Here is a 121,896-nt window from a genome sequence, read left to right as displayed (position 1 = left end):
ACTGTACCTGATAATACAGTGCTTTTCTCAGGCTGTGAGGAAACCTGAGGTAAAATATTTTCATCCCAGCTGTTGCTGTGGATACGAGGTCCCAGAGACCATCCCCAACCAATTCCTCAGCCTTATAAGGCTCTATGTGCCGTTTAAAGTCAGCATCACCTGTCCAGTGTCGGGTCTCCAATACCCTCCTGACAGAATGGACATTGCAATAATTCAGGATGCCAGCCGGCAAAATATTCCTCTGTGCATCCCTCATATATAAGACGACGTCTTACGTTCGCAAAATAGTATCCCTGTTTAAAAGGGGTACAGACCACGCTGCAGCAGACTGCAGGTCTCAGTCTAGTACCTGAGTGTGTAAATACAGACTTCAGGATAGCCTCCTGCTATTTATCAGCAGGTACCTTCAAAGTGGCCGTATCCTAAGACGGCAGTGCCACCTTGACAAACGTGTGAACGCCTTATCCACCCTAGGGGATATCTCCCAGCGTAACTTATCCTCTGGCGGGAAAGGGTACGCCATCAGTAACTTGTTAGAAATTACCAGTTTCTTATCGGGGAAACCCACGCTTTTTCACACTTCATTCACTCATTTGATGGGGGAACAAAACACTGCCTGCTTTTTCTCCCCACACATAAAACCCCTTGTTTTTAGTGGTACTTGGGTTAATGTCAGAAATGTGTAACACATTTTATATTGCCGGGATCATGTAACGGATGTTCCTAGTGGATTGTGTATATGTCTCAACCTCGTCGACACTGGAGTCAGACTCCGTGTCGACATCTGTGTCTGCCATCTGAGGGAGCGTTGATGGCCTTTGAGACGTCTGGGCAGGCGCAGGCTGAGAAGCCGGCTGTCCCATAACTGTTACGTCATCCAGCCTTTTATGTAAGGAGTTGACACTGTCGGTTAATACCTTCCACCTATCCATCCACTCCGGTGTCGGCCCACAGGGGCGACATCTCATTTATCGGCATCTGCTCCACCTCCACATAAGTCTCCTCATCAAATATGTCGACACAGCCGTACCGACACACCGCACCACACAAGGAATGCTCCAATGAGGACAGGACCCACAAAAGCCCTTTGGGGGGACAGAGTGAGAGTATGCCAGCACACACCAGAGCGCTATATAATGCAGGGACTAACTGAGTTATGTCCCCTATAGCTGCTTTTATATAATTTATACTGCGCCTAAATTTAGTGCCCCCCCTCTCTGTTTTAACCCTGTTCTGTAGTGTAGACTGCAGGGGAGAGCCAGAGAGCTTCCTTCCAGCGGATCTGTGAAGGAGAAATGGCGCCAGTGTGCTGTGGGAGATAGCTCCGCCCCTTTTCCGCGGACTATTCTCCCGCTTTTTTCTGGATTCTGGCAGGGGTATTTTCCACATATATAGCCTCTGGGGCTATATATTGTGGTATTTTTGCCAGCCAAGGTGTTATTATTGCTTCTCAGGGCGCCCCCCCCAGCGCCCTGCACCCTCAGTGACCGGAGTGTGAAGTGTGTATGAGGAGCAATGGCGCACAGCTGCAGTGCTGTGCGCTACCTTGGTAAAGACTGATGTCTTCTGCCGCCGATTTTCCGGACCTCTTCTTGCTTCTGGCTCTGTAAGGGGGACGGCGGCGCGGCTCCGGGACCGAACACCAAGGACTGGGCCTGCGGTCGATCCCTCTGGAGCTAATGGTGTCCAGTAGCCTAAGAAGCCCAATCCGGCTGCAAGCAGGCGAGTTCGCTTCTTCTCCCCTTAGTCCCTCGCTGCAGTGAGCCTGTTGCCAGCAGGTCTCACTGAAAATAAAAAACCTAAATCTATACTTTCTTTCTAAGGGCTCAGGAGAGCCCCTAGTGTGCATCCAACCTCGGCCGGGCACAAGATCTAACTGAGGCTTGGAGGAGGGTCATAGTGGGAGGAGCCAGTGCACACCAGGTAGTCATAAATCTTTCTAGAGTGCCCAGCCTCCTTCGGAGCCCGCTATTCCCCATGGTCCTTACGGAGTTCCCAGCATCCACTAGGACGTCAGAGAAATTAAAAGTAGGACCCCAAACCTATCATAGCATGCGTCTGCCTCAGTGTTACGAAACTCAAATTCTTCTGGGTGACTCTGCCATTAGGTTGCCCGATGGGTGAGTGCCAGACACCCTTTTCATTTATCTTTGTTTTTAGTTGTGTTTCACATACATAGTTGTGACTCATTTACATATACTGCATTATGTACGTGTTTGCATTTTACATAAATCTTGAGCTATAGGAACACCCATATATTGTTAATGTATGTCCCTGGTAGTGTACTAGGAGATGCTTTGCTGCATGTTGGTTTTCAGCATACAGAGCTGGATTAAGCCTTTGGGAGGCCAAGGGCACTTTAGACAGGGGGACCCTCAGGAAGGTGGGCGGGGAGGGTATATTATATTGTGCATACCTCCAATATGATCCATCCAGGAGGGACACAATGCTCTCTACCTGGTCCTACCCCTTAATATATAGTTGGCATCACCTGTGTTTAACTATTTCATTGATAAGAATGGTATTTCAGCACAGGTGATGGCAATTATAAATTAAGAGGGAAGTCCAGCTAGATAGCATTTTGATCCTCCTGGAATGGCTTATGTTGGGAGGTATATTCAATTTAAATCAGTCGTGTATTAGATTTAAACTAATAGTTTACTAATGCCTGGGTTCTGTTTAGCTCCACCTAATTGAGAGACAACTATTTTATAAAGTTTTCTTGTAGTGGTACAAAGACAACTTAAACAACCTTATAATACACATAGAAAAATAAAATCTATAATTTATCTTGTCACATGCAAGAATAGCAGCAGCCTCTGTACTACTTACACACTGGGACAGGACTCAGGAGGACTCTCCGAGTGTCACTCTCTGTGTGTATCTCTCTAGACCCAAATGCTCTGATTAAATAAAACGTTACACAGGACCCAGATACCCAGACGGGGAGTCTGAGAAGCTGGGATCCCTGGGTCACTTGCAGTTCTCTCCACCCTGCTATCTCTCCTCTGGTCCGGAAGCTCCGTAGGTCGCTCATGAAACCTGATACTCCTGTTTCTTTGCCTGCACTGCATACTGTGCTGCTTACATAATGGTTGCCTGGTTCTGCTGCTGCACAAGTGGGAAAGCTAGTGATGTCAGTGTGCTACAGCTGGGTGTCCCTCTGACAGAGGGGGGCCTGGGGTACAGTATGCCTTGCGCCCACCTCCTTAATCTGGCTGTGACTATGTTTAATGTTTCTTATGCTTAAATCATATGCCTATATGTCTTGCTAAATTGTGCACAGTGTTTTTGCTCCAATAAAAATAAATAAATACAAATCAAGTAGGACTTTAGTATTATCCTTTATTTTACATTACTTTAAGATTCCTAGAACTTGTCTAGGGAGCAGTTTTTCTTCACTCAAGACTGCCACCTGCTGACAAAAAAAAATAATTATATATATTTAGCATTTAACTTCCCAAAACACACAGTTTTCCCCTACATTTGTGCTTATATGTAAACATCAAACACTGGCAGCTGTAATTTGTACAAATAATATATCTATCAAAGCAGCTGCATATCAGGCATGGCACGGCTTTCCGTAAATTCAGCTAATTTGTACAAACAGCCCTTTTGTGGGGCTGACCATTAGTATATTCACAGTGGATCTAGTTATAGATCTTTGTTAACCTCTGACATCATGTGATTAAAGATAATGGGGCCATTCAGAGTTGCACATAAACTCTCTCCGTAATTAGGTTTGGATTGCAGGTAAGTAAGTAAATGCTGGTATGCGCCCATCAGAAAAGAGGTGTATGCATCACTGTGATAGTACAGCAGCTATCCATATACTTGTCTCATAGCCATATTCATATAGGTGTATCTATAATGGGTGCTGGGTGTATAGTGCACAAGGGTCCCTGGGTCATTGGGGCCTACATTGCACACCCTGCGCCCACGTTCTACAATACTTACGTCCAGGGCTTAAAGTGGTCCTGGAGAGGTGGGGGAACTCGCCTCGCCCGCAACCCCTTCTGCTTAGTGCGCGCCGAAGGGGTGTGGCCTCACAAGGAAGGGGCATGGCCACACAAAAGTACCACCAATTCAAAATAATGCTTCACAGTAGCACAATCTTATTCACAATGCCCGCCCCACATACTAGTGCCCTTTACACACACAATGCCCACAACAGCAGAGCCACTTACACACACAATGCCCACAGCAGTGTCCTCCCCCTCCTAATTTTAGATTTGGTTCACAATATAGCAGTCAGTATATGTTGAACAACCTTTGCTCACCTCTCTTATGTCTTCTATGTGTCCCTTCTGCTTTCTTGTTTCCTTTGTCTGTCACTCTTCTCATGAGTCCATACATTTTAGAGCTGTGTGCAAGAAACAGCATCGGCGTGTGTCGTGTGTCCCCCCCTCCCCCATATTTAAAATAGGACCAGTGACAAACATTTAGGGGGAAGGGGCGTGGTCACAAAATAATACCAATTCATATTACGCTGCACAGTAATCTCCATTACTCAAATTACGCCGCACAGTAGCACCCTTTTACACAGTACGGCAGGCAGAGCCCCCATTTACACAGTGCGGCAGGCAGAGCCCCGTTTTACACAGTAAGAGAGACAGAGCCCCCTTTTACACAGTACGGCAGGCAGAGTCCCCCTTATACACAGTAAGAGAGACAGAGCCCCCTTTTACACAGTATGGCATGCAGAGACCCATTTTACACAGTACGGCAGGTAGAGCCCCATTTTACACAGCACGGCAGGCAGAGCCCCATTTTACACAGTACGGCAGGCAGAGCCCCATTTTACACAGTATGGCAGGCAGAGCCCCCATTTTACACAGTACGGCTGACAGAGCCCCCTCCTGGGTCAAACGCAGGATTTTATGAGGGGTTTTTATATATATATATATATATATATATATATATATATATTGTGATTATGTCAGCTCCATTCTAAACAGTGACTATCACCACACTGTCTAACAGCACATTTTTCAGCATCTAGCACCCCCTCTCTGTCCACAGCACTGTACCACCTCTGTGTTACACAGCATCCAGCACCCACTCTGTCACACAGCAGCCAGCACCCCCTTGTGTTCCCCAGCACTACACCCCCTCCGCGTCACACAGCATCCAGCAATCCCTCTGGGTCCCCCATCACTACACCCCCTCTGTTACACAGCATACAGCATACCCTCAGTGTCACTAAGCATTCAGCACCTCCCTCTGTGTCCCCCAGAACTGCTCCACCTCTGTGTCACACAGCACAGTCTCTGTCACCACCATTACAGTACCGTCCGTCTGTCCTTGGTGCCTCCCCTCTCCTCCCTCCACAGTGAACCGTGAGTCTCCTGCAGGATGCCCGCCGCTCAGCCTCACAGTAAACTCCTGCGGCTGCGGGGGGGATCGGGCATTATAGCCCGCGGGCTCACACTCCGGCAGCTGCCCCCGGGGGGCACGCGCCACAAAAAATGGGTGTGGTCTCAAAAAGAAAGGGGCGTTGTCACAGAATAGTAATAATGCCCACAGTAGTTTAGCCCCAGTAGTTTGCCTGCTTGTAGTTTAGCCGCCAGCAGTAATGCCCCCCTGTAGTTTGCCCCCTTGTAGTTTAGCCCCTGTAGTTATGCCTCCAGTAGTTTAGTCCCTGTAGTTATGCCCGCTTGTAGTTTAGCCCCCAGTAGTTTAGCTACTGTAGTTATGCCCCCAGTAGTTTGCCCCAAGTAGTAATGCCCCTGTAGTTACGCCCCTAATAGTAATGCCCCTGTACTAGTTATGCCCCCAGTAGTAATGCCCTCCTGTAGTTTGCCCCAGTAGTAATGCCCTCCTGTAGTTTGCCCCCAGTAGTTAGCCCCTTTGTAGCTTGCCCCCAGAAGCTTGCCCCCTTATAGCTTGCCCCCTTATAGCTTGCCCCCAGTAGCTTGCCCCCTTGTAGTTGTCCCCCAGTAATAATGTCCCCCAGTAGATGCCCCCCCAGTAGTAATGCCCTCCTGTAGTTTACCCCAGTAGTAATGCCCTCCTGTAGTTTGCCCCCAGTAGTTAGCAGTAGCACCTTTGTAGTTTGCCCCCAGAAGCATGCCCTCTTGTAGATTGCCCCCAGTAGCTTGTCCCCTTGTACCACTTGCCCCCACTAGTTTGCACCCCTAGTAGCTTGCCCCCAGTAGTTTGCCCCCTTGTAGTTGGCCCCCAGTAGATGCCCCCAGTAGATCCCCCCCAGTAGTTTGCCCTCTGTAGATGCCCCCCCAAGTAGTTTGCCCCCAGTAGATGCCCCCAGTAGTAATGCGCCGCTACACTAAGGAAGAAAACCGTCACAATACTCACCGAGCCCCGCTCCCGCTTCCAGACCGAAGCAGTCCTCTCTCGCCGCCCGCTCCTCGGCACTATGGGAGAGACGTCATGACGTCTCTCCCATATCTCACAGTGACAGCGCCGGAAGCCGGAGCTCAGTACTGAGCTCCTGCCTCCGGCTGCTGCCCAGCATATCCCTACAGCGCTGCACACAGCGTGTTAGGTGTGCTGGAGGAGGCGGAACTGCGTTCCGTCTCCAAGTGGAACTGATGAAATGTAGTTCCGCCCCGTTCCGGCTCACTTTAACCCCTGGCTGTAACATCGGATGCGCAGAAGGAGGAGTGTGCGGAGGTGCCGGAGAGGGGGGACTGGATTGGGTCAATCAGGTACTGGGTACCGGAGGGGGGTAGAGGGTGCGCCGGTGAGGGGACCAGAGTGGAGCGCGCAGCAAGAGTAACAGCTTCCTGCTCTCTGTGGAAGTTGAGTGGGGCTGCATTTTTGCGCGAGGGGCTGTAAATTGCGTGACTGTGGGGCTGAGACTTTGTGTGTGTGTTAGGGGCTGAGACTTTGTGTGTGTGTGTGTGTGTGTGTGTGTGTGCGTGTGTGTGTGTGTGAGGGGCTGAGACTTTGTGTGTCTGTGAGGGGCTGAGACGTGTGTGTGTGTGAGGGGCTGAGACGTGTGTGTGTGTGTGTGTGTGAGGGGCTGAGACTTTGTGTGTCTGTGAGGGGCTGAGACGTGTGTGTGTGTGTGAGGGGCTGAGACGTGTGTGTGTGTGTGTGTGTGTGTGTGTGTGTGTGTGTGTGTGTGTGTGTGTGTGAGGGGCTGAGACTTTGTGTGTGTGTGAGGTGCTGAGGCTTTGTGTGTGTGTGTGAGGGGCTAAGATCTTGTGTGTGTGAGGGGCTGAGTTTTTGGGTGCGTGGGGCTTCCTGTTTTGTTTTTGTTTTGTTTTTGTGTGTGTGTGTACTAGGTACTGCCCGGTGAAGCTGCTGCAAATTGCTGCCGACACAGCCGGCCTGTGGGGTCAGAACCTACTGCTGAGATGCACAAGGGGACGGAGTTTGCTGCTGCAGCCATCAAAGGAGAGGACAGAGTCAGCTGCCGTTACTGCTGCTGCCACTGGGGGTGCCGGGGACTACTGCTGCATAAAAGAGGAGGATCAAGGGGCGCACAAGGATAGATAGGTATAAGCCTGACTTAGGTATTGTATAAGGGAGTGTCTTTATTTTTATTTATTTTTTTATTCAATTACTGTCCTACTGTTGAATATTGTTCTAGTCACAGCTAGGCTATAGTACTGTATTGCATTGCATGGATTGTTTTGCTTCTTCACTTTCTTCTGAAGGTAGCAGGGAGTTAGACCTTACAAGCAATATAGGTGGGGCTGAGATTGGGGATCTCACTCGGTGCATGTCATGCATGATGTACGCACCTGGAGCAACCGTCCCAGTGTGATTACATCTGCACGAGGTGTGTGCGAACGGTTGCCCTAGAAGCCCAGGTAACTGATCTAGAGCAAACCGTTAAGCGGCTGAGGGAGATTCACATTCTCGAGCAAGGCTTAGATAGAACGGTGGAGGAGTTGCGGGAGGGGTCACCGGTAGATGAGGATGACCAGGCAGCAAGCTGGGTTACAGTTAGAAGGAAGAAAAAGAGGGGGAGGCTTGACATCTCTGAACTACCAAACCCAAATAAATTCGCCCGATTGGACGAGGATTCGGTGGATGGTAGTGAGGAAATGACGGTGCCAGAGGAGATTGTTCCCTCTAGCAACCAGAGGAGCGGTCCTTCTGGCGCAGTTGGGAACAAAGATAGTGAGGTACCTAGTCAGATTGTGGCGGTAGGGGATTCCATTATCAGGAAGACAGATAGGGAAATCTGCTACTGGGACCGTGATTACCGTACAGTCTGTTGTCTCCCGGGTGCTCGGGTGCGGCACATCACAGACCGGGTAGATAGATTGTTGGGAGGGGCTGGGAATGACCCGGCAGTCTTGGTGCACGTTGGCACCAACGACAAAGTTAGTGGAAGGTGGGATGTCCTTAAGAAAGATTACAGGGACTTAGGCAAGAAACTTAAGGCAAGGACATCTAAGGTAATATTCTCCGAAATATTACCCGTGCCACGCGCTAGCCCAGGGAGGCAGAGGGAGATTAGGGAGGTAAATGTGTGGCTTAGGGATTGGTGCAGGAAAGAGGGGTTTGTGTTCCTGGAACACTGGGCGGACTTCTCAGTCAGGCGCCATCTTTTTTGTCGTGACGGATTGCACCTGAATGAGGAGGGGACAGCGGTGCTGGGGGGAAGGATGGTTAGAGGGTTGGAGGAGATTTTAAACTAGGTGCCTGGGGGGAGGGTTTAGCAAGAAATTACGGGTCATCCAGTGAGAATAGCAGGGATGGCGTTAGTGAACGAAATGGAGGTGGAGTAGGGGGGAAGGAAAGAGCAGCCCAGTGGCGCACGCAGGGGGGGTTTCTGAGTACCTGGAAACCCCCCTGATGAGCCAGACTTTATTTTTGAGACGGAGACAGCAGTGTCTCCGTCTCAGTAAAAGACGCGACCGCAATCGCGACCGCGGAACTGCTCCTACAGCAGAGAGCTACGGACAGTAGCTCTCTGCATAGAGAATGTCGGGGCGGACGTGGGGGTGTGTGGGGGGGAAAGGTGCTGGCTGTGCATGATCAGTGACAGCCACAGCAGCGCCCTCCTCACACTGACTGCAGCCAGTCTGCTCCTGCCTCCCAGACCCTGGTGCCTGGTATGTATAACATATACAGTATGTATGTATACTGTATATGAAGTTTGCGTGTTTGTATGTATTTGTAGGCATGTTTTTATGTAAGTATGTGTGTGTGTTTGTTTGTGTGCTTCTGTATGTATGTACTATATGTATGTTTCTGTATGTATGTATGTATGAATTTGTGTGCTATATATACATATCTTTCTTTTTTATATCAGTTAACTTGCCTCTTAAATTGCCTCTATGTTTAAGCCATTTGTGATGAAGGCCATATACAGTACCTTATTTTTCATAAGTCACGACTGCTTAGCCATTAAGGTAATAAAACTAGTGTTTTTGTTCGCTTCTAGTTAGCCTTGTATTATGGTATGCTGATTGGTTTATGATCAAATTTATGTTGCCATTGTCCGAATAGCTCTATATTGGTCTCTACTTAGTCACCATCCCGCGATAGATAGGGTTGTGTGACTATTTATTTAGGTATCTGATACAGCTTCCTATGTATATTTGTATGTATTTATGTCCACTTTATTCCATATTTGTATATGCACTGGTTTTGTTTTGTATAACGTGTATACTTCCTCTTTAGAGCGGTTGCTGGGCGACCCTGTACGGGGACGAGCCAGCCACGCGTTGACCTATAAAGCTGCGCTCACGTGTCCAGTGACTCATGCATGATGTCAGCGGCTTGGGGCTGCAATGATTGGTTAGAGGCTCCTGTGGTGGATGTCGCTTGGCAACCACGGCTCAGGGTGACGGAGCCATGCCCCCTACCCGCCTGACGCTGATTCCATGCGCAAGCATCGCACATGTGACATCACGGACCGGCGGCCGGGATGAGCGGGCTCTTCCCCTTGATTGGTGTTTGGTGAGTTCTATTTGTATATTTATATTGGTGACTTGTGATGTAGCTGGATGTGTCTTGATAAAAGGGAGAGGTCCCTGAAACGTTGACCAGACCAGCGGTGTTGTCGACTGTATTCTTTCCAAGTGCCTCCATTACTTTTGGATCTATATATATATATATATATATATATATATATATATACATACATATATACACACACGGAAACCCCCCTGACTAAATCCTGCGTTTGCCCCTGCAGCCGGCAAAGGTACTAACATGGGTATTAAAACAGGTTTTAGTATAACACTAACTAACGCCGATTATGAGTCATCGTTGCTGCGTGAAGAGAATGATGTCCCTAGCACAAGGGGAAATACTTAAAGTCGTTTTTAAAACCTGATATACGGGAAGATATTCAAGAGGGGACTGTAAATTCTGTTGAGACGTTATGGGCAGAAATAGCATGCGGGGGTAAAGGAATAAAAAAGTTATTATTGGGGTTATGCTACAGGCTGCCTGGTATTAATGTGTCTGATGAGGAATTATTACTGAAACAAATTAAAAGAGCAGCAGGATTAGGAGACATAGTAGTGATGGGAGATTTTAACTATCCAGAGATAAACTGGAAAAATGATTTATGAGATACTGCTAGGGCTAATATATTTTTAAACACACTAAATGATAACTACTTAGTTCAATTAATCGAGGAACCAAGTAGGTACAATGCAATCCTAGACCTGGTATTAACAAACAATGGGGAATTGATATCAAATATTATAGTAGGGGAGCCCATAGGAAACAGCGACCACAATATGGTCACATTCAATATCAGTTTTCATAAGCAGTCCTATAATGGCTCAACTAGGGGGGTAATTCTGAGTTGATCGCAGCAGGAACTTTGTTAGCAGTTGGGCAAAACCATGTGCACTGCAGGGGGGGGGCAGATATAACATGTGCAGAGAGAGTTAGATTTGGGTGTGGTGAGTTCAATCTGCAATCTAAATTGCAGTGTACAAATAAAGCAGCCAGTATTTACCCTGCACAGAAACAAAATAACCCACCCAAATCTAACTCTCTCTGCACATGTTATATCTGCCTCCTCTGCAGTGCACATAGTTTTGCCCACCTGCTACAAAAGTTCCTGCTGCGATCACCTCAGAATTACCCCCTAGGACTCTAAACTTTAGCAAAACCAACTTTGCCATGATGAGGGAAGCTGTAAGAGACAATGGGGGTCATTCCGAGTTGTTCGCTCGCAAGCTGCTTTTAGCAGCTTTGCACACGCTAAGCCGCCGCCTACTGGGAGTGAATCTTAGCATATTAAAATTGCGAACGAAAGATTAGCAGAATTGCGAATAGACACTTCTTAGCAGTTTCTGAGTAGCTCCAGACTTACTCGGCATCTGCGATCAGTTCAGTGCTTGTCGTTCCTGGTTTGACGTCACAAACACACCCAGCGTTCGCCCAGACACTCCTCCGTTTCTCCAGCCACTCCCACGTTTTACCCAGAAACGGTAGCGTTTTTTCGCACACACCCATAAAACGGCCAGTTTCCGCCCAGAAACACCCACTTCCTGTCAATCACATTACGATCACCAGAACGAAGAAAAAACCTCGTAATGCCGTGAGTAAAAATCCTAACTGCATAGCACATTTACTTGGCGCAGTCGCACTGCGGACATTGCGCATGCGCATCAGCGACTAATCGCTCCGTTGCGGAAAAAAATAACGAGCGAACAACTCGGAATGACCCCCATTGAATGGGAGATTCTGTTTCAAGAAAAAAATACTAGGATGAAATGAGATGTATTAAAATCACTGCTAGTTAAAAATACTCGCAAATTTATTCTCACAAGCAGCAAAAAAAGGAATAAAAATCCCAAACCAATGTGGCTTAACAAAAAGATAAAGGAATTAATGGGCAAAAAAAAGTCGATTAAAAAAATACAAATCTGAAGGGAATGCGGAGTCATTTCAGCATTATAAGGATTGTAACAAAATATGCAAAAAAGAAATTAGAGCGGCTAAAGTAGAAACTGAAAAACTAGTAACAAAGGAAAGCAAAGCAAATCCCAAATATTTTTTTTAATACATCAACAGCAAGAGATTAAGAAGGAGAGTATAGGCCCTTTAAAAGACAAGTTGTGAGTATTAATCAAAAATGATAATGACATAGCGAACAAGCTAAATTAGTTTTTTTCAACGGTATTTACCAGAGAAGACCAAATGCAGGGTCTAACACACAATCTTAACAAAAATAATGTCCCACTGCTAAATGCTTATTTAAGTGAGGAGGTAGTCTGTGACCGATTAAAAAATGTAAAGATTAATAAGTCACCTGGTCCCGATGGAATTCACCCAAGGGTTCTAATGGAGCTTCATTCTGAACTAGCAAGACCACTATTTTTGATTTTCAAAGATTCAGTTATATCAGGTAGGGTTCCCAAGTACTGGCGTATAGCAGAGGTGGTGCCAGTATACAAAAAGGGAAGTAAAGCCGAACCGGGTAATTATAGACCAGTTAGTCTTACATCTATAGTGGGTAAAGTATTGGAAGGTATTCTAAGGGATAGTATTCAGAATGTCAGGAATCTGCATTCTCCATCGCATCACTTCCAGTGAACAGGCATCTCCTGGCTTCAGTCCTCTGTCTTCAGAGTATCCCCTGTGAATTGGACCTGTGGAACTACAGGTCCCAGCAGTTCCAGTCTTCAGTCTCCTGCAGCCTACAGCTCACTGTGCTCCACCCAACCAGTACTATCATTTGGTAAACTACTGGTTTCAGCCATCAGTCTGGAGTACACAAGTGCTTCTAGTTACCAGCATTAACCCCCGGTGCACTACTTATCCCAGCGAGCAACCAGCAGTGCATTGCATTAGCTGTCTACAGAATCATTCTCCTGGTTAATCATCGGCTCCAGTTAACTCTCAGCTGATCTGGGCACCCAATTCAGCAGGGTGTGTTCTCACAGGGATTCAACATCCAATCATCACAGAGCAAGGGGTATAAACTCCAGTTCCTGGCTCATTCTCATTGCCTTGGACAACGAGTCACATTTGGTGTGTCAAGTTCTCCAGTGGTTCCCCGTGTGCCTGTCTCCAGTGGTTCCCCGTGTGCCTGTCTCCAGTGGTTCCCCGTGTTCCTGTCTCCAGTGGTTCCCCGTGTTCCTGTCTCCAGTGGTTCCCCGTGTTCCTGTCTCCAGTAGTTACCCGTGGTTCCTCTCATCATTTCATTCCATTCATCATTCTGCATTTCTCCTGTTCGCTTCAGACTCCAGCCACAGCCTGCCACAGCTCATCAGCAGTAAGAGACTTTCCTCAGGTATTTGTTTCATTGCCTAAACCTGTGCACCTCGTTAATACATACCATCTTGTGCAAGCTTGCCGCATTGCGATGGTCTCCTGCCTGGGTCTTGTGTAGTTATAAGAACTTGAGTTATATACAGAGACTGTTTTCTTTCCAAGTAATACCGGAGTTCTGTTTACAAAACCATTTGCAACCAGTTACCAAATTATTCTACGTTTATGTTACCAGAGACTTTGTTTTACTTTAAACCATTTGCATTCAGTCATCAAGTTATCTTCGATATATATTTGTGTTGCCAGAGACTTTTGATTATTACCTTGGATTCAGTTACTGCTTATTATTTCATCTCTGTTACTGCCGGTTCTAAGTTATCATCCATTGCTATATCATTACTCTGTGACCTTTGTGTTTAATAAACATCAGTGCATATGCGCTGGACTTTATGCAGCCTCCACGTTTCTTACGTCATTCCAACACTGACCCACTAGTGCCCCCTCCGGGAACAGACAAAATCAGAATCCTGACACAGAAGTTCCTTGATGCCAATAAGGTCATTAAAAGGAACCAACATGGATTTGTTAAGGATAGATCATGTCAAACCAACTTACTTGGCTTTTATGAAACAGTAAGTGCGAACCTTGATCAGGGTAAGGAGATGGATATAATCTTTTTAGACTTTGCCAAAGCTTTCAACACAGTACCGCTCATGCGACTTATCTATAAGCTACAAGAAATAGGGCTAGGGAGCACAATATGCACTTGGGTCAGAAATTGGTTAGATAATAGGGAGCAGCGTGTTGTGGTTAATGGATCATTTTCAAATTGGACTTAAGTGCGAAGTGGTGTGCCACAAGGGTCTGTACTTGGACCACTATTGTTTAACATTTTCATTAACGACCTAACAGTACGTCTGGAGAGCATGGTGTCAATCTTTGCAGACGATAAAAAAATTGTGTAAGGTTATAAATACGGAGGGGGATGCCGAATCTCTTCAGAATGACTTAGTGAAACTAGACACATGGGCAGCTAAATGGAGAATGAGATTCAATACCGACAAGTGTAAGGTAATGCATTGTGGTAGCAAGAACAAAAACAACACCTACATACTAAATGGTGTAATATTAGGGGGTTCTGTACTGGAAATAGACTTGGGTGTTCACATAGAAGGCAAACTAAGTAGCAGTATCCAAAGTAGGATTGCAGCAAAGAAGGCTAATAAGATATTAGCATGTATAAAACGGGAAATTGATGCAAGGGACGAGAGTGTTATACTACCATTATATAAATCACTGAGGCCACATCTAGAATACTGTGTACAATTTTGGGCACCATAGTATAAAAAGGATATCCTGGAGCTTGAAGGGGTTCTGAGGCGGGCGGCCAAATTAATTAAGGGAATGGAGACGCTGGAATACGAAGAAAGGCTTGCAAGGCTAGGCATGTTTACACTGAAAAAGAGGAGACTAAGAGGGGACATGATCAACATCTACAAATATATAAGAGGATAATACACAGAGCTTGCGTGGGACCTGTTTTTTTGTTTTTTTTTGTTGAACATCATAGTAGCTCGTTCAGTGTATAGAGTATCATAAAGTTGCTTTGCGTCAATGTAAGATCGTCTATTGTCTGGAGAATCACATAACACCATGGCGTCATAAGCTATCGTCAGAGCTTTACTCCGATCATGTAACTGGGCGTTCAACAGTTTGCGTTTTCTGGAAACATATTCTAGAATTTGTCTGCGGACAACTGGTTTAGAAGCCGACCAAAACAAATTGATGTCATTGACATGAATTTCATTATCATTTACATAGTTAAGGAAGGCCTGGGTAAGAAATTGACTGAAATCTGAGGAATGTTCCAAATAAGCAGGGAAACGCCAATTATAAGATCTAGGCAAAGGTGAATCTAAGGTAACCGAGATCCATATTGGGGCATGGTCCGAAAGTGATATGGGTTCTATTTTAGTATCCACAATATGGTGCAAAAGAGAATCAGAAATTAACCAAAAATCTAATCTAGAGGAGGAGTGATGGGGGTGGGAGTAGAAGGTGTATTCACGAGTGTCCGTGTTACGAAGCCTCCAAGGGTCAGATAGTCATAAAGAAGAGATGAGTAGTGCGAGTGAGGTTGGGGTGAGAACAGTGGATGTACCAGGTGTGGATGATCTGTCTAGACCAGTCGACTGAACACAATTAAAATCTCCTCCCAGAATAATTTCTTCCTCCGCCCAACCCTGTAATTTCGAATATATTTCAGAAAAAAATGATGCATTAGGGCCGTTAGGGGCATAAATATTGGCCATCGTATAAACCGTATTGAGTATCTGTATTTTCAAGAACAGGAACCTCCCCTCTTGATCAACCAAGCTATCTAAAATAGTGGCAGGAAGGGATTTATTGAGGATGTGTCACAACTGAGGGCCTGAGCTGACGGGAGGCAGCCTCAGTTGTAGGGGCTGAGATGTACCGGAACCTGGGAGGTTGTATCAGACCCCTGGACATGTAAGTAACATGAATAATAACTGCCCGAGGGCGTGACCACGACAACTTGGATAAAAGTCAATGATGTTTATTATGACAACTCCGCAACACAGCAGCAGTAAAAGAAAACGTAAAAGTCAGCAAAGAATAAATACAGTTCCTGGGTACTACAGGATGGCAGGAGCCACAGGGCACTGGTAGTGTGAGATAGTTCTTATGATCTTCTAGATGGAAAGTCCTTACCAGGCCCGACTGTAGCAATGGAGATAACCCAGGATTGTGCCAGCTGGTGTTCCAGGAAAAGCTGGGTTGCTGAAGATAAAACAGCTGCTGTGGATACTGGCTGGAACCAGACTGTTGTTAGCACGGAGTGGATACTGGCTGGAACCAGTTAAATAATAAATGAACTTGGGAGCGATGAAATATGAACTGAAATGTAGAACTTGAGAGCGGAGAAATAATAATACCGGTGGAGAGTGGTAAAGTGTAGAAAGGACACCGGCCCTTTAAGGGAAGCTGTACTCTGCTGGAAGCTGAGCTGGAAGCAGGTAATGTTGTAGCTGGAAACAGATGAATCCACAATGGATTGGAGAGCCAGGCTACACCGCAGGTGGAATGCTGGTGCGGGTCTCTATGGTGGAAGTCTTGAGACAGGAGCTGGAACCTGGAAGACAATCACAGGAGAGAGACAAACAGGAACTAGGTTTGACAACCAAAGCACTGACGCCTTCCTTGCTCAGGCACAGTGTATTTATACCTGCAGCAAGGAAGGGATTGGCTAGGCAATTATGCAGATTATCAATACTGAGAACAGATTGGTGGAAATGATCAGCTGACAGAATCCAAGATGGCTGCGCCCATGCAGACACTTGGAGGGAAGTTTGGTTTGTAATCCATGTGGTAATGAAAACAGTAATGGCGGCGCCGGCCACCGGAGACAGGAGGCGCCAGGCTGACAGATGCACATCCAACCACGCGGACACAGCGGAGGCCGCGGCTGACGTAATCGCCACTCAGACACTCTGCATGCAGAAGTTCAGGGACGGCGGCAGAGGCCGCGGGAGACGCCATGCCAGGTGTAATATGGCGTTTACTGTGACAGCGTCCCAGAGTGACAGGAGAGGATACAGGAATGTACACATCAGGATAACAGATGGAATCCGGTCCTGGAGCGCTGAGCCAGCCTTAGGAGGCATCTGATGGGTAAGAAATGGCGTCCAGATACCCGGATCGTGACAGCACCCCCCCCTTTAGGAGTGGCCCCAGGACACTTCTTTGGCTTTTGAGGAAACTTGGAATGGAATCTCCGGACCAAGGCAGGAGCATGGACATCAGAAGCATTGGTCCATGAACGTTCCTCAGGACCATAACCTTTCCAGTCAATAAGATATTGTAGTTGACCATAACGGTGACGTGAGTCCAGGATCTTGGCCACTTCATACTCAACGCCTCGTTGAGTTTGGACTTTCGGAGTTGGAGGAAGTGAGGAATGAAACCGATTCAAGATCAGCGGTTTCAACAGGGAAACATGGAATGTCCTGGGTATTTTTAAGAAGGGAGGCAACTGGAGTCTGTAAGCAACAGGATTGATGACTTGTTCAATCTTGAAAGGACCGATATAGCGAGGTGCAAACTTCATACTGGGAACTCTTAACCTCAAATTCTTCGTGGATAACCATACCCGATCACCCACCTTGAGAGCAGGAACTGCTCGACGCTTCTTATCCGCAAACTTCTTGTACCTGAACGATGCCTTGAGCAGAGCTGATCGTACGCTCTTCCAGATATTGGCAAACTGATGCAAGGTGATATCCACTGCGGGAACAGAAGTTGCTGGAAGCGGTTGGAACTCAGGGACTTTAGGGTGGAATCCAAAGTTAGTGAAGAATGGTGTTGAAGCAGATGAAGAATGATACTGGTTGTTATGACAGAACTCGGCCCAGGGAAGTAATTGAACCCAGTCATCTTGAGAGGAGGACACATAGATGCGGAGGAAGGCCTCCAAGTCCTGATTCACCCTCTCGGTTTGACCATTGGTCTGAGGATGGTAAGCCGTGGAAAACTTTAGCTTGACTTGGAGGACTTGACATAAACTTCGCCAGAATTTGGCTGTGAATTGAACTCCTCGATCTGAGATAATTTCTTCAGGAAGACCGTGGAGTCGGAAGATCTCTTGTATGAATACTTGAGCCAACTTGGAAGCTGACGGAAGACCGGTGAGAGGAATGAAGTGTGCCATCTTGGTGAACCGGTCAACTACCACCCAGATGGTATTGAACTTGTTGCACATGGGTAAGTCTGTAATGAAATCCATCGACAAGTGGGTCCATGGTCGACGGGGAACGGATAGTGGAACCAGTTGCCCCGCAGGCGACTGGCGGGATACTTTATGTTGGGCACACTTTGGGCAAGATGCAATAAACTCCAAGACGTCCTTTTTCAGAGTTGGCCACCAATAGGACCTAGAGATAAACTCCAGGGTTTTTTGGATACCTGTATGTCCGGCAAAACGGGAAGCATGGGCCCAATGCATGAGCTTCTTCCTTAGCATCGGCTTCACAAAACTTTTCCCTGATGGGGGCGTAGAGTCCATCCCTACCGTGGAGAATGCCAACGGATTTATAATAGGATGCTTGTCTGAAGACTCTGACTCATTTTCTTGCTCCCATGAGCGGGAAAGGGCATCGGCCTTGCGATTCTGAGAGCCCGGACAGAACTGGAGTTTAAAGTCGAACCTGGAAAAGAAAAGTGCCCATCTGGCCTGACGAGGGTTGAGACATTGTGCGCCCTTCAGGTATAAAAGGTTCTTGTGGTCTGTAAGTATGGTGATTGAATGAGAAGCTCCCTCCAACAGATACCTCCACTCTTCTAGAGCGAGCTTGATGGCTAGCAACTCCTGGTCGCCAATGGCATAGTTGCGCTCAGCTGGGGAGAACTTCCGGGAGAAGAAACTGCAAGGGTGTAAATGGCCATCTTTAGCCCTCTGAGATAACACCGCTCCTACTCCAACGGAGGAGGCATCCACCTCTAAGATGAAAGGAGAGTCGATGTCAGGCTGTTTCAGAACAGGCGCAGAGATGAACCTTTGTTTTAAAAGATGAAATGCTTGCATGGCTTCTTCAGACCACTTGGACGGGTTAGCACCCTTCTTAGTGAAAGCAGTAATAGGCGCCACAATGGTGGAAAAGTCTCGTATAAACTTTCGGTAATAGTTGGCGAACCCTAAGAACCTCTGGACCCCTTTGAGGGTTAAGGGTACCGGCCAATTTTGGATTGCTTGTAGTTTCTCAGGATCCATCTCTAGTCCGGAACCGGACACAATGTACCCTAGAAACGGAATGGACTTGACTTCAAAGACGCATTTTTCTAATTTGCAATAGAGATGATTGACACGGAGACGGGACAGAACCTCTTTAACCCAAAAACGATGTTCCTCTAAATCGTTGGCAAAAATGAGGATATCGTCTAGATAGACCACGACATGACGGTATAGAATGTCTCTGAAGATCTCATTGACAAAATGCTGGAAGACAGCTGGAGCATTGCTCAATCCGAAGGGCATGACGAGGTACTCATAATGTCCGTCACGGGTGTTAAAGGCGGTCTTCCACTCGTCACCCTCACGGATCCGGATGAGATTGTATGCACCTCGCAAGTCCAGCTTTGTAAAGATGGTAGCTCCGCTAACTCTGTCAAAGAGCTCAGTAATCAGGGGTAAAGGATAACGGTTCTTGATGGTAATGTCGTTCAAACCTCTGTAGTCGATGCACGGCCGCAGACCACCATCTTTCTTTTTTACAAAAAAGAAGCCTGCGCCGGCTGGAGAAGAAGAAGGTCGAATGAACCCCTTTGCTAGGTTCTCTTTAATATATTCCTCCATAGAATGCGTCTCAGGCAGAGACAACGGATAAGTTCGGCCTCGAGGTGGAACCTTCCCTGGAACGAGATCAATCGGACAGTCCCATTCTCTATGAGGAGGAAGGATATCAGCAGAAGCTTTACTGAACACATCCGTGAAATCTTGATATGGAGGAGGTGGAACATCAGACGACCTGGGGGAGGAAGAACAGACAGGCAATACTTTAAACAAACATGTCTCAGCACAGGAGGAACCCCATGCCAGGATTTGCGTAGTCGTCCAATCAATTGTAGGATTGTGAAGACGGAGCCATGGAAGGCCCAGGACCACAGGATGTGTGGCTCTTGGAATCACTAAAAAAGAAATAAGTTCGGAATGAAGAACTCCCACTCTCAGACGAACTGGTAGAGTCCTTAAAGAAATAACTGCATCAAAAATTTTGCTGCCATCCACGGCAGTTAAAGAAATGGACGAAGGAAGTCTCTCGGTGGGTAGGGACCACCGTTTAACATAGGCTTCGGTAATAAAGTTCCCAGCTGCTCCGGAATCAAGGAGGGCAATGACGTTCCGATAACGTTGAGCAACTTGAAGCGAGACTGGGAGATTACAATCTTGAGGAGATGGAGAGGAGATCATTACTCCTAGCCGGCCCTCTCCTTGGCGAGCTAGGATTTGGAGTTTCCCGGACGTTTGGGACAGGCATTAATGGTGTGAGACGGAGCTGCACAATAGAGACAGAGAGACTCGGAGAGACGTCTTCGGCGCTCAGCAGGAGTTAAACGGGAACGGCCAAGTTGCATGGGCTCATCTTTAGATGGTGACAGTTGACGAGGAGGAGGAGCAGAAGATTTTGGAGCAGATGATCTTCCACGCTCAGTTGCTCTCTCTCTGAAACGTAAATCAACTTTCGTGCAGAGTGAGATTAGCTCATCTAACTTAGAAGGTAAGTCTCTGGTAGCTAACTCATCTTTAATACGCTCAGATAAGCCATGCCAGAATGCAGCATACAGGGCCTCGTCGTTCCATGCCAGTTCGGATGCCAGGATCTGGAACTGTATCAGATATTGTCCTACAGTACGTGACCCCTGGCGTAAACGGAGAATGTCGGATGAAGCTGAGGTTACCCGGCCTGGCTCGTCGAAGATGCGCCTGAATGTTGACACGAAGGCAGTGTAGGAAGATAGCAGGGTGTCGGACCTCTCCCATAACGGTGATGCCCAATCAAGGGCTGAGCCACTGAGAAGAGAAATAATGTAGGCAATTTTTGTACGGTCACTGGGAAAATTGCCAGGTTGTAGCTCAAACTGAATCTCACACTGGTTGAGAAATCCCCTGCAGAATCTTGGAGATCCGTCAAATTTTGCTGGCGTTGGAAGATGAAGACGTGGAGCAGAAATGGGTAAGGTGGGTGGGGTTATAGCTGGAGTCACTGTGGTTGACGCACCAGACGCGCCTGATCCACGGAGAGTTGTCTGAATCCCATCCAGCCGAGTAGAGAGATCCTGGAGACAGCGGATGATGTGGCCCTGTGCAGCCTCCTGATGTTCTAGTCGGACTGCCAGTTCTTGCATCGGCCTGGCCGCTTGATCCTGGTCTCCGGCTGGATTCATTAGGTCAGTGCTTACTGTCACAACTGAGGGCCTGAGCTGACGGGAGGCAGCCTCAGTTGTAGGGGCTGAGATGTACCGGAACCTGGGAGGTTGTATCAGACCCCTGGACATGTAAGTAACATGAATAATAACTGCCCGAGGGCGTGACCACGACAACTTGGATAAAAGTCAATGATGTTTATTATGACAACTCCGCAACACAGCAGCAGTAAAAGAAAACGTAAAAGTCAGCAAAGAATAAATACAGTTCCTGGGTACTACAGGATGGCAGGAGCCACAGGGCACTGGTAGTGTGAGATAGTTCTTATGATCTTCTAGATGGAAAGTCCTTACCAGGCCCGACTGTAGCAATGGAGATAACCCAGGATTGTGCCAGCTGGTGTTCCAGGAAAAGCTGGGTTGCTGAAGATAAAACAGCTGCTGTGGATACTGGCTGGAACCAGACTGTTGTTAGCACGGAGTGGATACTGGCTGGAACCAGTTAAATAATAAATGAACTTGGGAGCGATGAAATATGAACTGAAATGTAGAACTTGAGAGCGGAGAAATAATAATACCGGTGGAGAGTGGTAAAGTGTAGAAAGGACACCGGCCCTTTAAGGGAAGCTGTACTCTGCTGGAAGCTGAGCTGGAAGCAGGTAATGTTGTAGCTGGAAACAGATGAATCCACAATGGATTGGAGAGCCAGGCTACACCGCAGGTGGAATGCTGGTGCGGGTCTCTATGGTGGAAGTCTTGAGACAGGAGCTGGAACCTGGAAGACAATCACAGGAGAGAGACAAACAGGAACTAGGTTTGACAACCAAAGCACTGACGCCTTCCTTGCTCAGGCACAGTGTATTTATACCTGCAGCAAGGAAGGGATTGGCTAGGCAATTATGCAGATTATCAATACTGAGAACAGATTGGTGGAAATGATCAGCTGACAGAATCCAAGATGGCTGCGCCCATGCAGACACTTGGAGGGAAGTTTGGTTTGTAATCCATGTGGTAATGAAAACAGTAATGGCGGCGCCGGCCACCGGAGACAGGAGGCGCCAGGCTGACAGATGCACATCCAACCACGCGGACACAGCGGAGGCCGCGGCTGACGTAATCGCCACTCAGACACTCTGCATGCAGAAGTTCAGGGACGGCGGCAGAGGCCGCGGGAGACGCCATGCCAGGTGTAATATGGCGTTTACTGTGACAGCGTCCCAGAGTGACAGGAGAGGATACAGGAATGTACACATCAGGATAACAGATGGAATCCGGTCCTGGAGCGCTGAGCCAGCCTTAGGAGGCATCTGATGGGTAAGAAATGGCGTCCAGATACCCGGATCGTGACAGCATGGTTATTACGCCTCTGTGTTTGGATGTAAAAGAAGCCGTTCTATATTCTCCCACCCATGTATCACGCAGTACATTAGGGTCCGAGATCTTCCAGTAATTTTCCTGCAATAGCACTATGTCAGGTTTTAGCCGTTTCAAATAGGTAAGGACTTTTTTACTCTTAATAGGGGTATTGAGTCCTTCAACGTTCCATGATACCAACTTGAATCATGATTGTATTGTTGTGGAAGAGGCGTAGGTTAATGGCATTTAACCGACAACAACCCTAGGCCAACATCCGACTACAAATGCCTAGATAGTTGATCCCAACCCGTCCCAGCGAGCGGGTCGTAGCGGATCAATGAAGAAAAATAGCAAAGAAAAAGAATTAAGTACATTCCTACCAAAATTTGTGAAGTATGTGTGTGTGTGTATATTGATAAAACTATAGAGCAGGTTACAAAACATTTTTAACATTTTAAGAACCCAAGCGAGTGCCCTGTGGAGCTGCGTCAATAACCAAAAGGAAAATATTAACACATGTGAGGAGGATATCCTCAAACATAGGATTAGAGAGCACCATAAAATAGAGTGACATAACAAAAGATGAGATAAGGGGGAGAAAGGGAGATAAAATAGCCAGAAAAAAAAATTAGAAGAGGCAGCTGCAGGAGAAAAAGAGAGTTTAGGGGAAAGAACATAAGAATGTGATAAGTACGAAATTGTTGTACATCAAATGGTATAGAATCCCAGCTATAACAGTAAACAAATATCACAGTGCAGAAATATATCAGGAACAATATATCAAACAAGAAAATATTATCCATCAGTATCTTGAATGGATAAACCAAAAATGGTAATTAACCAACTGGAAAAGGATACAGAGAGTCAGCATCATCTACGCCAGAAAGCAGAGCCGTTTCCAAATCGGTGGCCTAGCTCAAACAGACGTTTACAAATTGGTGAGGCCGTTTCACAGCCACTAGATAAGAAAAGTCCTGGAATAGTAGGATCTTGGAGTCCTGATACCGAAGATCAGTGTTTTTCTGATAGGCTTCCATCAGGCGGACTTTATCGGCGTAGTTAAGAATTCTCATGATGACGGGTCTGGGTCTATCTCTATTGGACTGGCGATCAGGACCAATACGATGCACACGCTTGACCAAGATGGAACCCGATTCCGAAACACAACCAAGTTCTCTTGGCAACCATTGGGAGACCAGATGCATGAGGTCTAATGGTTTCACAGATTCTGGCAAACCCACAACATGTACAATATTTCTTCTATTCCGATTTTCCAAATCTTCAAGTTTGTCTTGTAGGGACACCAACATCATGCTCCATCCGGGTTGACTTAGCCGCAGATAAATTGTCTTCTAGATCAGAAATTCTTTGTTCGCCTTAGAGATACGTTGATCATGAGCAGTGAGTTACGTGAGGCCCAAATCCAAAGAATCTTTTAGGGGCACCAATTTTTGATCCAATAGAGACGAGAGAATATTTGTAATTTCACTCGTGGAGAAGGATTGGGAAGATTCCATAATTGGTGTAGTTTGTGGCTGTCCCCGAGTACTGGAGCCCTGACTATGTATCGGGGAGACAGGAGCGCTACTAACAGAATTGTCACGATTTTTGCCTTTACCCGTCTGGGCCCCCCTTGGATTCCGTGGCGTTTTAGACATGTATTTGTCCATAATAATAGTCACTGAAAGAATGGGTAGCAACTCCGCAAAACAGCTACGGAAGGCACCCCAGGAAAGGGTTTTCTAGTCTGGACCTGCCAACAACCAGAGCCCTTAAGGGTGAGATACGCATAGGTAAAGAGATAGACACTTCTAGCAGAAGGGGTCTCCGGGGAACCTGGGGTGTACAAATAGAAATGGCCGCCCAAGAGCGTAGCTGAAAACGAGGCTCAAGATGCGAGCCCTGTACTAGAAGCTGATGGAGAGTTCGTGGCCGCACGTAGCTGAGTGCAGAGCTGGCATTGGGCCACAATAGGGATAGGTAACCCAGATCTAAAATGTCTGTTGTCAGTGCCACGGTGCTAGCGGCGGTCTCCGGAGAGGTGGAAGGTCGTGGCAGTAGTAATATTCCCGTGTGTGACACGGAGGCCCCTCGCCACCATCTATGGTGCCCCGTCCCAGACCCCCGGGTAGAATTGAGGCTGCGGCTTTACCGGGAGAACAGATCCTAATCAGCAGAGAGTCCTGGAGCCCACCCCGCAGGTTTTACAGAACGTCAGGCCTGTTTGGAGAAACAGTAGACAGGAGCAGGGAGGGTGAGATGGGGAAAGGCACTTCAAGGCTTATGTAGGAGCCTCAGGGAACTACGTCCCCGTCCCAGGTCACACCAGATGCCGCCCTTTTACCTTGTAGACGGGCCTCCGCTCCAGGCCGGGTGAGAGCGGGAGAGCAACAGGCTGATGGGAGGACTGGGTAGAGGCTGCACTGCGGGCACACTTCTCCGAGTCCCACAGGCCGCCCGGCGGTCTCTGGCCGGCTTAACTGAACTCCGCAGTGTGTCTTCCGCGCTGGTAGGGGTCTGAGCGGGCAATCCGGGTCCCCAGGCACAGATCCGGCTGTATAGTGCACTCCGGTGCACACTCCACCACAGGCGGCGACGGCCCTACGTGGGTCCCGGTCTGAGCCGCAAATCGAGGTCACAGCTCCAGGTGTGTTCGTAGACCGCAGTTTCAGCCCCGCTTCCCCGATCAAAAATCCACATCCCTGGGCATACAGTTAGTCGACAGCCAGGGTGAGGTGATGTAATAGAGGCGGCTGGGGTAATAATAGGGCACTTTTGGGCACACTCCCTTGGGAGCTCTATAAGATTGCTGCCTCCTCCATTGCTGGCCAGGCCACACCCCCGGGACCTGTTTTTGATAAGATCAGCTCAGAGGACACGTGGGCACTCGCTTAGGTTAGAGGAGAGGAGATTCAGCACAATGCGGCGAAAAGGTTTTTTCACAGTAAGGACAATATGTGTTTGGAATTCCCTGTCTGAGGAAGTAGTAACGGCGGACTCAGTAAACATCTTTAAGAATGGGTTAGAGAAATTCCTAATGGATAAGGATATTCAGGGTTTTGGTGCTTAGTCACGCACTATAGTAATTAAAACACAACGGCGGTCATTAAAACAAAACGGCTGACATCAGCATGAGGCAAAATTAGTCCAAAAAGAAAACTGCATAGGATTCCACCAATAGGTTGAACTCGATGGACAAATTGTCTTTTTTCAACCTTAGATACTATGTTACTATTTATGTATATGAGGACAGGCAGACTGCACAATACAGGTTATACAGACGGGTGGTAGGCAGCACAATGCAGGACATATGAGGACAGACAGACTGCACAACACAGGACAAACAGATGGATAGGACAACAGAAAGCATGACATACTGATGGTGAGAGGAATAGACTGCAAAATGCAGGAATACAGATGAAGGGGACAAAGGGCACAGTACAGAATATACAGATGTGGGGGTAGCACAATACAAAACATATAGGGGAGGAGGCATAGTACTACACATGCAGATATGGGGGGGGGGGGAGGGGTGATACCAATAGAGGCCCTCATTCCGAGTTGTTCGCTCGCAAGCTGTTTTTAGCAGATTTACTCACGCTAAGCCGCCGCCTACTGGGAGTGAATCTTGGCATCTTAAAATTGCGAACGAAAGATTCGCAATATTGCGATAAGACATCTCTGTGCAGTTTCTGAGTAGCTCGAGACTTACTCTGCCAGTGCGATCAGTTCAGTGCTTGTCGTTCCTGGTTTGACGTCACAAACACACCCAGCGTTCGACCAGACACTCCTTCGTTTCTCCAGCCACTCCCGCGTTTTTCCCAGAAACGGTAGCGTTTTTTCCCACACGCCCCTAAAACAGCCTGTTTCCGCCCAGAAACACCCACTTCCTGTCAATCACATTACGAACAACAGAACGATGAAAAAACCGTGAGTAATATTCCTAACTGCATAGCAAATTTACTTGGCGCAGTCGCAGTGCGAACATTGCGCATGCGCATTAAGCGGAAAATCGCTGCGATGCGAAGAAAATTACCGAGCGAACAACTCGGAATGACCACCAGAATTCATACAGATAAAATTGCATATACAGACTCCCCATGGTGCTAGCCATACACTGTGTCACACACCTCCTAAAGGGGGGCCCTGCCTATTTTGTCATTTATCATTTATCACTGATGGCAGCCCTGGCTGTAAGTAAGATTTCTGGGGATTAAGTAACACAGAAGAAGTAGTAGTAAATTGTCTAACCTTGCGCAGTCAGGAGAGGAGAGACGCGAGTTAGGAGCAATAGAGCGAGGCTAAAAGCAGACTGAGGCCGATGGAAATAAACATCCAGCAAGCTAGAGAGGCGCAAAGACAGCAAACCAGGAGAGTTAGTGCAGCGAGAAAACAATACACCTATTCCCTGCCATTAGGTTAGTAACTCGGGTTCTTCCTACCAGAAGCATACCAGGTGCAGTGCATTGCAGGCACAATGGCTAAGATCTGCAATATAGTTATCTACAGATGCGAGCTATAGCTGCAAGTGGTATCAGACAAATAAGGGTTACCCAGATTATGTCTTTGGTGTATGAGCATTTTGATCTAGGCTGATAGTGAAGCACTGTTTCACACCTGTAAGACCCCAACAATATATGGTTTTGAAAAAGCCACATTAATTCTAGAGGAAATAAGTATCAGAACATTAACCATCTCTTTATCGCATGTGCAAGCAGCCATTTTGTCGTAGCTCTTGGTGGGGCCCTTCTTTGTAGCTGACCCACCTACAACACTGGACTGTGTCGGTGACTGTGCTGCAATGAGGGATCATGTGGCTTTAGCAAGGAGGAGTCATGCAGCGTTAGCAGGCTATACATCGAGAAGGGTGGCAGAAATAAAACATGGTGCATTACATAAAAATAAAACCTCAACTCAGGATAGGGGCACTTTAGTTGGCGATAACCATAAAGAGAGAGGTGGATGTTCCTGTCTTACAGTATATTGTCTAAACTGTCCAGCCAAGACCCTTTCACTCACCACTCCCATCTTTTACTCTTCAGCTTACTTTTACCAGATGTCCTTTAATACAATCCTGATGGCATCTTGTCAACCACCACTATTAAAAGGGAAAACCTGCTGGATGCATCCATTTTACTAACATGTGCATAGTAGCTGGTCAGCATTCAGCAGCCAATGGAAAGCCAGTGAGAGGTATCAGGTGACGTCACACAGGCATTCTGTATGTCTTTATCAGTAGTGCAGAATATGGAGGTCATTCCGAGTTGATCGCTCGGTGCCGATTTTTACAGCGAAGCGATCAGGTAAAAAAACAGCATTTATGCGCATACATATACCCCGCAATGCGCATGCACCACGTACGGGTACAAAGCCCTATGTGGTTGTGCTCCGGTTCTAGCGAAGTTTTTCTGCGCACTGACAGCTGCAATAAGATTGACAGGAAAGGGGCGTTTCTGGGTGTCAACTGACCGTTTTCAGGGAGTGTTTGCAAAAATGCAGGCGTGTCTGAAAAAACGCAGGCGTGGCTGGGTGTTCACTGGGTGGGTGTATGACGTCAAATCCGGACACGAATAGGCTGAAGTGATCGCAAGCGCTGAGTAGGTTCAGAGCTACTCTGAAACTGCACTTCTGCTAAGCTAAAATACACTCCCCAGTGGGCGGCGGCATATCGTTTGCATGGCTGCTAAAACTAGCTAGCAAGCGATCAACTCGGAATGACCCCCAATATTCCCATCTGGGGCTTAAGACAATCAATGATACTTAAAGTGTTCCTTCCACCAGCATCCAGAAATCACTGACGGCATGCAACCATATTAGGTGACTATGGGCCTAATTCATAGATATACGCACATGCCTTCACAGCTGTGATTTAATATGGCCTTGTGAAAATATGTCACAGCCATTGGGATCTGTACTAAGATCTGGCATCTGCGGCTTGTGTACGAAGACATCGGACGCACATCAGTTGATAATCAACTTTCTAAGTAACCCACAGTCGCGCAGCATGGTTTTCAGAAGTAAGCCACCAGAGCACTTTTAACTGCTTAAGGGATCGCAATCTCAAGTTGTGACACTCCCTTGAATTGGTCACGTTTGAGTCACCACTCCCCCGTTACCACCAACAAACGCTCCCTGATTACCAACCACTTTGCAAATAAATCCTCGCTGCGACCACCTTAGCAAGACCATCGCGGCACATTTCCAGTGCGACCTACATGCATGCGCAGTTGCAAAATAATCTCTGCACTGCATACGTCGACAAGCTAATGATGTAAGGTTTCATAGAATTTTGTGAGTTTAACATTGTGTTCCCGCTAGGCTGTTTCAGCAGGGAGCGGCAAATGGCCAATTTTACAATGCTAAAAAGCACCCTGCCCTTATGGAGGCACCCCTCTGAAACAGCCTACTGGGTGCTGTCCCCATGCACAGGCTGCAGTGTCCTACGAGGTAAAAGTTGCGGTTGAACCCTCACCGTCAGGTGACTTGAGTGTATGGGCAGTCCAGAATCACCGTAAGTGCTGAACAGGGTGTGTTTCATGAGACCACACCCACTCCCGAAGCGGTCACGCCTCATTTTCAGGTGGCTCGCAGAAGTGCCCTCTCGCCTGACTGGAACAATGCCCGGCATTCACCCTACAGTGAACACTAACAGAAAAAATACCTTAGCTCATTTTAAAAATAGGATTTTAATTACCTACCGGTAAATCCTTTTTTCGTAGTCCATAGAGGATGCTGGGGTCCATATTAGTACCATGGGGTATAGATGGGTCCACCAGGAGCCATGGGCACTTTAAGACTTTAATAGTGTGGGCTGGCTCCTCCCTCTATGCCCCTCCTACCAGACTCAGTCTAGAAACTGTGCCCGAGGAGATGGACAACTTCGAGAGAAGGACTTTACACAGATAGTGGCGAGATTCACCCCAGCTCACACATACAAGGCAAACCAAGCTAACCAGCTTGAAAACTCAGCAACTGCTAAACAAGAATACTTAACCAAGTAACAAAACAGTACCTAGCCAAGAACAAAGCAGTACTGAACCAAGTAACCACTGCAGGGTCACGAAGCGCCCAGCATCCTCTACGGACTGCGAGAAAAGGATTTACCGGTACGTAATTAAAATCCTATTTTCTCTTACGTCCTAGAGCAGCGGTGGCCAACCTGTGGCTCTTTCTTTCTTTAAATGTGGCTCCTGACACTTGAAGTCGCATTACCACAACAGATCCGGTAACCACTGCACTCCAGAAAGACACGCGGAAGCACTACGAGGGCTGTGGACTGAGGGAGCCATATACTAGAGATAAACCACCCACCGTCAAACAGAGCATCCTTTACCCCCTTTCACATTGCCAATGCAGGATCCCACCCGGGAATTAGAAACAGTCCTTCCCGGGTGGGATCCATCATTGGACCCTAACAGGTGGCTTCTCAACCCGGCAATTTGCTGGGTCGGTTACCATAGCTGCAGGTGGTGGGGGGCGGCAACGGGGGTGGAGGAGGCGCTGGGAGATGAGTTCATCTCCGCGCCGCCTCTCCCTATGTAGTAAACGGGTCCTGGGTCGCATTGTCCCGGAACCCGTTTACGCTGCCACTGACCCGGTATTCAACCCAGGAATAACACTGCTTATAACCTGGGTTGAATTACCGGGTCAGGCGACCCAGGAATTCGACCATGGCCCATTCACACCGCACACCAACCCGTGTCCACCTGGCAATATGCTGGGTCGATACCAGGATATTTGTGCGGCATGAAAGGGATAATAAGGAGCTGCTACAATAGCATGAGGTGGGGGGGGGGGGGGGCTCTGAAGTGACACATGAGGGTTCTAGCAGGAGTGACATGTGGGGGAGCTGACTGAAGTGACACAGCAGGGTGCTGGCTGAAGTGACACATGGGAGAGCTGAAGTGTACTATGTGAATCGTCTCATTATATTTTATGTGGTTCTGGCTTTTTCAATTAATATATGTGGAAGTGACTTCTTCAACATATTTTATGTTGGATCTGCTTTAAAATAAGAATTTACTTACCGATAATTCTATTTCTCGTAGTCCGTAGTGGATGCTGGGAACTCCGTAAGGACCATGGGGAATAGCGGCTCCGCAGGAGACTGGGCACATCTAAAGAAAGCTTTAGGACTATCTGGTGTGCACTGGCTCCTCCCCCTATGACCCTCCTCCAAGCCTCAGTTAGGATACTGTGCCCGGACGAGCGTACACAATAAGGAAGGATTTTGAATCCCGGGTAAGACTCATACCAGCCACACCAATCACACCGTACAACTTGTGATATGAAACCCAGTTAACAGCATGATAACAGAGGAGCCTCTGAATAGATGGCTCACAACAAGAACCCGATTAATTAACAATAACTATGTACAAGTATTGCAGACAATCCGCACTTGGGATGGGCGCCCAGCATCCACTACGGACTACGAGAAATAGAATTATCGGTAAGTAAATTCTTATTTTCTCTGACGTCCTAGTGGATGCTGGGAACTCCGTAAGGACCATGGGGATTATACCAAAGCTCCCAAACGGGCGGGAGAGTGCGGATGACTCTGCAGCACCGAATGAGAGAACTCCAGGTCCTCCTCAGCCAGGGTATCAAATTCGTAGAATTTTGCAAACGTGTTTGTCCTGACCAAGTAGCTGCTCGGCAAAGTTGTAAAGCCGAGACCCCTCGGGCAGCCGCCCAAGATGAGCCCACCGTCCTTGTGGAATGGGCTTTTATTGATTTAGGCTGCGGTAATCCTACCGCAGAATGCGCCAGCTGAATAGTGCTACAAATCCAGCGCGCAATAGACTGCTTAGAAGCAGGAGCACCCAGCTTGTTGGGTGCCATCAGGATAAACAGCGAGTCAGTTTTCCTGACTCCAGCCGTCCTGGAAAAATAAAATTTTCAGGGCCCTGACTACGTCCAGCAACTTGGAATCCTCCAAGTCCCCAGTAGCCGCAGGCACCACAATAGGTTGGTTCAAGTGAAAACCTGAGACCACCTTCGGGAGAAACTGAGGACGAGTCCTCAACTCTGCCCTATCCATATAGAAAATCAGATAAGGCCTTTTACATGACAAAGCCGCCAATTCTGACACACTCCTGGCCAAGGCCAACAGCATGACCACCCTCCACGCGAGATACTTTAGCTCCATGGTTTTAAGTGGCTCAACCAATGCGACTTTAGGAAATCCAACACCACGTTGAGATCCAAAAAGTGCCACAGGAGGCACAAAAGGAGGCTGAATATGTAGTACTCCTTTAACCAAAGTCTGAACTTCAGGCAGTGAAGCCAGTTCTTTCTGGAAGAAAATCGACAGAGCCGAAATCTGGACCTTGATGGACCCCAATTTGAGGCCCAAACGTCACCCCTGCTTGCAGGAAGTGCAGGAATCGACATAGTTGAAATTCCTCCGTCGGGGCCTTCATGGCCTCCCACCAAGCAACAAATTTTCGCCAAACGCGGCGATAATGTCTTGCGGTGACATCCTTCCTGGCTATGATCAGGGTAGGGATGACTTCCTTCGGAATACCCTTTTCCTTTAGGATCCGGTGTTCTACCGCCATGCCGTCAAACGCAGCCGCGGTAAGTCTTGGAACAGACAGGGTCCCTGCTGCAGCAGGTCTTGTCTGAGCGGCAGAGGCCAAGGGTCCTCTGCCAGCATCTCTTGAAGTTCCGGGTACCAAGCACTTCATGGCCAATCCGGAACCCCGAGTATGGTTGTCACTCCTCGCCTTCTTATTATTCTCAGTATCTTGGGTATGAGAGGTAGAGGAGGAGACACATAAACCGACTGGTACACCCACGGTGTCACTAGAGCGTCCCCAGCGATCGCCTGAGGGTCCCTTGACCTGGCGCAATATCTTTTCAACTTCTTGTTGAGGCGGGACGCCATCATGTCCACCCGTGGTCATTCCCAACGGTTTACCCGCATATGGAAAACTTCTGGATGAAGTCCCCATTCTCCTGGGTGTAGGTCGCCCATCGGAGAATCCTTGTGGTTTCTGCCATCGCCATCCTGCTTCTTGTGCCGCACTGTCTGTTTACATGGGCGACCGCCGTGATGTCGTCTGATTGGATCAGTACCGGCTGGTTCTGAAGCAGGGGCCTTGCTTGGCTTAGGGCATTGTAAATGGCCCTTAGCTGCAGAATATTTATGTGAAGCGAAATCTCCTTGGAAATTTCTTCCCTGTGTGACTGCACCCCAGCCCCGAAGGCTGGCATCCGTGGTCACCAGGACCCAGTCCTGTATTCCGAATCTGCGGCCCTCTAGTAGATGAGCCCTCTGCAGCCACCACAGCAGCGACACCCTGTTTCTTGCTGACAGGGTTATCCGCTGTTGTATCTGTAGATGGGACCCGGACCATTAGTCCCACAGGTCCCACTGGAACGTCCTTGCGTGGAGTCTTCCGAATGGAATTATGCTTCGTACGAAGCTACCATTTTCCCCAGGACTTGTGTGCATTGATGTACCGACACCTGTCCTGGTTTTAGGATGAATCTGACTAGAGATGACAACTCCTCGGCTTTTTCCACTGGAAGAAACACTCTTTTCTGGTCTGCGTTCAGAAACATTCCCAGGAACAGAAGACGTGTCGTCGGGACCAGCTGTGACTTTGGAATATTGAGAATCCAGTCGTGCTGTTGTAGCACTTCCCGAGAGAGTGCTACCCCCACTACCAACTGTTCTTTGGACCTCGCCTTTATCAGGAGATCGTCCAAGTACGGGATAATAAAAACTTCCTTCTTGCGAAGGAGTATCATCACTTCGGCCATTACCTAGGTAAAGACCTTCGGTGCCGTGGACAACTCCAACGGCCGCGTCTGGAACTGATAGTGACAGTCCTGTACCACATATCTGAGGTACTCCTGGTGAGGGGGGTAAATGGGGACATGCAGGTACGCATCCTTGATGTCCAGGGAGACCCTGTAATCCCCCTCGTCCAGGCTCGTAATAACCGCCCTGAGCGATTCCATCTTGAACTTGAATCTTCTGATATAAAAGTTCAAGTATTTTAATTTCAAGATGGGTCTCACCGAACCGTTGCGGTACCACAACCACTGTGGAATAGTAACCCCTTCCTTGCTGAAGGTGGGGCACCTTGACAATCACTTGTTGTGATTATAGTGTTGAATATCCACCAACACCGTCTCCCTGGCAGAGGGAGGTGCCGGTAAGGCAGATTTTAGGAAACGGCGGGGGGAAGAACGTCTCGAACTCCAGCCTGTACCCCTGAGATACTACTTGAAGGACCCAGGGATCCATGTGAGAGAGCCCACTGTCCGCTGAAATATCTGAGACGGGCCCCCACCGTACCCGGGTCCGCCTGAGCAGCCCCAGCACCATGCTGTGGACCTACCGGACGCAGGGAGGACTTCTGCTCTTGGGAACTAGCTGTGTGTTGCAGCTTTTTCCTCTACCTTTGCCTCTCGGCAGAAAGGATGAGCCTCTAGCCCTCTTGCTTTTCTGGGGCCGAAAGGACTGTACTTGATGATACGGTGCTTTCTTTTGTTGTGGGGTAGCCTGTGGCAAAAAAATCAATTTCCCAGCAGTAGCTGTGGAAACGAGGTCTGAAAAACTATCCCCAAACAGTTTTACCCCCTTATAGGGCAACTTCCATGTGCCGATTCGAGTCGGCATCGCCTGACCATTGCCAAGTCCATAACCCCCGTCTGGCGGCAATGGACCTATCGCTTATTTTTGATGCCAGCCGGCAAATATCCCTCTGTGCATCACGCATGTATAAGACCACGTCTTTTATATGCTCTATTTTCAGCAAAATATTGTCCCTATCCATAGTTATTTTCCGACAGGGAATCTGACCACGCAGCGGGAGCACTGCACATCCATGCCGAAGCAACGGCTGGTCGCAATATAATGTGTAACGGGTGGACCTATTTGGAGGGTACACCAGTCTCATCGATGTCGACACTGGAGTCAGTATCCGTGTCGACATCTGTGTCTGAAGTAGCGGGCGATTTTAGAGCCCCCCATGACATTTGAGATGCTGGAACAGGCACAAGCTGAGTAGCCGGCTGTTCCGTGTCGTCGACCTTTTATGTAAGGAGTTGACACTTTCACGTAATCCTTCCATAAGTTCAACCACACCGGTGTCGACCCCGCAGGGGGTGACAACATATTTACAGGCATTCGCTCCGCCTCTGTGATAGCCGGGCAGCGGCCGATCAATCAGTCATTTTTAAAAAAAGCATTGCACACCAGGCCATGTCATCACATAAGCAAGCAGTTTATTCACAGTTCAGACAGGGTTATCACGACAGTAACATTTAACTCCTTGTTCTCCTCTCCAGCGCAATATTCATATGGGTTACATCAAGTTACATCTCCTTTCATTTGCTTCACGGGCAATAACAGCATTTACAGTGATGTGACATCATTACAGTACAGTACATACCAGCGCAGTCTCTGGGAATCAGTAGTGCGGCTTTCGCAAACTGAAATTCATTTTAGTGTGCTCTCCCCCATTCGCTAGGGGCTCTATCTAAACGGGATCTCATGTACACGTTACTGGGGGCCTTCCGCCAAACGTGGTTCCTACCACTCACCCAGGTCGTCCTATCCCGCAGACTCACACCTCCCGTCCTGCTTCTTGGGTACCCCTGAAGGTCCTTTGTTCCTGGTTCCTTCCACTGTACTCTGCATACTGTGGCTCTCACACTGCACTCTCCATCTCTCACTGAAGCTGCTGGCTCTCCCTCTCTTCATAGCAACACCCACACGCTGCTCTTCTTTCCATCATGCCAGGGACTGTGGAGTGCCATTCTTGTTCCACAGTCCCCAGCCTGCGTTTCTCCTGGACACTTAGCCTGTGCCTTCCATCCTCAGTCCTCAGCTCACACTGCTCTGTCCTGTGCTTTGTTCCTTTTGCTAAAATCCCCCTGCACTTCCTGTCCTAACCCCCTACATGTGGCAGGGTCTGCCAGAACTGGGTTGGGGCCATAAAACTCCCCCACTCACTGATAAGAATTAAATGGCTTTTGGAACTTTCCAATATCTCTTGTCTCCTAACATTCCAGTATGCCACATACACCCCTGCTAAAATCTTGCGTGTCCCCACGCAATATAACTATGAGCTTGCAAAAAGTCTAGCAAGGAACAGTCTCTTACTGTATACTCTACAGCAAGGCCAAAACATAACACACAATAAACAAGCATAATTGCAGTATACATCACACACAGTATAACAATCACATGAGCAGAAAAACATGGCATGCAAACACACAATATAACAATCACATGAGCAGAAAAACATGGCATGCAAACACACAATATAACAATCACATGAGCAGAAAAACATGGCATCACATGAAATACAAATCACATATACTGCTGTCTATTTCCTGTGAATTACAGTCCTGGGTCACAGATGATCATGAATGTTCCAACATCTTCTGGCATTTGTGGCAAACACTTAGAACCTGCCCGTGCCGGCCCTTATCTCCCCCAGTTCGCTGGGTCAAAAGAGGTAGGTGGCTTTCATGGGCCCCTCCCAATAAAGTTTTCCCCAAATTTGTCAAATAAATCTTCGGTACCGATCCTGTTCGCGGACGCCAAATTGTGATAGCCGGGCTGCGGCCTATCCGTCAGTCCTATTAAAAAGCATTGCACACCAGGCCATGTCATCACTAGAGATGAGCGGGTTCGGTTCCTCGGAATCCGAACCCGCCCGAACTTCATGTTTTTTTTCACGGGTCCGAGCGACTCGGATCTTCCCGCCTTGCTCGGTTAACCCGAGCGCGCCCGAACGTCATCATGACGCTGTCGGATTCTCGCGAGGCTCGGATTCTATCGCGAGACTCGGATTCTATATAAGGAGCCGCGCGTCGCCGCCATTTTCACTCGTGCATTGAGATTGATAGGGAGAGGACGTGTCTGGCGTCCTCTCCATTAGAATAGAGATAGATTAGATAGAGAGAGAGAGATTGTGCAGAGTCGCAGACAGAGTTAGTTTACCACAGTCAGTGACCAGTGCAGTTGCTAGTTAACTTTTATTTAATATAATATATCCGTTCACTTCTCTCTGCTATATCCGTTCTCTGCCTGAAAAAAAAAACGATACACAGCACAGTCAGTCACACAGTGTGACTCAGTCTGTGTGCACTCAGCTCAGCCCAGTGTGCTGCACAGTCATCAATGTATAAATTAAAAGCTTATAATTAATTGTGGGGGAGACTGGGGAGCACTGCAGGTTGTTAGCAGGAGCCAGGAGTACAATTATATTAATTAACAGTGCACACTTTTGCTGCAGGAGTGGTGACCAGTGCCTGACCACCAGTATAGTATTGTTGTATACTACTAATATCTCTTTAAATATCAACCAGTCTATATTAGCAGCAGACACAGTACAGTGCGGTAGTTCACGGCTGTGGCTACCTCTGTGTCGGCACACGGCAGGCAGTCCGTCCGACCAGAATTGTATTATTTATTATTATATACCTACCACCTAACCGTGGTTTTTTTTTCATTCTTTATACCGTCATAGTGTCATCCTAATTGTTACGAGTATACTACTATCTCTTTATCAACCAGTGTACAGTGCGGTAGTTCACGGCTGTGGCTACCTCTGTGTCGGCACACGGCAGGCAGTCCGTCCGACCAGAATTGTATTATTTATTATTATATACCTACCACCTAACCGTGGTTTTTTTTTTCATTCTTTATACCGTCATAGTGTCATCCTAATTGTTACGAGTATACTACTATCTCTTTATCAACCAGTGTACAGTGCGGTAGTTCACGGCTGTGGCTACCTCTGTGTCGGCACACGGCAGGCAGTCCGTCCGACCAGAATTGTATTATTTATTATTATATACCTACCACCTAACCGTGGTTTTTTTTTTCATTCTTTATACCGTCATAGTGTCATCCTAATTGTTACGAGTATACTACTATCTCTTTATCAACCAGTGTACAGTGCGGTAGTTCACGGCTGTGGCTACCTCTGTGTCGGCACACGGCAGGCAGTCCGTCCGACCAGAATTGTATTATTTATTATTATATACCTACCACCTAACCGTGGTTTTTTTTTTCATTCTTTATACCGTCATAGTGTCATCCTAATTGTTACGAGTATACTACTATCTCTTTATCAACCAGTGTACAGTGCGGTAGTTCACGGCTGTGGCTACCTCTGTGTCGGCACACGGCAGGCAGTCCGTCCGACCAGAATTGTATTATTTATTATTATATACCTACCACCTAACCGTGGTTTTTTTTTTCATTCTTTATACCGTCATAGTGTCATCCTAATTGTTACGAGTATACTACTATCTCTTTATCAACCAGTGTACAGTGCGGTAGTTCACGGCTGTGGCTACCTCTGTGTCGGCACACGGCAGGCAGTCCGTCCGACCAGAATTGTATTATTTATTATTATATACCTACCACCTAACCGTGGTTTTTTTTTCATTCTTTATACCGTCATAGTGTCATCCTAATTGTTACGAGTATACTACTATCTCTTTATCAACCAGTGTACAGTGCGGTAGTTCACGGCTGTGGCTACCTCTGTGTCGGCAGTCGGCAGGCAGTCCGTCCATCCATAATTGTATTATTATTATAATATATACCACCTAACCGTGGTTTTTTTTTCATTCTTTATACCGTCGTCATAGTGTCATACTAGTTGTTACGAGTATACTACTATCTCTTTATCAACCAGTGTACAGTGCGGTAGTTCACGGCTGTGGCTACCTCTGTGTCGGCAGTCGGCAGGCAGTCCGTCCATCCATAATTGTATTATTATTATAATATATACCACCTAACCGTGGTTTTTTTTCCATTCTTTATACCGTCGTCATAGTGTCATACTAGTTGTTACGAGTATAATACTATCTCTTTATCAACCAGTGTACAGTGCGGTAGTTCACGGCTGTGGCTACCTCTGTGTCGGCAGTCGGCAGGCAGTCCGTCCATCCATAATTGTATTATTATTATAATATATACCACCTAACCGTGGTTTTTTTATACCACCTAACCGTGGCAGTCCGTCCATAATTGTATACTAGTATCCAATCCATCCATCTCCATTGTTTACCTGAGGTGCCTTTTAGTTCTGCCTATAAAATATGGAGAACAAAAAAGTTGAGGTTCCAAAATTAGGGAAAGATCAAGATCCACTTCCACCTCGTGCTGAAGCTGCTGCCACTAGTCATGGCCGAGACGATGAAATGCCAGCAACGTCGTCTGCCAAGGCCGATGCCCAATGTCATAGTACAGAGCATGTCAAATCCAAAACACCAAATATCAGAAAAAAAAGGACTCCAAAACCTAAAATAAAATTGTCGGAGGAGAAGCGTAAACTTGCCAATATGCCATTTACCACACGGAGTGGCAAGGAACGGCTGAGGCCCTGGCCTATGTTCATGGCTAGTGGTTCAGCTTCACATGAGGATGGAAGCACTCAGCCTCTCGCTAGAAAACTGAAAAGACTCAAGCTGGCAAAAGCACCGCAAAGAACTGTGCGTTCTTTGAAATCCCAAATCCACAAGGAGAGTCCAATTGTGTCGTTTGCGATGCCTGACCTTCCCAACACTGGACGTGAAGAGCATGCGCCTTCCACTATTTGCATGCCCCCTGCAAGTGCTGGAAGGAGCACCCGCAGTCCAGTTCCTGATAGTCAGATTGAAGATGTCAGTGTTGAAGTACACCAGGATGAGGAGGATATGGGTGTTGCTGGCGCTGGGGAGGAAATTGACCAGGAGGATTCTGATGGTGAGGTGGTTTGTTTAAGTCAGGCACCCGGGGAGACACCTGTTGTCCGTGGGAGGAATATGGCCGTTGACATGCCAGGTGAAAATACCAAAAAAATCAGCTCTTCGGTGTGGAGGTATTTCACCAGAAATGCGGACAACAGGTGTCAAGCCGTGTGTTCCCTTTGTCAAGCTGTAATAAGTAGGGGTAAGGACGTTAACCACCTCGGAACATCCTCCCTTATACGTCACCTGCAGCGCATTCATAATAAGTCAGTGACAAGTTCAAAAACTTTGGGTGACAGCGGAAGCAGTCCACTGACCAGTAAATCCCTTCCTCTTGTAACCAAGCTCACGCAAACCACCCCACCAACTCCCTCAGTGTCAATTTCCTCCTTCCCCAGGAATGCCAATAGTCCTGCAGGCCATGTCACTGGCAAGTCTGACGAGTCCTTTCCTGCCTGGGATTCCTCCGATGCATCCTTGCGTGTAACGCCTACTGCTGCTGGCGCTGCTGTTGTTGCCGCTGGGAGTCGATGGTCATCCCAGAGGGGAAGTCGTAAGCCCACTTGTACTACTTCCAGTAAGCAATTGACTGTTCAACAGTCCTTTGCGAGGAAGATGAAATATCACAGCAGTCATCCTACTGCAAAGCGGATAACTGAGTCCTTGACAACTATGTTGGTGTTAGACGTGCGTCCGGTATCCGCCGTTAGTTCACAGGGAACTAGACAATTTATTGAGGCAGTGTGCCCCCGTTACCAAATACCATCTAGGTTCCACTTCTCTAGGCAGGCGATACCGAGAATGTACACGGACGTCAGAAAAAGACTCACCAGTGTCCTAAAAAATGCAGTTGTACCCAATGTCCACTTAACCACGGACATGTGGACAAGTGGAGCAGGGCAGGGTCAGGACTATATGACTGTGACAGCCCACTGGGTAGATGTATGGACTCCCGCCGCAAGAACAGCAGCGGCGGCACCAGTAGCAGCATCTCGCAAACGCCAACTCTTTCCTAGGCAGGCTACGCTTTGTATCACCGCTTTCCAGAATACGCACACAGCTGAAAACCTCTTACGGCAACTGAGGAAGATCATCGCGGAATGGCTTACCCCAATTGGACTCTCCTGTGGATTTGTGGCATCGGACAACGCCAGCAATATTGTGTGTGCATTAAATATGGGCAAATTCCAGCTCGTCCCATGTTTTGCACATACCTTGAATTTGGTGGTGCAGAATTTTTTAAAAAACGACAGGGGCGTGCAAGAGATGCTGTCGGTGGCCAGAAAAATTGCGGGACACTTTCGGCGTACAGGCACCACGTACAGAAGACTGGAGCACCACCAAAAACTACTGAACCTGCCCTGCCATCATCTGAAGCAAGAAGTGGTAACGAGGTGGAATTCAACCCTCTATATGCTTCAGAGGTTGGAGGAGCAGCAAAAGGCCATTCAAGCCTATACAATTGAGCACGATATAGGAGATGGAATGCACCTGTCTCAAGTGCAGTGGAGAATGATTTCAACGTTGTGCAAGGTTCTGATGCCCTTTGAACTTGCCACACGTGAAGTCAGTTCAGACACTGCCAGCCTGAGTCAGGTCATTCCCCTCATCAGGCTTTTGCAGAAGAAGCTGGAGGCATTGAAGAAGGAGCTAACACGGAGCGATTCCGCTAGGCATGTGGGACTTGTGGATGCAGCCCTTAATTCGCTTAACAAGGATTCACGGGTGGTCAATCTGTTGAAATCAGAGCACTACATTTTGGCCACCGTGCTCGATCCTAGATTTAAAGCCTACCTTGGATCTCTCTTTCCGGCAGACACAGGTCTGCTGGGGTTGAAAGACCTGCTGGTGACAAAATTGTCAAGTCAAGCGGAACGCGACCTGTCAACATCTCCTCCTTCACATTCTCCCGCAACTGGGGGTGCGAGGAAAAGGCTCAGAATTCCGAGCCCACCCGCTGGCGGTGATGCAGGGCAGTCTGGAGCGACTGCTGATGCTGACATCTGGTCCGGACTGAAGGACCTGACAACGATTACGGACATGTCGTCTACTGTCACTGCATATGATTCTCTCAACATTGATAGAATGGTGGAGGATTATATGAGTGACCGCATCCAAGTAGGCACGTCACACAGTCCGTACTTATACTGGCAGGAAAAAGAGGCAATTTGGAGGCCCTTGCACAAACTGGCTTTATTCTACCTAAGTTGCCCTCCCACAAGTGTGTACTCCGAAAGAGTGTTTAGTGCCGCCGCTCACCTTGTCAGCAATCGGCGTACGAGGTTACATCCAGAAAATGTGGAGAAGATGATGTTCATTAAAATGAATTATAATCAATTCCTCCGCGGAGACATTGACCAGCAGCAATTGCCTCCACAAAGTACACAGGGAGCTGAGATGGTGGATTCCAGTGGGGACGAATTGATAATCTGTGAGGAGGGGGATGTACACGGTGATATATCGGAGGGTGAAGATGAGGTGGACATCTTGCCTCTGTAGAGCCAGTTTGTGCAAGGAGAGATTAATTGCTTCTTTTTTGGGGGGGGTCCAAACCAACCCGTCATATCAGTCACAGTCGTGTGGCAGACCCTGTCACTGAAATGATGGGTTGGTTAAAGTGTGCATGTCCTGTTTTGTTTATACAACATAAGGGTGGGTGGGAGGGCCCAAGGATAATTCCATCTTGCACCTCTTTTTTCTTTTCTTTTTCTTTGCATCATGTGCTGATTGGGGAGGGTTTTTTGGAAGGGACATCCTGCGTGACACTGCAGTGCCACTCCTAGATGGGCCCGGTGTTTGTGTCGGCCACTAGGGTCGCTAATCTTACTCACACAGTCAGCTACCTCATTGCGCCTCTTTTTTTCTTTGCGTCATGTGCTGTTTGGGGAGGGTTTTTTGGAAGGGACATCCTGCGTGACACTGCAGTGCCACTCCTAGATGTGCCCGGTGTTTGTGTCGGCCACTAGGGTCGCTAATCTTACTCACACAGTCAGCTACCTCATTGCGCCTCTTTTTTTCTTTGCGTCATGTGCTGTTTGGGGAGGGTTTTTTGGAAGGGCCATCCTGCGTGACACTGCAGTGCCACTCCTAGATGGGCCCGGTGTTTGTGTCGGCCACTAGGGTCGCTTATCTTACTCACACAGCGACCTCGGTGCAAATTTTAGGACTAAAAATAATATTGTGAGGTGTGATGTGTTCAGAATAGGCTGAAAATGAGTGTAAATTATGTTTTTTGAGGTTAATAATACTTTGGGATCAAAATTACCCCCAAATTCTATGATTTAAGCTGTTTTTTAGGGTTTTTTGAAAAAAACACCCGAATCCAAAACACACCCGAATCCGACAAAAAAAATTCGGTGAGGTTTTGCCAAAACGCGGTCGAACCCAAAACACGGCCGCGGAACCGAACCCAAAACCAAAACACAAAACCCGAAAAATTTCCGGCGCTCATCTCTAGTCATCACATAAGCAAGCAGTTTATTCACAGTTCAGACAGGGTTATCACGACAGTAACATTTAACTCCTTGTTCTCCTCTCCAGCGCAATATTCATATGGGTTACATCAAGTTACATCTCCTTTCATTTGCTTCACGGGCAATAACAGCATTTACAGTGATGTGACATCATTACAGTACAGTACATACCAGTGCAGTCTCTGGGAATCAGTAGTGCGGCTTTCGCAAACTGAAATTCATTTTAGTGTGCTCTCCCCCATTCGCTAGGGGCTCTATCTAAACGGGATCTCATGTACACGTTACTGGGGGCCTTCCGCCAAACGTGGTTCCTACCACGGAGTTCCCGGCCGCCGCACCAGTCACCGCCGCCGCGCGAGGCTCCGAGACAGGCCCCGCGCGGCGACCACACGACCCCCGCCCGGCCCTCCCCCCCCGCCCGGCACTTCCAACCGGCCGCGGCAAGGGGGGGACGATAGAGGCCGGGTCCGGACGCACCGCCTGGTGCCCTCCGCGGCGCGCATGCGCGCGCCCGCGGGCACCCGCCGCCGCCGCTGAATCCGCCGCTCCAGGAGGCGAGGGCCGATGCCCGTCAACCTCCGGGCGGCCTGACACCTCCGCCCCCCCCCCCCGCCGCCCGCGCCTGGCCGGCGAGGCCGACCTGGTCCGCCGCACTGTGCTCCTGCCCACGCTCATTGAGGCCCCGGGGGACGGAGCCCCGTCCCCCAGGCCAACCACTCCTTCCCCTGGCCCAGCTCCACCGCCAGAAACGCGGGTACCGAGCTGGAGGCCCGGCGGAACGTTGAGGGCGGGCAGCCATGATTAAATGCAGGGGAGATTAAATGCAGGGGAGATATAACAGGTAGAGGGGACAAAGTGGATGTATAAAAAACCCTCTCACAAATTATGTGGGAAAAAATACCTGCACTGCAGCACTCACCCACAAGGCAAATCACCACAAGAGAGAACTAAAATGGCCTCACCTTCCCTATATATATTAAACCCTCCCCTTCAAAAAGGCTGTACTTTCCTCACAGCTAGGTCCACCCCTCACCAGATGTTTAACTCTTTCCTTTCCTATGCAGTCAATTCTCTCTCCTAAAAATAAAACCTCAACTCAGGATAGGGGCACTTTAGTTGGCGATAACCATAAAGAGAGAGGTGGATGTTCCTGTCTTACAGTATATTGTCTAAACTGTCCAGCCAAGACCCTTTCACTCACCACTCCCATCTTTTACTCTTCAGCTTACTTTTACCAGATGTCCTTTAATACAATCCTGATGGCATCTTGTCAACCACCACTATTAAAAGGGAAAACCTGCTGGATGCATCCATTTTACTAACATGTGCATAGTAGCTGGTCAGCATTCAGCAGCCAATGGAAAGCCAGTGTGAGGTATCAGGTGACGTCACACAGGTATTCTGTATGTCTTTATCAGTAGTGCAGAATATGGAGGTCATTCCGAGTTGATCGCTCGGTGCTGATTTTTACAGCGAAGCGATCAGGTAAAAAAACAGCATTTATGCGCATGCATATACCCAGCAATGCGCATGCACCACGTACGGGTACAAAGCCCTATGTGGTTGTGCTCCGGTTCTAGCGAAGTTTTTCTGCGCACTGACAGCTGCAATAAGATTGACAGGAAAGGGGCGTTTCTGGGTGTCAACTGACCGTTTTCAGGGAGTGTTTGCAAAAATGCAGGCGTGTCTGAAAAAACGCAGGCGTGGCTGGGTGTTCACTGGGTGGGTGTATGACGTCAAATCCGGACACGAATAGGCTGAAGTGATCGCAAGCGCTGAGTAGGTTCAGAGCTACTCTGAAACTGCACTTCTGCTAAGCTAAAATACACTCCCCAGTGGGCGGCGGCATATCGTTTGCATGGCTGCTAAAACTAGCTAGCAAGCGATCAACTCGGAATGACCCCCAATATTCCCATCTGGGGCTTAAGACAATCAATGATACTTAAAGTGTTCCTTCCACCAGCATCCAGAAATCACTGACGGCATGCAACCATATTAGGTGACTATGGGCCTAATTCATAGATATACGCACATGCCTTCACAGCTGTGATTTAATATGGCCTTGTGAAAATATGTCACAGCCATTGGGATCTGTACTAAGATCTGGCATCTGCGGCTTGTGTACGAAGACATCGGACGCACATCAGTTGATAATCAACTTTCTAAGTAACCCACAGTCGCGCAGCATGGTTTTCAGAAGTAAGCCACCAGAGCACTTTTAACTGCTTAAGGGATCGCAATCTCAAGTTGTGACACTCCCTTGAATTGGTCACGTTTGAGTCACCACTCCCCCGTTACCACCAACAAACGCTCCCTGATTACCAACCACTTTGCAAATAAATCCTCGCTGCGACCACCTTAGCAAGACCATCGCGGCACATTTCCAGTGCGACCTACATGCATGCGCAGTTGCAAAATAATCTCTGCACTGCATACGTCGACAAGCTAATGATGTAAGGTTTCATAGAATTTTGTGAGTTTAACATTGTGTTCCCGCTAGGCTGTTTCAGCAGGGAGCGGCAAATGGCCAATTTTACAATGCTAAAAAGCACCCTGCCCTTATGGAGGCACCCCTCTGAAACAGCCTACTGGGTGCTGTCCCCATGCACAGGCTGCAGTGTCCTACGAGGTAAAAGTTGCGGTTGAACCCTCACCGTCAGGTGACTTGAGTGTATGGGCAGTCCAGAATCACCGTAAGTGCTGAACAGGGTGTGTTTCATGAGACCACACCCACTCCCGAAGCGGTCACGCCTCATTTTCAGGTGGCTCGCAGAAGTGCCCTCTCGCCTGACTGGAACAATGCCCGGCATTCACCCTACAGTGAACACTAACAGAAAAAATACCTTAGCTCATTTTAAAAATAGGATTTTAATTACCTACCGGTAAATCCTTTTTTCGTAGTCCATAGAGGATGCTGGGGTCCATATTAGTACCATGGGGTATAGATGGGTCCACCAGGAGCCATGGGCACTTTAAGACTTTAATAGTGTGGGCTGGCTCCTCCCTCTATGCCCCTCCTACCAGACTCAGTCTAGAAACTGTGCCCGAGGAGATGGACAACTTCGAGAGAAGGACTTTACACAGATAGTGGCGAGATTCACCCCAGCTCACACATACAAGGCAAACCAAGCTAACCAGCTTGAAAACTCAGCAACTGCTAAACAAGAATACTTAACCAAGTAACAAAACAGTACCTAGCCAAGAACAAAGCAGTACTGAACCAAGTAACCACTGCAGGGTCACGAAGCGCCCAGCATCCTCTACGGACTGCGAGAAAAGGATTTACCGGTACGTAATTAAAATCCTATTTTCTCTTACGTCCTAGAGCAGCGGTGGCCAACCTGTGGCTCTTTCTTTCTTTAAATGTGGCTCCTGACACTTGAAGTCGCATTACCACAACAGATCCGGTAACCACTGCACTCCAGAAAGACACGCGGAAGCACTACGAGGGCTGTGGACTGAGGGAGCCATATACTAGAGATAAACCACCCACCGTCAAACAGAGCATCCTTTACCCCCTTTCACATTGCCAATGCAGGATCCCACCCGGGAATTAGAAACAGTCCTTCCCGGGTGGGATCCCTCATTGGACCCTAACAGGTGGCTTCTCAACCCGGCAATTTGCTGGGTCGGTTACCATAGCTGCAGGTGGTGGGGGGCGGCAACGGGGGTGGAGGAGGCGCTGGGAGATGAGTTCATCTCCGCGCCGCCTCTCCCTATGTAGTAAACGGGTCCTGGGTCGCATTGTCCTGGAACCCGTTTACGCTGCCACTGACCCGGTATTCAACCCAGGAATAACACTGCTTATAACCTGGGTTGAATTACCGGGTCAGGCGACCCAGGAATTCGACCATGGCCCATTCACACCGCACACCAACCCGTGTCCACCTGGCAATATGCTGGGTCGATACCAGGATATTTGTGCGGCATGAAAGGGATAATAAGGAGCTGCTACAATAGCATGAAGTGGGGGGGGGGGGGGGGGGGCTCTGAAGTGACACATGAGGGTTCTAACAGGAGTGACATGTGGGGGAGCTGACTGAAGTGACACAGCAGGGTGCTGGCTGAAGTGACACATGGGAGAGCTGAAGTGTACTATGTGAATCGTCTCATTATATTTTATGTGGTTCTGGCTTTTTCAATTAATATATGTGGAAGTGACTTCTTCAACATATTTTATGTTGGATCTGCTTTAAAATAAGAATTTACTTACCGATAATTCTATTTCTCGTAGTCCGTAGTGGATGCTGGGAACTCCGTAAGGACCATGGGGAATAGTGGCTCCGCAGGAGACTGGGCACATCTAAAGAAAGCTTTAGGACTATCTGGTGTGCACTGGCTCCTCCCCCTATGACCCTCCTCCAAGCCTCAGTTAGGATACTGTGCCCGGACGAGCATACACAATAAGGAAGGATTTTGAATCCCGGGTAAGACTCATACCAGCCACACCAATCACACCGTACAACTTGTGATATGAAACCCAGTTAACAGCATGATAACAGAGGAGCCTCTGAATAGATGGCTCACAACAAGAACCCGATTAATTAACAATAACTATGTACAAGTATTGCAGACAATCCGCACTTGGGATGGGCGCCCAGCATCCACTACGGACTACGAGAAATAGAATTATCGGTAAGTAAATTCTTATTTTCTCTGACGTCCTAGTGGATGCTGGGAACTCCGTAAGGACCATGGGGATTATACCAAAGCTCCCAAACGGGCGGGAGAGTGCGGATGACTCTGCAGCACCGAATGAGAGAACTCCAGGTCCTCCTCAGCCAGGGTATCAAATTCGTAGAATTTTGCAAACGTGTTTGCCCCTGACCAAGTAGCTGCTCGGCAAAGTTGTAAAGCCGAGACCCCTCGGGCAGCCGCCCAAGATGAGCCCACCGTCCTTGTGGAATGGGCTTTTATTGATTTAGGCTGCGGTAATCCTACCGCAGAATGCGCCAGCTGAATAGTGCTACAAATCCAGCGCGCAATAGACTGCTTAGAAGCAGGAGCACCCAGCTTGTTGGGTGCCATCAGGATAAACAGCGAGTCAGTTTTCCTGACTCCAGCCGTCCTGGAAAAATAAAATTTTCAGGGCCCTGACTACGTCCAGCAACTTGGAATCCTCCAAGTCCCCAGTAGCCGCAGGCACCACAATAGGTTGGTTCAAGTGAAAACCTGAGACCACCTTCGGGAGAAACTGAGGACGAGTCCTCAACTCTGCCCTATCCATATAGAAAATCAGATAAGGCCTTTTACATGACAAAGCCGCCAATTCTGACACACTCCTGGCCAAGGCCAACAGCATGACCACCCTCCACGCGAGATACTTTAGCTCCATGGTTTTAAGTGGCTCAACCAATGCGACTTTAGGAAATCCAACACCACGTTGAGATCCAAAAAGTGCCACAGGAGGCACAAAAGGAGGCTGAATATGTAGTACTCCTTTAACCAAAGTCTGAACTTCAGGCAGTGAAGCCAGTTCTTTCTGGAAGAAAATCGACAGAGCCGAAATCTGGACCTTGATGGACCCCAATTTGAGGCCCAAACGTCACCCCTGCTTGCAGGAAGTGCAGGAATCGACATAGTTGAAATTCCTCCGTCGGGGCCTTCATGGCCTCCCACCAAGCAACAAATTTTCGCCAAACGCGGCGATAATGTCTTGCGGTGACATCCTTCCTGGCTATGATCAGGGTAGGGATGACTTCCTTCGGAATACCCTTTTCCTTTAGGATCCGGTGTTCTACCGCCATGCCGTCAAACGCAGCCGCGGTAAGTCTTGGAACAGACAGGGTCCCTGCTGCAGCAGGTCTTGTCTGAGCGGCAGAGGCCAAGGGTCCTCTGCCAGCATCTCTTGAAGTTCCGGGTACCAAGCTCTTCATGGCCAATCCGGAACCCCGAGTATGGTTGTCACTCCTCGCCTTCTTATTATTCTCAGTATCTTGGGTATGAGAGGTAGAGGAGGAGACACATAAACCGACTGGTACACCCACGGTGTCACTAGAGCGTCCCCAGCGATCGCCTGAGGGTCCCTTGACCTGGCGCAATATCTTTTCAACTTCTTGTTGAGGCGGGACGCCATCATGTCCACCCGTGGTCATTCCCAACGGTTTACCCGCATATGGAAAACTTCTGGATGAAGTCCCCATTCTCCTGGGTGTAGGTCGCCCATCGGAGAATCCTTGTGGTTTCTGCCATCGCCATCCTGCTTCTTGTGCCGCACTGTCTGTTTACATGGGCGACCGCCGTGATGTCGTCTGATTGGATCAGTACCGGCTGGTTCTGAAGCAGGGGCCTTGCTTGGCTTAGGGCATTGTAAATGGCCCTTAGCTGCAGAATATTTATGTGTAGCGAAATCTCCTTGGAAATTTCTTCCCTGTGTGACTGCACCCCAGCCCCGAAGGCTGGCATCCGTGGTCACCAGGACCCAGTCCTGTATTCCGAATCTGCGGCCCTCTAGTAGATGAGCCCTCTGCAGCCACCACAGCAGCGACACCCTGTTTCTTGCTGACAGGGTTATCCGCTGTTGTATCTGTAGATGGGACCCGGACCATTAGTCCCACAGGTCCCACTGGAACGTCCTTGCGTGGAGTCTTCCGAATGGAATTATGCTTCGTACGAAGCTACCATTTTCCCCAGGACTCGTGTGCATTGATGTACCGACACCTGTCCTGGTTTTAGGATGTCTCTGACTAGAGATGACAACTCCTCGGCTTTTTCCACTGGAAGAAACACTCTTTTCTGGTCTGCGTTCAGAAACATTCCCAGGAACAGAAGACGTGTCGTCGGGACCAGCTGTGACTTTGGAATATTGAGAATCCAGTCGTGCTGTTGTAGCACTTCCCGAGAGAGTGCTACCCCCACTACCAACTGTTCTTTGGACCTCGCCTTTATCAGGAGATCGTCCAAGTACGGGATAATAAAAACTTCCTTCTTGCGAAGGAGTATCATCACTTCGGCCATTACCTAGGTAAAGACCTTCGGTGCCGTGGACAACTCCAACGGCCGCGTCTGGAACTGATAGTGACAGTCCTGTACCACATATCTGAGGTACTCCTGGTGAGGGGGGTAAATGGGGACATGCAGGTACACATCCTTGATGTCCAGGGAGACCCTGTAATCCCCCTCGTCCAGGCTCGTAATAACCGCCCTGAGCGATTCCATCTTGAACTTGAATCTTCTGATATAAAAGTTCAAGTATTTTAATTTCAAGATGGGTCTCACCGAACCGTTGCGGTACCACAACCACTGTGGAATAGTAACCCCTTCCTTGCTGAAGGTGGGGCACCTTGACAATCACTTGTTGTGATTATAGTGTTGAATATCCACCAACACCGTCTCCCTGGCAGAGGGAGGTGCCGGTAAGGCAGATTTTAGGAAACGGCGGGGGGAAGAACGTCTCGAACTCCAGCCTGTACCCCTGAGATACTACTTGAAGGACCCAGGGATCCATGTGAGAGAGCCCACTGTCCGCTGAAATATCTGAGACGGGCCCCCACCGTACCCGGGTCCGCCTGAGCAGCCCCAGCACCATGCTGTGGACCTACCGGACGCAGGGAGGACTTCTGCTCTTGGGAACTAGCTGTGTGTTGCAGCTTTTTCCTCTACCTTTGCCTCTCGGCAGAAAGGATGAGTCTCTAGCCCTCTTGCTTTTCTGGGGCCGAAAGGACTGTACTTGATGATACGGTGCTTTCTTTTGTTGTGGGGTAGCCTGTGGCAAAAAAATCAATTTCCCAGCAGTAGCTGTGGAAACGAGGTCTGAAAAACTATCCCCAAACAGTTTTACCCCCTTATAGGGCAACTTCCATGTGCCGATTCGAGTCGGCATCGCCTGACCATTGCCAAGTCCATAACCCCCGTCTGGCGGCAATGGACCTAGCGCTTATTTTTGATGCCAGCCGGCAAATATCCCTCTGTGCATCACGCATGTATAAGACCACGTCTTTTATATGCTCTATTTTCAGCAAAATATTGTCCCTATCCATAGTTATTTTCCGACAGTGAATCTGACCACGCAGCGGGAGCACTGCACATCCATGCCGAAGCAACGGCTGGTCGCAATATAATGTGTAACGGGTGGACCTATTTGGAGGGTACACCAGTCTCATCGATGTCGACACTGGAGTCAGTATCCGTGTCAACATCTGTGTCTGAAGTAGCAGGCGATTTTAGAGCCCCCCATGACATTTGAGACGCTGGAACAGGCACAAGCTGAGTAGCCGGCTGTTCCGTGTCGTCGACCTTTTATGTAAGGAGTTGACACTTTCACGTAATCCTTCCATAAGTTCAACCACACCGATGTCGACCCCGCAGGGGGTGACAACATATTTACAGGCATTCGCTCCGCCTCTGTGATAGCTGGGCAGCGGCCGATCAATCAGTCATTTTTAAAAAAAAGCATTGCACACCAGGCCATGTCATCACATAAGCAAGCAGTTTATTCACAGTTCAGACAGGGTTATCACGACAGTAACATTTAACTCCTTGTTCTCCTCTCCAGCGCAATATTCATATGGGTTACATCAAGTTACATCTCCTTTCATTTGCTTCACGGGCAATAACAGCATTTACAGTGATGTGACATCATTACAGTACAGTACATACCAGCGCAGTCTCTGGGAATCAGTAGTGCGGCTTTCGCAAACTGAAATTCATTTTAGTGTGCTCTCCCCCATTCGCTAGGGGCTCTATCTAAACGGGATCTCATGTACACGTTACTGGGGGCCTTCCGCCAAACGTGGTTCCTACCACTCACCCAGGTCGTCCTATCCCGCAGACTCACACCTCCCGTCCTGCTTCTTGGGTACCCCTGAAGGTCCTTTGTTCCTGGTTCCTTCCACTGTACTCTGCATACTGTGGCTCTCACACTGCACTCTCCATCTCTCACTGAAGCTGCTGGCTCTCCCTCTCTTCATAGCAACACCCACACGCTGCTCTTCTTTCCATCATGCCAGGGACTGTGGAGTGCCATTCTTGTTCCACAGTCCCCAGCCTGCGTTTCTCCTGGACACTTAGCCTGTGCCTTCCATCCTCAGTCCTCAGCTCACACTGCTCTGTCCTGTGCTTTGTTCCTTTTGCTAAAATCCCCCTGCACTTCCTGTCCTAACCCCCTACATGTGGCAGGGTCTGCCAGAACTGGGTTGGGGCCATAAAACTCCCCCACTCACTGATAAGAATTAAATGGCTTTTGGAACTTTCCAATATCTCTTGTCTCCTAACATTCCAGTATGCCACACCTCCACCTCATTATCCTCCACATACCTGTCGACACAGCCGTACCGACACACAGCACACACACAGGGAATGCTCTGATAGAGGACAGGACCCCACAAAGCCCTTTGGGGAGACAGAGGGAGAGTATGCCAGCACACACCAGGGCGCTATATATCACAGGGATAGCACCTATAAAAAAGTGTTTTCCCTTATAGCTGCATATATATTGTATACTGCGCCTAAATTGTGCCCCCCCCCCCTCTCTTTTTAACCCTTACTGTAGTGTATTAACTGCAGGGGAGAGCCAGGGAGCTTTCCTCCAACGGAGCTGTGAGGGAAAAATGGCGCCAGTGTGCTGAGGAGATAGGCTCCACCCCTTTTTCGCTGACTTTTCTCCCGCATTTTTATGGATTCTGGCAGGGGTTAATGTACATCCATATAGCCCTGGGGGTTATATGTGATGTATTTTTGCCAGCCAAGGTGTTAATATTGCTGCTCAGGGCGCCCCCCCCCCAGCGCCCTGCACCCATCAGTGACCGCAGTGTGAGGTGTGCATGAGGAGCAATGGCGCACAGCTGCAGTGCTGTGCGCTACCTTGATGAAGACTGATGTCTTCTGCCGCCGATTTTCCGGACCTCTTCTTGCTTCTGGCTCTGTAAGGGGGCCGGCGGCGCGGCTCTGGGACCGGACTCCGAGGCTGGGCCTGTGTTCGATCCCTCTGGAGCTAATGGTGTCCAGTAGCCTAAGAAGCCCAAGCTAGCTGCAAGCAGGCAGGTTCGCTTCTTCTCCCCTTAGTCCCTCGATGCAGTGAGCCTGTTGCCAGCAGGTCTCACTGAAAATAAAAAAACCTAAAACTAACTTTTATCTAAGAAGCTCAGGAGAGCCCCCTAGATTGCACCCTGCTCGGTCGGGCACAAAAATCTAACTGAGGCTTGGAGGAGGGTCATAGGGGGAGGAGCCAGTGCACACCAGATAGTCCTAAAGCTTTCTTTAGATGTGCCCAGTCTCCTGCGGAGCCGCTATTCCCCATGGTCCTTACGGAGTTTCCAGCATCCACTAGGACGTCAGAGAAAAACGTATTTTATGTGGATCTGGCTTTTTCAATGTATTTTACACCAGGGGCGGTGCCTAGCAGGCACAAGGCCACACCCCATTTTTGCATGCTCGCCTTCGGCTCTTTGACGTACCTAACAAGATGTTTTGGCTCTTTGACTCTGACTGGTTAGCCACCCCTGTCCTAGAGGATGCTGGGGTCCATATTAGTACCATGGGGATGTACCAAAGCTCCCAGAACGGGAGGGAGAGCGTGGAGGCTCCTGCAGAACCAATTGACCAAACCTTAGGTCCTCAGTGGCCAAAGTATCGAACTTGTAGAACTTTGCAAACGTGTTCGACCCAGACCAAGTAGCTGCTCGGCAAAGCTGTAAAGCCGAGACAACCCGGGCAGCCGCCCAGGAAGATCCCACCTTACGAGTAGAGTAGGCCTGAAAAGATTTGGGACACGGCAATCCTGCCATAGAATACGCATGCTGGATAGTGACCCTAATCCAGCGAGAGATAGTCTGCTTAGACGCAGGACACCCAATTTTCTTGGGATCATACAGGACAAACAGAGAGTCCAATTTTCTGTGACGAGCAGTCCTCTTCACATAGATTTTCAGAGCCCTTACAACATCCAAGGACCTTGACAAAATTGAGAAGTCAGTAGCAACTGGCACCACAATAGGTTGATATGAAAAGCCGACACAACCTTTGGAAGGAACTGCTGACGTGTCCGGAGCTCGGCTCTGTCTTCATGGAAAATTAAGTATGGGCTTTTACAAGAAAAAGCCCCCAACTCCGACACACGTCTAGCAGAAGCTAAGGCCAACCAAGTGACAGCCTTCCACGTAAGAAACTTGACCTCAACCTCCTGTAGAGACTCAAACCAATCTGATTTGAGGAACTGTAACACCATATTAAGATTCCAGAGCTCTTTTCAAGAAAGTCTGAACCTCAGGGAGGGAAGCTAGTTGTTTCTGGAAGAAAATGGATAAGGCTGAAATCTGGACCTTTATGGATCCCAAACTCAGGCCTATATCCACACCTGCTTGCAGGAAGAGGAGAAACCGTCCAAGTTGAAACTCCACCGTAGGAAACTTCTTGGCTTCACACCAAGATACATACTTTTTCCAAATGCGATGGTAATGTTTAGACGTTAATCCTTTCCCAGCCTGTATCAGGGTAGGAATAACCTTGTTCGGAATACCCTTCCGAGCTAATATCTGGCGTTCAACCTCCATGCTGTCAAACGTAGCCATGGTAAGTCTTGATAAGCGAATGGACCCTGTTGCAGAAGGTCCTTCCGAAGAGGAAGAGGCCTCGGGTCTTCCAGCAATAGATCCAGAAGATCTGTGTACCAAGCCCTTCTTGGCCAGTCCAGAGCAATGAGGATTGCCCGAACTCTTGTTCTCTTTACGAGTTTTAGAATCCTTGGAATGAGTGGAAGTGGAGGAAACATGTACACTGACTGGAACACCCACGGAGTTACCAGGGCGTCCACCACCACTGCTTGTGGGTCTCTTGAGGAACAGTACCTCCGAAGGTTCTTGTTGAGATGGGAGGCCATCATATCTATTTGAGGTACACCCCAATGATTTGTCACCTACGTGAACACCTCCGGATGGAGGCCCCACTCTCCTGGATGAAGATCATGTCTGCTGAGGAAGTCCGCTTCCCAGTTGTCCACTCCCGGAATGAAGATTGCTGACAGCACCAACACATGCCTTTCTGCCCAGAGGAGGATTCTTTTTACCTCTGACATTGCAGCTCTGCTCTTCGTTCCGTCCTGTCGGTTTATGTAGGCCACCGTCGTTACATTGTCCGACTGCACCTGAATGGCCCGATCTTGTAGAAGATGTGCCGCTTGTAGAAGATCATTGTACACGGCCCGTAATTCCAGAATGTTGATTTGAAGAATGGATTCCAGACTTGACCACCTTCCTTGGAAGCTTTCCCCTTGGGTGACTGTGCCCCAACCTCTGAGACTTGCATCCGTGGTTAGAAGGATCCAGTTCTGAATCCCCAACCTGCGGCCCTCTAGAAGGTGACGCAATTGTAGCCACCACACGAGTGAAATCCTGGCTTTTGGCAACAGATCTTCCCCAGAAGGCGAATGCACTGATGAACCGATACCCGGGAAGGCTTCAAGACGTGCTGGATCATAGTTTGGATCACCAACAATTTCTCCACCGGTAGAAATACCCTCTGCACTTCCGTGTCGAGGCTCATCCCCAGGAAAGACAATCTCCTTGTCGGCTCCAAATGTGACTTGGGAAGATTCAGGATCCATCCATGTTCCCTGAGCAAATAAGTCGTGAGAGCAATGGCCTGCAACAACCTCTCCCTGGAAGATGCCATTATCAGCAGATCGTCCAGATAAGGAATTATATTCACCACCTGCCTGCGGAGGAGAATCATCATCTCTGCCATTACCTTGGTGAATACCCTCGGTGCTGTGGAGAGGCCGAACGGTAGTGCCTGGAACTGATAGTGACAGTCAAACAGCGCAAATCTGAGATAAGCCTGGTGTGGCAGCCAAATCGGAATGTGGAGGTAACGCTCCCTCCTCCAGTCCTGAGATCACCGCTCTCAGAGACTCCATTTTGAATTTGAATTCCCTCAGATAAGGGTTTAGCGACTTCAGGTTCAAAATTGGCCTGACCGAACCATCCGGTTTCGGTACCACAAATAGGTTTGAATAGTAACCCTGGTTTACCCGATCAGGTGGAACTGGAACAATTACATCTGACCTTTCCAATTTTTGAATGGCTTCCTGAAGGATAGCCCTTTCTGTCAGCAAAGCTGGCAAGCCTGATTTGAAGAACCTGTGGGGTGGGAGCTCTTGAAACTCCAGTTTGTACCCCTGGGACACAATATCCTGTACCCAGGGATCCAGAACGGACGACAGGCAGAGAGGTCCACCGTCATGCTGAGGATTTTGAGGACACAGAGGCAGGTTTCTGGTCTTGGGAACCTGCAGGTGTCGGTTATTTTGATTTTGCTCACCCACCTCTGAAGAAAGTGGTAGGAGTCTTGGACTTTTTAGCTTTTGCAGACCGAAAGGACTGCATAGAGGACGTAGAAAAAGGTTTCTTCGTCGTCTGAGAAGCTGAGGGAAGAAAGGTTGACTTACCAGCGGTTGCCGTGGAAATCCACGCATCCAATGCTTCCCCAAAAAGAGGCTGACCTGTGAAGGGTAGGTTCTCCACACTTCTCCTGGATTCCGCGTCTGCAGACCATTGGCGTAGACAGAGTCCCCTGCGTGCTGAGACAGCCATGGACGATGTCCTTGCAGTCAGATTAGCCAGGTCCTTCGTGGCCTCCACCATGAAACCCGCCGAATCCTGTATGTTATGTAAAAACAATTCAATGTCACGTCCATCCATAGAATCTAAGTCCTCTAGTAATGTGCCTGACCACTTTACTATGGCTTTAGAAATCCATGCACAGGCAATAGTGGGCCTTAACGGCATTCCTGAAGCAGTGTATATGGATTTGAGCGTAGTTTCAATCTTGCGGTCTGCCGGTTCTTTCAAAGCGGTAGACCCAGGGACAAGTAAAACCACCTTTTTAGACAGTCTAGATACAGAAGAATCTACTATAGGTGGGTTTTCCCACTTTTTCCTATCATACTCAGGGAAAGGAAAAGCCACAAGAACCCTCTTTGGGATCTGGAATTTTTTCTCTGGATTTTCCCAGGATATTTCAAATAATGCGTTTAATTCTTTAGACGCAGGGAAGGTCAGGGAGGCTTTCTTATTGATCGTAAAGTAAGCCTCCTCTATCTGTTCAGGTGGATTGTCAGTAATGTGTAACATATCCCTAATAGCCTCAATCATGAGTTGCACCCCTCTTGCCAGGGAAGCCTCTCCCCCCCCCCCCCCCGCATATCCACATCACCCTCTGCCGTGTCAGAGTCGGTGTCCGTGTCGACTTGCATAATCTGAGCAAGCACGCGTTTCTTGGATACGACAGGGGATTTTGAGGTAGTGGGGACAGAACCAGACAAAACCTCCACAGATTGTTTTAAAATCTGTGATTCCATCTCATATAATGCGCAATCCTAGTAGAAATCTGCGATATCATTCCCTTAATAGAAGCTACCCACTGGGGCTCGGATTCGGAAGGCTGAGACAAAATACTACATTCCTGTGTACATGGAATGGATTCCTCTGGAGAAGATACATATTCTGCCGCACAAGACACAGAGTCCCTGAAAGTCACACACACACACACACACACACACACACACACACACACACACACGCGCGCGAAAGTGTCAGACACAGTTTCCCCCAAGTACCTTCAGAGAAACACAGAGCTTGGAGCCAGCACACACAGCGCCTCAGTAGGCAGTTATAGAATAATTGCCTGGCGCTGACTGTGTTCCCTTAATAGAACTACACAGTTAATATACAGTCCTCCCCCCTTCTACAACCCCCTTGGTACCGCACAGGATAGCTGGAGTCGTGGAGGGTCAGCGCTCCCTGTCAGCGTCTCAGAGTGTGGATCTGCAGGGAGAAAATGGCGCTGGTGAGCTGCTCGGTCCGCTCTGAGGAGAAGTTCCGCCCCCAAACAGGGTGTGTCTTCCCGCACTTTGAATATTTATACTGGCGTGGGGTAATGGCGCTAGCAGCGTTACCGAAGCGCCTGATAGCGTGAGTGACCAGTTGTAAGGGTATTGGGATGGCCCAGGGCGCCCCTCACAGCGCCGCACCTGTACCGCTGAGCCTTCCGGAGCGCAGTGTTAATACTGCGCTCCAACCCTGTAGCCGCCATGCACATTGGCTCCCCGCTTGTCGGGTCACCGGTGACACACTCACCACCTCGATCTTCTGGCTCTGATAGGGGGTGGCGGGATGCTGCGGGAGTGAGCGGTCGACTCGGGGGCTAACGATCATCACCCTCAGGAGCTCAGTGTCCTGTCAGCGGAGATAGTGGCCATTAACCTCAGAGAGTTGGACGCTACTTTCTCCCTAAGTCCCACGAAGCAGGGAGGCTGTTGCCTGCAGCCTCCCTGTGCCTAATTACTCTTAAAAAATAAAAATAAAACCAAAAAAGCTCTAGAAGTTCCCCTAGCTGTGACCAGCTCCTCGGGCACATTTTCTAAACTGAGTCTGGTAGGAGGGGCATAGAGGGAGGAGCCAGCCCACACTATTAAAGTCTTAAAGTGCCCATGGCTCCTGGTGGACCCATCTATACCCCATGGTACTGATATGGACCCCAGCATCCTCTATGGACTACGAGAAAAGGATTTACCTGTAGGTAATTAAAATCCTGTTTTTAAAATGAGCTAAGGTATTTTTTCTGTTAGTGTTCACTGTAGGGTGAATGACGGGCATTGTTCCAATCAGGCGAGAAGGCATTTCTGCGAGCCACCTGAAAATGGGGCGTGACCGCTTCGGGAGTGGGCAAGGTCTCATGAAACACACCCTGTTCAGCACTCTAGGGGGGCGTGCCCAGCACTTACGGTGATACTGGGCTGCCCATACACTCAAGTCACCTGACGGTGAGGGTTCAACCGCAACTTTTACCCTGTAGGACACTGCAGCCTGTGCATGGGGACAGCACCCAGTAGGCTGTTTCAGCGGGGTGCCTCCATAAGGGCAGGGTGCTTTTTAGCATTGTAAAGTTGGGCATTTTGCCACTCCCTGCTGAAACCTATACCCCATGGTACTAATATGGACCCCAGCATCCTCTAGGACGTAAGAGAAAGTAATTTCTGTAAGGGGAAAGGTTCACTTTAATGATCAATCAGGGACTTGTTACAGGTGGTTAATATAGATTACTTTGTTATATAGTAGCAGAGGGGGTCCAGAACATTCCATGTAAGGGGCAGTGTCAAATAGCTGCAAAGTTCTGAAGTGCCAATACTACCTGGCTTACCTGGGCAGGGAAACTGCACCTTTTTCTCCCCCGCTTGTGACAACAGAGGTTTTCCTCCCGTAATTACCTGGAATGTGCGCAGCCGCACCTCGCAACTTTGCGCTTAACTTAATCTGCCCCTAAATGTTACACACATTCTGTTAAATCGTAAAATAGGTGTACAAACCTGTGCAGTCAGTTTGTTATTAACTGCAAACCCCCTAATTCACTTACACAAACTGGACCTGAACCACAGGAGAATGGTATGTTCCACAGCGGGAAAGCACCAGGCCACTATTGCAACTTACAGTAAAAACAGAAAGAAGAAAATTACTTTTTTGGTGACTTAACATCATAAACACATCAGGGATGTCACAAAAAGGGAGTAAATAACGCCTTAAAAAACGGTGACTGTTATGTATAAATCACAGACTCTTGCGTCCCATTTGCAATGCACCTGTATAATAAACCATTTATTTTATGTGCAGCAAAAACATTTACTATAAGACACCAAATAACTGCGAAAAGTCATCTAAGGCACCAGTAACAAACAACCGTCTCACACGCACAAAAATCAACAGAAAATAAAAATTATTAAACGCTCTGAAATACATATTGTATTCTACGGCGGAGTGATGGAACGAGTGTTAGGGGAGTGTTCTCAAACAGCCAATCGGTAGTTTGCTAGTGTCAGGAAACAGTGGCGTGCGGTGAGGTCAGTGGCTGGTGAGGCACTACAGCCATAATGTCCGCCAAATCCTGCCGATGACCCCTACCGCCGCCGAGCCGATGCCTGCTACTGCCTCTGAGCCCATGCCCGCTGCCATCGCCAATGGCTTACAAACTCACCCACAATCAACTGACCCAGCCCTCTGTCACTAATTTGCATCTCAGTCCGATGCCGCCAATGCCCGCTGCCTGCCTGATCATCATACTTGTGATATATTGTACATTTCTATAGAAAAAAAAAAAAAAAAATAGTGTTTGGGACTGGGAAGGGAGTGGGAGGAGGACATGAATGCAATTTTGTTGTCCAGGGCTTCCATTAACTCAGGCATGTCCAAACTGCGGCCCTCCAGCTGTTGAGAAACTGCACATCCCAGCATGCCCTGACACAGCTTTAGCATTCTCTGACAGCAAAACTGTGTTGGGACATGCTGGGATATGTAGTTTCACAACAGCTGGAGGGCCGCAGTTTGGACATGCCTGCATTAACTTAATGGAGAAGGGTCTGAATGGGTTAAAAAAAAAAATGTGAAAGTTCCCCTTTCCTAAGTATAACCAGCCTCAGGCTCTTTGAGCCGGTCCTGGTTGTTTAAATACTGGGGGAAAAATTGGAGAGGGGTTCCCCGTATTTAGACAACCAGCACCGGGCTCTTAGTCCGGTCCTAGTTCCAAAAATATGGGGGACAAAAGACGTAGGTGTCCCCCGTATTTTTAAAACCAGCACCGGGCTCCACTAGCCAGAGAGATAATGCCACAGCCGGGGGACACATTTATGTAGGTCCCTGCGGCCGTGGCATTACCCCCTCAACTAGTCACCCCTGGCCGGGGTTCCCTGGAGGAGTGGGGACCCCTTAAATCATGGGGTCCCCCCCCCCTCCAGGCACCCAAGGGCCAGAGGTGAAGCCCGAGGCTGTCCCCAGCACCCCTGGGCAGTGGGTGCCGGGCTGATAGCCATAGGTGTGTAAAAAAAATATTTTTTTGTTGTTGTGGAACTACAAGGCCCAGCAAGCCTCCTCTGCTTGCTGGTACTTGGAGAACCTCAAGTACCAGCATGCGGGGAAATAATGGGCCCGCTGGTACCTGTAGTTCACAACAACAAAAAATACCCAAATAAAAACACAACACACACACATCTTGAAAGTAAAAATTTATTAACACACACTTACACACTCACACATACTTACCTACATCATGCACTGCACTGCAGCTAGATTGGGTGCAGGGGAGCAGTGGGCCCTGCAGACATCTGGGGCCCCAAAGCAGCTGCATCGCCTGCACCTATGCTGGTTATGCCACTGCGTGCAGCTGCTGCTGGAGTCACTCAAGCAAAATGAGGACAGGGAGGTGAGAACTGCTGACGTTGCGTTGGGTGATTTGACCAGCGGATCCAGCCCTGGATTCGCTCTCCAATCCCATCTGCCCGTCAACGCTGCACTTAGACTAGTGCCGCTTTGTCAACTTTTTTTAATGGGCTTCTACAGCCCAGTGCTTAGCCCCGCCCCCCACTTTATTCCCATTCCTATTGGCAACGGGAGGCACTGTTATCAGTGCCTCCGAAACTATTTACCTGTATTAAAATGAATATAATAATAAAACGAAGATACTTATGGCACAGAAGATGTGTCATAAGTATCTTCCTTGTATTATTTTAATCATTAATGACAGGGGAGGCACTGCCTCCCCTGACTGCACGTCCCTGTCAGGTAACTGCACCTGCCCTTCACTACCCACAATGACACAGCTGTGCCAGGGATACAGTATATGCATCTCTTTCCTGGTCTGCAATTGCACCCGTAATGTACTCTGATAATGTCAGGGCCAGGTGAACAATGCAGCGTATGGAGCTCCATCTTCAGGCCTTTAGATAAAAATAGGCCTATCATCATCATGGCAGCATGAGGATGATCAGCCGCCCAGCTGGCCACACGGTCGGCCATAAATCATCAGTAAGAAAAAATAAGAATTTACTTACCGATAATTCTATTTCTCGTAGTCCGTAGTGGATGCTGGGGACTCCGTCAGGACCATGGGGAATAGCGGGCTCCGCAGGAGACAGGGCACATCTAAAAAGCTTTTTAGGTCACATGGTGTGTACTGGCTCCTCCCCCCATGACCCTCCTCCAAGCCTCAGTTAGGTACTGTGCCCGGACGAGCGTACACAATAAGGAAGGATCTTGAATCCCGGGTAAGACTCATACCAGCCACACCAATCACACCGTACAACTTGTGATCTGAACCCAGTTAACAGTATGATAACAAAACGAAGTAGCCTCCGAAAAGATGGCTCACAACAATAGTAATAACCCGATTTTTGTAACAATAACTATGTACAAGCATTGCAGACAATCCGCACTTGGGATGGGCGCCCAGCATCCACTACGGACTACGAGAAATAGAATTATCGGTAAGTAAATTCTTATTTTCTCTAACGTCCTAGTGGATGCTGGGGACTCCGTCAGGACCATGGGGATTATACCAAAGCTCCCAAACGGGCGGGAGAGTGCGGATGACTCTGCAGCACCGAATGAGAGAACTCCAGGTCCTCCTTAGCCAGAGTATCAAAATTTGTAAAATTTTACAAACGTGTTCTCCCCTGACCACGTAGCTGCTCGGCAAAGTTGTAATGCCGAGACTCCTCGGGCAGCCGCCCAGGATGAGCCCACCTTCCTTGTGGAATGGGCATCTACATATTTCGTCTGTGGCAGGCCTGCCACAGAATGTGCAAGCTGAATTGTACTACAAATCCAGCGTGCAATAGACTGCTTAGAAGCATGAGCACCCAGCTTGTTGGGTGTATACAGTATAAACAGCAAGTCAGACTTTCTGACTCCAGCCGTCCTAACTATATATATATATATATATATATATATTTTTAGGGCCCTGACCACGTCTAGTAACTTGGAGTCCTCCAAGTCCCTAGTAGCCGCAGGCACCACAAGAGGTTGTTTCAGGTGAAAACGCTGACACCCCTTTATGAAGAAAACTGGAGACGAGTCCCAGTTCTGTCCTGTTCAAATGGAAAATTTTAATATGGGCTTTTGTAAGACAAAGCCGCCCATTCTGACAATCGCCTGGCCGAGGCCAGGGCTAACAACATGGTCACTTCCCATGTGAGATATTTGTCAACAGCATGGTCACTTTCCATGTGAGATATTTCAAATCCACAGATTTGAGCGGTTCAAACCAATATGATTTTAAGAAATCCCAACACTATGTTGAGATCTCACGGTGCCCCTAGGGGCACAAAAAAGCTGTATATGCAATACATCCTTTACAATCTGGACTTCAGGAACTGAAGTCAATTCTTTCTGGAAGAAAATCTACAGGGCCGAAATTTAAATGTTAATGAACCCCAATTTGAGGTCCAAAACACTCCTGTTTTCAGGAAGTGTAGAAATCGACCTAGTTGAATTTCCGTCGTGGAGCCTTCCTGGCCTCACCCACGCAACATATTTTTACCACATGTGGTGATGACGTTGTGCGGTCACCTCCTTCCTGGCTTTGACCGAGGTAGGTATGACCTCTTATGGAATGCCTTTTCCCCTCAGGATCCGGCATTCAACCGCCATGCCGTCAAACGCAGCCGCGGTAAGTCTTGGAATAGACATGGTACTTGCTGAATCAAGTCCCTTCTTAGCTCCCAGGCCCTTAGTCCTCTGTGAGCATTTCTTGAAGTTCCGGGTACCAAGTCCCTCTTGGCCAATCCGGAGCCACTAGTATAGTTCATACTCCTCTATGTCTTATAATTCTCAATACCCTGGTTATGAGAAACAGAGGAGGGAACACATACACAGACTGGTACACCCACGGTGTTACCAGAACATCCACAGCTATCGCCTGAAGGTCTCATGACCTGGCGGAATACCTGTCCCGTTTTTTGTTCGGGCGGGACGCCATCATGTCCACCTTTGGTCTTTGCCAACGGTCCTCAATCATGTTGAAAAAACTTCCCTATGAAGTTTCCACTCTCCCGGGTGGAGGTCATGCCTGCTGAGGAAGTCTGCTTCCCAGTCGTCCACTCCCGGAAAGAACACTGCTGACAGTGCTATCACATGATTTTCCGCCTAGCGAAAAATCCTTGCAGTTTTCACTGCCCTCCTGCTTCTTGTGCCGCCCTTCTGTTTACGTGGGCGACTGCCGTGATGTTATCCCACTGGATCAATACCGGCTGACCTTGAAGCAGAGGTCTAGCTAAGTTTAGAGCATTATAAATTTGCTCTAAGCTTATTTATGCGGAGAGAATTCTCCAGACTTAATCACACTTCCCTGGAAATTTTTTCCCTGTGTGACTGTTCCCCAGCCTCTCAGGCTGGCCTCCGTGGTCACCGGCATCCAATCCTGAATGCCGAATCTGCGGCCCTCTAGAAGATGAGCACTCTGTAATCACCACAGGAGAGACACCCTTTTCCTTGGATATAGGGTTATCCGCTGATGCATCTGAGGATGCGATCCGGACCATTTGTCCAGCAGATCCCACTGAAGAGTTCTTGCGGGAAATCTGCCGAATGGAATTGCTTCGTAATAAGCCACCATTTTTACCAGGACTCTTGTGCAATGATGCACTGACACTTTTCCTGGTTTTAGGAGGATCCCGATTAGCTCGGATAACTCCCTGGTTTTCTCCACTGGGAGAAACACGTTTTTCTGGACTGTGTCCAGAATCTTCCCTAGGAACAGTAGACGTGTCGTCGGAAAAAGCTGCGATTTTGGAATATTTAGAATCCACTCGTGCTGTCGTAGAACTACTTAAGATAGTGCTACTCCGACCTCCAACTGTTCTCTGGACCTTGCCCTTATCAGGAAAGCGTCCATGTTTCTTTTAAGAAAAATCCTCATTCCGGCCATTACCTTGGTAAAGACCCGGGGCGCCGTGGACAATCCAAACGGCAGCGTCTGAACTGATAGTGACAGTTCTGTACCAGGAACCTGAAGTACCCTTGGTGAGAAGGGCAAATTTGGACCTGTAGGTAAACGTCCCTGATATCCAGTGACATCATATCGTCCCCTTCTTCCTGGTTCGCTATCACTGCTCCGAGTGACTCCATCTTGATTTGAACGCTTGTATGTAAGTGTTCAAATATTTCAGATCTCACCGAGCCGGTTGGCTTCAGTACCACAATATAGTGTGGAATACTACCCCCTTCCTTGTTGTAAGAAGGGTACTTTGATTATCACCTGCTGGGAATACAGCCTGTGAATTGTGTGAGGGGGAGACGTCTCGAATTTCCAATGTACACCTGGGATATTACATGTAGGATCCCGGAGTTCCCTTGCGAGTGTTGCTGAAACTCTTGAGATGACCCCCTACCGCACCTGAGTCCGCTTGTACGGCCCCAGCGTTATGCTGCGGACTTGGCAGAAGCCATGAGGAGCTTCTGTTCCTGGGAATGAGCTGCTTGCTGCAGTCTTCTTCCCTTTCCTCTCCCCCTGGGCAGATATGACTGGCCTTCGCCCGCCTGCCCGTATGGGGACGAAAGGACTGAGACTGAAAAGACTGTGTCCTTTTCTGCCAATATGTGACTCGGGGTAACAAAAGGTGGATTTTTCAGCTGTTGCCATGGCCACCAGGTCCAATGGACCGCCCCTTTATACGGCAATACTTCCATATGCCGTCTGGAATCTGCCTCACCTGACCACTGTCGTGTCTTCGTCTGGCAGATATGTACATCACATTTACTCTTGATGCCAGAATGCAAATATGCCTCTGCGCATCACACATATATAGAAATGCATCCTTAAAATGCTCTATAGACAATAAAATCCTGTCCCTGTCAAGGGTATCAAAATTTTCAGTCAGGAAATCCGACCAAGCCCCCTCAGCGCTGCACATCCAGGCTGAGGCGATTGCTGGTCGTAGTATAACACCAGTATGTGTGTATATACTGTTATGATATTTTCCAGCTTCCTATCAGCTGGCTCCTTGAGGGCGGCCGTATCTGGAAACGGTAACGCCATGTTTTTTATAAGCGTGTGAGCGCCTTGTCCACCCTAAGGTGTGTTTTCCAACTCGCCCTTACTACTGGCGGGAAAAAGGGTATACCGCCCATAACTTTCTGTCGGAGGAACCCCACGTATCATCACACACTTCATTTAATTTATCTGATTCAGGCAAAACTACAAGTAGTTTATTCCCACCCTACAAAATACCCTTATTTGTGGTACTTGTGGTATCAGAAATACGTAACACCTCCTTCATTGCCCTTAACATGTAACTTGTGGCCCTAAAGGAAAAATACGTTTGTTTCTTCACCGTCGACACTGGGGTCAGTGTCCATGTCTGTGTCTGTCGACCGACTGAGGTAAATGGGCGTTTTTACAAGCCCCTGACGGTGTCTGAGACGCCTGGACCGATACTAATTTGTCCGCCGGCTGTCTCATGTCGTCAACCGGCTTGCAGCGTGTTGACATTATCACGTAATTCCATAAGTAAGCCATCCATTCTGGTGTCGACTCCCTAGAGAGTGACATCACCATTACAGGCAATTTTCTCCGTCTCCTCACCAACATTTTCCTCATACATGTCGACACACACGTACCGACCTACAGCACACACATACAGGGAATGCTCTGATAGAGGACAGGACCCACTAGCCCTTTGGGGAGACAGAGGGAGAGTTTGCCAGCACACACCAAAAGCGCCATAATGTATATAACAACCCTAGAAGGTGTTGTTTCTATATATGGGCTCTTAATATATAATTATATCGCCAATTTATGCCCCCCTTCTCTTTAACCCTGTTTCTGTAGTGCAGGGGAGAGTGGGAGCCTTCCTCACCAGCGGAGCTGGTCAGGAAAATGGCGCTGAGTGCTGAGGAGAATAAGCTCCGCCCCTTTTACGGCGGGCTTTTCTCCCAGTTATTAGGAAAACTGGCCTGGGTTAAATACATACATATAGCCTTAATGGCTATATGTGATGTATTTATTTGCCAAATAGGTATTTATATTGCTGCCCAGGGCGCCCCCAGCAGCGCCCTGCACCCTCCGTGACCGTGTCAGTGAGCCGTGTAGCAACAATGGCGCACAGCTGCAGTGCTGTGCGCTACCTCTCTGAAGACTGTGAAGTCTTCTGCCGCCTGTTTCCGGACCTCCGTTCCGCCGTCTTTCTTCAGCGTCTGTAAGGGGGATCGGCGGCGCGGCTCCGGGACGAACCCCAGGCTGACCTGTGTTCCGACTCCCTCTGGAGCTCAGTGTCCAGTAGCCTAAAACTTCAATCCTCCTGCACGCAGGTGAGTTGCAAGTCTCTCCCCTAAGTCCCTCGTTGCAGTGATCCTGTCGCCAGCAGGAATCACTGATTAGAAACCTAAAAAAAAACTTTACTAAACAGCTCCTTAAGAGAGCCATCCAGTTTGCACCCTTCTCGGACGGGCACAAAAACCTAACTGAGGCTTGGAGGAGGGTCATGGGGGGAGGAGCCAGTACACACCATGTGACCTAAAAAGCTTTTTAGATGTGCCCTGTCTCCTGCGGAGCCCGCTATTCCCCATGGTCCTGACGGAGTCCCCAGCATCCACTAGGACGTTAGAGAAATGTATTTCTGTTTCCCTTACAAAAATAATGTAATTTTCTACTTTTTTTGTGTTTAAGGAGACATTGGGGCTGACAGTGTAGGGGTGTACACGCCCACATGGCACTGGCCACACCCACATGGCACTGGCCACACCCACACAGAATTGCTGGCAGCTCTTCTGTTTCTCACAGTATGCTACTGATCCTTTTTGGCCCCAGGCCCATGTTGCCCTTAATCTGGGCCTGGTTCTACCCATCAAGGCACAAGCTACGTGATAGAAGAGTAAGTGGCGGAGCGCTGAAAAACATCATGGGAGCATCACACTGCCATGGTCATGCGCAGTGCGATTTCACAAAAGGTGTGCTAAGTACTCTGTATAAGCTCCATAATGGCATTTCCACTAAACGTGTTATCTAACCTACCATTATCCCATACCAAGAACACAGTGTATGAGGTGAAAAACCACATACACAGCAAGCAGATGGCAAATAAGACACCAGTAGGCAGTCTAGTCTGCCTATTTCATAGCGGTGGTTACTCCCGGTGCTTATACCAAGTCTGCTTACAGAGGTTGCCTACTCTATGTAGTGTCTCTGCCGTGTCTGGGCCTAATTCAGACCTGATCGTAGATGTGCCAGAAAACGCACATCTAAGATCAATTTCTTTGACATGCGGGGGGACGCCCAGTACAGGGCAAATCTGCCCCGCATCCCGGATCCTGCCCCCCCTCCCACACACGAGAAAGCATTGCACGGTGGCGATCATTTTGCATGTTTCGAGTAGCCCTCTGCCTGCACAGCCTAGCTGCGAAGGCAGACGGTTACCCGCCATGTTAAGAGTCGCAGCGGCTGCATGTGACTGTCCCTCCAACGGTCCGGACACATCCGTTTTCCAGACCCCTCCCCTAAAATGGAGTACCGATGCCCACAAAACGCAATGTCGACTCCCCGTTCCCGCCCCCCTCCAGGTCTTAAACTGCACTCTGAAGAGAACGCTGTTTAGGACCTTGCACATACACGTACCGGCGCATGCACAGGTGTGAAGAAATCGCTTCATAGCGATTTTAGCACATCTGCGACAGGGTCTGAATCAGCCCCTCAGTTTGGTGTTTTATCCCCTGGGAGACCTGCAGTTTCCTGAGTCAGACCATGCAGCCACCAAAGGAAAGAGCCTTTAGAGCTTGAGAATTGCATGGGCAAAGCGTTTTCATAGTACAGCACTACCAGGGGCATAGCCAGAACTTTATGGGCCCCATAGCAACATTATGAAGGGGCCCCTGTCCAAATGCTTCTAGAGAGACCTCTCCACAGCAGGTATTAATTTTATGCCCCATAGTAATGACCTAATTCATATTCTGAACCATAGTAGTGCCCAAGTTTATTTTATGAGCTATAGTAGTTCCCTAATTTACATTATGTCACATTGTAGGGCTGCCAGTACACATTATGCCACACAGAACTCCCAATTCACATTATGACATATAGTGTCCCCAGTTCATATTATGCCACAATGTAGTGCCCTCCATTTCATTTTAAACCATATTACAAAGAGAAGGTCCAGGGGCCAAAAGTAGATATGTGTAGGCCCCAAAGCAAACATTTGTAAGTGCCACTATGTACCTCCAATGGTGGAAAATGTATAGGTCACATGTAACTTTGACAGGGAAGTTGGGCCCCTCTCAGCTCTGGGCCCCATAGCAGCTGCACTGCACGCACCTATTGTAGCTATATCCTTGGGCACTACTACTGCTGTGGAATAGGTGGTTTAGTCAGAACACCACCCTAAAATACTATATAACTTCAAGAATTTTTTTTAAGTGAATACAATTAATTAAAATTATCTTTCTTTGTATAAAAGATACTGGTCTCAATGGGAGTAGTTCAATGATTGCAGAAATTGCTGTTTGAGTTGAAGACTTTGGAGATGAAATTAGCCCCTATACCCAGTGGCGTAACTTCATCCCAGTTGCCCGGAGGCAAGATAAATTTTGTGCCCCCCCCATCTTAAAAAAATTATTAGTATTTTAACTGACTCCTTAATACCCGCCACTACATCACTGACCCCTCTATACCCTACAAAAAAAAATAAAAAAAACCACTGACAGCTCTATACCCTACACTAAACTACAGACCCCTCCATACCCTACATTGCATTACTGACCACATTGTAGGTAAAAGCACACACACATTGGCACAGATAGGAAACACACACACACACACACACACACACACACACACACACACACACACACACACACACACTGGTGCAGATAGAAAAAAAAACACACACATTGGCACGGATAGAAAAATAATAATGCACATAGGCCACCACAAAAATCACATAGGCCCCAACAGGAAAATAATAAAACAGCGGTACTGATAGATTGGCCCTCATTCCGAGTTGATAGCTTGCTACGGATTTTCGCAGTGCAGCGATTATGGCAGAACGGGGCTAATCTGCGCACGCGTAGGCACCGCAATGCGCACGTGCATCGTACGGGTACCGCATTGTGGTTTTGCACAGGTTCTAGTGATGCTTTCAGTCGCACTGGCGGTCGCAAGGAGATTGACATGAAGTGGGAGTTTCTGGGTGGCAACTGACCGTTTTCTGGGAGTGTTTGCTGGGCGGGTATCTGACGTCATTACCATGTCACTCGTCGCAGCAATCATCGCACCGAATAAGTAACTACAGGGCTGTTCTAGTTCTGCACAAAATGTGTTTGCAGGCGCTCTGCTGCACAGGCGTTCGCACTCCTGCTATGCTAAAATACACTCCTCCGTGGGCGGCGACTATGCGTTTGCACGGCTGCTAAAAACAGCTAGCGAGTGATCAACTCGGAATGAAGGTCATTGGCCGCCACAGAAAAATAATACAACACATAGGCCACCACAATGAAAATAATAAAAACCATTGGCTTCACGTGAAAAATAACCAACACATTGGCGCTGATAGGAAGAAGAAAAAAACACATCAGCACCGAAAAATCAAAACTTACAATCTCAATGAGTATCTAAGCCTCAGGCGGTTGCGCCATCTACGTGGCTGTTTGGCCTTCGCCTCCCCATTAACTGATAGCTGCCCTCACCTGTAATACAGTGAGCCGGTGAACAGATAGTGATGGCAGGTGCCGTTTCTTCACTGCAGGATCAGACAGGGCAGGGAGCGCCTGTGGCCGTGATGTAATGCCGGTGCCACGCTCCCGCCTACCAGCAGCCCTGGCATAGTTTGACTCGGGGAAGCGGTGATAAAGGCGTATCACAGGATCAAGGCCGGATCTAGACTATGCAGAGCTCAGGGCGAAAGTTTCCTTTGCGGCCCAAACCATCCCCCACATAAATATTTAGTATCCCCCAAACGTGTGACAGAGGAACCACAGCAGATATCTCAGATACCTACAGTGATCCCTCCATTTGCGTCGGCAGCTGCAACCCTCATAGGTTTCTATGGGGGATGTGATACTGCCATATTTACCAACTTCCGGAATGTGATGCATTCTGGAGACTGGTGCCCCGGAGGTGAAGATGATAGTAGCCCTCTGTAGCCTCTGGGTTACACCGCTGATGTAGCTGGCGGAGGGGTCCCCCGGGACCCTCCCTGGCAATGGCAGCAGCAATATGTGGTCAGTGGAGCCTGATAATGTCGATTATCTTACAGGAAAGAAAGCTATACCTTAAACACACCTTAATTACACTTTAAACCTTTAGCCGCTGCGGCCGCTATACTTAATACACACGCTACGTACTTTATACACTATTTGCGTACGGAGTCCCGTATCACTGTACGGACTTAGCGTACAAACACCGCGCTGGGGGTACAAAGTACACACAGCACGCACACACCCAGAGATACACTTTAAACATTATACAGCAATGCGATGCGTTAATAATACACTCTTAAACCTTAGCAGGAAAAGGAAGACACAACACCGATTTGTAGTTAAACCACTGGGTTCCGACACCACAGCGTAATATTTGCTGAAAGGGGGTTTACAATGCAAATCATACACTACAATACAAGACAATATAACAGAATAATGGCTACAGTCAATGTACATACGTGATTGGAATCGCTTGCGCAACCCGGCCGGTCCCCGGTCATCTGATAGATAACTTTGTGAGTCTTGTGCCAGGCCAAGCTGCAGCAGGCTTTATTTATACAATTCTTCCAAAAGCAATACAATGGATACTGTAATCCCTTTGTCCATTGGACACAGGAATGCACTTTTACAGTACAGGAGAGGTCATAGGTCGATTTGAAAAGGTAGGCGATGTCTTTCCCAACTGCTCTTGTGGGTGGTCTCCTCTGGATTCCCGCCGCATACATAATATACAGTAAATACAGTTTATATCTATATTCTGCTTCTGCACATAACTATCCGCAGGAACATGCGATCTTCCTCAAACCAACACCGGAATATTACCCTTAAAATACCCTACAGCTGGATACCAAACACCACCTTATAACCTTAGTCTGTCCCCTCTTATCCTGTAAAGGTGAATCCCTTTGTTCTGAAACCATTTAAACTGTTGTTATTTTCTGGTGTGGTGCAGGGGGACTATGTGTACATTGTGCACTATTTGGATTAAATATGTAATGTGTTTTGATAGCTCTCCATGCGTTCACAAACTCTACCGTAAATACCCATACCACACGCTGATGCGCACGACCGCGGGAGCGACCATACGCAAATTGCGAATATGTGCACGCACAGCAGAACAAGTACACGCGCGGAGGCCATCTGTGTGTTGTTTGTACGTGATGTGTGTACTGCAATATTTTTCGACTTTGACAAGCCACACATGCGCAGTAGCCCTGGCAGCGTTCAGAGTCAAATGCAAATACAGGCTCCTTCAGGTGACAGTTATTACATGCCACCAGTAAAAGCGCATCCTGCCATAACATTGCACCCCAAGCACACTGTGAATGTGATTTTAAATAAATGCCTCCCTAATACAAACACATATGATGCAACCCACAACAGACATCACATACAAATACAAACTAACCATGTTGCCTACTCATTTTATTCATTTATTGATTTTAATTGATAACCATTTCTTTGTGATTTTCCAACTGACCAAGGGATCAAAGAGGTTTATTCATTTTAAAACACACTGCACATATGATCCATATAGATTAATGAAACTCACAAAAAATAGTTGCTATAGAAACACAAAGAGCCGAGGGGTAAAAAGCAATACCCTCTTGCATCATTTTTATTACCAAAACATTAAAGTTAAACTTAAACATATGATTTACTGTCACAGTCACTGTCAGACAGTCTGACTGTACTCACAATCACAGCAGAGTTTTCAGTCAGTTCTCCAGTCTTCACTGTCCCCAGCGCAGAGCTCAGAGGCTTCAGGTGTATTACCGCACGTGCCTCGCCGAAAGCCAAGACGCGCTGCCTGCTGCTGCGGGTGCCAGGGTCAGGGACTGTCAGACAGTGCCTTCTGCCTAGAGTCCGGGTCAGTGGCTCAGACAGGTAGACTGCAGGCTGCTGTGCATGGACGGTGTTTGAGGCCAGCCGGCGGGGCAGGCGCGTGTAGTACAACGCACACCCTGCCTAACGCTGAAATGCGCTACCTCTGCTCGTCTCTCTCCCGCGGGCCGCAGCTGCTCACAGATGCCATGGAAAAGTGGGAGGGAACACCAGCAGTCCTGCCACTGTGCAGTTTGTAATGTTAGCGTGCAGCAAGATTGGGCGGGCGCTGGCATCAGCAGAGTGACTGCCCTGCTTGCCCCTCCCCCCTTGCACAGTGTGTGGCGGGCAGTACTTAAACCGCTGGATCTGCTGCTCTTTAAACTAGCTGTGCACACTTCTGACTGAGTCGGGGTACAATGAAGGAGCCATGTGCCCCCTTCAGGGCTGGAGCCCGGCGGCAACCGACTCCGTTGCCTCCGGGAGTTCCGCCCCTGCCTATACCAGTGAACAGGAATCGCATACATTATCATACGTTACACTACACAGCTAATGACATATGGTGAAAAGTCAGAATTAAATTATGGAATTAAATACTCTATTAAAGGTTCCAGAAGTGAGTAATATGGATACATTGTCATAAATGATAACACTGTACATCTGAGTGTCCTCCAATCCCTACCTTAGGTGTGGCGGATCTTTCCGATGGAGGGATAATTTCAGTAGTGAGTGTTTACGGGTGATCAATGCCCTTTATTAGCTTCTGAATGATGAGGTGGAAAACCAGAGGAAACTGCTCTTTATACAGTTTCCCACAATCCTGGGTGTCACACAGCGACCTGTATAATAACCACCATTAAAACAGGTATAACCGGAACATTTGTAAACAATTCATGCAGCACATACACATATATACCTTTTATTACATACTTTAGGTAATGTGCACACAAGCATTATTTTGTGGTTTTCATCAAAAATGTCAACAGAGGGGAGACAGGGACACTGAGATAAAATAGTATAGCCTTTACTTTCTCCTGTCACTGCGCTGTCCACTGCTTTGGTAAGTCAGTCGTGTACACTGCCAGGAAACGGCTAAAAGAAGTCCCCAGTGTGCAGTCAGCCCCCATGTATTACCCTGCAAGATGTGGGCATCTGAGACAATATATATATAAATATATATATATATATATATAAATAAAAGAACAATATGTCCGGCACTCCTGTGATGATGGTTACCTTCACCCGGTGCCCTCGCAAATGACAGGATGCAGGCAGGCGACGGCGCGGCACTCAAGGCTTGAGGAAGAAAACAACAGGCGACAATCACGTCTGCAACAACGTTTCAATCTTAATAGATTTTCATCAGGTAACCTGAAACGTTGTTGCAGACGTGGTTGTCGCCTGTTGTTTTCTTCCTCAAGCCTTGAGTGCCACGCCGTCGCCTGCCTATATATATATATATATGTGTGTGTGCATATATATATATATATATATATATATACTGTAAGTGTGAAAGCCCTCCCTCCCTGGCTAACTCATCACTAATTCTCTTACTTCCCGATATGTTGGAAAGCTGAAATACAACATGGGCATTCTTCAGGTGGAAAATTGGAAAACTATGTAATTAGAATTTTAATAAAACTCCCGCAAGGGGATGAAAAGGGGGTGACATAATGACGTCATTACTGATGCGTGTCTTCTGTTGCGTGAACGATAACACCCAAACGGACAATTGGATCAAAATTTGGATTGCCCCTCCAGTGTGCAGAATTTAATAAACTACAAAAATAAATCTGTTACTTTTTACCGTCTATGCTATGGGTGCTCCTCGGGTAACGCCAAGAACCATGGATTAATATTTACTTACATTAAGAGGTCTCATATTTACATATCTATAGATTTACCACATTTTTACCACTCATTTATATTTACAATTGTGAAAATCAGAAACTCCCGTGCGAAGAACGGGTAGAACAGCAAGTTCACATTAAAACCACTAGATATAGGGGGTCATTCAGAGTTGATTGCTCGCTAGCAGTTTTTAGCAGCCGTACAAACGCTATGCCGCAGCCCACTGGGAGTGTATTTTAGCTTAGCAGAAGCGCGAACGAAAGGATCGCAGAGTGTCGGCAAACTTTTTTTGTGCAGTTTTAGAGTAGCTCAATGTTCAGTTACTGTTTTGACATCACGAACATGCCCTGCGTCCGTCCAGCCACGCCTGCGTTTTTCCTGGCACGCGTGCGTTTTTCCGAACACTCCCTGAAAACGGTCAGTTGACACCCAGAATTGCCCTCTTCCTGTCAATCACTCTGCGGCCAGCAGTGCGACTGAAAAGCTTCGCTAGACCTTGTGTGAAACTACATCGCTCGTTGCAGTTGTACGATACGCATGAGCAGAAGTGCTGTTTTTTTCCCTCATCGCTGCACAGCGAACGAATGCAGCTAGCGATCAATTCGGAATGACCCCCATAAAGCGTTCATTTGTTTAAGGAGAACATTTGGTTTTGCCTTTAAATAAATTACTGCTTTAAATCAATTGTCTGTACAGCCGGAATCTCACCGCTGCCCACATATCACAGAATATCACAACTGGGTCTTAGACATTTATTTAATTATGGTCGGTAAATCTGAATCCTAATAAATGGTTAACACATGGTAGAAAACCAACCTGAATGATGACGCTCCATCGCTCAGCCAGGTAATGTAGGCACCTGCGCAAACACAGAAGTGAAACTTGTCCTCCGATGATGACAAATTGACTGTTAATGGGGTTATTCAATTATTGTGGACCTGTAACAACGCACAAAGGGTAGCAGTTGATTTACCGATGGACACAATACCGACGATCATAATCCCGGCAGTCAAAATACTGACACAGTCAAAATACCGACATTCATTATGCCGACATGTTCAAAATGGCGACATAGTCGGAATATCAATATTTGAAATGTTGACATGTCAAAATGCCGACATGCGTTTTTAAGGAATTTTTGCCCCAAAATATACTTTACCATCCCAGTGGACCTAGAGGGGGACTATAATAGTGTGCCGAGCCCAGCGAGGCACCGTGCCCAAAGGCGCTCGCCATGCTAAGGGACGTGGAACACTTAGACGGTGTCCTTGTCAACCTATGTCAACATTGACACAAACCCCCCCAGAAAAACTCATGTCGGTATTTTGACATGTCGGCATTTCAAGTGTCGGTATTCTGACTATGTCAGCATTTTGAACATGTCAGCATAATGAATGTCGGCATTTTGACTGTGTCGGTATTGTGACTGTCGGCCAATGGCTGTTGACCGTCGGTATTGTGTTCGTCAGTAAATCATACTGAACCCCGCACAAACCCCTAATAATTATTGTTTCGCAACATCACATTTTCTGCGCACCCCTATGGGGTAAAACGTGCGATGTCAGTGTTCGCCAGGTGCCACAGAACCTGAGAGAGCGCTGGCACACTGTGCCCATCGCTGCTAAGTGAATTGCCCCCTTAGACTGACACATGTGAGCAGTATTATTAACAGCAGAATCTTCCATCATTTTCAGGCTGGTTCCATCTCTCAAGCTGAGAACTACAGATCTGCAGTCAATGCTACAACAACAGGACAGTCCATTGTAACCAACCGGCCAGTTGTTTTCAAAGCTCTGGTTTTATGTAATGTGTATTCCACAATTTCTAACCCACCCAATGGATATAAGACTACAGGGCAGACATTCCCTCCTATCGTCTGTTATTTTATATGGAGGTCGGCATTTCATTGTTGCTTTACAATAAATAATCTATGATCAGTGAGAACCAATAATCACAGTTTTACAAACAAAGAAAATCTGTTCACGTCTTCTACAGAGTTACCTACCCTCCCTCATTCTGCAGGAGACTCCCTGAAGTAGTAGCAATCTCCCTCACTCCCTGAATAGACCAGCAATCTCCCTGATTTTACTTTATATTCTTGGGGTAAAAAAATAAATCAGAGATAAATACATTCAAATTAGTTCATCAGGGCCATTTCCCTGTATTGTTCTATGGCACAATGGGGGTCATTCCAAGTTGTTCGCTCGTTGCCGATTTTCGCAACGGAGCGATTAAGGCGAAAATGCGCATGCGCATGGTACGCAGTACGCATGCGCTAAGTATTTTAGCTCAAAACTTAGTAGATTTACTCACGTCCGAATGAAGAATTTCCATTGTTGAAGTGATCGGAGTGTGATTGACAGGAAGTGGGTGTTTCTGGGCGGAAACTGGCCGTTTTCTGGGAGTGTGCGGAAAAACGCAGGCGTGCCAGGATAAAACGCGGGAGTGTCTGGAGAAACTGCGGAGTGGCTGGCCGAACGCAGGGCGTGTTTGTGACGTCAAACCAGGAACGAAATGGGCAGAGCTGATCGCAGTGTAGGAGTAAGTCTCGAGCTACTCAGAAACTGCTAAGAATTTTCTATTCGCAATTCTGCTAATCTTTCGTTCGCAATTCTGCTAAGCTAAGATTCACTCCCAGAGGGCGGCGGCCTAGCGTGTGCAATGCTGCTAAAATCTGCTAGCGAGTGAACAACTCGGAATGACCCCCATTGATCCCTATGGCTACATGCATTTTATATAAGGTTTCTCTTGGCCACTTACAGTATATAGAAGCTCTTCTAAAACACAATATATGAACAATTCCTGAAAAATATCAGAGTCTTTTCTTTAACAAGTAGAACTTACAAACTTTGGGGCTCATTTAAATTTGAATATAAGACATTTTTATGACACGCCTCTCAGATGTAGCCGTACACATACGCGCTTGTACACATACGTGTTACTTTCACAATCTCCCTGAAATGCTTTTTCAAAAGTAGGCAAGTATGCTTCTACATAAATAGGACTTACTGAAAAAATGTCTAGAAGCTACAGGCCAGTGCTAAATGCCAAAATCGCTTCCAACTTGACCACACATGACAAAATCACAAACAGCCGAGTGACGCACACTCACCATACAGGCAGAGGGCAGTCGCTGCCCATGGGGGGTACTGCAACTCCTAATTACACTCTCCGCTACTGCTTCTGACTTCTGCGGGCATCATCCCTTATTTCAGAACAGTTTGGAGAGTATGCAGATATTACCAGCAATATTACAATGTAATGTATAGAAAAAAAACAATGAAACATGCTTTAGAGCAGGGGTGGCCAACCAGTCGGAAACAAAGAGCCAAAAATTTTGATAGGCACGTCAAAGAGCCGGCATCGAGCCGCAGGTGCACATGCAAAAATGGGGTGTGGCCTTGTGCCTGCTAGGCCACGCCTCTGATATAAATTACATTTCAAAAACCAGATCCACATATAATACATTTTTAAAGCCAGATCCAACATAACATACATTTAAAAAGCCACTTCCACATAAAACAATTGAGAAAGAAAGATCCACATAAAATATATTGAAAAAGCCAGATTCACATAATACACTTCAGCTCCCCAAGTGTCACTCCAGCCAGTACCCTGCTGTGTCACTTCAGCCAGCTACCTCATGTGTCTCTCCAGCCAGTACCCTGCTGTGTCACTTCAGCCAGCTACCTCATGTGTCACTCCAGCCAGTACCCTGTTGTTTCACTGCAGCCAGCTTACCTCATGTGTCACTCCAGCCAGTACCCTGCTGTGTCACTGCAGCCAGCTACCTCATGTGTCACTCCTGCTAGCACACTCCTACAGTATGTCACTCCAGCCAGCTCCCCCATGAGTCACTCCTGCCAGCACTCTTCTGTGTCACTCCTGCCAGGACCCTCATATGTCACTACAACCTCCCCCCCCCCCCCCAAAAAAAAAAAAAACACCTCATTCCATTGTAGCAGCCCCTTATGTGTCCTCTGTTTGACAGTGGGTGTCTCACCTCAAGTATCTGGCTCTCTCGGTTCTCAGTCCCCGTAGTGCTGCTGTTGACTGTCTGGCTGGAGTGCAGCAGTTTCCGGATCTGTTGTGGTCATGTGACTTTGAGTGTCAGGAGCCACATTTGAATAAAGAAAGAGCCGCATGAGGCTCAAGAGCCACAGGTTGGCCACCGCTGCTTTAGAGAAACATCCAGAACATAAAACCAGTAATAAGTTAAATAAACTCATTTGTTTTTATCTGACATTTAAATCAGCACCTACTGGAAGCTAGCGATTACACTGAAAGATATGAACGATCTCGTTAGTTAATGAATGAGATAGCGTTCATATCTTTCAGTGTGTATGCACCAACGATGAACGATGCGCGACCCCGTGCTAGGTCATCGTTTGTGCTGGTTCGTTTAAACATGCAAGCCAATATATACAATCTCGTCCATATTAGCATGCAGTGCTATGGAGCCGGGTGACGGGGGAGTGAAGAAACTTCACTCCCCTGTCACCTCACCCCCCCCCCCCCCACACACCGGCCGTATGGTCCGTCAGGCACCTCGGCGGCGAAGCGCTAGGTGTGTTGGGCGGTTCCGGTATGAAAGATAGATAGTGTCTAGTTAGACAGTCAATAGATAGACACCATATGTTAGACAGACATTAGGTCGACAAGGTTAAACGGTCGACAGGGTCAAAAGGTCGACATGGAAAAGGTCGACAGGTCAAAAGGTCGACAGGTTAAAAGGTCGACAGGGTCAAAAGGTCGACATGAAAATGGTCGACATGAAAAAGGTAGACACCATGTTTTTTGCATTTTTGTGGTTTGTGTGGATAGTTTTGTCATCTGGGACCCCCAATTGTAGAAAGGCATACCCTCGCGGGGCTCGCTTCGCTCGCCACGCTTCGGGCACAGTGGCTCGCTGCGCTCGCCACAAGGTTTATAACCAACTCTATGCCGACATGGATAAAGAAAGTATGAAATAATCCAAAAACATGTTAAATAAAAAAAAAAACACTTTTGTCTATCTTTTTTATGTCGACCATTATCATGGCGACCTTTTGACCATGTCGACCTTTCGACCTTTTCCATGTCGACCTTTTGACCCTGTCGACCTTTTGACCCTGTCGACCTAATGTCTGTCTAATATATGGTGTCTATCTATTGACTGTCTAACTAGACACTGTCTATCTACTAAACGGATAGGGTGTTGGGCTCATTAGTCAGTGGCACTCACCAAATATCCAAATATGGGCAAGGAGTCCTGAAGGCAATCCAGTCTTAAGGAATATCTCTCGGAATTCCAGCCCAGACACCAGGTTATCTAGGTCTTTGTCAGGTTTCAGGAAAATCTCATTGTATTTAGTTTTCTCTACATACGAGACAACCCACTACAGAAAAACAGAGAGCGATTGGTTTTATAGGCCATTATCCAACGTAGGACAGCACATATCTCCCACAGTGGGGGTCATTCCGAGTTGATCGCTCGCTAGCTAGTTTTAGCAGCCGTGCAAACGCTATGCCGCCGCCCACTGGGGAGTGTATGGTTAGCAGAAGTGCGAACGCATGTGCAGCCGAGCTCTGCAAAATCAGTTTGTGCAGTTGCAGAGTAGCTCTGAACCTACTCAGCGCTTGCGATCACTTATGCCTATTCGTGTCCGGATTTGACGTCATACACCCGCCCAGCGAACGCACAGCCACGCCTGCGTTTTTTCAGACATGCCTGCGTTTTTGCAAACTCCTCCCTGAAAACGGTCAGTTGACACCCAGAAAAGCCCCCTTCCTGTCAATCTTCTCGCGCCCGTCAGTGCGAAGAAAATCTTCGCTAGAACCTGTGCACAACCACAACGGGCTTTGTACCCGTATGACGCGCGTGCGCATTGCGGCCCATACGTATGCACATAAATGCCGCTTTTTCACCTGATCGCTGCGCTGCGAAAATCGGCAGCGAGCGATCAACTCGGGAGTGCGCAACATATAAACTTGTTCTTATCAGTTTAGTAATTTGTTATATAATGATAAGGAAAGAACGTATTTATTGGCTATTAATCACTTGAATGGGTCTATTATTTTATATTCTAGGTATGTATGAATGCATTATTCTTAGTCATTCTCACACGGATATGAATTATCTTATTTCCTCTATATCTAAATGGCCAATTATTCTAAAGGCCTGGACACTGGAATCTAAGCAAGGAAGGAACAAAGGAGTCAGCATACATCCAAGTTCTTCTGCCTGCAGGAACCCTGTGCACAGATACGTTGTGTTTATTAATAAATTAGCACAAAATACCCTTATAAATAACAGACATGAGATCATCACTCTCAGCTTCAGCAAGTATTTTATTTACGTCAAAATATAATGTCATTTAATTAGCTTGTAATTGATTGTTCATGAACCACACATTATAAAAACTTAATGACAATCACTGTAATTTGTGTTTCATTATAGTCCTAATAATAACAATACAATGTGCTTTACTTAATGATATCTGGGCATTTGGAGATATTTCTTTAACAGTGGTTCCCAAACTTTTTTGAATCCCGGCGACCTAGAGCATCAGGATTATTTTCACAGCACTCCGAGGCCAAAAGTTTCTTATGGAGAAATTCAGTAAAAAATATTAAGTCAATTGTGTTTATAGGTCACCCTTAGGCAGGGGCGTGACTAGAAATTTGTGGGCCCCGCAGCAAAATATTGAAAGCCCCCCCCCCAGCTTCTAGAGAGTCACTTCTCTCCGCAGCACTCCGCTGAAGTGGGCATGCCTAGTGCTGCTGGTTCACCTGTATATTAGCCCCTAATGCTGTTGGTAATGTAATATATACTGGGAGAGAGCCCCCTATAATATTCGTGTCAGTCCTCCAGTATTATCAGTGTGCATTATAGCGTATGGGATGCTGGTGGTCAGAATACAGACGCTGGCATCTCGATAGTTAAAATCCCACAGGGGACAGGTAAGACAGTAGGCCCCTACCCCCTAACCCTCCCTCCCCCGAGGTTCACTAGGCATCTCCCCCGCCTCGCCAGTCTGGGCCTGCACATACCTGCCCCCTGTTAATCTGGCTCTGCTGCCTACCATGCTGGACATCCAAGCCTTCTCTCAAGCTTGAAAAAGGAGATTTAAGCTCCGAAACGCATCGTTTGGACGATATGGATACCCTTTTTGTGAATGCACTGCTGGATTCCCTACTCAGCCTTCTACAGATAAAAGCCTTTTGCGGTGGTGCCATCTAAACCACACTGGGAACTGATTGCTTTTTGCTGAGAAAGCCATCTGCCCATCGCAAATCTATATAGAGGGTGAGAAATCTTTTTGGGACTAGTGCAATATCTCTATTTATTGGTTATTTTGTGTGTGTTTTTATGCCAATACTGTGTCAATAAAAATTGTGATTTTCTCTATTATATTTTTTCTCTATGCTAATCTTTCATCTTTGTTACAAGGGCGCCTACGCACACATTCAAAATCTTTTTTTCTGTTGTCTATTTAGGGACGTGGTGTTCCCTTTTTTTGTGTGACGGCTGCCCAGTGTAACATTAATTGCGCACTTTGGATTTATCTTTCTATTTTAGACAATCCCCAGATGTAGTCACTGTGTGCTGTGGCTCCCGCAGCTCTCTCACTGTCTCTCTGTCCAATCCCCAGTAGCAGTCTCTGTGTCCTGTGACTACCCCAGCCCTCTCTGACTGTCTCTCTATCCCATCACTCCCCCAGCTCTGACTGCCTATCTGTCATATCACTCCCCCAGCTCTCTCTGACTGTCTCCCTGTCCCATCACTCCCACAGCTCTGACTGTCTCTCTGTCCCATCACTCCCACAGCTCTCTGACTGACTGACTGACTGTCTCTCTGTCCCATCACTCGCCTAGCTCTCCCTGACTGTCTCTCTGTCCCATCACTCGCCTAGCTCTCCCTGACTGTCTCTCTGTCCCATCACTCGCCTAGCTCTCCCTGACTGTCTCTCTGTCCCATCACTCGCCTAGCTCTCCCTGACTGTCTCTCTGTCCCATCACTCGCAGAGCTCTCTCTGACTGTCTCTGTCCCATCACTCGCCTAGCTCTCCCTGACTGTCTCTCTGTCCCATCACTCGCAGAGCTCTCTCTGACTGTCTCTGTCAGCAACAGTCTCTGTGTCCTGACTCCTCCAACTCTCTCTGTCACATTACTTCCCCCAACTCTCTCTGACTCTCTGTGCCCCATCCCATCCCCAGTGTCTCTATACTATGACTGCCCTGACTCTCTCTATTTTCTTGCCCCATCCCCAGTAGCAGTCTGTGTACCTCACCAGGCTCTCTCTGTGGCAGATGCTAGAATCAAGTGGGCTAAAGGACCTCTGACATCTGGGCAGAAGCTGTATCTCACCACCATTGGCAGCCGGCATTACCTGGTTCCTGTTCTCTGAGAGAGTGTGCTGCTGTCTGAGGGCTCTTCCTGCCCCACCCAATCCCTGCACAGGCTCTTCTGTCTGAGGTCATCTCTCTGTTACACCACTGGGTCCTAGTACCCAGCAGATGTCTTCCTGCGTTATGTAGTCAGCGTCCGAGGCAGTTCAGAGTGCAGTGCAGCGTGACTGGCTGTAGGGGGATCGGCGGGCCCTGAAGACAGCCCGGGCCCCATAGCATGCGCATCCCCTGCACCCATGGTAGCTACGCCACTGTCCTTAGGGTCAGTTATGTGGAGAGGGACAGGTTTCTCTTATGTTTGTACACATATTTTATGATGTGAAGTAGATGTCACTGACCTGGGTTGGGGATGTTGTGGACTCGGGGGTTCTTCCGATGGTCGGGAAAAGGAACCACAGGTAGGTCGGAGCAGGGATGGTCGGATATAGGATTTCCTCATACAAGACTCAAATAGTTAAATTTGGTAAAAGAATGCTCAGGAACTTTATTAAGGGAAGGGAGCAATACAGCGGCACATGAAAGAACGTAAACTTGTAGGCAATGTCAAAAAGTTACTGAAGAATTCATGAGCAATGATGAAGGACACTGAAGAATTTGTGAGCAATGTTTAAAGACACTGATGAATGAAGAACTTGTGAGCGATGGTAAATGACATTGAAGAATTTGTGAGCAATGTTTAAAGACACTGATGAATGAATAACTTGTGAGCGATGGTGAATAACACTGAAGAATTGGTGAGCGGTGTTTAAGACACTGATGAATGAAGAACTTGTGAGCGATGATAAATGACACTGAAGAATTTGTGAGCGGTGTTTAAGGATACTGATGAATGAAGAACTTGTGAGTGATGATAAATGACACTGAAGAATTGGTGAGCGGTGTTTAAAGACACTCATGAATGAAGAACTTGTGAGCGATGGTAAATGACACTGAAGAATTGGTGAGCGGTGTTTAAAGACACTGATGAATGAAGAACTTGTGAGCGATGGTAAATGACACTGAAGAATTGGTATGCAGTGTTTAAGGACACTGATGAATGAAGAACTTGTGTGCGATGATAAATGACACTGAACGCTGAAAGCACTAAGGTTGGTTCGGCCCACAGGCCTTGCTGAATCCAGGGAACGCTGGCAACTGCACTGCAGAGGAACACAATAGTTGCTCGGATCACTGGAGACTGTGCTGCAGGAAGGCACCCTGAATGCTAGGTGCACAGGAGTATAGCTGCTGGAAAACACACTGCGTACGGGAGCTCTGGCATCCACTTCAGAAAAGAGACGATACTCAGGCACCGAGGCTCTGCCCGGCGTCTGACTTTGAATCTCCCGCCTCCGCTGGATTGGCGGAACAGTCTGATGACGTCACCTGCTCCCCGCCCACGTGATGCCGGGTGTCATGGCGGTGCCCCTGCCCCGGAGAACCGCCGGGAGCCGCGCCAGCCAGACGCCGGAGCCCGTGGACCACCGAAGGCGGAGGCCGCAACACATACCAGCAAACACGCAGGGGTAAGCGCAGCGAACGCCGCCTCTGGCGTGTGACAGTACCCCCTCCTCCAGGAGTGGCCCCCGGGCACTTCCCAGGTTTTGTTGGATGTCTGGAATGTAAGATCCGCACCAGTCGGGGAGCCATAACTTCCGTAGCCTTGACCCAGCTCCTCTCCTCGGGGCCAAAACCTTTCCACTCCACCAAATACTGTCGATTCTTGTGAAGATAACCAGAGTCAAGAATAGCTTTGATTTCAAAGTCCGTTCCTGCTTCAGTCTCTGCAGAGGTTGGCCTCTGGGACTTTGAATGGAACCGGTTTAAAATAAGGGGGCGAAGGAGAGAGACATGGAAGGAATTTGGTATCCGGAGGTGGGAAGGCAATCCCAATTTGCAGACAACCGGGTTCAGGACTTGTAACACGGGATAAGGACCAATGAACCTCGGAGCGAACTTCATAGTGGGCACCCTTAACCGAAGATTGCGGGTAAAGAGCCATACCCTGTCACCAACCTTATATTGGGGAGCTGCTCGTCGCTTCCTATCCGCAAAGAACTTATAACGGCTGGAGACTCTCTTGAGGTTAGCATGGACTCGACTCCAAATTTGACTGAAGTGCCGGAGAGTAGAGGCTGCAGCAGGAACATCCTCCGGAGGACAAATGGGTAATTCTGGAACTTGGGGATGAAATCCATAATTAATGAAAAATGGGGACTCACCGGTCGAAGAGTGGTACAGATGATTATGGGCAAACTCGGCCCATGGCAACAGTTCCACCCAATCATCTTGCGAGGGAGAGAGGTAAACACGGAGAAAAGTCTCTAAATCTTGATTGACGTGTTCAGTTTGCCCATTGGTTTGTGGATGGTAAGCGGATCAAAACTTGAGTTTTATTTGTAAGGCTGTACAGAGGGCTCTCCAGAATCTTGCAGTGAACTGTACCCCCCGATCAGAAACGATTTCCTGTGGTAACCCGTGCAGGCGGAAATGTTCCCGGATAAATAACAAAGCCAACTTGGGATGGTAACCCGGTCAAAGGTACAAAATGTGCCATCTTAGAGAAACGGTCAATAATTACCCAGACAGTATTGTGACCCTTGGAGAGAGGCAATTCAGTGACAAAGTCCATAGAGATATGGGTCCAAGGCCTCTTAGGAATGGACAGTGGGTGCAACAACCCCGCAGGCGGCAAATGAAGAATTTTGTGCTGAGCACACTGAGGACATGAGTTGACATAACTTTGAATATCCTTCTTCATAGTGTCCCACCAGTAAGATCTTCGTAGAAACTCCCACATCTTTTGAACTCCAGGATGACCGGAAAACTTGGAAATATGAGCCCACTGCAACAACCTTGGTCGGAATTTAGCTGGCACAGACATTCTCCCAGGAGGAGGACCCAGAGCGGTGGGAGCTGCTGAAATAGAAACTGGACTGAGAATCAAAGCCTTTCCAACGGGGTTCTCCTTATCTGAAGCCGTCAAGGAGCGAGATAAAGCATCAGCTTTGGTGTTAAGCGTCCCGGACCGGTACTTAATGATAAATGAGAATCGAGTGAAGAAGAGCGCCCATCTGGGATTCAAGCACTGGGCTGTCTTGAGATACAGCAAGTTCTTGTGATCGGTATAAATCGTAATTAGGTGTTTAGCACCTTCCAATAGATATCTCCATTCTTCCAGGGCAGATTTTATTGCCAAGAGTTCCTGATCTCCGATGGTGTAGTTTCGTTCAGCAGGAGAGAACTTGCGAGAATGGAAACCACATGGATGCAACTTGCCATCAGAGGAGTACTGTGAGAGTACGGCACCAATGCCGACCGAGGATGCATCGACCTCCAAGAAGAATGGTTTTGAAAAATTCGGTTGCTGGAGTACCGGAGCGGACATAAAGGCTGCTTTCAACTGGGCGAACGCTGCTACAGCTTCAGAAGACCAGTGACTTGGGTCAGACCCCTTTTTGGTTAGAGCAGTAATAGGTGCCACAATGGTAGAGAATCCCTTTATGAATTTCCGGTAGTAATTCGCAAAACCCAGAAATCTTTGTACCGCTTTAAAAAAAAGAGGCCGAGTCCAGTCCCGAATAGCAATGAGTTTTTCCAGATCCATGCGAAGCTCCGTACCTGAGATGACGTAACCAAGAAATGGAATTGAAGGAACCTCAAAGGTACATTTGGAGATCTTACCGTAGAGATAATTCCTTCGTAGATGAAGAAGTACCTCCTTGACCTGAATTCTATGCTCCGTGAGATTCTTAGAAAATATCAGAATGTCATCCAAGTATACCACTACACTTAGGTATAACATATCTCGGAAGATTTCATTCACAAAACCTTGGAAGACGGCAGGGGCATTACTGAGCCCAAACGGCATTACCAGATATTCGTAATGCCCGTCCCTGGTATTGAAGGCCGTCTTCCATTCGTCCCCCTGTCGAATACGAATCAAATTATAAGCTCCCCTTAAGTCGAGCTTCGTAAAGACATGGGCTCCGCGAACCCTATCAAATAGTTCTGTAATGAGCGGCAAAGGATATTTGTTCTTAATGGTGATCTCATTTAAACCGCGGTAGTCAATGCATGGCCTCAACCCTCCGTCCTTCTTCTTCACAAAGAAGAAGCCGGCTCCCGCCGGAGAAGAAGAGGGTCGAATGAATCCTTTCTGCAGATTAGACTTGATATAGTCCGACATGGCTTGGGTCTCGGGCAATGACAAAAGATAAATGCGCCCCCGGGGTGGCATCTTCCCTGGGATGAGCTCAATGGGACAGTCCCAGGGTCTGTGGGGTGGTAACTGATTGGCCGCCTGTTCCGAAAACACGTCTGCGAACTCCCGATAGGCCTCCGGAATGAGCTCCTCATCCGACTTGGAAGATACACGGAGCGGATAGACAGGAGTGAGACAATTAGAATGACAGAATGAACTCCAAGATATTATTTGTGACGACTTCCAGTCGACGTGAGGGTTGTGTACCTTAAGCCAAGGAAGACCAAGAACAAGATCGTGAGGCATCTCCCGAATCACTAGGAACTCCAGAGGTTCTTGATGTAGAACTCCAACCTGCAGTTTGATTGGCACTGTGCGACTTGAAATAAGACCATTAGAAATTTGGGTACCATTGATGGCAGTCAGCTTAATAGGTCGTTCGACGGATTGTAACTGTAAACCCAGTTTTTGAACGCATGAAAGAGAAACAAAATTCCCTGCAGCCCCGGAGTCCAGCAGGGCCTTAACAGGTTTGGCTATAGGCCCAGGAAACAAAGACACGGAGAGTAAACAGTCCACTGTCGGAGAAGGTTTAGATGTAACCCCTAACTCGACTCCTCCGGAACAAGCTAGGACTGCCCGTTTCCCGGACGGGACTTACAAAACTTGAGAAAGTGATCCGCAGCTCCACAGTAGAGGCAGAGTCTACACTCACGACGGCGCTATCGTTCTTCCGGGGACAGCCAAGATCGATTCATTTGCATAGGTTCGTCTGGACTTGGAGTGATCGTTTGCTTAGTCGGGAGAGACCGGAATCCGGATCGTTCAGTCCGACTACGTTCACCACCTCGTTCCAGCATACGAAGATCCACCTTTACACAGAGTGAGATCAACTCTTCTAAGGAATCTGGCAAGTCCCTAGTGATCAGTTCGTCCTTTAGACGGTAAGAGAGCCCATTCCAGAAAGCGGCCCGGAGAGCATCATTATTCCAGCGCAGTTCCGAAGCTATGGTTTGGAAATGAATCACATACTGTCCCACTGAACGGGAGCCTTGTCGGACTCGGAGCAAATCCGAAGAAGCAGCGGTCGTTCTGCCGGGTTCATCGAAGATCCTACGGAATGACGTGATAAAGTTGGTGTAACTGGAAACCAACGGGTCAGAATGCTCCCATAACGGAGACACCCAATCCAACGCTGAACCTTCAAGCAAGGAAATAATGTATGTCACCTTGGACCGATCTGTGGGGAAGTTGTGTGAAAGAAGTTCAAAATGTACCTCGCATTGGTTGAGAAAACCACGGCAATTCTTTGGATTCCCGTTATAACGAGAGGGAGTGGGGAGCTGGAGGCGTGACCTGGTTCCGGGCAAGGATTGAACATTACCAGGGACAACTACTGGAGCGGGTACTGGAGCTGGAGCCGGGACTACTGAAGCCAGAGAAGCCTGAATTTGATCCAGCCGACCAGATAACTCCTGGAGATACTGCATCACTTGGCTTTGTGCCGTCTCCTGACTTTGAACTCGGGAAACCAGATCCTGGATGGCGCTTGCCTCTGGGTTCCGACCCCCCGGGTCCATGTGGCCTGAGTATACTGTCACTGACCTGGGTTGGGGATGTTGTGGACTCGGGGGTTCTTCCGATGGTCGGGAAAAGGAACCACAGGTAGGTCGGAGCAGGGATGGTCGGATATAGGATTTCCTCATACATGACTCAAATAGTTAGGTTTGGTAAAAGAATGCTCAGGAACTTTATTAAGGGAAGGGAGCAATACAGCGGCACATGAAAGAACGTAAACTTGTAGGCAATGTCAAAAAGTTACTGAAGAATTCATGAGCAATGATGAAGGACACTGAATAATTTGTGAGCAATGTTTAAAGACACTGATGAATGAAGAACTTGTGAGCGATGGTAAATGACATTGAAGAATTTGTGAGCAATGTTTAAAGACACTGATGAATGAAGAACTTGTGAGCGATGGTGAATAACACTGAAGAATTGGTGAGTGGTGTTTAAGACACTGATGAATGAAGAACTTGTGAGCGATGATAAATGACACTGAAGAATTAGTGAGCGGTGTTTAAGGACACTGATGAATGAAGAACTTGTGAGCAATGATAAATGACACTGAAGAATTGGTGAGCGGTGTTTAAAGACACTGATGAATGAAGAACTTGTGAGCGATGGTAAAAGACACTGAAGAATTGGTGAGCGGTGTTTAAAGACACCGATGAATGAAGAACTTGTGAGCGATGGTAAATGACACTGAAGAATTGGTGAGCTGTGTTTAAGGACACTGATGAATGAAGAACTTGTGTGCGATGATAAATGACACTGAACGCTGGAAGCACTAAGGTTGGTTCGGCCCACAGTCCTTGCTGAATCCAGGGAACGCTGGCAACTGCACTGCAGAGGAACACACTAGTTGCTCGGATCACTGGAGACTGTGCTGCAGGAAGGCACCCTGAATGCTAGGTGCACAGGAGTATAGCTGCTGGAAAACACACTGCGTACGGGAGCTCTGGCATCCACTTCAGAAAAGAGACGATACTCAGGCACCGAGGCTCTGCCCGGCGTCTGACTTTGAATCTCCCGCCTCTGCTGGATTGGCAGAACAGTCTGATGACGTCACCTGCTCCCCGCCCACGTGATGCCGGGTGTCATGGCGGCGCCCCTGCCCCAGAGAACCGCCGGGAGCCGCGCCAGCCAGACGCCGGAGCCCGTGGACCACCGAAGGCGGAGGCCGCAACACAGACCAGCAAGCACGCAGGGGTAAGCGCGGCGAACGCCGCCTCTGGCTTGTGACAGTAGAGATGTGCGGGTTCGGTTTTACTCGGATTTACTCAGGGCTCGAAACGGCATCTTATTGGATCACGGATGTCACGCGTTTTGGATAGCCAATAAACAAAACCCGAAATACCCAAGTAAATCCGAGCAAAACCGAACCCGCTCATCTCCTATATATGAGCCCAAGTCTGTGACTCTGTGCCTGGCCATAACGCTGGGCGGAGTCACAGATGTGGGCTGATCAGAGTCACTCCCGCTCCCCGCCTGAGCCCCGGCGCCTCTCCCCTGCCGCCTGCCCCAGCGAGGAGAGAGGCAACCATGCACCGCGCTCCTATTGCCGCCACAGCCCTCCGTCAGGCAGGCCCGGCGACAGGGGGAGTCAAAGGGGACAACCCTCCCGGGCCCCGAGCTTCAGGGGGGCCCCATCACTTGTTTGGTCTGGTTGGTCTTCGCTTTGTTGCCTTCATTATGCTTGCGGCATGCCTCTCTGCCGCCCCGTCCCTGTCTGACGATCTGCTGCCGCTGAAGAGCCGGGCAGCAGAGCAGCAAACACAGGCTACACTGACTGTGTGAGTCAGGGCTCCTTATAGCAGCTGCCCGCAGCACTACCTCTGTCCAACCCTGCTCCCTACGTGCCTGGATGGCACCCTCACAGCCTGTCATACTGTATACTATGTCAAGGTACTGCCATATTATTCTATATAAATGTGTGTATGGTGAGTTCTATGTGTGTGTGTGTGTGTGTGTGTGTGTGTGTGTGTGTGTGTGTGTGTGTGTGTGTGTGTGTGTGTATGTATGTATGTATGTATGTATATATATATATATATATATATATATGCAAAAAATGTCCCTGGCACTCCAGACTTCCGTTCACCTTGCTCCGGTGCCCTCCCCTCAGATCTGCATCTGTGTATATGGTCCTTGTATGCCGCCCATACAAGGACCATATATATATATATATATATATATATATACACACAGTATATGTGTGTGTATATATATATATAAAAAAAATTTACAGCGACTTTGTGCTTTATAAGGGGGGGGGGGAGTCAAGGCAGGGTGGGGGGCCCCGGAGAAATTGGTGTACCGGGCCCCAAGATTTCTCTTGCCGGCCCTGCCGTCAGGTCCTCTCGGTACAGCCTGGCGGGGGGGACATGTGCGGCTCATGCGGCAACGGGGACAGCGCACACTGGTGTGCTCCCCGGCTGCCGAGGGAGGTAAGCCGGCGGGAGATGTGCAGCACAGCGGCTGCGGGGACAGCGCACACTGGTGTGCTCCCCGGCTGCCGAGGGAGATGTGCCTGGCGGGGGGGGGGTGACATGTGCCCCTGGCCGGGGGGAGATGTGCGGCTCATGCGGCAGCGGGGACAGCGCACACTGTTGTGCTCCCCAGCTGCCGAGGGAGATGTGCCTGGCGGGGGGGGGGGGGGGGGGGACATGTGCCTGGCCAGGGGCAGATGTGCGGCTCATGTGGCAGCGGGGACAGCTGCCGAGGGAGATGTGCCTGGAGGGGGGGTCATTTGACTGGCGGGGGGGGGGGGGGGGATGTGCGTGGCTGACGGGGGGAGGGGGGAAATGTGCCTGGCTTGGGGTGGGGGGGGTGGGGTGGAAATGTGCCTGGCTGGGGGGGGGGGGGGGGGGGGAAATGTGCCTGGCTTGGGGGGGAGATGTGCGTGGCTGGCGGGGGGAGGGGGGAAATGTGCCTGGCTTGGGGGGGTGAGGTGGAAGTGTGCCTGGCTGGGAGGGAGGGGGGAATGTGCCTGGCTTGGGGGGAAGAGGGGGTGGTGGAAATGTGCCTGGCTGGGGGGGAGGGGGAAATGTGCCTGGCTGGGGGGGAAAGGGGGGGGGGGGGGTGGAAACTGGAAATGTGCCTGGCTGGGGGGGAGGGGGAAATGTGCCTGGCTGGGGGGGAGGGGGGAATGTGCCTGGCCTGGGGGTGACATGTGCCTGGCCGGGGGGAGATGTGCGGCTCATGCGGCAGCGGGGACAGCGCACACTGTTGTGCTTCCCGGCTGCCGAGGGAGATGTGCCTCGCGGGGGGGGGGGGGGACATGTGCCTGGCCAGGGGGAGATGTGCGGCTCATGCGGCAGCGGGGACTGGTGTGCTCCCCGGCTGCCGAGGGACATGTGCCTGGCGGGGGGGGACATGTGCCTGGTGGGGGGGGGGGGCATTTGCCTGGCGGGGGGGGGGGGGGAGATGTGCTTGGCTGGCGGGGGGAGGGGGGAAATGTGCCTGGCTTGGGGGGTGGGGTGGAAATGTGCCTGGCTGGGGGGGGGGGGAATGTAGACAGACCCCCTCCCCCACCCGCTGCCCCACTGCACCCGCCCCTCAACCACCCGCACCGCCTCCAGACCCCCTCCCCCATCTGCCGCACCCCCACACCTGTCCCTCCCCCACGCGCATCGCTTCTGGACCCCCTACCCCACCCCCAGCGCACTCGCCCCTTCACCACCCGCAGCACCTCCTGACCCTTACCCCACCCGCACAGCCCCACTGCACCCGCTGCTCCTCCCGACCCCCTCCGCCCCACCTGCTCCTCCCCCACGCGCGTCGCTTCCGGACCTCCTACCCCACGCACTCGCCCCTTCCCCACCTTCAGCGCCTCCGGAACCCCATCCGCCAGATTCCCATACCAGCCTCTCCCATACCCACAGCAACCCCGGCCCTCCCCCACCCATACTGCCTCCGGATCCCACTCCCCCGCACATCCCCACCCGCAGCGCCTCACCACCCCCTCCCCCATCCGCGTTCCCCCCCACACCCGCTGCATTCTGTACAGTGTGCCCTGCAGGCGCTGTTCACACCGTCGCAAGAGGCTACACCCCCTTCATCATCCAACACCCTTTCGTTGTGCAACATTTAACCACTCACAAAACTAGGAATGCAGGTAATACTTCATATAATACATATATTGAATGGCGTACAGGGGTTAAGGGGGCGTAGCACCTAGTCTCTAATATGAAGCCACAAGTGCTGGTTTTGTCTATTACATTGACCGTAAATAATTTGAATTGGTTCTGGACCATGGGCTAACTGAAGCAGTGGGGCAATAAATCAGGTCCCGAAGGCAGCTCACATTATATAGCCTGTTTTCAGGCATCACAACCAGTTGTATATGCTACAGATCTACTGGGGCACATGCCCAATAATGAAGGAATTACACACTATCATAGTGAGCCACTTGCCCATTATCACTATCGATGTGTACGTGACCATCTTTACCCTTCCTGTCAGTAACAGACGGTCATATTCAGTAGACAAAACAGGTACTGAAGGTTGATTATAACATTCAGTTGTGATTGGGTGTAGGAACAAATCTATCTATCTATCTATCTATCTATCTATCTATCTATCTATCTATCTATCTATTTATCTATATTTGTTCCTAGATGACATATTCCCATAAGTAGTCCCCTATCACAACATAATGTCCGGGCCAATATACTGTAACTCACCTCGACAGCCCACGGCATGTCCACAGTGGCTGGGCCAGCTACCAAGGAGACACTCACAGTGTCATGCTGGATAAGGAAACAGACATCATGGTTTAGTCATTAAAATGTGAACACAACAGAAAATATACAATACCGTAAGAAAAACTATAAGTGAGAATTTTTGGAGATAACAGTTTCAGCAGAAATATAACAGAGCCCTGGAAATCAATGTCAGTGGTTCTACCCGCCACATGTGTCACTGCCATCTGCATTTGCCCTATTTTATCATGATCATTCGGAGAGGTGATCAGTTTCAGTCGGATGATGACTGCACCGCTTGTGTGCATGTTATTCGATCACTTATATCGAGTGCTCCTGGATGCACATCACGACAACTGAATAACAGAACCTGTACATACTTGGCCTGATTTAGCCATGTGGCTATCATGCTGTATGATCACAGGAGCTCTGGTGATGACAACTGTAATATCACCTTAATAATAAAGCATACCTCAGAACTGTCTGGGCTATTGGTGGGGTATTCCCCGTTTTGGTGGCTTGTCCCACTTTTCCCTAACTCGAGAGGATTGGAACGTTTCGAAAAGAGTATTGACTGCATAGGAGAGGAAAGGGTTAAACATCTGGGGAGGGGTGGACCTAGCTGTAAGGAAAGTACAGCCTTCTTTAAGGGGAGGGCTTGATATATATAGGGAAGGTGAAGCCATTTTAAGTCCTCTTGGTGATTCGGTTTGGTGAGTGCTGCAGTGCCAGCAAAAAACTTTTGGTTTACCTTGCTTTTGCTGCACACATATTTTATTATTAGCATCTGTGGTGTTTTTCTCCTCCCTATTTATACCCTCTCACCTGGTGCCTGCTGACATGTCTGCTAGGCCCCGGCGCGTGTTAAGGGCCCCGGCTCGTTTCATGGGCTCGGACGTCCGAGCGGGCCCTGAGGAGGCGGTGGGTGGCCTGAGGGACGGGGCTCCGTCCGCTAGGGCCTCTACACCCACGGCCGTCGGCAGCGCGGACGGAGGCCGGGCGGGCTCGCCGCCGGGGGCCGGGAGCACTTCAGCAGGACGAGGACGGCGTAGGGGGCCGGTGGTCCCTCCAGGCCACCCGAGGATCAGCGGGCGGCGGCCGTCCCCTCCGGGGGCCGCCGTACCCGGGAGCAGGTCGGGCGCCCGCGGGCGCGCGCATGCGCGCTGCGGTGAGCGCCCGGGAGCGACAGAAAACAACTCTCCTTCCTCGCCGCGGCCGAGTGTTCGTGCCGGGCGGGGGGAGAGGTCAGGTGCGGGAGCAGGCGGTCGCCGCGCGGGGCCTATACAGGAGCCTCGCGCGGCGGCCGAAGAGGCAGATCAAGGCGGGAGAGTTTTGACGGGAGGACGTGGGTCCGTTCCGGACTCCACAGGCCGCGCACGTGCGCGCGCAGGGGAGCCAGCTGCCCATAAATCACCCGTTCCTTCTCCCCGTATGCCGGTAGACGGCAGGGAGAGGGAACACATGAGGGGGGTGCAGCGTGTGCCTCAAGTAGGCAACGCTGGGCGCACGAAGGGAACAAGAGGAGGAAGGGGTGCAGCACCAGCGGCAAGGGATGGCCGGGGGCCAGCGGGCGGGTGCGCCCTCCGCGGGCCCGGCGGCACGAGGGGGAGCAAGCGCGGGGGGGCAGCAGGTCCCCGGTAATACCGCGGGGCACAGCAGGTCCTTCGGTAGGAAGGAAGACAGGGAGTGGGTCAGCAGCCGCAGGGCCGCAGCACGGGCCGCTGAGCCCGACAGTGGGTCCTCCGCGGGGTCAGGGGATTTTTCTGCTTCCCCGGAGAGGGAAGAAGTAGGCTCTGAAGTTGAGAGTGGTAGAACTGTCCGGGGTGCACTTGCCTTCGGTTTGGAGCACGACGAGCAGGGTCCCCGGGGCGCGTCAGGCAGTCGGCGGGCGCGGGCTCGCGCCCAACCAAGGACCGGCCGCACATCGGGCGGCGGTTCCGCGCGTCGCGCCGCGCGGGATGTTGGCCAGTCTGCGGGACGCAGGGGGTCTGTAGATCGTAGGGCATCAGCGGCACAGCGAATAGCACGAGCCTGCCGAGAGCTGGGGGCCGCCGCGGCGGAGCTGGAGCTGGGACCAGAAAGGGAGCAGCGGGGGGCGCACGGTCACTGCGCATTCCGCACGGTCTGCCCGGCGTGCGCCGCAAGCGCGGGCCGGGCCCTCTTCTTTTTTGTCTTCCACAGAGGACCGAAGTGAAAGAGAGGGGGCGGATTCCGTGGCGGACGATGATTGGATGGAAGATAACGAAGGATCCGGGTCGGAAAGGTCGATGGCATCCGGTGAGTTGGTACAGTCGATATCAGTTTCCACCACGAGCTCGAGTTCGCGAAGCTCTTCGTCCTCCTCGTCCTCCTCTTCTTTAGCGTCGCAGGCGTCCGACGCAGATAGTACTGCTAGGGCAAGGAGGGAGGCCGAGAAGCTTGCCAAAAGGGCGGCAAAGCAGCAGAAGAGGCGCAAGCGACGCAGGCGAATGAGTGTAGAGGAGCGTAGGGCAAAGAAGCGGCGCGATCTGCCGGGGGTCGTGCGCTGCGAATACACCGCAGTTATGAGGGGGCTGCGAGATAGCTGCCGCAAAAAAATATGTAGGGGTGACTTCGTGGACTTATTCGTCTTGACTAGGGCCATGAAGAGGGACTACAAAGCGGCGGCCGCTAAGACGGGCATGGGTACAGAAGCTTTCCGGTCTTTTGATAATTGGCTGGCCGGTTTTTGGGTGTTTGCGGCATGCTATTTGGAGGATAGGCCGGAAGAGCACATGAATATTATCCGGTACCTGCATCTAGTGCATGACATGCAGCGCACGTCCGCAGGCTCGGAATGGCGGCAGTACGACCAAGAGTTTCGGGAGAAACAGGATGGGCTGAGGGTCATGGATTTTGGTTTCAAAGATGTGGAGGTCTGGCTCAAAGTGACCCGGGCATCACAGCAAGAGGCGGAGCCCCAGGCACAGGTGCGTCGCGCGGGGTCATCAGCCCAGGGGGCGGCCACGGACGGAGGAATGGCCAGGACAGGCGGATTGGCCGCTCGCGGGGGGCGGGCGGTCTGCTACTCGGGGGAAATGCTTCGCATTTAACAGCGGAACATGTTCCTATGGCAAGCAGTGTCGGTTTCGTCACTCCTGCCACCATTGTGGGGGAGCCCACCCAGCCTCCTCCTGTTTCAAAGGAGGGCGACAGGGAACCAAGGGAAAGCAGGCTTACTCGAAGCAGGCCGCGAGCGGGACCGCTCAGCAGAGCCCCAACGCCAGTTAAGTTGGAAACAATGGGCAAATGGCTGTATATGTATCCAAATAGGGCGGATGCGAAGTTTTTGTTAGACGGTTTTAAGTTTGGTTTTCGCTTGCCTGTTGCAAGCGAGGTATCAGTGCGGGCGCAGAGAAACCTCCAGTCTGCACGGACATTGCCGACTGTCCTGCGGGAGAAAGTAGATAAGGAGGTCAGGTTGGGCAGGATGGGGGGGCCTTTTAGATCACCCCCGGTGGATGACTTGGTCATCTCCCCGGTCGGGGTGGTTCCGAAGAAGACCCCGGGCGCTTTTCGGCTCATACAGCATCTGTCTTACCCGCCGGGGGCTTCGGTCAACGACGCCATACCACCGGCTTATTGCTCGGTGGTGTATCAGTCATTTGACGAGGCGCTAGAGATGGTCCGCAGCTACGGGAGCGGGGCCCTCATGGCTAAGATCGATGTTGAGTCAGCCTTTAGATTATTGCCATTGCATCCTGACTCATTCCGTTTCATGGGCTTCCGGATTGGGGCGGAGTATTTCATCGACAAATGTCTGCCGATGGGATGTTCCGTTTCATGCTCATTTTTTGAGCGCTTTAGCACTTTTCTTCATTGGTGTGTGGAGTCGACGTCAGGCGGCCACGGGGTTGCACATTACCTCGACGATTTCCTATGCGCAGGTCCGGCGAACGACACAAGGTGCGCCGATTTGTTGTTTAGCACCCAGGCTCTCTTTTACCACTTCGGTGTTCCTGTAGCCGAGGACAAAACGGAGGGTCCTGACTCCTGTTTATCGTTCTTGGGGATCGAAATCGACACAGTGGCGGGGGAGTGTAGCTTGCCTCAGGACAAAGTGTCGAAGCTCCGCGAAACAATTTGCCGGTTCAAAGGCTCGCGTAAGGTCACGCTGCGTCAGGCGCAGTCCTTGCTGGGCATGCTTAACTTTGCTTGTCGGGTAATTCCAATGGGCAGGGTTTTCTGCCGGAAGCTCGAAAGGGCAACGGCGGGGGTGTGCCAGGCCTCATCATTTCGTTCGATTGTCCTCTGAATTAAAAAGGGATCTGGCCGTATGGGCTTCGTTCCTGGAGGATTTCAACGGTGTGAGCATATGGCAAGCGCCAGCCGTAGACAGCGACCGGTTACAGCTGTTTACCGATGCCGCAGGTGCCTATGGATTTGGTTGTTTTTTGGAGGGATCGTGGTGTGTGGCATCCTGGCCGGAAAGCTGGCATAGTGAGGGTCTTACAAGGGATCTGTTGCTACTGGAGCTTTTTCCCATTATGGTAGCCCTGGAAGTTTGGGGCGACCGGTTGGCTAATCGCAGCATAGTGTTTAGATGCGACAATCTGGGCGTAGTGCATGCGATTAATAACCAAAGGGCGAAATCGCTAGTGGTTCTGAGGGTGCTCGGGCACTTGCTTTTGACATGCTTGCGTAGGAATCTATGGTTCCGGGCGCAGCATGTTCCCGGCTTGGAAAACGAAATCGCAGATGCATTGTCGCGGGGACAGTGGGAGAGGTTTTGGGTTTTGGCACCCGAGGCCGAAGAGCAGGGTTTTCACTGTCCTGATTATGTTTGGCAGGTGATCGGGCCGGATTGGAAGGTCTAGCATTGCGGTCAGTAGCGCCGGCCACGCTCAAGGCGTACGGACAATCGTGGAGCGAGTGGGAGGCGTTTGTCCGGAGTCGTCAGCATCAAGGTAAGAGCAAGCATCGGCTGATGCTGTCTTTTATGTGGCAGCTCTACGTTTCCGGTAGGTCGCGTGCGGTGGTGTCCCGGTACTTGGCTGGCGTCTCATTCTTCTGCAAGCTGCGAGGCGTCCCGGATGTAACGAAAAGCGAGGTTCTACGGAAGGCTATGAAGGGGTGGGCGCGAGTTGCGCCGACGCCGCCGGATAGGAGGCGGCCCATCGATGCGGCTTTGTTGCCGGCCGTCATCGAGGCGGTGGGGCGAGTAGCGTCGTCCAGGTTTGAGGCGCTTTTGTTCCGTTTAGCCTTCTCGATGGCTTACCACGGGGCTTTTCGAGTTTCTGAGTTGGTAGCACCTTCCAAGAGGTCGGAATCGCGCATGCTGGTCGGGGACGTAGTAGTGGGTGAGGGGTCCTTGCTGTGCAGATTGCGGCGATCCAAGACGGATCAAATGGGGAGAGGGCGCTGGGTTACGATGGTTCCAGCGCTAGAAGCAAGCGTTTGCCCAGTGGGTCTGGCAATGCAATATCTGGGAGTACGACCCGCTAAGGAGGGGTCATGGCTATTGCACTATGACGGGCTGCCAGTCACAAAATACCAGTTCCGGTGGATGCTGGGTCGCTGTCTGACGGGCTTGGGCCTCTCGCCTGCTGCTTTCGGTACCCATTCCTTTCGGATAGGCGCGGCGACGTCGGCAGCTGCGGCGGGTTTCTCCAGAACTGAGATCCAGGCGGTGGGGCGATGGAAGTCGTCCAGTTATAAGCGATATATTCGCCCTGTCACTTGAGAGGACGCCCGGCGCTGGGGGCATTTGTTAATTGCAATTCGTTATGCTGTTTCAGTTCTGTGTTTCATGAAGTTGTGCGTTTGTTAATGTTTGTTCCCCCGTTTTGTTATCCTACTCAGGGATTAGCTACTCGCCGTTGCCGGCATGAGTCGGCAGCGGGGGTCTGGAGTTATTTGCGATTTTTTGCCTGACTTGACGGACTGAATTCTAATCTATAATTCGGCTAATTTGGTCTAATCAGAGTCCCTCAGCAGGTCTTTACGTTCACCTCCAGCTGAGTTATTACATGTGTTTCCCGTTTTATACCCCCCCCCCCCCCCTTTTTATTTCGTTTGTTTTATTTGATTTTCCCCTTTGTGTCTTTAATTGCGTTTTTAAATTGGCAACGAAACATGGTGCAGTCGGCTAGGCCGTGACTGCTGCAATGGCGAGATCTAAAGTTTTTCTTTTTGGCAGATCCTTCAGTATAAACATTAAATAAGCCTCTTAGTAATCAATTCTACCCCTCTTTTTCCCTTCAGGATGGTTCGAAGACTGTTTGCCCATTTGGGTGGTTGGCCACTCTTACATTTACTGGGCGGCCAGGTTTGTGGCCTCGGAAGGGTCTCAGGCATTGTTTGGAACTCAGGGTGTCAGATGGCTCGGCTGGCGAGGAATGATGTGGGGTGAGCTGAGGAGTAGGTTAGTGAGTCAGGCCAGAGAGCATGGAGTCCCTAGGGTTTTGGTTGTCCATCTAGGTGGCAACGACTTGGGGAAGAGGACATCCTTGGAGCTGCGGTGGGCCATGATACAGGATCTGGCAAGTGTGACCGCGCAATGGACCAATTGTGTGTTGGTTTTTTCCATGATGGTGCCGAGATTGTGTTGGAGGGGTGTGGCGGATGGTCGCCGGATTGATGAGGCCCGGAAAAAGGTGAACGGAGCTGTGGCAAAGTGGGTGCTGTCCCACGGTGGGAGGGTGGTTCGCCACCCGAGGATTCGGTTCAGAGACAGCCACCTTTTCCGGCGCGATGGAGTACATCTATCCAATGAGGGGATGATGTTGTTTCTGGAGGATCTAGGTTTCGCTTTGCAGGAGTTAGGGTAGGTTTATGGTGGCGGTGCGAAAGATTTTGGGGATGAGTCTTTCGCTGTTGGCGGAAAAGAACGGCAGTTTCGTATGGTAGAGAAAACTGTAGTGTTTTACAGTTTGTTGTGGTTTAGGTGCACTCACCTCCATCGACTTATGGCCGCTTGACCACCCGTCCGGGAAGGCAGCGGCAGGGCACCCAGGAGCGGTGGGTAGTCACTGTGGGGGTTGAGTTGTCACCTATTACCGGTTTATGGTAAGCTTTTAGTAAATTTATAGGATTGAGTTATTTAAGTTTAATTTAGATTAAGGAGCCGTTCTTTTGGGCCGCCACCATATGCCAGCTGGAGCGGCATATTAAATTAATCTCTTTTATTACAGGTTTCCTAATGGTTAGGGACAAATAAATAGCTAGCAATTTTCTGCCAAATTCAAGTCTCTGTGTCGTTATTTCTGGTTATGGTTATGAATGCTTTACTTTCAAAGAAAGGGGTCCACCAATTATCACTAAGATGTTTAGAAAAGAGTATTGACTGCATAGGAGAGGAAAGGGTTAAACATCTGGGGAGGGGTGGACCTAGCTGTAAGGAAAGTACAGCCTTCTTTAAGGGGAGGGCTTGATATATATAGGGAAGGTGAAGCCATTTTAAGTCCTCTTGGTGATTCGGTTTCCCACCCACCCGCCCTGGTAGTTGGGAATAGTGGCACGTGGTGCTTTGGCTCTAAGTTGTTGGCTGTTTTTCGTTGGCTATTTATTGGCGGAAAAGAACGGCAGTTTCGTATGGTAGAGAAAACTGTAGTGTTTTACAGTTTGTTGTGGTTTAGGTGCACTCACCTCCATCGACTTATGGCCGCTTGACCACCCGTCCGGGAAGGCAGCGGCAGGGCACCCAGGAGCGGTGGGTAGTCACTGTGGGGGTTGAGTTGTCACCTATTACCGGTTTATGGTAAGCTTTTAGTAAATTTATAGGATTGAGTTATTTAAGTTTAATTTAGATTAAGGAGCCGTTCTTTTGGGCCGCCACCATATGCCAGCTGGAGCGGCATATTAAATTAATCTCTTTTATTACAGGTTTCCTAATGGTTAGGGACAAATAAATAGCTAGCAATTTTCTGCCAAATTCAAGTCTCTGTGTCGTTATTTCTGGTTATGGTTATGAATGCTTTACTTTCAAAGAAAGGGGTCCACCAATTATCACTAAGATGTTTATGCTGCTGCACACCACTGGGGCAGACCACATGAAAAATAGGGGTGTGGATCATTAGATCGACAGTGTCTAGGTCGACAATGTTTAGGTCAACCACTATAGGTCAACAGTCACTAGGTCGACAGGGTTGGAAGGTCGACAGGGTGTCTAGGTCGACAGGTCAAAAGGTCGATATGAGTTTTTTTTGGGGTGTCGTTTTCTTCGTAGAGTGACCAGGAACCCCAATTAGTGCACCGTGTCCCCTCGCATGGCTCGCCATGCTTCAGGCAAGGTGCCTTGCTCCGCTACCGCTTTGCTCGGCACAGATTACTGTTCCAATCGTAGTCCACGTGGATCGTTAAGTATGAAAAAGTTTTAAAAAAAGTGACCTATCGACCTACAGTAGCACATGTTGACCTAGAAACCCTGTCAACCTTCCAACCCTGTCGACCTAGTGACTGTCGACCTATAGGGGTCGACCTAAACATTGTCGACCTAGACAGTGTCGATCTTCAGACCGGATCCCGAAAAATAGTCACAGCCCAGTCCAACTTTGGAATCCTTAGATGATGGTTAAATGAATTGAAATTATATACGAGACTTTGTGTGTCAAATATATCAGACATCAAACTGTCAGAAAAAAGGAGAGCTGTCAATATCTGGAATAAAATGCTTCTTACAAATTTGGGTGGCGGCACCACATTCTTGAGGCTGCCGAGTGAAATCTCCATCATATTCTGTGCACAGACCACTAGCTGCAAAGCTGCAAAAAGTTCCTGGGGAAATACAAAAAGCAACATAAACACACTAGTATTAGTAAAAGACTTTTCAGGGGTAAGAACAATATTTAACATGGAAAGACATCATATGTAAAGAGACGTCTACATTAGCATGTAGAAGTTATACAGTCACATACACGGCACTTTCCAGGCAGGGCCGTTTCTAGCCAATTTGGCTCCCAGTGCGAGATTTACAAATGCGCCCCCCCCCCCCCCCCCCATTCACATAAGAAAATATGCGCCCCCACCCATAGATATAAAGAGGAAAACCATGCGCACGCCGAAGGCACGCGCGCTCCCGGCAAAGGGGCGTGGCCTCGTTAAAATGGGCGTGACTTTAAGATGGGCGTGGCCTCGTCTGATCTCATCGTTGCCACCACAGGATAAAAAAAAAAGGCCTCATTTTACACATTACAGCAGGCACGCGACCCCATTTTACACAGCACGGCAGGCAAGTGTCCCCATTTTACACAGCACGGCAGGCAAGTGTCCCCATTTTACACAGCACGGTAGGCAAGTGTCCCCATTTTACACATTGCGGCAGGAAAGTGTCCCCATTTTACACATTGTGGAAGGCACGTGCCCCCATTTTACACAGTACGCAGGCAAGTGTCCCCATTTTACACATTGCGGCAGGCACGTGTCCCCATTTTACACATTGCGGCAGGCACGTGCCCCCATTTTACACAGTACGCAGGCAAGTGTCCCCATTTTACACATTGCGGCAGGCACGTGCCCCCATTTTACACAGTACGCAGGCACGTGTCCCCATTTTACACATTGCGGCAGGCACGTGCCCCCATTTTACACATTGCGGCAGGCACGTGCCCCCATTTTACACATTACAGCAGGCAAGTGTCCCCATTTTACACATTGCGGCAGGAAAGTGTCCCCATTTTACACATTGCGGCAGGAAAGTGTCCCCATTTTACACATTGCGGCAGGAAAGTGCCCCCATTTTACACATTCCGGCAGGCAAGTGTCCCCATTTTACACATTGCGGCAGGAAAGTGTCCCCATTTTACACATTGCGGAAGGAAAGTGTCCCCATTTTACACATTGCGGAAGGAAAGTGTCCCCATTTTACACATTGCGGAAGGAAAGTGTCCCCATTTTACACATTGCGGCAGGCACGTGTCCCCATTTTACACATTGCGGCAGGCACGTGCCCCCATTTTACACATTACAGCAGGCAAGTGTCCCCATTTTACACATTGCGGCAGGAAAGTGTCCCCATTTTCATAGGCGTGCGCAGCACATTTTATTAGGGGGTGCACCGTCGGAGGGGTGTGTCTAGCACCGCCTTTTGGGCGTGTCTAGCACCATCTATTGATGGTCAACGCAATATAAAAATATCCACCCTTGTACCAATCCTAATAAACCAGATACATTGTCAGATGTTGTGGTGTGGACCAAACAAACACCCCTGATGGCACTCACTGCAGTTACACTGCTCCTCCTCAGCCAGGTCTGGCTCCCCCTCTCTTTCCCCTGCAAGCTGCAGCAGCTTACTTACAAGTCTGTAACTAAACTGACACTGACAGTCACAGACTAGTACTGCTGCTGCTGGAAAAACGAATGACATGTCAATGTTGCTGCCGACCGCCTGCCAGTATTGAATTTGTCTTCCTAAGAGGAACGCTGGCTGCATGCTGATCCTCATCAGTGGCTGGCGTTGACATAGCATATAAGGAAAGAGGTGGGCTTGTGGCGGGTGGGCGTGCGAGCAGCATGATGTAATCACATCACATCATGCTGTTATTGTACATGGAGGTGGAGCCGGGAGTTTGAAAGCCGGTGGCAGTGGCACCTTTGATTAACCCAGGCATCCGGTCAGTAATGCAGTCCTGACAGGGTGCAGCGCAGAGGGGACAGTAATCAGCCTGCTCAGCGATCACTGCCTCAGGCATGTGAGATCGGGTGCCAGACATTAGGGGGTGCCTGTGCGCACCAGGCACCCCCCCTGCGCACACCTATGCCCATTTTACACATTGCGGCAGGAAAGTGTCCCCATTTTACACATTGCGGCAGGAAAGTGTCCCCATTTTACACAGTACGGCAGGCAAGAGTCCCCAATTTACACATTCCAGCAGACTGCGTCCCCATTTTACACATTCCGGCAGGCAAGAGTCCCCATTTTACATATTACGGCAGGCAAGTGTCCCCATTTTACACATTCCAAAGACAGGTGTCCTCATTTTACACAGTACGGCAGGTGGGGGGGGGGGGGGGAGGGAGGGAGAGAGAGGGAGAGGGGCTGTCTTACATTTGAAGCGGTTCTTCCCGCTCTTCAGCCGCCTCTCCCTCATCTGCGCGGCGCCGGCCGGCTTGGCTCCCCCTTCTCCCTCGGAATGACTCGAAACCCCGCCCCCGAGCTGGGCACTCGGGAGGAGAGGGGAGAGGGGATTTAGTGCTCAAGAAGTGCCGCGGCGGGCGCCCCGTGCGGTTGCACGGCTCGCCCGCCGCAAGAAACGGCACTGTTTCTAGGCATAGAAACGCAAACAAAAGACTGTAAGAAAGAATCAGGATGTAGAAAACTAAAACATAGGAATTCCTGTCTTCCAGGGCATGTAGGTAAAGTGGCAGGACTGGGGGAGAGGAACGGTGGCTGTCAGCACAATCAGGCCCGAACTATCATCTACTATTTTTTTAAAGATACCTTCAGCTTTAAAAGGGGGTGGTCTAGGTGGGTTGCGGGAGGCCCCAGAGATATCGGGTCTCAATATTTCTGTTGCCGGCCCTGACCCTAACCCAGACCTCTAAACTAACCCTAATGCCTTGACCCAAAAGACCAGACTGGATGGGCCATGTCATTCTTATCTGCCGTAAAATGTTACGTTCCTATGTATATGGTGTATTGCAAGAAAATATCTGCAAATCCAATGGTATGGTAACTGCGGTATGTACTGTACTTGAACTTGCACTAATTGAATTCAGCCCTATGAATAGAGAGATCCCTGTACAGCAGTCACAGAAAGGGTTAATCTCTGCAGCTTGTCACTCAACTTACATTGTTGCTCTTTTATTTTTGCGGGAGTTGTAACCCACAGACCAGGTGTGTACACACATTGAGATTTATCCTTTCGATTTTGTCTGTACAGTATAGTCAAAATCACAAGGAAAGTTAGTGCAAATCGCACTGTGTTAGGCAGCTTGCGATACCGATGCGTGGTCCCGCGGGGTCGGTATCGGAAGGAAAGATAGACTGTACAGGCAAGTCAATCTTGACTATATAGTGTACTATCTGGTACAAAGTATAGTCAAAATGAGCACTTAGTCAAAATCAAAGGAACAGATAGTCAAAATCGGTGCTTCTCGGCTCTGGGGGAGTTCAAGGCATACTTGCCTACTCTCCCGGAATGGCCGGGAGGCTCCCGAAAATCGGGTGACCCTCCCGACCCCACGGAAGAGCAGGCAAGTCTCCCGGAACTAGCAGTCACCCTGCCCGTCCGCCCACTTACTGTGTAAAGTGGGCGGTCCGGGCAGTTGATGACGCGATTCTTGCTGAATCGCGTCATCATAGCCACGCCCCCTGCAGTTTAATGCCGGGGATCGCGGCATTACAGAGCGGGGGCGTGGCTTAAAGGGTGTGACGTAGTAACTCCGCCCCCGGCCCGCCCCTGCTCCGCCCCATCCCGCCTCCGGTCCGCCTCCTCCCCATGTCACAGCCTGCCCCTGCCCCCCTGCTGAGCCGACCTGGCTGCTCTCTCCCGCAGAGAGCAGCCAGAAAATCGGCAAGTATGGTTCAAGGGAAATCGCATAGTCGAAATCGGAGATAGTCAATATCTCACCATGTTTATGCACCTTACACATAACACAGCCCAACATGTCTATATTCCTGTATAGTAAATAAAATTCTCAGTATATGTCACTAATTGTCAGTATATGTCACTGACAGCTGTGCCGCTTATGTATTACTGTATAGTGCAGCGGTGGCCAACCAGTGGCTCTTGAGCCGCATGAGGCTCTTTCTTTATTTAAATCATACCTCCCATCTGTCCCGATTTTCGCGGGACAGTCCCGTTTTTTGGGGACTGTTCCGCTGTCCCACCCGCGGGCCGCAGTGTCCCGCGGTGGGGGGGCAGTTGGGAGGCTCTGTCTCTCGCTGCCCTGCTTAGCAGAGCAGCGGTGAATAGACGCTGTGCGCAAGCGCACAGCGTCTATTCATTGGAGACGGAGGGAGAGGGGGCATGCCAGCGGCTCACAGAGCGCTGGGCATGCCCCTTCAGTGACGAAAACGAGGGCGTGGCTCGCGATTGCGGTCCTCCCGTGAAGCCACACCCTTTTCTTAAGCCACACCCCTTTTCACCACGTGTGTGTCCCTCTTTACAGAAGGGAAAAGTTGGGAGGTATGTTTAAATGTGGCTCCCAACACTCGAAATCATGTGACCACAACAGATACAGAAACTGCTACATTCCAGCCAGACATGCAGCAGCACTACAGGGACTGAAAATTGAAGGAGCCAGATACTAGAGGCGAGACACCCACTGGCAAACAGAGAACACATTAAGGGCTGCAGCAGTGGCACGACTTGGTGGGGGAACTTTAGTGACACATGAGGGTGGGCTAGAGTGACACAGAAGGGTCACATGGAGGAGCTGACTGGAGTGATGAAGGAGGGTGCTGGAAGTAGTGACACATGGGAAAGCTGGCTGGAGTGATATAGGAGGGTGCTAGCAGGAGTGTCACACGGGGAGCTGGCTGGAGTGACATAGGAGGGTGCTAGCAGGAGTGTCACATGGGGAGCTGGCTGGAGTGACATAGGAGGGTGCTAGCAGGAGTGTCACACGGGGAGCTGGCTGGAGTGATATAGGAGGGTGCTAGCAGGAGTGTCACATGGGGAGCTGGCTGGAGTGACATAGGAGGGTGCTAGCAGGAGTGTCACATGGGGAGCTGGCTGGAGTGACAGGCCATTATCCAACGTAGAACAGCACATATAAACTTGCTCTTATCAGTAATTTGTTATATAATGATAAGGAAAGAACGTATTTATTGGCTATCAATCACTTGAATGGATCTATTATTTTATATTCTAGGTATGTATGAATGCATTATTCTCACACGGATATGAATTATCTTATTTCCTCTATATCTAAATGGCCAATTATTCTAAAGGCCTGGACACTGGAATCTAAGCAAGGAAGGAACAAAGGAGTCAGCATACATCCAAGTTCTTCTGCCTGCAGGAACCCTGTGCACAGATACATTGCGTTTATTAATAAATTAGCACAAAATACCCTTATAAATAACAGACATGAGATCATCACTCTCAGCTTCAGCAAGTATTTTATTTACGTCAAAATATAATGTCATTTAATTAGCCTGTAATTGATTGTTCATGAACCACACATTATAAAAACTTAATGACAATCACTGTAATTTGTGTTTCATTATAGTCCTAATAATAACAATACAATGTGCTTTACTTAATGATATCTGGGCATTTGCAGATATTTCTTTAACAGTGGTTCCCAAACTTTTTTGAATCCCGGCGACCTAGAGCATCAGAATTATTTTCACAGCACTCCAAGGCCAAAAGTTTCTTATGGAGAAATTCAGTAAAACATTTATTATCAATTGTGTTTATAGGTCACCCTTAGGCAGGGGCGTGACTAGAAATTTGTGGGCCCCGCAGTAAAATATTGAAAGCCCCCTCCCTTCCACCCCCCAGCTTCTAGAGAGTCACTTCTCTCCGCAGCACTCCGCTGAAGTGGGCATGCCTAGTGCTGTATATTAGCCCCTAATGCTGTTGGTAATGTAATATATACTGGGAGAGAGCCCCATATAGTATTCGTGTCAGGACTCCTGTGTTATCAGTTATAGCGTATGGGATGCCAGTGGTTACAGACGCTGGCATCCCAATAGTTAAAATCCCACAGGGGACAGGTAAGACAGTAGCCCCCTACCCCCTAACCCTCCCTCCCCCGAGGTACACTAGGCATCTCCCCCGCCTCGCCAGTCTGGGCCTGCACATACCTGCCCCCTGTTAATCTGGCTCTGCTGCCGTGCTGCCTACCATGCTGGACATCCAAGCCTTCTCTCAATGGGAGGAGTAGTGTTGCTATATTTCAAAAATTAAAAACAGGACATAAAACACAATAACGGGGATCCCACTGGCACCGTCACACCGCACAGCACCCTATTACATACACCTGCCTATCCCCTGGCTGTCTCTGACTGCCTCTGTTCAATCCCCAGATGTAGTCACTGTGTGCTGTGGCTCCCGCTGCTCTCTCATTGTCTCTCTGTCCAATCCCCAGTAGCAGTCTCTGTGTCCTGTGACTACCCCAGCCCTCTCTGTCTGTCTCTATATCCCATCACTCCCCCAGCTCTGACTGCCTATCTGTCCTATCACTCCCTCAGCTCTCTCTGGCTGTCTCTCTGTCCCATCGCTCCCACAGCTCTGACTCTCTCTGTCCCATCACTCCCACAGCTCTAACTGACTGTCTCTCTGTCCGATCCTGCCCTCAGCTCTCTCTGACTGTCTCTCTGTCCCATCACTCGCCTAGCTCTCCCTGACTGTCTCTCTGTCAGATCACTCGCCTAGCTCTCCCTGACTATCTCTCTGTCCTATCACTCGCCTAGCTCTCCCTGACTGTCTCTCTGTCCCATCACTCGCCTAGCTCTCCCTGACTGTCTCTCTGTCCCATCACTCGCAGAGCTCTCTCTGACTGTCTCTGTCAGCAACAGTCTCTGTGTCCTGACTCCCCCAACTCTCTCTGTCACATTACTTCCCCCAGCTCTCCCTGACTGTCTGTGCCCCATCCCATCCCCAGTGTCTCTATACTATGACTGCCCTGACTCTCTCTATTTTCTTGCCTCATCCCCAGTAGCAGTCTGTGTGCCTCACCTGGCTCCCTCTGTGGTAGATGCTAGAATCAAGTGGGCTAAAGGACCTCTGACATCCGGGCAGGAGCTGTATCTCACCTCCATTGGCAGCCGGCACTCCCTGGTTCCTGTTCTCTGAGAGAGTGTGCTGCTGTCTGAGGGCTCTTCCTTCCCCACCCAATCCCTGCACAGACTCTTCTGTCTGAGGTCCTCTCTCTGTTACACCACTGGGTCCTAGTGCCCAGCAGATGTCTTCCTGCGTTATGTAGTCAGTGTCCGAGGCAGTTCAGAGTGCAGTGCAGCGTGACTGGCTGTAGGGGGATCGGCGAGCCTTGAAGACAACCCGGGCCCCATAGCATGCGCATCCCCTGCACCCATGGTAGTTACGCCACTGTCCTTAGGGTCAGTTATGTGGAGAGGGACAGGTTTCTCTTATGTTTTACACATATTTTATGATATGAAGCCACAAGTGCTGGTTTTGTCTATTACATTGACCGTAAATAATTTGAATTGGTTCTGGACCATGGGCTAACTGAAGCAGTGGGGCAATAAATCAGTCCCGAAGGCAGCTCACATTATATAGCCTGTTTTCAGGCATCACAACCAGTTGTATATGCTACAGATCTACCGGGGCACATGCCCAATAATGAAGGAATTACACACTATCATAGTGAGCCACTTGCCCATTATCACTATCGATGTGTATGATAAGGTATGTTAACCTATTCAGGTCTGATTATGAACTCTCTTCAGTCATCAGTCAGAATGCTGTTCCCCTTAGCAACCGGTTGGAGGTCAATGAATGATAAGATGACACAAATTCATGTGTAACCGAAGCAAGTCATAAGTGACCCGCTTGAGGGCCGTCATGGCTTTATTATTTATAGCTTGAACACAAAGGGTTTATGCTTGCCAATACATTTTAGCCAATCAGAATACACCATGTATGTCTTGAATACATCGATTGTCATACAATGTTAGAAGTGGCAACTAGGACAGCCTTGAAAATGGTTATTATTTCGTTTATCAGTCTTTCGGACATAAACTCAAAAGATTTCTTTCTTTATTCTTCTCAATTAGCCTTGGATATATCTGGTGTTGCTTTGTCCGTCTTGGATACATTTCCAATACATTTAATGTTGCATTTGTCTTGTACAAGTCATGCCTTAAAACAAGATTATTCAGCAAATATAGTATTCTGACCAGCTCTGCACATTTTTCTTAAGGACATATCAACTCATTTTGTGATTAACAGTAAATATCTTAATAAATGCGAAAAACGTGAATCAATATATATATATACTATACTGCGGAAGCTCCTACACTATCATTTCCCCTCTTTTTGATTCCACTTTTTCTCCCTATTCTACCTACACTATCTAGGCCTGAACTATTTTCTTTCAGTAAACCAGTCCCCTGGACTTATAGTCCAAACCTTGGGGATTACCCCTAACAACAATCAAAGGATAAGCAACTTCATTCTTCTGGCTGGAGAGTCACTGTCAGCTTCTTTGAGTGGGATGCATGTAATCAAGTATCACGACCTTTCATCTTAACTTAAGGTAGACATGGTTAGCAGCACTTGATATGGACCATCATATCTTGGTTCAAAGGTCTTTCTCACATGTCTCTTTAAATAGACCCAATCTCCTGGATTTAGCTTATGCGTAGCTGATCCTTCTAGGTCTGGAATGGAAGAAAATACTCGGCAATGGAGGTTAGTCAACGTTTTACAGACCTCCTGTACATAACCTGTAAAAATCATCATGATTATGTTGTAATTGTTGTGGATAATAACAACCTGTTCTTAGAGCTGACCCAAACAATATTTCATATGGAGTCAGTTTACTAGGTTTCATAGGTGTGGTCCTAATATTGAACAAGACTATAGGTAGGAATTCTGGCCAAGTTCTTTTGGTTTCTGTCATTTTCTGTAGTTTTAGCTTAAGGTCAAAGTTCAGATGTCCCCCCTCCCACTCGCCTGGGGGCGGTAAGGCACGTGGAAGGCCTGCTGTACCCCCAAATCTTTCATTATATGCTGCATGACTTCTCCTGTGAAATGTGTACCTCTATCTGATTCTATAACCTCAGGTATCCCAAATTTACATACTACTTCTGCTATCAGTTTCTTTGCAGTGGTTTTTGCTGTGGCTTTGCTTACTGGCCAGGCTTCGGCCCAGTGACTAAACATGTCCGTTGTTACTAGTACATATTCATATGGACCGCTTCGTCGCCACTGTATATAGTCAATTTGTAGTCTTTCAAATGGGTAAGAGGCTTTGGGTATAGTTCCTAGAGGTGTCTTGGTTCTTTTTCCTGGATTGCTGATTCCACAGATCCAGCATCCTGCTACAAAGTTTGTTGCAGCTTTATTGAAGCCTGGAGCTATCCAATGCTCTTGTACTCTATTCACCGTGGCTTCCTTTGAATGGTGTACTTGTCCATGAGCTACTTGTAACATAGGTGGAAATAGAGCTGCTGGTAGACAGTACTTCAATTCTCTTGACTTCCAAAGTCCATGTTCATCTTCTTCTGCCCCCAATCGTCTCCATTTCTCCTTGTGATGCTTGTTGTTGAATTTTGATCAGCTCCTGTTCACTAGGCATTTGCTTCACGTCTTGAGCTACTAAGACTTGCTCAAGTTCTTTTGATTTTAAGGCAATTCTCTTGGCTTCTGCATCTGCAAATGCATTTCCTTTAGCTTCCATGGTTTGGCTCTTAGTATGTGCTTGTACCTTGATTATTCCAATTCTTTTAGGTAGTTCCAATGCTCTGAAGAGTTCCATAATCAAACTGGCATGTTTGATGGGTTTTCCGTTTGCACTTTTGAAGTCCCTACTTTTCCATATAACAGCGTAATCTTGGGACTAGATGTTAGCTGTCATGTTTTCAGCATGTATGCAGGCTTTGGTCATTGCTATGAGTTCTGCTTCTTGTGCTGACATACTTGGTAGCAATGCTCCAGAGTCTATGACTTCAGTTTCAGTTGTTACTGCATATCCTGTCTTTGGGGATCCATTATCATAATATCTTGATCCATCGACGAACAGGTTCATGTCTGGATTGTCCAATGGTGTATCTTGGACATTAGGGAGAGGTAAAGTCTCTAATTCCATGAGGGCTAAGCAATCGTGTGGAGATGATTGTGTTGTATTCTCTGCGTCTGTAGCAGCAATTTCCTCTTCATCTGACGATTCACCATCATTACCATCTTCCCCTGTCCTCCCCTCTTTTGAATCGTTGATGGGAAGGAGTGTGGCTGGGTTTAGTACAGTGCATCTTGTGATGGTGACATGGGAGGCGCTTAACAGTGCTACTTCATATTTGGTAAGTCTGGCTGCAGAAAGATGCTTAGTTTTTGCTTGACTTAATATTTCTGTTACAGCGTGAGGTACTTGTATATATAGTGGATGATCAAGCACAATGTCTGCCACCTTTTCCTTCAGTATTGCTGCTGCTGCAACTGCTCGGACACAGGATGGTGCTCCTCTGATAATCGGAGCCACTGGTCTTTGTTTTGGTCCGTATTTCTGGGTGAGCACCCCTAAAGAATGTCCTTTGTTTTCATGACAGAATAGGTTAAAAGGCTTTTTGTAATCAGGCAATCCCAATGCTGGGGCTGTTACTATAGCTTGCTTTTAATTTTCTTACTGCTTCTTCAATGGTGTCCCAGTTTTCTGATGATACCTCCTTTTTTGTCAATTCATATAGAGGTTGCATGAGTAATGAGGCTGAGGGTATCCATTCTCTGCAGTATCCAATAAGGCCCAGGAAAGCTCTGATTTCTTTTAATGTTCTTGGGGTTTTTGCTTGAGTTGTAGGCCACTGGTCTTCACCTTCAGTTCATAATTTTGCGTAAGGACTTCTATGTATGGCCTCTTTCTTTAATAGTCAGGTAGTTCTAGGGCTTGAGATGAGGCAACTGCTGTTTCCAAGTGTTCAATAGCTTAATTCATCTGTTGCTGTATGTAGGATGCGGACCCTCCTCCCTTTCAGTGTTGTCATACAATGCTTGCATGTAGACTGGTGCTAGAGGTATCCATGTTCTGTAGTGTCCTACTAGGCCCAGGAATGATCATCTGACTTGCTTGACACTAGTTGGCATCTTAGCTTGCAGTCTGAATCTTTTCCTTTTCACTTTTGTTAGATGTCTGGTACCTTGAGTGTCCTAGGAAGATTAACTCTTGCTTGACTAGCTGCAATTTCTCCTTCTGAGGCTCTGCAGTCTTGGTCTTCCAGAAACTTCACTAAGGACACTCCCCCTTCTTGGTACTTCTTTTGGTGGTGGTGGCAATCAACAGTTCATTCACATCCTGTATTTAGCTGTGTGTTTTGTGGATAAATCACTTGGTGATATAGCCCCTCCACAAAGCTATCCTGGTCCAGTAGTATTGTTTCCTTTCTTCTACAACTGGTACTGCGGGAATGAGCCAATACTGAACTTCTGTTTTAACTTGCTTCTAAATGGCTTTTTGTTCTTTCCTTTGATAAGTTGCTGGAAAGTTAAACTTCTGCTGGTGTGTACTGTATTCTCCTTGGATAAGCTTTAGTACATTGTGCTTCAGCAAAGTCACTGGACATGTACTCCAAGGTCAAGAATTGGGCTGGTATTGGTGACTGCATTTCTCTCATCTCCTGTCCCTTTAAGAATTTCTGATATCACCAGTTCTTGTGGTATCTCCCTCTGCTGTCTTCTGCGTGTGCTGGCTCCAGTATTCATTAGGCACAAACGTATTTCTCCAGTGGGCAAGGTGACTGTAATCATACCTTCTGCTGTTTCTTCTGGAGACATTATGTTCACTGGGGAGTACCTGAAGAAGCTTGTACTTCATATTGGCAGAAGAAGCATCATTTATTTGTCTTTTGGAACTTTTTCTGTCTTGTTCCTTATTATTTGCTTTTAAACCCCGGAGCTTCTGTTGCTTTAAATCATTGCATTATCTCTGTAATCTTGCCATGTAGTACTGACCACTTGTCAGATGTCTTTCTTTGTCCTTTTTTAAAGCAGACTTCCTTTAGTCTCCAAACTTTCATGCGACCTTCATATTGTTTCTCAACTTTTCTTTTTCCAGTCACCTCTCTTTATGATTCATTCATTATTCTTCATACTTTGTCCTTTCTTCACTTGCATATTCTTTCTCACTGCTGCCGGCATGTCATCTTCTTAGTCCAAGTCCACCCAGGCTGGTGTTTAGCATAATGATGTTCATGCTGGGAGTTGTTGTTCCTTTTTGTCTTACTTTGACTGTGAGAGATAGACTTGTATAGCAGCTTGTATTTCAGGTTACATCTTTGCTTTCTTGCAGGGGTAGGGCTTAACCTCATAATCCAGTCGTTGCAATGGCTTGATCTGTAAGTAAACGTAGAGGAATCTGGTTGTGCATAAAAACAGCTCTTGAAACCCCTGTGTCTCCTGTGGGTAAAGTCACTTTTATCAAACTGCCAGTGGTGACTGAGTACACAGTTGCCGACACAGGAGTTGCACACTTTCATATTCTATCATCTTGTGTGTCGTATAGTGACTTTATCATAGTAAGTTCTGATGGACTCAGTCTTTTCCTGTTTCAAATCTGGGGCTGCTGGTGCCCTGAGTGTCTGTGCATGACACCATCTCTTAAGTCTTGTCATGCACATCTTTCCACTTTCAAACGTTGTTCTATTTTTCTCTGTCGGAACGTCCGTTATGGCTGGGCAATCATCTACTGCATCTGCTTTTAACATGGTGCTTACTGTTTGGGCAGTTGCTGGTCCTAGTATAGCCTCACACAACTGGTGGTAGTCGACCCATGCCGGTGTCCATATGGTTTGAATTCTTTCCATATAGGCATAAACTGCTGTTGGTTTTTTTTTCTAGGATCTGGGGACTTGGCAACTATACTTGCGAGCTCGTTGCCATACCATGGTTTGTGGTGTTGGCTCTGTATGATATATGGTCGATCCGCCCTGGTTGTATCATCTGGGTTGCGTATTCTCTGCACTTGTACTGGATACAGAGAAATAGGCAATGATGTCCGTCTTTCAGCGTTTCTGGTGGCATAAATATTTTGACACGGTGGCTCATGGGGTAAAACCCAGTTTCCACAATTTGGGCAGTGTTCATATCCTTCTGGAACACAAAACTGACATACCGGACACAATCTTTCTGGAAAATATGTCAGTTTATTCTGTACATTATGCACCTGGGCATGAAAAGCTGTAGAGGCTGTGTCTTGACCCCTTGCTTCTCCTCTTCACCTGATTTGCACCCTTTCGCCTATAGTTCCTGATTGTGGACAATTGTTTACTGGACTCAGCTTGATTGCAGGTGTCTACCACTCGTTTAAACATGAGGGAAGCATTAGGTAGAAAATTTATTTGCTTTAACCTTGTTGGGGTTTCTTGTGATGAAGTATCAGGACACTGGGGCATACTCTGTACACATAGCTCAGGTAAATCATTCGGATTTTCAACCACAGATCCTTCTAAGATAGGGCTGATTATTCGTCACTCTTTTCCTTGCTCGTATCTTTTTAATTTCACTGTTAGTGAGCTTGTAGGTAATTGCATTCTGTTCATACTAGGGGTACCTTGGTGTGCATGCATGTCTGGGTATAGGGGTGGGGTATAGTGTGCAGGTGCTGTTGCTGCAATTACAGGCAGTGAGTTTAACGCTGGTTGTGGTGCTATTGAGTACTCTGGTACAATGGGGAAATAATTTTCCTCATCTCTTCTTCTATTCTCTGCTCCTAATTCTTTTGCTACAGTGATCCAGATGGATGCTTGATCTCTACTATTATGCTTAATTATCCAACTTTTGTTACAGGAGGCACATTTTTCCCATTTCTCTAGGTCAAGTGTCCCTTCTGACGGGAAGCCTGCTCTTTTGAAATTCCTTTCAGAGATTTTCTGCCCTCCTTGTCACTAACAATATCCACGGGTTTGTCGGGCCCTGACATCTTTACAGACCGCGCTCCCATGCCTGGGTGAACGTGCGCGGAACCCCTCCTGATGTGGTATTTTAGTAACTCCTTATGAGGGACTTAAAATCTCCTTTTAAAGCTTTTTCTTCCCTCCTTGTTATTAACAATATCCACGGGTTTGAACCCATCCTGATGTGGTATTTTAGTAACTCCTTATGAGGGAATTAAAATCTCCTTTTAAAGCTTTTTCTTTCCTCCTTGTTATTAACAATATCCACGGGTTTGAACCCATCCTGATGTGGTATTTTAGTAACTCCTTATGAGGGAATTAAAATCTCCTTTTAAAGAATCTCTACCTAAAGAGCTTCTTCAATCCGTCTGTGGACAAATGACTGGGGTTGTAGTGTTGCCCCTTCCTCCCTGTGTTGGTGGAGAATTTGTTAGTACTGCTCCCCAAGTGAGACCTGCATAATAGATTATTTCTTCTGGATCACTGAGATGCGTCCCTACTATTATTGTTAAGTTGCTCCAAGGGTCTATCCCCCTGCCTATATAGACCAACAGCTAACACCGGGGACTGCTTGGATGTGAGAAATACCTATCAGTGTGTGTAGGAGAATCTAGTTGCTGGCTCTGGTTTCAGTGTTTCGCAGACAGCCAACTCCCCCCACCTTTCCAAAAGCATATCAACAGAGTACATGCAACAGTGCAAGGATCCCAAAGCAAAGGGTAACAATGCCCTTTCACTGCTACGTCTGTTATCTGTGTGTGCGGCAGCTGTTTGAGGCTGCACGGGCAAATGGGTCTTAAACCTGGGATTATGTGGTTCCTAGGCCAATAGGTTATGATGTTAAATCAATCATTCTTAATGTAATGTTCCAACAATTCTCTTTTTAAAATTACAACCTTTTGTACAATAAAATTCATCATCATTTTCCACATAACCAAATGAGACTTCAGTGCTTGTAATTGCCAGCAATCTTGGTGCTACAGACCCTTTGTATTTTCTTAACACAACAACACAGGTACAAGATTTGCATACACCTCTTTGGTTATTTATCAATTCAAACTGGTTATCAGCATTAGAACATATCTTGGCCATGCGCCACCTTTATAAAACGGCTCTATTTTCTTAATAAACATGCATTAGTACTTGCACAATTTAAAAGTTTTCTGCATACTTGATTAATTCCCCCTGTGCACTTGTGACAAATTATCTGAAATTATTTACCCACAATTCAACAATATAACACAATTCAACAATATAACACAATTCAACAATATAACATACATGTATGGTACCTTAAAAAAAATTTCTTCTGACTGACGCTGGGCTCTTTAAGATATTCTCTGACCTTCTCGACTGGACTTCCCCTTGATTTACACAAGAAGCGCTGAGTTCAAGTGAGCAGGTAGAAATCTACACAATAAATCTCACTTACCGGTTTTTTTGTTATCAGCGGTTCCTGAAAGATCAGAGGATTTATTGCCAGTGGAGGAGATGCTGGAATATCCCGGACGATGCTCCCAAAATGATAAGGTATGTTAACCTATTCAGGTCTGATTATGAACTCTCTTCAGTCATCAGTCAGAATGCTGTTCCCCTTAGCAACCGGTTGGAGGTCAATGAATGATAAGATGACACAAATTCATGTGTAACCGAAGCAAATCATAAGTGACCCGCTTGAGGGCCGTCATGGCTTTATTATTTATAGCTTGAACACAAAGGGTTTATGCTTGCCAATACATTTTAGCCAATCAGAATACACCATGTATGTCTTGAATACATCGATTGTCATACAATGTTAGAAGTGGCAACTAGGACAGCCTTGAAAATGGTTATTATTTCGTTTATCAGTCTTTCGGACATAAACTCAAAAGATTTCTTTCTTTATTCTTCTCAATTAGCCTTGGATATATCTGGTGTTGCTTTGTCCGTCTTGGATACATTTCCAATACATTTAATGTTGCATTTGTCTTGTACAAGTCATGCCTTAAAACAAGATTATTCAGCAAATATAGTATTCTGACCAGCTCTGCACATTTTTCTTAAGGACATATCAACTCATTTTGTGATTAACAGTAAATATCTTAATAAATGCGAAAAACGTGAATCAATATATATATATACTATACTGCGGAAGCTCCTACACTATCATGTACGTGACCATCTTTACCCTTCCTGTCAGTAACAGACGGTCATATTCAGTAGATAAAACAAGTACTGAAGGTTGATTATAACATTCGGTTGTGATTGGGTGTAGGAACATATCTATCTATCTATCTATCTATCTATCTATCTATCTATCTATCTATCTATCTATCTATCTTTGTTCCTAGATGACATATTCCCATAAGTAGTCCCCTATCACAATATAAGGGCCAGGCCAATATATTGTAACTCACCTGACAGCCCACGGCATGTCCACAGAGGCTGGAGCAGCTACCAAGGAGGGACTCACAGTGTCATGCTGGATAAGGAAACAGACGTCATGGTGTAGTCATTAAAATGTGAACACAACAGAAAATATATAATACCGTAAGAAAAACTATAAGCGAGAATTTTTGGAGATAACAGTTTCAGCAGAAATATAACAGAGCCCTGGAAATCAATGTCAGTGGTTCTACCCGCCACATGTGTCACTGCCAGGGACGGATTGGGAAACAAAAGTGGCCCTGGAAAAGTTTCTAGAAGTGGCCTCATGTGGGCGGCACCAAACCAACTGTAGGCAGAGCCAATACCAAAGTAGACGGGCTTACTTAAAAATGTAATGTAGGCGGAGTTACGCCAACAAAAGGCAGAGCATGTCAAATTAGCTGGACCTAACACATTAAAAGTTTAGAAAGTATTGTGTTGTAGCAGGAGTAGTTAACAAATTAATACTGGGGTGACATTTAATCCTCTGCACACTCATATCTCAGTCCATCCCCTTCATTTTTCTCTGCTTCTAAGGGGTCAGTTCAGTTCAACACGGATTGAATAGCGCTGGGAGGGAGCTCCTGGTGCTATTCAATTCAGAGCAATGCTGTCACTGACTAGAGGATTTCTTCTTGCACCCTTCTAAGGGTGCGAGCCGAAATTCAACAAAACTAGGTCCACAATGCTGCTTTGTGACCTAACGCTGTGCAAACAGCACCACGGCGAGGCAGTTTAGCCGAGAATGCCCGTTCTCACGACTTAACACCTTATTTAGTCCGGGAATACGGGTATTCTCAGACTTAGCATTGCGCTGCATTGAATAGCTCCAGAAGCTCCCTCCCGATGCTATCCAATCCAATTGAATTGAATTAACCCCTTAGTCTATCTCCCCCACTAAATCCATCTTCTGCATATGTTCGCTCTCTTAGTCGATCTTCTGCGTGCGTCTCCTCCTCCCTCTCAGTCCATCTCCTGCATGTTTCTCCCAGCCTCTCTTTTCTCATTTTCACACTTACATCATTCTCTCTTATGCATGTTTCTGTCTATTCACTGACCACCTTCTGCCTTTCTCCTTCTGCACAGTTTCTGCCTCTCTCCCCTTTTACCTGCCAAGCTTCGGCCAGTCACTTGATGCAGGGCTTCTGTGCCAATGGGACAGCCACAATTGGAAGCACGCAGCCACCCTGTTTAAATAGGGGGCACAGCTTACTGCTGTACCACCTGACCCTACCTTTACTGCGTTTCCACTGGGTGAACAATTTTGAGCAATTCGCTTCCCCATGCTTTGACAATTGTTCCACTTTCTGCTGTCTGTTCCCCATGTGTGTATGCCTTCATCTATCAATCACCTGCCTGTCTTTCACCTTCTGTTAGCCTTCTTGTCTCCAGTTTCGTATATATAGTTTCTTCCCCATTCCCCTCCTCTTTGTGTGTTGTCTGTCCCTACCAGGGCTTAAAGTGGTTCTGGAGAGGTGGTGGAACTGATTTCCCCCGCCACCGACTCCCCTCCCATTAAGCAGAGGCAGAGGCGATGGTAGGGTGTTAAAAAATAAAATAAAGCAGCCAGTATTTACCCTGCATAGAAACAATATAACCCACCCAAATCTAACTCTCTCTGCACATGTTACATCTGCCCCCCTGCAGTGCACATGGTTTTGCCCAACTGCTAAAAAATTTCCTGCTGCGATCAACTTGGAATTACCCCCATGGTGTATTGCAAGAAAATATCTGCAAATCCAATGGTATGGTAACTGCGGTATAAACTGTACTTGCAATTGAACTAACTGAATTCAGCCCTATGAATAGAGAGATCCCTGTGCAGCAGTCACAGAAAGGGTTAATCTCTGCAGCTTGTCACTCAACTTACATTGTTGCTCTTTGATTTTTGCAGAGCTGGAAGTTGTAACCCACAGACCAGGTGTGTACACACACTGAGATTTATCCTTTCGATTTTGTCTATATAGTCAAAATCACAAGGAAAGTTAGTGCAAATCGCACTGTGTTAGGCAGCTTGCAATACCAATGCGATACCGATGAGTGGTCCAGCGGAGTCAGTATCGCAAGGAAAGACAGACTGTACAGGCAAGTCAATCTTGACTATATAGTGTGTACTATCTGGTACAAAGTATAGTCAAAATTAGCACTTAGTCAAAATCAAAGAAACAGTCAAAGTCGGTGCTTCTCTGCTCTGGGGGAATTCAAAGGAAATCGCATAGTCGAAATCGGAGATAGTCAGTATCTCACCATGTGTATGCACCTTACACATAACACAGCCCAACATGTCTATATTCCTGTATAGTGAATGTAATTCTCAGTATATGTCACTAATTCTCAGTATATGTCACTGACAGCTGTGCCGCTTATGTATTACTGTATAGTGGATGTAATTCTCAGTATATGTCCCTGACAGCTGCACAATACCACTTGTGTAATCCTTTGTAAAGCATGTAAATCTCAGTATATGTCACTGACAGCTGCACAGTACCACTGTAATCCTTTGTAAAGCATGTACATCTCAGTATATGTCACTGACAGCTGCACAGTAACACTTTTGTTATCCTTTGTAAAGCATGTAATCCTCAGTATATGTCACTGGCAGCTGCACAGTACCACTTGCGCTATCCTTTGTAAAGCATGTAAGTCTCAGTAAATGTCACTGACAGCTGCACAGCACCACTTGTGTAATCCTTTGTAAAGCATGTAATTCTCAGTATATGTCACTGACAGCTGCACAGCACCACTTGTGTAATCCTTTGTACAGCATGTAAGTCTCAGTATATGTCACTGACAGCTGCACAGTACCACTTGTGTAATCCTTTGTAAAGCATGTAATCCTCAGTATATGTCACTGACAGCTGCACAGTACCACTTGTGTAATCTTTTGTAAAGCATGTAATCCTCAGTATATGTCACTGACAGCTGCTTCGCTAACCCTATACTGTAACACGCACACAGTACGGTAATAGATGGCCATGTCAGTGAAGCAGCATATTGTTAGTTGGCAGGGGGGTGTCTTTTCTATATGAATTAAATTGCAGAATGCTGAATGTAAAGGTTTAGTTAAAGATAATCAAGTAAGAGGCAGATTCAATTATTAATATAATAGTCATTTACAGTTATTATATAGCATTTACAGAATAGCACAAACATTTACTCTTTTCCTATAAGTAAACAAGACACAAATACATATTATCTGATCAGGCTTAGCACAAGACCAGAACTTGGTGTTTCTTTTATTTACAAACATTACAAGTTATTTTACCATTGTAATATTTAAGTGCCCTACACAATTATAGATTTCACTAAATTATATAACGTTCTCGTTCGTTATTGAATGAGAACTCGTTCATATCGTTCAGTGTGTAGGCACCAACAATGAACGATGTGCGGCCCCGCGCTCGTTCATTGTTGGTGCCGGGTCGCTTATACATGCAGGCCAATATGGACAATCTCGTCCATATTAGCATGCATTGCTATGGAGCCAGGTGATGGGGGGAGTGAAGAAACTGCACTCCCCCTGTCACTTCCCCCCATATCAGCAGTTGGGCAGCTCGGCGGCGGATCGCTGAGTGTGTAGGGCCCTTTAGTAGAGATGAGCGCCTGAAATTTTTCGGGTTTTGTGTTTTGGTTTTGGGTTCGGTTCCGCGGCCGTGTTTTGGGTTCGACCGCTGAAGGGTTAGCTCTTCTGTCTTTGTAAATATTACTTTTTATATGATCAATTTCCTTATAATAAGTATAGTGTAAAAGTGAATATTTCTACCTCCCTAATGAAGGGTTAAACATGCTATATGAATTGTTATGTGTTTGAATAGACACGTACGCACTCTCTACAAGATGCCTTTGTCTGTTCATATAATATAAGGCTTGTGTGTGTCTTATCTTCAAGGACAATTACATACCAGATCAAAACTGTT

The 121,896-nt window shown here is 48.3% G+C and overlaps 1 long non-coding RNA gene across 1 annotated transcript; it reads right to left on the bottom strand.

Annotated features, from left to right (window-relative positions):
- Positions 1 to 4,254: 4,254 nt before the first annotated feature.
- On the bottom strand, positions 4,255 to 78,392 carry LOC134956736 (uncharacterized). Its single transcript, XR_010186136.1, has 3 exons — positions 78,267 to 78,392; positions 73,095 to 73,251; positions 4,255 to 4,363 (listed from the first exon to the last, which is right to left on the bottom strand). It is a non-coding gene; the product is annotated as an uncharacterized LOC134956736 (long non-coding RNA).
- Positions 78,393 to 121,896: the final 43,504 nt, after the last annotated feature.

The sequence above is a fragment of the Pseudophryne corroboree genome, chromosome 9, assembly GCF_028390025.1.
Source record: "Pseudophryne corroboree isolate aPseCor3 chromosome 9, aPseCor3.hap2, whole genome shotgun sequence".
In the NCBI taxonomy this organism is placed as follows: Eukaryota; Metazoa; Chordata; class Amphibia; order Anura; family Myobatrachidae; genus Pseudophryne; species Pseudophryne corroboree.
The sequence above is the reverse complement of the archived record's forward strand: the minus strand, read 5'-3'. Positions and strand labels throughout refer to the sequence as shown.